At 41.6% G+C, this 144,179-nt stretch overlaps 5 protein-coding genes, 1 long non-coding RNA gene and 2 pseudogenes across 9 annotated transcripts in view; 5 read left to right on the top strand and 3 right to left on the bottom strand.

The window, feature by feature from the left end:
- The window catches only part of LOC118948172, a 5,340-nt gene extending 4,062 nt beyond the window's left edge, over nt 1-1,278 (bottom strand). The window contains exon 1 of the long non-coding RNA XR_005042077.1: nt 1,220-1,278. This is a non-coding gene — a long non-coding RNA (uncharacterized LOC118948172). The remainder of the gene's footprint in view (nt 1-1,219) is intronic.
- A 13,123-nt stretch (nt 1,279-14,401) lies between these two features.
- Nucleotides 14,402-16,593, bottom strand: LOC118948168 (annotated as a pseudogene).
- A 17,268-nt stretch (nt 16,594-33,861) lies between these two features.
- Nucleotides 33,862-36,074, bottom strand: LOC118948171 (annotated as a pseudogene).
- A 16,896-nt stretch (nt 36,075-52,970) lies between these two features.
- On the top strand, nt 52,971-65,540 carry LOC118948165 (zinc finger protein 436-like). 2 transcript variants are annotated; one of them, XM_036973145.1, is made up of 3 exons: nt 52,971-53,512; nt 53,573-53,785; nt 64,400-65,540. In XM_036973145.1, the coding sequence occupies exons 1-3, from the start codon at nt 53,419-53,421 to the stop codon at nt 64,918-64,920; spliced, it is 828 nt and encodes a 275-aa protein (XP_036829040.1). In that variant the 5' UTR covers nt 52,971-53,418; the 3' UTR covers nt 64,921-65,540. The 2 variants fall into 2 exon arrangements, with proteins under 2 accessions (XP_036829040.1, XP_036829039.1); XM_036973144.1 differs by having other exon boundaries at nt 52,972-53,785.
- A 3,424-nt stretch (nt 65,541-68,964) lies between these two features.
- LOC110519060 (zinc finger and SCAN domain-containing protein 2-like) lies at nt 68,965-72,045 on the top strand. Of its 3 annotated transcripts, XM_036973143.1 has the most exons (3): nt 68,965-69,352; nt 69,386-69,698; nt 70,506-72,045. In XM_036973143.1, the coding sequence occupies exons 1-3, from the start codon at nt 69,254-69,256 to the stop codon at nt 71,270-71,272; spliced, it is 1,179 nt and encodes a 392-aa protein (XP_036829038.1). In that variant the 5' UTR covers nt 68,965-69,253; the 3' UTR covers nt 71,273-72,045. The 3 variants fall into 3 exon arrangements, with proteins under 3 accessions (XP_036829038.1, XP_021452033.2, XP_021452031.2); XM_021596358.2 differs by having other exon boundaries at nt 68,965-69,698; nt 70,509-72,045; XM_021596356.2 differs by having other exon boundaries at nt 68,965-69,698.
- A 13,748-nt stretch (nt 72,046-85,793) lies between these two features.
- On the top strand, nt 85,794-100,128 carry LOC110511604 (zinc finger protein 135). Its single transcript, XM_036973142.1, has 2 exons — nt 85,794-85,852; nt 97,743-100,128. The coding sequence occupies exon 2, from the start codon at nt 97,883-97,885 to the stop codon at nt 99,167-99,169; it is 1,287 nt and encodes a 428-aa protein (XP_036829037.1). The 5' UTR covers nt 85,794-85,852; nt 97,743-97,882; the 3' UTR covers nt 99,170-100,128.
- A 9,051-nt stretch (nt 100,129-109,179) lies between these two features.
- On the top strand, nt 109,180-114,234 carry LOC118948164 (zinc finger protein 568-like). The gene is made up of 2 exons (XM_036973141.1): nt 109,180-109,963; nt 112,259-114,234. The coding sequence occupies exons 1-2, from the start codon at nt 109,420-109,422 to the stop codon at nt 113,203-113,205; spliced, it is 1,491 nt and encodes a 496-aa protein (XP_036829036.1). The 5' UTR covers nt 109,180-109,419; the 3' UTR covers nt 113,206-114,234.
- Nucleotides 114,235-123,953: 9,719 nt separating this feature from the next.
- LOC118948173 (zinc finger protein 883-like) lies at nt 123,954-128,745 on the top strand. The gene is made up of 2 exons (XM_036973164.1): nt 123,954-124,529; nt 126,607-128,745. The coding sequence occupies exons 1-2, from the start codon at nt 124,193-124,195 to the stop codon at nt 127,614-127,616; spliced, it is 1,347 nt and encodes a 448-aa protein (XP_036829059.1). The 5' UTR covers nt 123,954-124,192; the 3' UTR covers nt 127,617-128,745.
- Nucleotides 128,746-144,179: the final 15,434 nt, after the last annotated feature.

The following is a 144,179-nucleotide window of genomic DNA, read 5'->3' as shown; positions in this document are numbered from 1 at the left end:
GAAAGGAAGACCCAGAGTTACCTCTGCTATGATGAAACTGGCTCTCATGAGGACCTCCACAGGAAAGGAAGACCCAGAGTTACCTCTGCTATGATGAAACTGGCTCTCATGAGGACCTCCACAGGAAAGGAAGACCCAGAGTTACCTCTGCTATGATGAAACTGGCTCTCATGAGGACCTCCACAGGAAAGGAAGACCCAGAGTTACCTCTGCTATGATGGAACTGGCTCTCATGAGGGCCTCCACAGGAAAGGAAGACCCAGAGTTACCTCTGCTATGATGAAACTGGCTCTCATGAGGACCTCCACAGGGAAGGAAGACCCAGAGTTACCTCTGCTATGATGAAACTGGCTCTCATGAGGACCTTCACAGGAAAGGAAGACCCAGAGTTACCTCTGCTATGATGAAATGGCCCTCATGAGGACCTCCACAGGAAAGGAAGACCCAGAGTTACCTCTGCTATGATGAAACTGGCTCTCATGAGGACCTCCACAGGAAAGGAAGACCCAGAGTTACCTCTGCTACGATGAAACTGATTTACAGAGTTCAATTAAGAGACACAACTCAACATCAACTGTTCAGAGGAGACTGTGTGAATCAAGAAGCATGAGCAATGGACCGGTGGAAATCTGTCCTTTGGTCTGATGAGTCCAAATTTGAGATTTCCGGTTCCAACCGGACATGTCTGTGAGACGCAGAGTAGGTGAACGGATGATCTCCACATGTGTGTTTCCCACCGTGAAGCATTGATGAGCATTCATGAGTGATGGTGCTTTGCTGGTGACACTGTTTGTGATTTATTAGAATTCAAGTCACACTTAACCAGCATCGCTACCACAGCATTCTGCAGCGATACACAATCCCATCTGGTTTGTGCTTAGTGGGACTATCATTTGTTTTTCAACAGGACAATGACCCAACCACAACCAGGCTGTGTAAGTGCTATTTGACCAAGAAGGAGAGTGATGGAGTGCTGCATCAGATGACCTGGCCTCCACAATCACCCGACCTCAACTCAAATTGAGATGGTTTGGGATGAGTTGGACCGCAGAGTGACGGAAAGTAGCCACCACCGTGCCCAGCAATGTGGGAACTCCTTCATAACATCCATATACACCAGTCTATCTTCCTGTCAACTAACACAACTCTGCTGGTTGTCCTGGTAACAGATACAGTGGACAGATCTATTTATTTGTTCAAACTGAACTACAGCACTTACTTTGATGAGTCAAATCTGATCCTTTCTTCTCTTCTCCTCCTCTCACAGTTCCACTCAGCCCTGTGGTTTTCCTGCAGTCACCAGCAGCACAGACAACCTCTTCATACCCCAGTAGTAAGGTGCTACCGGGAGAGGCACGATAGAGGGACTCCGGGAGGGCGGAAGGGCTAGCATTGTCCTGGTAACCATAAAGAGGGGACACAGACACATATCATTATGGATGCTGATGTCACTGTTGTCATAAAGTGCCTTACAGAAACCCAGACCCCAGATAGAGCAAGCTGTATGCTAGACCAGACCAAGCTGTACCATCTGGTGTTCTGATCTGGAGAGACTCTTCTCTGTCTCGTCAGCATCAGGATGTTGTTGAGGCTCCCCAGAGGATCCACGATAGTCATGTCTCTCTCCTGTTTGAACGAGAACATCAAACAGATGGTGAACTTATTACCATCATCAATTATTACTGTCTATTACAGTCATAGGGTCTTATAAGTGGCATTAATATCTCTAAATTAATTGGGTGCCTTTTGTGTCCCTTTGATATTTTAAGTATACATTATGCTCCATTATTACATTTTAAAAGCCTGTTATATATAATTAAATCTCATTTAAAAGTCCCAAAAATATCTGTAGCAATGGCAGATGACCCTTTAACAATTTATATAGTACTGAACATCACATTGAAGTGAAGAACTTAAGTAGAATGCCCCTTAAAACCACACATTAGTTTCAACAACTGCATAGTTTGTGCCCCTGTTTTTAAGACAATACTCACTGGTGTTAATGAGATATTCTGTCTCCTCCTCTTTTCACTCCCAAAACGTCTTCCTCCTTCACCTTTACTGAGATAGAACCTTTTAGAGAGGAAGAGGATGCTTTCTCTTCTTTCCCTATAACAGCCTCCTCTTCCTCCTTTTTCATTCTGAAAGGTTCTTTCTCTCCTTTCACTGTAATATCCTCCTCTTCGTCTTTCACGACAATGTTCAGCGGCCAGAGCATCTTTCTCTCCTTTCACTGTACTATCCTCCTCTTCGTCTTTCGCGACAATGTTCAGCGCCAGAGCTTCTTTCTCCGGACAGCAGACATCCTCTTCTTCAGCAGGGGATGAGTAGTTAAATGAGCTCATGGTCAGGGATGTTAGCTAGCTAGTTAGCATTAGCGAATAGCCTAGTGCTAGGCTCAGTATCAATCTTTAACAAATTTGCAAATTGAAACAACACATTAGGTTCAAGTTAACGTCAACTGAAATGTGTTTTAAACACTGCGATTAGCTAATGCACATTAACATGGCCTAAAACGTCAATCTTTCAGTTTTATGTGTCGATAGCAAGCTATCGAGGTGGTTGAAAGAGTCCATTATACGTCACGCAAGAAGCATCACCTGAAAGACGCTCATCGCCATCTGCGGCTGGAGTGGGTAACGCAGTTTGGAAACAATAGTTACTACACTTTTTGTATGGAAAGAGCTACAACAGGTGTAGTAGACATCTACCGTGAAATCCTTACTGACAAGCCCTTAACCAACAATGTAGTTAAAAAATTAGAGGTAAGAAAATAAGTTACACAATAAAAAATATACCGTTGGGCTACAGAGTCAATGAGGAGGCAATATACAGGGGGTACCAGCACAGAGTCAATGTGGAGACTATATACAGGGGGTACCGGTACAGAGTCAATGTGGAGGCTATATACAGGGGGTACCAGTACAGAGTCAATGTGGAGACTATATACAGGGGGTACCGTACAGAGTCAATGTGGAGGCTATATACAGGGGGTACCAGTACAGAGTCAATGTGGAGGTTGTATACAGGGGGTACCAGTACAGAGACAATGTGGAGGTTGTATACAGGGGGTACCAGTACAGAGTCAATGTGGAGGTTGTATACAGGGGGTACCAGTACAGAGAATGTGGAGGCTGTATACAGGGGTTACGGTACAGTGTCAATGTGGAGGCTATATACAGGGGGTACGGTACAGAGTCAATGTGGAGGCTATATACAGGAGGTACCATACAGAGTCAATGTGGAGGCCACATACAGAAGGTACCAGTACAGAGTCATGTGGAGGATATATACAGGGGTACCAGTACAGAGTCAATGTGGAGGCTATATACAGGGGGTACCAGTACAGAGTCAATGTGGAGGCCACATACAGGAGTACCAGTACAGAGTCAATGTGGAGGCTATATACAGGGGGTACCAGTACAGAGTCAATGTGGAGGCTATATACAGGGGGTACCAGTACAGAGTCAATGTGGAGGCTATATACAGGGGGTACCAGTACAGAGTCAATGTGGAGGCTATATACAGGGGTACCGGTACAGAGTCAATGTGGAGGCTATATACAGGGGGTACCAGTACAGAGTCAATGTGGAGCTATATACAGGGTTACCATACAGAGTCAATGTGGAGGCTATATACAGGGTACCGGTACAGAGTCAATGTGGAGGCTATGTACAGGGGTACCAGTATAGAGTCAATGTGGAGGCCACATACAGGAGGTACCAGTACAGAGTCAATGTGGAGCCACATACAGGAGGTACCAGTACAGAGTCAATGTGGAGGCTATATACAGGGGGTACCGGTACAGATTCAATGTGGAGGCTATATACAGGAGGTACCAGTACAGAGTCAATGTGAGGCTATATACAGGGGGTACCGGTACAGAGTCAATGTGGAGGCTATATACAGGGGGTACCAGTACAGAGTCAATGTGGAGGCTATATACAGGAGGTACCAGTACAGAGATAATGTGAAGGCTATATACAGGGGGTACGGTACAGAGTCAATGTGGAGGCTATATTCAGGAGGTACCAGTACAGAGTCAATGTGGAGGCCACATACAGGAGGTACCAGTACAGAGTCAATGTGGAGGCTATATACAGGGGGTACCAGTACAGAGTCAATGTGGAGGCTATATACAGGGGGTACCAGTACAGAGTCAATGTGGAGGCTGTATACAGGGGTACCGGTCCAGAGTCAATGTGGAGGTTATATACAGGGGGTACCAGTACAGAGTCAATGTGGAGGCTATATACAGGGGTACCAGTACAGAGTAATGTGGAGGCTATACACAGGGGGTACTAGTACAGAGTCAATGTGGGGGCTATATACAGGATGTACCAGTACAGAGTTAATGTGAAGGCTATATACAGGGGGTACCAGTACAGATCAATGTGGAGGCTATATACAGGAGGTACCAGTACAGGGTCAATGTGAAGGCTATATACAGGAGTACCAGTACAGAGTCAATGTGGAGGCTATATATAGGAGGGTACCAATACAGGGTCAATGTGAAGGCTATATACAGGAGGTACCAGTACAGAGTCAATGTGGAGGCTATATATAGGGGTACCAGTACAGGGTCAATGTGAAGGTTTGGCTCGTGTTTCTTGGCCCAAGCTAGTCTCTTCTTCTTTTTGCTGTCCTTGAGTAGTGGTTTCTTTTGCAGCAATTCGACCATGAAGGCCTGATTCACACAGTCTCCTCTGAACAGTTGATATTGAGATTGTCTGTTCTTCAACTCTGTGAAGCATTTATTTGGGCAGCAATTTCTGAGGCTGGTAACTCTAATGAACTTATCCTCTGCAGCAGAAGTAACTCTGGGTCTCAATAAAATGCTAATTAATTACTTAAAATCATTCAATGTGATTTTCTGGATTTTTTGTTTTAGATTCCGTCTCTCATGGTTGAAGCCTGCTATAGACCACCCTCTGCCCCCAGCTGTGCTCTGGACCATATGTGAAACTGATTGCCCCCCATCTATCTTCAGAGCTCGTGCTGCTAGGCGACCTAAACTGGAACATGCTTACACCCCAGCCACCCTACATCGAAACTTGATGCCCTCAATCTCACACAAATTATCAATGAACCTACCAGGTACCTCCCCAAAGCCGGAACACGGGCACCCTCATAGATATCATCCTAACCAACTTGCCCTCTAAATACACCTCTGCTGTTATCAACCAAGATCTCAGCGATCACTGCCTCATTGCCTGCATCCGTAATGGGTCAGCGGTCAAACGACCTCCACTCATCACTGTCCAACGCTCCCTGAAACACTTCAGCGAGCAGGCCTTTCTAATCGACCTGGCCGGGGTATCCTGGAAGGATATTGATCTCATCCCGTCAGTAGAGGATGCCTGGGTATTTTTTTTAAATGCCTTCCTACCATCTTAAATAAGCATGCCCCATTCAAGAAATTTAGAACCAGGAACAGATATAGCCCTTGGTTCTCCCCAGACCTGACTGCCCTTAACCAACACAAAAACATCCTATGGCGTTCTGCATTAGCATCGAACAGCCCCCGTGATATGCAGCTGTTCAGGGAAGCTAGAAACCATTATACACAGGCAGTTTAGAAAAGCCAAGGTTAGCTTTTCAAAAGCAGAATTTGCTTCCTGCAACACTAACTCAAAAAAGTTCTGGAACACTGTAAAGTCCATGGAGAATAAGACACCTCCTCCCTGCTGCCCACTGCACTGAAGATAGGAAACACTGTCACCACTGATAAATCCACCATAATTGAAATTTCAATAAGCATTTTTCTATGGCTGGCCATGCTTTCCACCTGGCTACTCCTACCCCGGTCAACACAGCACTGCACCCCCCGCACACCCGCAGCAACTCGCCCAAGCCTTCCCCATTTCTCTTTCTCCCAAATCCAGTCAGCTGATGTTCTGACAGAGCGGCAAATCTGGACCCCTACAAATCAACCCGGGCTAGACAATCTGGACCCTTTCTTTCTAAAATTATCTGCCGAAATTGTTGCCACCCCTATTACTAGCCTGTTCAACCTCTCTTTCGTGTCGTCTGACATTCCCAAAGATTGTAAAGTAGCTGCGGTCATCCCCCTCTTCAAGGGGGGGACACTTGACCCAAACTGCTACAGACCTATATCTATCCTACCTTGCCTTTCTAAGGTCTTTGAAAGCAAAGTCAACCAACAGATTACCGACCATTTCGAATCTCACCATACCTTCTCTGCTATGCAATCTGGTTTCAGAGCTGGTCATGGGTGCACCTCAGCCACGCTCAAGATCCTAAACGATATCTTAACCGCCATCGATAAGAAACATTACTGTGCAGCCGTATTCATTGATCTGGCCAAGGCTTTCAACTCTGTCAATCACCACATCCTCATCGGCAGACTCAACAGCCTTGGTTTCTCAAATGATTGCCTCGCCTGGTTCACCAACTAATTCTCTGATAGAGTTCAATGTGTAAAATCTGAGGGTCTGCTGTCCGGACCTCTGGCAGTCTCTATGGGGGTGCCACAGGGTTCAATTGTTGGACCGACTCTCTTCTCTGTATACATCAATGATGTCGCTCTTGCTGCTGGTGAGTCTCTGATCCACCTCTACGCAGACAACATCATTCTGTATACTTCTGGCCCTTCTTAGGACACTGTGTTAACAACCCTCCAGGCAAGCTTCAATGCCATACAACTCTCCTTCCGTGGCCTCCAATTGCTCTTAAATACAAGTAAAACTAAATGCATGCTCTTCAACCGATCGCTGCCTGCACCTGCCCGCCTGTCCAACATCACTACTCTGGACGGCTCTGACTTAGAATACGTGGACAATTACAAATACCTAGGTGTCTGGTTAGACTGTAAACTCTCCTTCCAGACCCACATCAAACATCTCCAATCCAGAGTTAAATCTAGAATTGGCTTCCTATTTCGCAACAAAGCATCCTTCACTCATGCTGCCAAACATACCCTTGTAAAACTGACCATCCTACCAATCCTCGACTTCGGTGATGTCATTTACAAAATAGCCTCCAATACCCTACTCAACTAATTGGATGCAGTCTATCACAGTGCAATCCGTTTTGTCACCAAAGCCCCATATACTACCCACCATTGCGACCTGTACGCTCTCGTTGGCTGGCCCTCGCTTCATACTCGTCGCCAAACCCACTGGCTCCATGTCATCTACAAGACCCTGCTAGGTAAAGTCCCCCCTTATCTCAGCTCGCTGGTCACCATAGCATCACCCAACTGTAGCATGCCCTCCAGCAGGTATATCTCTCTGGTCACCCCCAAAACCAATTCTTTCTTTGGCTGCCTCTCCTTCCAGTTCTCTGCTACCAATGACTGGAACGAACTACAAAAATCTCTGAAACTGGAAACACTTATCTCCCTCACTAGCTTTAAGCACCAACTGTCAGAGCAGCTCACAGATTACTGCACCTGTACATAGCCCACCTATAATTTAAGCCCAAACAACAACCTCTTTCCCTACTGTATTTATTTTATTTATTTTGCTCCTTTGCACCCCATTATTTTTATTTCTACTTTGCACATTCTTCCACTGCAAATCTACCATTCCAGTGTTTTACTTGCTATATTGTATTTACTTCGCCACCATGGCCTTTTTTTTGCCTTCACCTCCCTTATCTCACCTCATTTGCTCACATCGTATATAGACTTGTTTATACTGTATTATTGACTGTATGTTTGTTTTACTCCATGTGTAACTCTGTGTCGTTGTATGTGTCGAACTGCTTTGCTTTATCTTGGCCAGGTCACAATTGTAAATGAGAACTTGTTCTCAACTTACCTACCTGGTTAAATAAAGGTGTTCTCAACTTGCCTACCTGGTTAAATAAAGGTGAAATAAATAAATTTAAAAAAAGTGTATCTATGATAAAAAATGACAGATTTCTACATGCTTTGTAAGTAGGAAACACTGGCGATTTGGCAGGCTATCAAATACTTGTTCTCCCCACTGTATAGCCATATTATAAAGTATGAAAAGGCTTGTTCGTTCACATGTCATGAATTCACTATGACATGATATTTGTATACGTTTTTTTTAAAACTTTTATTATGTAATAGATCATATGGGTTGAAAAGTGTTTTATTAGAAAAGTATGAAAATCAAATTAAATATTATTATTCATGTGCCGAATACAACCGGTGTAGACCTTGGTGAAATGCTTACTTACAAGCCCTTCACCAACAATGCAGTTAAGAAAAATACTTGTAAAGTACAAAAAAAGTCCCTCTGACACCGCCTGGTATAGAAGTCCTGAGTGGCAGGAAGCTTGGCCCTAGTGATGTACTGGGCCGTACGCACTGCCCTCTGTAGTGCCTTGCGGTCAGAGGCCGAGCAGTTGCCAAACCAGGCAGTGATGCAATCAGTCAGGATGCTCTCGATGGTGCAGCTGTAGAACGTTTTGAGGATCTGAGGACCCATGACAAATCTTTTCAGTATCCTGAGGGGGAATAGGTTTTGTCATGCCCTCTTCACGACTGTCTTGGTGTGCTTGGACCATGATAGTTTGTTGGTGATGCGGACACCAAGGAACTTGAAACTCTCAACCTGCTCCACTACAGCTCTGTCAATGAGAATGGGGCGTGCTTGGTCCTCCTTTTCCTGTAGTCCACAATCATCTCCTTTATCTTGATCACATTGAGGGAATGGTTGCTGTCCTGGCACCACACGACCAGGTCTCTGACCTCCTCCCTGTAGGCTTTGTTGTTGTTGTCAGTGATCAGGCCTGATGACACTGTTCAATGATGGCGTTGGAGTCGTGTCTGGCCATGCAGTCATGAGTGAACAGGGAGTACAGGAAGGGGCTGAGCATGCACCCCTGAGGGGCTCCCCGTGATGAGGATCAGCGTGGCAGATGTGTTGTTACTTACTCTTACCACCTGGGGATCAAGAAGTCCAGGATCCAGTTGCAGAGGGAGATGTTTAGTCCCAGGTTCCTAAGCTTAAAGATGAGCTTTGAAGGCACTATGGTGTTGAAAGCGGAGCTGTAGTCAATGAATAGCATTCTCACTTTTTTTCATCTAGGCAAGTCAGTTAAAGAACAAATTCTTATTTACAATGACAGCCTATGAAAGTTTTTCAGATCTTACAGTTGTCTGCGCCAGACCCTAGCGTGAGAGAAAAGAGCGCTTCCCCTTAGTTAAATGGGGGCTATACATTTTCAAAATTAACACCTACATTTTAACACACGTTATAATTCAACATTTTTTTTACTATTTCTTCCAGATATAGGTGTCCTGTTAGCCCTGAACATTATCCGTTTCCAATTCCCCATCGCAAAGTCTTTTCCGCGCTCCGTCAAAGCTCTGTCCACTTTCCATCCAGGGAAAGATCCGCCTTCGACTTTGTTGTTCCTGGGTATGTCTCAACGATAACCGCGGCCATCGCCGTAATTGTTCCCGATTTTCGAAAAGACTGTCCAGCTTATTCATCAGTGTTCTGAAAATATGGTAATCGCGCCATTTAAAACTGAACATTATTTGAAAAAAATGTACATCCTTGCATGCTTTGGAAGATACATATGAACTGACCGTTTTCGAAGCATTTGCACTATCAAATTGTTCACATGCTAAAATCGTCACTCTGGAGTCCGGGGTATACGCCATTGAAGGGCCATTAGATCACTTCGGCCACAGACCTGTTCTTCCAACGCATATCCGGGCAACCTTGAAGCACTCAGGGAGCGTTCCATTTGACACAGCGCTAGTCTTATTTTAAGCCATTCTCTCATCCTTAGCGCTGGAGAAAAACTCTCGGGTTCTGCCCGATAAAAGGGTTGGGACACGCTGTCTGTGAATATCTTAACCGTAGATTCCTCCGGGCTGAATATGTAAGACATATGACCCTCGCTTGTACACAAAAATCCTTTAAAACATTCGGGAGCCTCACGCAAAACATCATCCAGGCTTTTGTCGTTGGATTCATGACATGAGCTGCAAAGCACTCCGATAATTGCCCTTGTAGACATATTTTAGATGTTTAATATTCAGGTCTTTATTTTAAAAAATGCTTGTTCTGGACATTTATAAGGCATATGCCACAGCCCAGGACATTCCTGCTTCATCAGATAACAAACATAAGGGCGATAAAACTGGGGGGTGGGGGGGTCATACCCTGTCCACAACTTCAAACACAACCCCCCAGTTCAACCAGGCCCCTAGACATCAATCACCAGGACTACTTCAAAGGATGACATATAGCTATGAAATAACACACACCCCCTAACACGTGACCACTGGAACAGGGGGGACGGGGCGGGGGCACATATTCGGACATGCACAGGTCATCAATCAATCACTTTGCCGCGTGCCTCTACTTTAATCTCTCTCTCTGCTCAACAACACTGACTGTGAATCAATCTGGTTGATTCTTTGCTCAACAACACTGACTGTGAATCAATCTGGTTGATTCTCTGGTTGATTCTCTGCTCAACAACATGGACTGTGAATCAATCTGGTTGATTCTCTGCTCAACAACACTGACTGTGAATCAATCTGGTTGATTCTCTGGTTGATTCTCTGCTCAACAACACTGACTGTGAATCAATCTGGTTGATTCTCTGCTCAACAACACTGATCGCGTCAAACTTTGCTGTGTGTCCAGGCTGTCACTTCTGTCATCAGCTACTAACACCAGTGCTGCACCTTTGTCCTTGTCCCTGGATGACGTCTTCCTGCTCCCTCTTCCATAGTGAGAACACTGATGGCTCAACATGGTTTTCTGAGAGACTGGATGAAGGCATCCTGCTCCCTCTTCCATAGTGGGAACACTGCTGGCTCAACATGGGCTTCCTGGTTATGAAAGAAAGTGTGATGGTCAATGGTAGCCACTCTCATTGTTTGAAGCAGTTGCAGTCTTTGTTGGCATGTATCCAGACCCCAGAATGGTAGTAGAAAGGAGCCTGTTCCCCACATTGCTTCCTCACAATCATTGGCTGCCTCGACCACTCCCCCACCTGACCACAGGACCAGTATTGCTGACTGATCTTCATTCCTACCGCCCTCATCACCACCCCTGAAGTCTCTTCACTGTCTGATCTTCATTCCCACAGCCTTCATCACCACCCCTGGAGTCTCTGCACAGAGTAAGTGAAGATAGTATAAGAAACCTCTCCCATTCTACTTGTCTATTATCTTTGTTTAGAAATAGTCATTTGTGTGACCTACTGATTTTCCCTACAATTTATTTTAAGGATTTAGAAATATAGAAATGGTAGAACCGGAAACTAATATAAAAGGTGTGTACAGCAGTAGTTATATAGGATGATACTGGGCGGAGGCCGGCTAGAGGTGACTATTTAACAGTCTGATGACCTGGAGATAGACCACACATTAAGTATTGTGGTGGCAGCATCATGTTATGGGTATGCTTGTCACTGGCAGGGACTGGAGAGTTTATCAGGATCAAAATAAATATGAAAGGAGCAAAGTGTAGACTTTGTATAGGCACTGTACAGCCTTAACTGTGGAGTGACCCCATAAAATGGGATATCAGCCAACTCAGTGACAACCACAGAACACAACTATGTATAGTTTACACAAATATGAGTCTCTTAGCTCTTTTTGCAGGACTTTGACTGTGATACATCACCCTCCATAACCAACCTATTGTGTGTATTGAACATTCATATTGAACAGCCTTACCTATAGAGTAGCACCACCACCCATCAGCCCATTCTCTTCTTGATGTCAAAGCTGCATTGTATTGCTGCTATAGGAGTTTATGATTAATAATCCTATTTACTTCAAGCCCCACTAAGATGTCACCATACTATTCATTTAAAGCCCCTCTGTCAGATATACATCATCAGAGTGGGAAACCAACTGACATGGAAACAATGGAGCAAATGTATCACTATCAGAGGGGTGAATTATGACATCAGATAGAACTACTCAGACATTCCAAATATCACTTGATTATCGAGGGGTGAATTATGACATCAGATAGAACTACTCAGACATTCCAAATATCACTTGATTATCGAGGGGTGTATTATGACATCATATAGAACTACTCAGACATTCCAAATCAGGCTTCATCCACATCATGAAGGTGGATATTGATCCAACCATTTCAAAAGTAATGACCGGGCTGACGAAAACAGGATATGCCTGAATATTTTTATAAATGCTGACAGACGATATGTTAGTTTGTCTGACATGGTTGGGTCTTTTTGTGCCAGTATAAACGTTTTAGTGAGAAATGGCGATGGAAACTCCTTTATGTACAAATATTTATATATCAATGATGACTAATTATGTATACATTTCAATCAGGACTGACTAATCAGAATACTAGCGTGTTACTGTATATGTACTAACCCGAATACTATTATGTTACTGTATATGTACTAATCAGAATACTATTCTGTATATGTATGAGTTTTCTTTCTTGATCCCAGTACTGAAAATAATGTGTGTGTGAATGTGGTCAAGAGTTTAGAACAATGACGGTCTGTTCCTTGGTACAAATGAATGAACTATATCTCCAAACTGACTAGAATGCTTATCTACACTAGCTGACCTTGGCTCAAGGCCTTGGCTCAAGGCGAGGAGGGAAAGCTTGAGAACTATAGAGCCTTTCTACCAGTGTCAAGAAGAGACGGAACATTTAGAAAACGCTGACGTCATTTTCCGTTTATAACCTGTGGTAAAATGTGTACTCAGTACTCTCTTGAATAAACTCTGCTGTCTGATTTTAAGACTGGGCTCTGTCTATCATTATAGAATAAGGGAATTACAATTCCTTATGAATTGACAGAGTGTTTAATTTTAATTGGGTATTAAAACAGAGAGCAATTTAATTCCTTCAACAAATAACCCTCATGTCTTAGTTAACTTGGAGTCACGTGATGATATGTTGTGTGGTCCTCCCACTATGACTTGGAAAACCATGTCGTTTATTAGGCTACAGATGAAATAAGTTATGAACTTCACAGGGTGGTGAAACTACATGTGATGAGCTTGATGCTCCTTTCCAATACGTTTTGAGGGTCTTAATCTGGTGACATGATGACCGATGCTTGGTTGCCATTTGACAAATAAAATAATTGCTCTCACCCATGATAATCTCATCAATCGGGTAACCACGTTTATTCAACCAGTGGGAGGTTTGTAATTGCCCCCAGGAAAGTCGAAAGAGGAACTCTTCATTGAGACAATGATAAACAGCAATCTGTGGGAGAGTTGTGGTGGATATTATAAAATAAGGATGTGCTGGAGTCCAAGTCAAACCAAGATTCTTTATTTCTGAGGTCAAATCAAATGACATTTTATTTGTCACATACACATGGTTAGCAGATGTTAGTGCGAGTGTAGCGAAATGCTTGTGCTTCTAGTTCCGACAATGCAGTAATAACCAACAAGTAATCTAGCTAACAATTCCAAAACTACTACCTTATAGACACAAGTGTAAGGGGATATGTACATAAAGATATATGAATGAGTGATGGTACAGAGCGGCATAGGCAAGATACAGTAGATGGTATTGAGTGCAGTATATACATATGAGATGAGTATGTAAACAAAGTGGCATAGTTAGTGGCTAGTGATACATGTATTACATAAAGATGCAGTAGATGATATAGAGTACAGTATATACGTATATATATGAGATGAATAATGTAGGGTATGTAAACCTTATATTAGGTAGCCTTGTTTAAAGTGGCTAGTGATATATTTTACATAATTTCCCATCAATTCCCATTATTAAAGTGGCTGGAGTTGAGTCAGTGTGTTGGCAGCAGCCACTCAATGTTAGTGGTGGCTGTTTAACAGTCTGATGGCCTTGAGATAGAAGCTGTTTTTCAGTCTCTCGGTCCCAGCTTTGATGCACCTGTACTGACCTCGCCTTCTGGATGATAGCGGGGTGAACAGGCAGTGGCTCGGGTGGTTGTTGTCCTTGATGATCTTTATGGCCTTCCTGTGACATCGGGTGGTGTAGGTGTCTTGGAGGGCAGGTAGTTTGCCCCCGGTGATGCGTTGTGCAGACCTCACTACCCTCTGGAGAGCCTTACGGTTGTGGGCGGAGCAGTTGCCGTACCAGGCGGTGATACAGCCCGACAGGATGCTCTCGATTGTGCATCTGTAGAAGTTTGTGAGTGCTTTTGGTGACAGGCCGAATTTCTTCAGCCTCCTGAGGTTGAAGAGGCGCTGTTGCGCCTTCTTCATGATGCTGTCTGTGTGGGTGGACCAATTCAGTTTGTCTGTGATGTGTATGCCGAGGAACATAAAACTTACTACCCTCTCCACTACTGTTCCATCGATGTGGATAGGGGGGTGTTCCCCCTGCTGTTTCCTGAAGTCCACAATCATCTCCTTAGTTTTGTAGGTCAAATATATGTTTGAGTATACCCTGTACCATTTAATTTCATATGGTAAAGACAGGTAAACACATTGTCAGTCAACAATATAAGACAATGGGAGCACTGTGTATGTTCTCTGATGAATTTTAAGCCAATGTGATGTGAAATATCAATATACACGCTAAGAGAAGTAATTTCTCTCTCCGGTGTGGATTCTCTAATGACGTTTAAATGACTGTTATGAGTACTATGTTTTCCCACAGTCTGAGCTTTTCTAAGCCTTCTCCTCTGTGTGCAGTCTAATGTGTTCTTTCAGGCTTCCTAAATGGGCAAAAGCTTTGCACCCTGGGAGGAGTGGTAAGGCTTCTGCCCTGTGTGTATTCTCTCATGTCGTTTCAGCGTCCCTGAATTGTTGAAACACTTTCCACACTGGGAGCAGTGGTAAGGCTTTTCCCCTGTGTGTATTCTCTCATGTTGTTTCAGGTATCCTATCTGGCTGAAGAACTTTCCACATTGGGAGCAGTGGTAAGGCTTCTCTCCTGTGTGTATTCTCTCATGCCGTTTCAGCTTTCCTGAATGGTTGAAACGCTTTCCACACTGGGAGCAGTGGTAAGGCTTCTCTCCCGTGTGTATTCTCTCGTGTTGTTTCAGCTCCCCCGACTGGTTGAAACACTTTCCACATTGGGAGCAGTGGTAAGGCTTCTCTCCTGTGTGTATTCTCTCATGCCGATTCAGCTTCCCTGAATGGTTGAAACGCTTTCCACACTGGGAGCAGTGGTAAGGCTTCTCCCCTGTGTGTATTCTCTCGTGTTGGTTCAGGAATGCTTTCCGGCTGAAACTCTTTCCACACTGGGAGCAGTGGTAAGGCTTCTCTCCTGTGTGTATTCTCTCGTGTTGTTTCAGCTCCACCGAACGGACGAAACGCTTTCCACATTGGGAGCAGTGGTAAGGCTTCTCTCCTGTGTGTATTCTCTCATGCAGTTTCAGGTTTCCTCTCTGGTTGAAACCCTTTCCACACTGGTAGCAGTGGTAAGGCTTCTCCCCTGTGTGTATTCTCTCATGCTGTTTCAGCACCTCCAAATGGACGAAACACTTTCCACAATGGGAGCAGTGGTAAGGCTTCTCTCCTGTGTGTATTCTCTCATGTAGTTTCAGCTCCCCCGACTGGTTGAAACACTTTCCACATTGGGAGCAGTGGTAAGGCTTCTCTCCTGTGTGTATTCTCTCATGAGCTTTCAGGTTTGCTTTCCGATTGAAACTCTTTCCACACTGGGAGCAGTGGTAAGGCTTCTCTCCTGTGTGTATTCTCTCATGTTGTTTCAGGTTTACTCTCTGGTTGAAACACTTTCCACATTGGGAGCAGTGGTAAGGCTTCTCTCCTGTGTGTATTCTCTCATGTTGTTTCAGCTCCCCCGACTGGTTGAAACACTTTCCACATTGGGAGCAGTGGTAAGGCTTCTCTCCTGTGTGTATTCTCTCATGAGCTTTCAGGTGTGCTTTCTGGTGAAAACTCTTTCCACACTGGGAGCAGTGGTAAGGCTTCTCCCCTGTGTGCATTTTCTCATGTTGTTTCAGGTCCCATAACCGGTTACAACTCTTTCCACAGTGGGAGCAGTGGTGTCGTCTTGCTAGTTTGGACGTCCCTGGCTCTGGTTCCTCCGAGTCTGGCCTTTCTCCTGCCAAAGACAGTGTTATTTTTAAATAGAGACCCGAATGAAACCACATGATAAAACAACCTTGCTACGAGGGTAAATCCTAAATCAGATCTCTCAATAACCCGAGGCCAGTTTTAAAAAATCTTAGTGTGATTTTAAAACAAATGTAGAGCTTCCTGGTAATTACTGATATGTTTAAATTACTTATTTTATTCATCCTGTTTTAAAAGTCAGAACACAAAAACCTGGACAGTTCTAGGACACCGAAGACACAGACGTCACTGGATTCCAATTGAACAGGTGGTTCTAAATATATAACATTCATAGCTGTATGATACAGAATGTGACCTACACACTTCCTTAAACATAAAATAACTAAAGAAGTAATTTTGTGTGGAGGTCCAAAACTTGTTTTTACGTCGAAGATACAAAGCACATCAGTAACATCTCCCCGTTGTTGAAAGGGTTCGACACATGCTGTTTAAATGGACCAATTTCTTAGTTAGACATTCACAGATTTTCAACATTTTGATTATCGCTGATGTCATATTTTGGGTAAATGTTCCTAAAACTGATAGTAACAACAAAAAACAAAAATATAAACGCAACATGTAAAGTGTTGGATGTTTCATGAGCATCACTGTTAGTCAACATTTATTCTTTGCCAAGATAATCCATCCACCTGACAGGTGTGGCATATCAAGAAGCTGATTGAACAGCTTGCTTATTACACAGGTGCACCTTGTGCTGGGGATAATAAAAGGCTACTCGAAAATGTGCAGTTTGTTCACACAACAATGCCACAGGTCTCTGAGGGAGCGGGCAATTGGCATGCTGATTGCAGGAATGTCCACTGGAGCTGTTAGGAAATGTAATGTACAGTACCAGTCAAAAGGTTGGACTTACCTACTCATTCAAGGGTTTTTCTTTATTTTTACTATTTTCTACATTGTAGAATAATAAAGACATCAAAATGATTAAAAAACACATGGAATCATGTAGTAACCACAAGTATTAAATCAAAATATATATTTTATTCTTCAAAAGTTGCCACCCTTGCTTTCTCTCAACCAGCTTCACCTGGAATCCTTTTCCAACAGTCTTGTAGGCATTCCCACATATGTTGAGAACTTGTAGGCCGCTTTCCCTTCACCTCTGCGATCCAACTCATCCCAAACCATCTTGATTTGGTTGAGGTCGGGGGATTGTGTAGGCCAGGTCATCTGATGCAGCACTCCATCACTCTCCTACTTAATCAAATAGCTCTTACACAACCTGGAGGTGTGTTGGGTCATTGTCCTGTTGAAAAACAAATGACAGTGGGACTAATCCCAAACCAGATGGGATGGCATATCGCTGCAGAATGCTGTGGTAGTCATGCTGGTTAAGTGTGACTTGAATAAATAAATCACTGACATTGTCAATAGCAAAGCACCCGCACACCATCACATCTCCTCCTCCATGCTTCACGGTGGGAACCACACATGCAGAGATAATCTGTTCATCTACTCCTCGTCTCACAAAGACATGACGCTCGGAACCAAAAATCTCACATTAAGACTCATCAGACCCAAGGACAGATATCCACCGGTCTAATGTCCATTGCTCATGTTTCTTGGCCCAAGCAAGTCTCTTCTTCTTATTGGTGTCCTTTAGTAGTGGTTTCCTTGCAGAAATTTGACCATGAAGGCCTGATTCACGCAGTCTCCTCTGAACCGATGATGTTGAGATGTGTCTGTTACTTGAACTTTGTGAAGCATTTATTTGGGCTGCAATTTCTACGGCTGGTAACTCTAATGAACTTATGCATCAGAAGTAACTCTGGATCTTCCATTCTTGTGGTGGTCCTTAAAGTAATGATGGACTGTTGTTTCTCTTTGCTTATTTGAGCTGTTCAAGACATAATATGGACTTTGTCTTTTACCCAATAGGGCTATCTTCTGTATACCACCCCTACCTTGTCACAACACAACTGATTGGCTCAAACACATTAAAACCGGTTATGGCACATTAACTCTTGAAACTAGGGGGCACCTTTAAGACTCCATAATGTTTCATCATTAGATGCTACAGTCCTCCTTTAAGACTCCATAATGTTTCATCATTAGATGCTACAGTCCTCCTTTAAGACTCCATAATGTTTCATCATTAGATGCTACAGTCCTCCTTTAAGACTCCATAATGTTTCATCATTAGATGCTACAGTCCTCCTTTAAGACTCCATAATGTTTCATCATTAGATGGTACAGTCCTCCTTTAAGACTCCATAATGTTTCATCATTAGATGCTACAGTCCTCCTTTAAGACTCCATAATGTTTCATCATTAGATGCTACAGTCCTCCTTTAAGACTCCATAATGTTTCATCATTAGATGCTACAGTCCTCCTTTAAGACTCCATAATGTTTCATCATTAGATGGTACAGTCCTCCTTTAAGACTCCATAATGTTTCATCATTAGATGCTACAGTCCTCCCTTAAGACTCCATAATGTTTCATCATTAGATGCTACAGTCCTCCTTTAAGACTCCATAATGTTTCATCATTAGATGCTACAGTCCTCCTTTAAGACTCCATAATGTTTCATCATTAGATGCTACAGTCCTCCTTTAAGACTCCATAATGTTTCATCATTAGATGTTACAGTCCTCCTTTAAGTCTCCATCATGTTTAGAATGTGTCTGGAAGCGCTACTCTATCTATTCTACTCTCATCCTTTAGGTTTTAATAATATTTAATAACTAGGGTTAATACCTACCTGGCGCCCCAACAAAATCTTCATATTTACCCCCCTCTATCAATCCTGCTACAGAATTAGCGTAGTAGGCCATGTAACTTAAGGTAATCAGAAATATTTAGGACTAACTTATTCCTTGCCACCCATTCTGAAACTAACTGCAGCTCTATGTTAAATGTTGCAGTCATTTCAGTCGCTGTAGTAGCTGACGTGTATAGTATTGAGTCATCCGCATACATGCATAGACACACGGGCTTTACTTAAATGTCACTGGCATGTTGTTGGTAAAGATTGAAAAAAGAAGGTGCCAAAGAGCTGCCCTGGGGAATTCCTGATTCTGCCTTGATTTTGTTGTACAGGCTTCCATTAAAGAACACTGTGTTCTGTCAGACAGGTAGCTCTGGGGCGGCAGGTAGCCTAGTGGTTAGAGCGGTAGGCCAGTAACCGAGAGATTGCTGGATTGAATCCCCGAGTTGACAAGGTAAAACTCTGTCGTTCTGCCCCTGAACAAGGCAGTCCTAGGCCGTCATTGAAAAAAATAATTTGTTCTTAACTGACTTGCCTAGTTAAATTAAGGTTACATTTTAAAATAAAAACTCTTTATCCACAATATAGCAGGGGGTGTAAAAGCCATACGTTTTTTTCAGCAGCAGACTACGATCAATAATGTCAAAAGCCACACTGAGTCAAACAAAACAGCCCCAACAATATTTTTATCATCAATTTCTCTCAGCCAATCAGTCATTAAGTAAGTGCTGTGCTTGTTGAATGAACTTCCCTATAAGCTAAAAGTCTATATTTGTTTACTGTAAAATAGCATTGTATCTGGTCAAACACCATTTTTTAGGGTTGGTAACAGGCTGATTGGTCGGCTATTTAAGCCAGTAAAGGGAGCTTTACTATTCTTGGGGAGTGGAATGACTTTAGCTTCCCTCCAAGCCTGAGGGAACACACTTTCTAGTGGGCTTAAATTTAAGATAATGCTAATAGAACTGGCAATATCGGCCACTATTATCCTCAATCATTTTCCACCCACGTTGTCAGACACCAGTAACATGTCATTGTTGATTTTTTTCCCAAAATTGCATCAAAGGAGTTCCAAAGCTTTTTACAATCATTCTTCGTGTAATTCATAGTGTAGTTTCTACGTTTTACTCAGTTTAGTCACATGATTTCTCAATTTGCAATAGGTTTGCCAATCAGTTATTCAGCCAGACCTATATGCCATCTCTTTTGCCTCCCTCTTCATCATACCATTTTTAAATTCCTCATCAATCCACGTGGTTTTAACAGTTTTTACAGTCATTTTCTTAATGGGTGCTGCTTATTAGTAACTGGGATAAGCAATTTCATAAACGTGTCAAGGGCAGCGTCTGGTTGCTCGTCATTACACACCACGGACCAACAAATATTGTTTCCATTGTTGGAATCGGCAAAACATGGAGACATTAAAGAAGTGATAGGAAGTGAAAGAGACTGGGTGTTATGTCAGAAGTTAATGGTTCTCTGAAGAAAGACAGGTGGCTTCGGAATGTGTTGGGTGGACGAGAGGAGAGCAAAGTGTGAAACAGGGGAGACGAACATCTGTGGATTAGATGAAGGAGGGGTTGAGGTCAGGACAGATTCTCATCAGGGAGATAAAGGTCTGGTATCCTGTTACTCTCTTCCTGTGGAACCATAAGATGTAAGGATTGGAGAGAAGGAGTGTCTTAAGTGAGACATATATCTGGATGGAACAAATGTTGGGTTGTCTGAATTACAGATGTACAGAACCTTTGGGAATAATTAAACTTGGTTAAAGCTTCTCTAGTGTCCGTGAGTTATTTACTGTGAAAAAAAACAACGTAATAACATCAACAACATAGGAATCACCACAAACAATTGTATGACCTCTTATATAGAACATTAGGCCCAGCCTTTTGGAACTTTGGTTGTCCTAGATATGACTACTATATTGTGATCACAACATCCGATGAATTTGGATACTGCTTTCAAACACATTTCTGCAGCAATAGTAAAGATATGATCAAAATATGTTGATTCAATTTCTGTACCGTTTGTAACTACCCTGGTAGGTTGATTGATAAACTGAACCAAGTTTATGGAATGTTTTTGTAAAACAAGCACCTTACATTAGGTCATCTTGAAACTTTCCCTCTAAAGCTAACTTTCATCAAGGTTTTATATGGTCTATTGGTTTCTCTCTAAATCTAACTTTCATCAAGGTTTTATATGGTCTATCGGTTTCTCTCTTTTCATTGGCCGAATCCTTTTTCAGTGTTATGATATTCATTACATCCATATACACTACTCTATCTTCCTGTCAACTAACAGAACTCTGCTGGTTGTCCTGGTAACAGATACCAGTGGGCAGATCTATTTATTTGTTCAAACTGAACTACAGCACTTACTTTGATGTGTCAAATCTGATCCTTTCTTCTCTTCTCCTCCTCTCACAGTTCCACTCAGCCCCGTTGTTTTCCTGCAGTCCACCAGCAGCACAGACAACCTCTTCATACCCAGTAGTAAGGTGTTTCCGGGAGAGGCATGACACGGGGACTCCGGGAGAGAGGAAGGGCTAGCGTTGTCCTGGTAACCATAAAGAGGAGACACAGACACATACCATTATGGATGGAGGCATTAATATCTCTAAATTAATTGGGTGCCTTTTGTGTCCCTTTGATATTTTAAGTATAAATTATGCTCCATTATTACATTTTAAAAGCCTGTTATATATTTAAATAATTTAAAAGTCCCAAAAATACATGTAGCAATGGCAGATTGACCCTTTAACAATTTATATAAGTACTGAACATCACATTGAAGTGAAGAACTTAAGTAGAATGCCCCTTAAAACCACACATTAGTTCAACAACTGCATAGTTTGTGCCCCTGTTTTTAAGACAATACTCACTGGTGTTAATGAGATATTCTGTCTCCTCCTCTTTCACTCCCAAAACGTCTTCCTCCTTCACCTTTACTGAGATAGAACCTTTTAGAGAGGAAGGGTATGCTTTCTCTTCTTTCCCTATAACAGCCTCCTCTTCCTCCTTTTTCATTCTGAAAGGTTCTTTCTCTCCTTTCACTGTAATATCCTCCTCCTCTTCCTCTTTCACGACAATGTCCAGAGCCAGAGCATCTTTCTCTCCTTTCACTGTAATATTCTCCTCTTCGTCTTTCACGACAATGTTCAGCGCCAGAGCATCTTTCTCTCCTTTCACTGTAATATCCTCCTCTTCTTTCACGACAATGTTCAGCGCCAGAGCTTCTTTCTCCGTACAGCAGACATCCACTTCTTTAGCAGGGGATGAGTAGTTTAATGAGCTCATGGTCAGGGATGTTAGCTAGCTAGTTAGCATTAGCGAATAGCCTAGTGCTAGGCTCAGTATCAATCTTTAACACATTTGCAAATTGAACAAGCACATTAGGTTCAAGTTAACGTCAACTGAAATGTGTTTTAAACACTGCGATTAGCTAATGCACATTAACATGGCCTAAAACGTCAATCTTTCAGTTTTACCTTGTCTACCAAGCTACGGAGGTGGTTGAAAGAGTAGCAGTGTTGTTGTTCCTGAAGAAGCGTCCCGTCCAGTCCATTATACGTCACGAAAGAAGCATCACCTGAAAGACGCTCGTCGCCATCTGCTGGCTGGAGTGGGTAACGCAGTTTGGAAACAATAGTTACTACACTTTTTGTATTGGAAATAACGTCATAATTATTTAACAATAAGCTGATATATTTTCTCTTACGTCATACAACTACTACGTTCCTGTACACAGACGTAGAAGCGTAATATGAATATGTAGATGATGAATAAATACTTCCATGAATAGGAAGTGTGTTTATACACATTTACTCTGTACATTTTTTCTCTAGATGTGACCATACTATTCCCTTAAAGCTACAATAGAAAGCTACAACAGGTGTTTCATTACCATGAAATTCTTACTGACAAGCCCTTAACCAACAATGTAGTTAAGAAAAATAAGAGGTAAGAAAAAAAGTTACACAATAAAAAAACTATACCGTGTTTACAGAGTCAATGTGGAGGTTGTATACAGGGGGTACCAGCACAGAGTCAATGTGGAGGCAATATACAGGGGGTACCAGTACAGAGTCAATGTGGAGGTTATATACAGGGGGTACCAGTACAGAGTCAATGTGGAGGCAATATACAGGGGGTACCAGTACAGAGCCAATGAGGAGGTTATATACAGGGGGTACCAGTACAGAGTCAATGTGGAGGTTATATACAGGGGGTACCAGTACAGAGTCAATGTGGAGGCAATATACAGGGGGTACCAGTACAGAGTCAATGTGGAGGCTATATACAGGGGGTACCAGTACCGAGTCAATGTGGAGGCTATATACAGGGGGTACCAGTACAGAGTCAATGTGGAGGCTATATACAGGGGGTACCAGTACAGAGTCAATGTGGAGGCAATATACAGGGGGTACCAGTACAGAGTCAATGTGGAGGCTATATACAGGGGGTACCAGTACCGAGTCAATGTGGAGGCTATATACAGGGGGTACCAGTACAGAGTCAATGTGGAGGCTATATACAGGGGGTACCAGTACAGAGTCAATGTGGAGGCAATATACAGGGGGTACCAGTACAGAGCCAATGAGGAGGTTATATACAGGGGGTACCAGTACAGAGTCAATGTGGAGGTTATATACAGGGGGTACCAGTACAGAGTCAATGTGGAGGCAATATACAGGGGGTACCAGTACAGAGTCAATGTGGAGGCTATATACAGGGGGTACCAGTACCGAGTCAATGTGGAGGCTATATACAGGGGGTACCAGTACAGAGTCAATGTGGAGGCTATATACAGGGGGTACCAGTACAGAGCCAATGTGGAGGTTATATACAGGGGGTACCAGTACAGAGTCCATGTGGAGGCTATATACAGGGGGTACCAGTACCGAGTCAATGTGGAGGCTATATACAGGAGGTACCAGTACAGAGTCAATGTGGAGGCTGTATACAGGGGGTACCAGTACAGAGTCCATGTGGAGGCTATATACAGGGGGTACCAGTACCGAGTCAATGTGGAGGCTATATACAGGAGGTACCAGTACAGAGTCAATGTGGAGGCAATATACAGGGGGTACCAGTACAGAGTCCATGTGGAGGCTATATACAGGGGGTACCAGTACAGAGTCAATGTGGAGGCTGTATACAGGAGGTACCAGTACAGAGTCAATGTGGAGGCAATATACAGGGGTACCAGTACAGAGTCAATGTGGAGGCTGTATACAGGGGGTACCAGTACAGAGTCAATGTGGAGGCTATATACAGGAGGTACCAGTACAGGTGTTGAAATAAAATACATACAGCTTCATACAGTTTGATTTAATGAGGCTTAATGACCAAAAGCACAATTCTATTTTGTAAACATGAGACAAGTGTACGAGGAGATGCGTGTCTCATGAACTTTAAGTAGCCTTTATTTGTTGTGATATAATCCTTTAGAGACAGGATTGTGTCACGGATCTGGGGAAGTGGACCAAAGCATTTCTGCAGCATTGAAGGTCCTAAAGAACACAGTGGCCGCCATCATTCTTAAATGGAAAGTTTGGAAGTTTGGAACCACCAAGACTTCCTAGTGCTGGCCGCCCAGCCAAACTGAACAATTGGGGGAGAAGGGCCTTGGTCAGGGACGTTACTGAGAACCCGATGGTCACTCTGACAGAGCTCAAGAGTTCCTCTGTGGAGATGGGAGAACCTTCCAGAAGGACAACCATCTCTGCAGCACTCCACCAATTTGACCTTTTTGGTAGAGTGGCCAGACGGAAGCCACTTCTCAGTAAAAGGCACATGAAAGTCTGTTTGGAGTTTGCCAAAAGGCACCTAAAGGACTCTCAGACCATGAGAAACAAGATTCTCTGATCTGATGAAACCAAGATTGAACTCTTTGACCTGAATGCCAAGCGTCAGGTCTGGAGGAAACCTGGCACCATCCCTACGGTGAATCGTGGTGATGGCAATATCATGGTGTTATTGGGGATATTTTTCAGCGGCAGGGACTGGGAGACTAGTCAGGATCGAGGGAAAGATGTACGGAGCAAAGTACAGAGAGATAATTGATGAAAACCTGCTCAAGAGCACTCAGGACCTCAGACTGGGGCAAAGGTTCACCTTTCCACAGGACAACGACCCTAAGCACACAGCAAAGACAACATAGAAGTGGCTTTGGGACAAGTCTCTGAATGTCCTTGAGAGGCCCAGCCAGAGCCCGGATTTGAATCTGATCAAACAACACTGAAGAAATCCTGAAAATAGCTGCGCATTGACGCTCTCCATCCAACCTGACAGATCTTGAGAGGATCTGCAGAGAAGAATGGGAGAAACTCCACAAATACAGATGTGCCAAGATTGTAGTGTCATACCCAAGGCGGCTTGAGGCTATAATCACTGCCAAAAGTGCTTCAACAAAGCACTCTCTGCTCAACAACACTGACTGTGAATCAATCTGGTTGATTCTCTGGTTGATTCTCTGCTCAACAACACTGATCGCGTCAAACTTTGCTGTGTGTCCAGGCTGTCACTTCTGTCATCAGCTACTAACATCAGTGCTGCACCTTTGTCCTTGTCCCTGGATGACGTCCTCCTGCTCCCTCTTCCATAGTGAGAACACTGATGACTCAACATGGTTTTCTGAGAGACTGGATGAAGGCATCCTGCTCCCTCTTCCATAATGGGAACACTGCTGGCTCAACATGGGCTTCCTGGTTATGAAAGAAAGTGTGATGGTCAATGGTAGCCACTCCCATTGTTTGAAGCAGTTGTAGTCTTTGTTGGCATGTATCCAGACCCCAGAATGGTAGTAGAAAGGAGCCTGTTCCCCGCATGCTTCCTCACAATCATTGTCTGGATCGACCACTCCCCCACCTGACCACAGGACCAGTATTGCTGACTGATCTTCATTCCTACATACCTTAAGGGAACATTTCGGCATTTCGTGTATGATCAGTGAGAAAGTCCATATTGCAAATGTACGGTCCCTTACTAGACGTCCGAAAACATTTGTAAAATTCGCGGTCGGCGTCGGGCCGTGCGGTAGGGCCAGACCTACCGGGAAGTCATCAAATGAACTTTGTCGGACATTCGGTTTCCGTTTTATAAAATAAACAAGTTTTGGACCATTTTTCCGCTATCCCGGAAATTCCCACAAGAGGGCATACGGAATCATATGGCAATTTGGCAAAACATCACGAATCACGACGGGGCCTTATCTCGAAAACGGAAAATATTTCGAAGCCGAAACTTGGTGAGCGTAGGTTTGGCATAATGGGCAGTTGGCCCCGAACAAGATGGCGTCTAGGCCTCAACGGTTTTTGAGTTATGGCCGTTTTTCTGGGATTAAAGGTCCAAAATGGAAATAGAGAAATTATTTTTCCACTTCAGGTCAAAGTCAAGGAGCCTCCGGTGTCAATAAAAAAAGAACCAGCCATTTATCTATCGTCATTTAAGAGAAACGGAACAATGACAAATCTGTGATGTTCACAAATAGGCATTTTTTTTTTTCAACGGTTACAGATCCAGTTGCAGGGTGTTCATACGAATCTTTTTAAAGTGTGCTGTGGAGCTCTGCGAGATTTCTGTGATTTTCTATGATTTTCTGAAATAACACACACATACTAAACCCTCCGTAAATAACTCAGTTCTTAACGTAAAGACTTAAAACTCAGGATTATGTAAAAGCATACCCCAATGAGGATATGTGGTGAATTATAGCTTCCTGTGCCAACCGGAAGTGCCTTAAATGGTGTCTCAGGGGCTGTTTCGAAGGGTTAAAAAAGTCAGATCTGTCCAAAACTGCATATATGTGATTAGGCAACCCCCATGAACTGTAAATCAGTCATTTTTCCCAAAAAAAATCAAAGGAAAAAAAAATCACACTAAAACACAACTTGGATGGAGGGACGTATTGGGGTGCGTAGAGACAGACAGTGGCTGCAATAGTTAGCTTTGTTGGAGCTAAAAAAGAACCGTCAGACCTAGAGTTCCGAAACTTTAGAAACCTGTTCTAGACCTCCGGTCGATGGTGCGTGGTGAGTTACGTGGCTCTAGACGGTTCTCGGACCGAGAAACAGCCTCGTACATTTGCAATACCTTCAATTCATTTTGACCATTACGAAAATGACGACGTTTAGAAAAGTCTCAGAGACGCAAGGCTTGGTGCATTGAAACCGGCTCGGCCCATAGAGACGGACCCCAACGGGTCTGTCCGATAGCTCGTTCAAGGACCCCGTAGCAAGGCATGGAAAAAAGTGGATTTTCAGCACCAATTAGGGTTTTTCTCGGACACCAAATGACCTATCGAGCCGAAACTCGGGATTCGGGGTCGCCTCACATAGGACTTCACATAATGTCCGAACTGGACCCGCAGCTAGAACGTAACTATGTGTTTTACCTTTTTATTATGTTTTAAACTAAAGGCGCTGTGAATTATGGGACTGCTCTGACATATGTGATAGTTGGCTTCTAAATGAGTAGTAAAAAGTGGGTTTGGTGTCATAATGACATCTAATTGACTGATGGACACTGACTTGCTAGTTGACTTTTGTGCATTTGCAATATGTTTAAACGGAGAGGGACCATCACCAAAATTGCATCTTGAAATCAACACAAAAAATGGCATCACCATAGTCTCCAGACTGTGCTGAGTTCAACGAGCTATCCCGCTTGACCGTAGCTCGCTCGGTCTAAGCGCAACGACCATTAGAAAAGTAGGCCCAAAATGAAGCCTGCCCCACAATGTCATTTGCTTTTGAGTGACAGTGAGAGAACCGTTAGGGTGAGAAGAAAAATTACACCACATGAATGTTCCTAAGGTCCTCCCAATCCGTGCAAGCCTAACCTTGACCGTGTGGCATTAACCCTTAACAGTAAAACAGTGTTTTTTGATCTCACAGATTACAGTGTCATCTCTCCCCATAGGAATACATTGCCTGCACCCCTAATTTCAACCTGAAGTCTATATGGGTTATGAATGCCGTATGAACCTGTCTTCGGTACCAGTCCATCAGGCCACTATGAGGTCTACCTGTGTTGATTCTGAGCTTCCTGGACCAACCGGAAGTGGTTAAAATGCCCCTAAAAGTGTTTACCCATACCCTGCCTGCAGTTTGATAGACATAGTGCATTCAACCCTGTGTAAATCAGTCAGTTCTTAACGTAAGGACTTAAAACTCAGGATTCTGTAACAGCATACCCCAATGAGGATATGTGTTGATTTGTAGCTTCCTGTGCCAACCGGAAGTGCCATAATTGGTGTCTCAGGGGCTGTTTCGAAGGGTTAAAAAAGTCAGATCTTTCCAAAACTTCATGTGTGTGATTAGGCAACCCCCATGAACTGTAAATCAGTCATTTTTCCCCAAAAAAATCAAAGGAAAAAAAAATCACACTAAAACACAACTTGGAAGGAGGTACGTATTGGGGTGCGTAGAGACAGACAGTGGCTGCAATAGTTAGCTTTGTTGGAGCTAAAAAAGAACCGTCAGACCTAGAGTTCCGAAACTTTAGAAACCTGTTCTAGACCTCCGGTCGATGGTGCGTGGTGAGTTACGTGGCTCTAGACGGTTCTCGGACCGAGAAACAGCCTCGTACATTTGCAATACCTTCAATTCATTTTGACCATCACGAAAATGACGACGTTTAGAAAAGTCTCAGAGACGCAAGGCTAGGTGCATTGAAACCGGCTCGGCCCATAGAGACGGACCCCAACGTTTCTGTCCGATAGCTCGTTCAAGGACCCCGTAGCAAGTCATGGAAAAAAGTGGATTTTCAGCACCAATTAGGGTTTTTCTCGGACACCAAATGACCTATCGAGCCGAAACTTGGGATTCGGGGTCGCCTCAGCTAGGCCAACACATAACTTAAGAAATGGACCCGCAGCTAGAACGTAACTACGTGTTTTATGGTTTTTTTATGGTTTGAACCCAAGGCGTTGTGAATTTTGGGCCAGCTCTGAAGTATGTAATAGTTGGCTACTAAACGAGTTGGAAAAAGTGGGTTTGGTGTCAGTTTGTATCAGTTTGGTGTCAGAATGATATCTAATTGACTGATGGACTCTTGTCCACTTGACTCTTGTACATTTGCAATATGTTTAAACAGTGAGGTACCATCACCAAAAGCGACATTCTGAAATCAACCCTAACGAGCGATTGAGATGAACCAGAATCACTGCAAAGCCATCCCGAGTTCATCGGGCCAATCAATTTCACATTCCTGCAGGATTTTTATAGCATGACCAATTCGTGATGGTACCTGCCCATTGAAACATATTGCAAATGCACAGTGACTTTGAAAAAGTAAGGAAACATAAACAAAAAAAATCCAAAATTTTTATTTTTGGGTGACCAGTTGCACGTGCATTTGCAATATGATTCTATAGTGAAAAAACATATTGCAAATGCACAGTGACTTTGAAAAAGTAAGGAAACATAAACAAAAAAAATCCAAAATTTTTATTTTTGGGTGACCAGTTGCACGTGCATTTGCAATATGATTCTACAGTGAAAAAACATATTGCAAATGCACAGTGACTTTGAAAAAGTAAGGAAACATAAACAAAAAAAATCCCAAATTTTTATTTTTGGGTGACCAGTTGCACGTGCATTTGCAATATGATTCTATAGTGAAAAAACATATTGCAAATGCACAGTGACTTTGAAAAAGTAAGGAAACATAAACACATTTTTTTTATTTTTAGGTGACCAGTTGCACGTGCATTTGCAATATGATTCTATAGTGAAAAAACATCACCAAAAGCGACATTCTGAAATCAACCCAAACGAGCCATTGAGATGACCCAGAATCACTGCAAAGCCATCCCGAGTTCATCGGGGTAGTCAATTTCACATTCCTGCAGGATTTTTATAGAATGACCAATTCGTGATGGAACCTGCCCATTGAAACATATTGCAAATGCACAGTGACTTTGAAAAAGTAAGGAAACATAAACAAAAAAAATCAATTTTTTTTTTTTTGGGGTGACCAGTTGCACGTGCATTTGCAATATGATTCTATAGTGAAAAAACATCACCAAAAGCGACATTCTGAAATCAACCCAAACGAGCGATTGAGATGACCCAGAATCACTGCAAAGCCATCCCGAGTTCATCGGGCCAGTCAATTTCACATTCCTGCAGGATTTTTATAGCATGACAAATTCGTGATGGTACCTGCCCATTAAAACATATTGCAAATGCACAGTGACTTTGAAAAAGTAAGGAAACATAGAATCAAATTATTTTTTTTTGGGTTACCAGTTGCACATTTCAGATCACCAGTTGCACATTTCAGATCACCAGTTGCACATTTCAGATCACCAGTTGCACGGAGGAAAATCGTTACTTTTGAATTTGACTTTTGACTTCCTATGACATCATATTGCAAATGGACAAAACATATGCCTTATGCACAAGTAAAACAAAAAAAAATTATGATAATACAAGTTGACAAAGGTATAGTTTGAGCAAAGTATAGTTTGAATTTTGAGCATGACAAATTCGTGATGGTAAAACATATTGCAAATGCACAGTGACTTTGAAAAAGTAAGGAAACATAAACAAATGGACATAATGAAATCATCATTTTTTTTTCCCGGTTACCAGTTGCACGCGCATTTGCAATATGATTCTATAGTGAAAAAACATCACCAAATGGACATGATGAAATCAACACAACGAGTGATGGAAATGAACAACTATCACTGCCCGGCCGTCCCGAGTTCATCAGTTCAGTCAATTTTGGCCCCCAAAAAAGTTGACTTTTGACTTTGACTTTTGACTTCCTATGAAATCATATTGCAAATGGACAAATCATATTCCTTATGCACAAGTAAAAAAAAAAAATTATGATAATAACATTTTACAAAAGTATATTCATACACTTCTTACACATGATTAATTGTCTTAAAATCGAAACAATTTCAAAAAACGGTCCAGAAAGCACTTTTTTTAGTTTTTAAAGTTTAAAAAAAATCAGATTTTCGACTTTTGACATCCTATTAAATCATATTGCAAATTGACAAAACATATGCCTTATGCACTAGTAAAAAATAAAATAAAATGATATTAAAGTATGACTAAAGTATGTTGATAAAGTTCTTATACATGTGTAATTGACATAAAAATTGAAAGAATTTTGAAAAACGGTCCAGAAAGCACTTTTTTAAGGATGTGTGAAGTTTTTTACCAAATTTTGACATTTTTGACTTTTGACTTTTGACTTCCTATGAAATCATATTGCAAATGGACAAAACATATGCCTTATGCGCATGTAATTAAAAAAAAAAATTGATATCAAAATTGGACAAAAGTATATTCATACAGTTCTTACACATGTGTAATTGACAAAAAAAAGCGAAAGAATTTCGAAAAAAGGCCCAGAAAGCACTTTTTTAAGGGGTGAAAAGTTTCTGAAAAAAATATCCTATTTTCAAAATTTTTCTTTTGGATGTTGACTTGGGTTGCATTTCCAATATGAAAAACCCCGGTGGAGCGCACTCGCCCCCTGTTGGATTTTTGAGGTGTTACAATTGGCAATTGCCATATGGCATTTGCCATATACTTTGCACGAATCAACGCCGCTTTGGGTGGTATTGGACATCGTGTACATGGTTTGTCCAATGCCAATATCTTGCCATTCATTTTTGTACAATTCAGGGGGGTATTCCCTTACAGCCTTCATCACCGCCCCTGGAGTCTCTTCACTGTCTGATCTTCATTCCTACAGCCTTCATCACCATCCCTGGAGTCTCTTCACTGTCTGATCTTCATTCCTACAGCCTTCATCACCATCCCTGGAGTCTCTTCACTGTCTGATCTTCATTCCTACAGCCTTCATCACCATCCCTGGAGTCTCTTCACTGTCTGATCTTCATTCCTACAGCCTTCATCACCATCCCTGGAGTCTCTTCACTGTCTGATCTTCATTCCTACAGCCTTCATCTCCATCCCTGGAGTCTCTTCACTGTCTGATCTTCATTCCTACAGCCTTCATCTCCGTCCCTGGAGTCTCTTCACTGTCTGATCTTCATTCCTACAGCCTTCATCACCGCCCCTAGAGTCTCTTCACTGACTGATCTTCATTCCTACAGCCTTCATCACCGTCCCTGGAGTCTCTTCACTGTCTGATCTTCATTCCTACAGCCTTCATCTCCGTCCCTGGAGTCTCTTCACTGTCTGATCTTCATTCCTACAGCCTTCATCACCGCCCCTGGAGTCCCTTCACTTTCTGATCTTCATTCCTACAGCCTTCATCTCCGTCCCTGGAGTCTCTTCACCGGGTAAGTATAGATAGTATAAGAAACCTCTCCCATTCTACTTGTCTATTATCTTTGTTTAGAAATAGTCATTTGTGTGACCTACTGATTTTCCCTACAATTTATTTTAAGGATTTAGAAATATAGAAATGGTAGAAGGAGGAATGTCAGAGTCTGGAATATAAATATATACAGTTGGTTTACAATGTATATGATGGTGTGTCTAGACATTATGGACCGTATATGAATATAAAAGGTGTGTACAGTAGTAGTTATATAGGATGAGCCTTGACTAGAATACAGGGTGGAGTACTGGGTGGAGTTCAGGGCAGGATACTGGGCGGAGGCCGGCTAGAAGTGACTATTTGAACATTCATATTGAACAGCCTTACCTATAGAGTAGCACCACCACCCATCAGCCCATTCTCATCTTGATGTCAAAGCTGCAGTGTATTGTTGCTATAGGAGTTTATGATTAATAATCCTATTTATTTCAAGCCCCACTAAGATGTCATCGTACTATTCATTTAAATTCCCTCTGTCAGATATAAATCATCAGAGTGGGAAACCAACTGACATGGAAACAATGGAGCAAATGTATCACTATCAGAGGGGTGTATTATGACATCATATAGAACTACTCAGACATTCCAAATATCACTTGATTATCAGAGGGGTGAATTATGACATCATATAGAACTACTCAGACATTCCAAATCAGGCTTCATCCACATCATGAAGGTGGATATTGATCCAACCATTTCAAAAGTAATGACCGGGCTGATGGAAACAGGATATGCCTGAACAATTTTATAAAAGCCGACAAACTATATGTTAGTTTGTTTGACATGGTGGGGACTTTTTGTGTCAGTAAAAATGTATAAGCGAGAAATGGAGGTGGAAACTCCTTTATGAACAAATATTTATATAATAACCATCACATCTTAGTTAACTTGGAGTCACGTTATGTTGTGTGGTCCTCCCACTATGACTTGGGAACCCATGTAGTTTATTAGGCTACAGATTAAATAAGTTATGAACTTCACAGGGTGGTGAAAGTGCACGTGATGAGCTTGATGCTCCTTTCCAATACATTTTGATGGTCTTATTCTGGTGACAGGTGACATGATGATCGATGCTTGGCTGCCATTTGACAAATAAAATAATATCGCTCTCATCCATAATAATCTCATCATGTAGGTAGCCTACCAACACTGTATCTATGAGCTGCTGGCTACAGTGCATGGGGGGGACAAGATAATTTTTGCTATATAATGCAACAGTTTTGTTAAACCATCAGTAGAGTTGAAAATGCGATGGAAACCATTGGGAATTTAACAGCATAAGTTATTTATTTGTCACGCAAAGCCTTTAATCTGCAATAAATCTGTTTGATAGAAACATTTCTGGTGGGAAAATGTATATATTGTTTTATGCAGATTTGAGAATATTCACATGAAAATCTGTCTCAAATGACATGGAAACTTAGCTACTAAGGTGGATATCGATCCAACACCTGCTGCTTATTCAAACCAGCCCACTGGGCACAGACGTCAGTTCAACATCTAGTTTCTATTTACATTTCTTTGATTCGTCAACTAAAGTGAATTTAACATGAAATCTACACAAAATGTCACCTGTCATTGGATTTCGGTTGCAAGTTGGGTGAAACACTAAATGTTACCTGTCATTGGATATCGGTTGCTGGTTGGGTGAAATACAAAATGTTACCTGTGGAAACAATGTTTATTCAATCAGTGGGAGGCTTGTAAATTCCCCCAGGAAAGTGGAACGAGGAACTCTTCTTTGAGACAATGATAAACAGCAATCCTTGGGAGAGTTGTGGTGGATATTATAAAATAAGGATCTGCTGGAGTCCAAGTCAAACCAAGATTCTTTATTTCTGAGCTCAGAGAGAATAACAGAGTCACAGCGCAGTGTAGACAGTCTGAATTCCTGAAGCATTGAGTGATTAGCAAATATCTTTATAGTTTCCTGTTCCTGGGCGGGACTTTATTCATACAAGGACACAGGTGCAAATTGGTTTGCAACACAGGATGATAGTCCCAAAAACAGGAGCTTATAATAGGACAGTTTCACAAGGTTAGTCACATACTCAGTTATGTGGACACACAAACATTTTCCATTACAGAGTCTGAACATTTTCATTTCATTAAATCATCAGTGGGCTACAATGCAAATGTCAACAATGGAACTAATGCATCACATCCAAATATCACTTGATTATCTGTAGTGCTGGAGGAATGACACACCCAGATAAACACAAAGAGTTTAAAAAAGGACCGTTTAAACACATGGAATCTGATCTACTCTGTATTCAAACTGACAGACTCCATATTCACTTCATGTTTTCTAATAGAAACAAACAAATATATGTTTGAGTATACCCTGTACCATTTAATTTCATCTGGTAAAGACAGGTAAACACATTGTCAGTCAACAATATAAGACAACGGGAGCACTGTGTATGTTCTCTGATGAATTTTAAGTCAATGTGATGTGAAATATCAATATACACGCTAAGAGAAGTAATTTCTCTCTCCTGTGTGGATTCTCTAATGACGTTTAAGTGACTTATGAGTAATATGTTTTCCCACAGTCTGAGCTTTTCTAAGCCTTCTCCTCTGTGTGCAGTCTAATGTGTTCTTTCAGGCTTCCTAAATGGGCAAAAGCTTTGCAACCTGGGCGGAGTGGTAAGGCTTCTGCCCTGTGTGTATTCTCATGCTTTTTCAGGTTTCCTCTCTGGTTGAAACACTTTCCACATTGGGAGCAGTGGTAAGGCTTCTCTCCTGTGTGTATTCTCTCATGTTGTTTCAGCTCCCCCGACCGGTTGAAACACTTTCCACATTGGGAGCAGTGGTAAGGCTTCTCTCCTGTGTGTATTCTCTCATGTTGTTTCAGCTCCTCCTACCGGTTGAAACACTTTCCACATTGGGAGGAGTGGTAAGGCTTCTCTCCTGTGTGTATTCTCTCATGTTCTTTCAGCGTCCCCGACCGGGAGAAACACTTTCCACATTGGGAGCAGTGGTAAGGCTTCTCTCCTGTGTGTATTCTCTCATGCCGTTTCAGGTGTCCTCTCTGGTTAAAACACTTTCCACACTGGGAGCAGTGGTAAGGCTTCTCTCCTGTGTGTATTCTCTCATGTTGTTTCAGATCCCCTGAATGGATGAAACATTTTCCACATTGGGAGCAGTGGTAAGGCTTCTCTCCTCTGTGTATTCTCTCATGTTGTTTCAGCACCCTCAACCGGTTGAAACACTTTCCACATTGGGAGCAGTGGTAAGGCTTCTCTCCTGTGTGTATTCTCTCATGCCGTTTCAGGTGTCCTCTCTGGTTGAAACACATTCCACATTGGAAGCAGTGGTAAGGCTTCTCTCTTGTGTGTATTCTCTCGTGAGCTTTCAGGTTTGCTTTCTGGTTGAAACTCTTTCCACATTGGGAGCAGTGGTAAGGCTTCTCTCCTGTGTGTATTCTCTCATGTTGTTTCAGCACCCTCAACCGGTTGAAACACTTTCCACATTGGGAGCAGTGGTAAGGCTTCTCTCCTGTGTGTATTCTCTCATGCCGTTTCAGGTGTCCTCTCTGGTTGAAACACATTCCACATTGGAAGCAGTGGTAAGGCTTCTCTCTTGTGTGTATTCTCTCGTGAGCTTTCAGGTTTGCTTTCTGGTTGAAACTCTTTCCACATTGGGAGCAGTGGTAAGGCTTCTCTCCTGTGTGTATTCTCTCATGTTGTTTCAGCACCCTCAACCGGTTGAAACACTTTCCACATTGGGAGCAGTGGTAAGGCTTCTCTCCTGTGTGTATTCTCTCATGCCGTTTCAGGTGTCCTCTCTGGTTGAAACTCTTTCCACATTGGGAGCAGTGGTAAGGCTTCTCTCTTGTGTGTATTCTCTCGTGAGCTTTCATGTTTACTCTCTGGTTGAAACACTTTCCACAGTGGGAGCAGTGGTGTCGTCTTGCTAGTTTGGACGTCCCTGGCTCTGGTTCCTCCGAGTCTGGTCTTTCTCCTGCCAAAGACAGTGTTATTTTTAAATAGAGACCCGAATGAAACCACATGATAAAACAACCTTGCTACGAGGGTAAATCCTAAATCAGATCTCTCAATAACCCGAGGCCAGTTTTAACAATCTTAGTGTGATTTTAAAACAAATGTAGAGCTTCCTGGTAATTACTGCTATGTTTACATTACTTATTTTATTCATCCTGTTTTACAAGTCAGAACACAAAAACCTGGACAGTTCTAGGACACTGAAGACACAGACGTCGCTGGATTCCAATTGAACAGGTGGTTCTAAATATATAACTTTCATAGCTGTATGATACAGAATGTGACCTACACACTTCCTTAAACATAAAATAACTAAAGAAGTAATTTTGTGTGGAAGTCCAAAACTTGTTTTTACGTCGCAGATACAAAGCACATCAGTAACATCTCCCCGTTGTTGAAAGGGTTCGACACATTGCTGTTTAAATGGACCAATTTCTTACTTAGACATTCACAGATGTTCAACATTTTGATTATCGCTGATGTCATATTTTGGGTAAATGTTCCTAAAACTGATAGTAACAACAAAAAAACAAAATATAAATGCAACATGTAAAGTGTTGGATGTTTCATGAGCATCACTGTTAGTCAACATTTATTCTTTGCCAAGATAATCCATCCACCTGACAGGTGTGGCATATCAAGAAGCTGATTGAACAGCTTGGTTATTACACAGGTGCACCTTGTGCTGGAGATAATTAAAGGCTACTCGAAAATGTGCAGTTTGTTCACACAACCTCTGCGATCCAACTCATCCCAAACCATCTTGATACAATACATTAGATTCAAAGGTACCAAAAAGTACAGTAAAAATTACTTCCATCTCTGGAAATGTGGGGGATTGTGTCGGGGGATTGTGTAGGCCAGGTCATCTGATGCAGCACTCCATCACTCTCCTACTTGATCAAATAGCTCTTACACAGCCAGGAGGTGTGTTGGGTCATTGTCCTGTTGAAAAACAAATGACAGTGGGACTAAGCCCAAACCAGATGGGATGGCATATAGCTGTAGAATGCTGTGGAAGCCATGCTGGTTAAGAGTGACTTATGTTCATCTACTCCTCGTCTCACAAAGACATGACGCTCAGATCCAAAAATCTCAAATTTGGACTCATCAGACCCAAGGACAGATATCCACCGGTCTAATGTCCATTGTTCGTGTTTCTTGGCCCAAGCAAGTCTCTTCTTCTTCTTCTCCTTTAGTAGTGGTTTCCTTGCAGCAATTCGAACATGAAGGCCTGATTCACGCAGTCTCCTTGTTAATCTCCTTGTTAATCTAGCCACCGTGTCAGATTTCAAAAAGGCTTTACGGCAAAAGCGAACTATGCGATTATCTGAGGACAGCACCCCATCAAACAAACACATGACAATCATATTTCAACCCACGACAATCATATTTCAACCCACCAGGCGCGACACAAACCTCAGAAATAATGATATAATTCGTGCCTTACCTTTGAAGAGCTTCTTCTTTTGGCACTCCAATATGTCCCATAAACATCACAAATGGTCCTTTTGTTCGATTAATTTCGTTGTTATATCTCCAAAATGTCCATTTATTTGGCGCGTTTGATTTAAAAAAAACACTGGTTCCAACTCGCCCAGCATGACTACAAAATATCTAATACGATACCTGTAAATGCTGTCCAAACATTTCAAACAACTTTCCTAATCCAACTTTAGGTATTTTAAAACGTAAATAATCGAGAAAATTTAAGATGGGATAAACTGTGTTCAATACCGGATAAAAACAACGTGAAGCGCGTGACCTGGAGTGCGCATCAAAACATTAGAGAGCACTAGGCTGGACCCTCGTTCTGAATAGCCGAACTTCTTCATTTCTCTAAAGAAAAACATCAACCAATTTCTAAAGACTGTTGACATCTAGTGGAAGCAATAGGAACTGCAACCAAGTGCCACACAAAACCATTTGAAAACAGAGTCACCTCAACAACAAAAAATTCCTCCTGGATGGTTTGTCCTCGGGGTTTCACCTGCCAAATAAGTTATGATATACACACAGACATTATTTTTACAGTTTTAGAAACATTAGAGTGTTTTCTATCCAAACCTACCAATTATATGCATATCCTAGCTTCTGGGCCTGAGTAGCAGGTAGTTTACTTTGGGAACGCTTTTCATCCGGACGTGAAAATACTGCCCCCTATCCCAAACAGGTTATAGGGAAAGAAATTCCACAACTTAACTTCTAAAAAGGCAATTAATTGAAATGAATTCCCGGTGACTACCTCATGATGCTACAGTCCTCCTTTAAGACTCCATAATGTTTCATCATTAGATGGTACAGTCCTCCTTTAAGACTCCATAATGCTTCATCATTAGATGCTACAGTCCTCTAAGTCTCCACCATGTTTAGAATGTGTCTGGAAGCGCTACTCTATCTATTCTACTCTCATCCTTTCGGTTTTAATAATATTTAATAATAATAATAATGTTATAATAGGTAATAACTAACTTTAATAACTAGGGTTAATACCTGCCTGGCGCCCCAACAAAATCTTCATATTTACCCCCCTCTAACAATACCGCTACAGAATTAGCGTAGTAGGCCATGTAACTTAAGGTAATCAGAAATATGTATTCCTTGCCACCCATTCTGAAACTAACTGCAGCTCTATGTTAACTTCTTGAATCTACTTGAGACGCACATGTCCCAAGTAGGCACCTGGAAATGCAAATGCGCTACGCTAAATGCTAAATGTACTCGTTAAAACTCAAACCTTGATCAAAATTCACAAGCAGGGTATTAAATTAAAGCTACACTCGTTGTGAACCTAGCCAGCAAGTCAGATTTTTAAAATGCTTTTCGGCGAAAGCATCAGAAGCTATTATCTGATAGCATGCACCCCCCAAAATGCCAGCTCGACACGTAAACAACAGATTTTGCGATAGACGGCGCTACCCAAAACGCAGAAATAAAATATAAAACATTCATTACCTTAGACGAGCTTCTTTCTTGGCACTCCTATATGCCCCATAAACATCACTATTGGGTCTTTTTTTCGTTTAAATCGGTCCATATATACCCAAAATAGCTTTGTATAGAAGTAGTGTCATTCAGAAAAATTCATCGTTTTTAAACGCTGCGTAATTTTTTAAAATTAAAAAAGTCGACGATAAACTTTCACAAAACACTTCGAAATCCTTTTGTAATCCAACTTTAGGTATTAGTAAACGTTTATAATCTATCAAAACGATTACAGGGCGATGTCTCTTCAATAGGTCCTCACTTCAAAAACAATGCAATCTGATCTCTCCTTGAACTGCATCCGGGTGAAGACTGGAAAACTTGGGGTCAGACAGATGGATTTTCCAACAATTAATTCGATTGAAAATTAGTACAATGGCGCCATCGTGCGGAATTTGTATGAAGTGCAGGCAAATTTCCATTAAATTCTGTTCTCCTTTAACAACTGGTGGAAGTGACTTATGGAAATTATTTTTTGCTTTCAGAGAGCAGTTTTTCTTGCGTTTTTCAATGAAACACACGCTCTGTTATAGTCACAGCCGTGATTTAACCAGTTTTATAAACTTCAGAGTGTTTTCTATCCACACATACTAATCATATGCATATACTATATTCCTGGCATGAGTAGCAGGACGCTGAAAAGTTGCGCGATTTTTAACAGAATTTTCAAAAAAGGTGGGGGTAGATTTAACATTAAGTGTTGCAGTCATTTCAGTCGCTGTAGTAGCTGACGTGTACAGTGTTGAGTCATCCGCATACATAGACTCACTGGCTTTACTCAAATGTCATTGGCATGTTGTTGGTAAAGATTGAAAAAAGTGAGTGCCAAACAGCTGCCCTGGGGAATTCCTGATTCTACCTTGATTTTGTTGTACAGGCTTCCATTAAAGAACACTCTTTGTGTTCCGTTAGACAGGTAGCTCTGGGGCGGCAGGTAGCCTAGTGGTTAGAGCGGTAGGCCAGTAACCGAGAGATTGCTGGATTGAATCCCCGAGTTGACAAGGTAAAACTCTGTCGTTCTGCCCCTGAACAAGGCAGTCCTAGGCCATCATTGAAAAAAATAATTTGTTCTTAACTGACTTGCCTAGTTAAATAAAGGTTACATTTTAAAAGAAAAACTCTTTATCCACAATATAGCAGGGGGTGTAAAGCCATTTTTATCATCAATTTCTCTCAGCCAATCAGTCACTTGTAAGTGCTGTGCTTGTTGAATTAACTTCACTATAAGCTAAAAGTCTATATTTGTTTACTGTAAAATAGCATTGTATCTGGTCAAATATTTTGTTTCCAAAATTGTAAGGGTCGGTAACAGGCTGATTGGTCGGCTATTTAAGCCAGTAAAGGGAGCATTACTATTCTTGGGTAGTGGAATGACTTTAGCTTCCCTCCAGGCCTGAGGGCACACACTTTCTATTAGCCTTAAATTAAAGACAAGGCAAATAGGAATGGCAATATCGGACGCTATTATCCTCAATTTTCCATCCACGTTGTCAGACACCAGTGACTTGTTATTGTTGATTTTATTTGCGCAAAATTTCATTGAAGATGCTCCAAAGATTTTTACTATCATTCTTCATGCCATTTATCTTTGTTTCATAGTGTAGTTACTCTTTATATTCAGTTTAGTCAAATTATTTCTCAATTTGCAATAGTTTTGCCAATCAGTTATACAGCCAGACCTATATGCCATCTCTTTTGCCTCCCTCTTCATCATACCATTTTTTAATTACTCATCAATCCACGTGGATTTAACAGTTTTTACAGTCATTTTCTTAATGGGTGCATGCTTATTAGTAACTGGGACAAGCAGTTTCAAATGTGTCACGGGCAGTGTCTGGTTGCTCCTCATTACACACCACGGACCAACAAATATTATTTACATCAACAACATAGCAAAAATGTATGACCTCTTATACACAATATTAGTCCCAGCCTTTGGAACTGTGGTTTTCCTAGACATGGCTCCTATATTGTGATCACTACATCTGATGGATCTGGATACTGCTTTAAAACCCATTTCTGCAGCATTAGTTAAGATATGATCAAACCATGTTGATGATTTCATTCCTCTACTGTTTGTAACTACCCTGGTAGGTTGATTGATAACCTGAACAAGGTTGCCGGCACTGGTTACAGTTTGAAGCTTTTGCTTGAGTAGGCAGCCTGATCACAGCTTTCCTCCAGTATTAGTTAATTAATTACCAAAGTCCTGAGTTTAGTTTGCCTGTTCTACAGTCTAGTAAAGATAGGGGCGTTGACTGCGACAGGCAATGTAACATCCATAATGTTTTAAGGAAAAGTTTTTGTAAAACAAGCACCTTACATTGGATCATCTTGAAACTTTCTCTCCAAAGCTACCTTTCATCAAGGTTTTATATGGTCTATTGGTTTCTCTCTTTTCATTGGCAGAATCCTTTTTCAGTGTTATGATATTCATAACATCCATATACACCAGTCTATCTTCCTGTCAACTAACAGAACTCTGCTGGTTATCCTGGTAACAGATACCGGTGGGCAGATCTATTGTATTTGTTCAAACTAAACTACAGCACTTACTTTGATGAGTCAAATCTGATCCTTTCTTCTCTTCTCCTCCTCTCACAGTTCCACTCAGCCCCATTGTTTTCCTGCAGTCCACCAGCAGCACAGACAACCTCTTCATACCCAGCAGTAAGGTGCTACCGGGAGAGGCATGACACAGGGACTCCGGGAGAGAGGAAGGGCTAGCGTTGTCCTGGTAACCATAAAGAGGAGACACAGACACATACCATTATGGATGCTGATGTCACTGTTGTCATAAACTGCTTTACAGAAACACAGCCCAGACCCAGATAGAGCAAGCTGTATGCTAGACCAGACCAAGCTGTACCATCTGGTGTTCTGAAATGGAGAGACTCTTCTCTGCCTCGTCAGCATCAGGATGTTGAGTCTCCCCAGAGGATCCACGATAGTCATGTCTCTCTCCTGTGTTAACGAGAACATCAAACAGATGGTGAACTTATTACCATCATCAATTATTACTGTCTATTACAGTCATAGGGTCTTATCAGAGGCATTAATATCTCTAAATTAATTGGGTGCCTTTTGTGTCCCTTGGATATTTTAAGTATAAATTATGCTCCATTATTACATTTTAAAAGCCTGTTATATATAATTAAATCTCATTTAAAAGTCCCAAAAATACATGTAGCAATGGCAGATTGACCCTTTAACAATTTAAATAGTACTGAACATCACACTGAAGTGAATAACTTAAGTAGAATGCCCCTTAAAAACCACACATTAATTCAACAACTGCATAGTTTGTGTCCCTGTTGAAGACAGTACTCACTGGTGCTAATAAGATATTCTGTATCCTCCTCTTTCACTCCCAAAACGTCTTCCTCCTTCACCTTTACTGAGATAGAACCTTTTAGAGAGGAAGAGTATGCTTTCTCTTCTTTCCCTATAACAGCCTCCTCTTCCATTCTGAAAGGTTCTTTCTCTCCTTTCACTGTAATATCCTCCTCCTCTTCCTCTTTCACGACAATGTTCAGCGGCAGAGCATCTTTCTCTCCTTTCACTGTAATATCCTCCTCTTCATCTTTCACGACAATGTTCAGCGCCAGAGCTTCTTTCTCCGTACAGCAGACATCCACTTCTTTAGCAGGGGATGAGTACTTTAATGAGCTCATGGTCAGGGATGTTAGCTAGCTAGTTAGCATTAGCGAATAGCCTAGTGCTAGGCTCAGTATCAATCTTTAACAAATTTGCAAATTTAACAAGCAAATTAGGTTCAAGTTAACGTCAACTGAAATGTGTTTTAAACACTGCGATTAGCTAATGCACATTAACATGGCCTAAAACGTCAATCTTTCAGTTTTATGTTGGCTAGCAAGCTACCGAGGTGGTTGAAAGAGTTGGCTTCTTGTTGTTCCTGAAGAAGCGTCCCGTCCAGTCCATTATACGTCACGAAAGAAGAGTCAACTGAAAGACGCTCGTCGCCATCTGCTGGCTGGAGTGGGTAACGCAGTTTGGAAACAATAGTTACAACACCTTTTGTATTGGAAAGAACGTCATAATTATTTAACAATGAGCTGATATATTTTCTCTGACGTCTTCCAAATAATACGTTCCGGTACACAGACGTAGAAGCTTAATATGAATATGATGTGACCATACTATTCCCTTAAAGCTACAATACAAAGCTACAACAGGTATAGTAGACATTACCATGAAATTCTTACTGACAAGCCCTTAACCAACAATGTAGTTAAGAAAAATAAGAGGTAAGAAAAAAAGTTACACAACAAAAAAAACTATACCGTGTTTACAGAGTCAATGTGGAGGCAATATACAGGGGGTACCAGTACAGAGTCAATGTGGAGGTTATATACAGGGGGTACCAGTACAGAGTTACTGTGGAGGCTGTATACAGGGGGTACCAGTACAGAGTCAATGTGGAGGCTATATACAGGGGGTACCAGTACAGAGTCAATGTGGAGGTTATATACAGGGGGTACCAGTACAGAGTCACTGTGGAGGCTATATAAAGTACCAGTACAGAGTCAATGTGGAGGCTATATACAGGGGGTACCAGTACAGAGTCAATGTGGAGGCTAAATACAGGGGGTACCAGTACAGAGTCAATGTGGAGGCTGTATACAGGGGGTACCAGTACAGAGTCAATGTGGAGGCTATATACAGGGGGTACCAGTACAGAGTCAATGTGGAGGTTATATACAGGGGGTACCAGTACAGAGTCAATGTGGAGGCTGTATACAGGGGGTACCAGTACAGAGTCAATGTGGAGGCTGTATACAGGGGGTACCAGTACAGAGTCAATGTGGAGGCTGTATACAGGGGGTACCAGTACAGAGTCAATGTGGAGGCTGTATACAGGGGGTACCAGTACAGAGTCAATGTGGAGGCTATATACAGGGGGTACCAGTACAGAGTCAATGTGGAGGTTATATACAGGGGGTACCAGTACAGAGTCAATGTGGAGGCTATATACAGGAGGTACCAGTACAGAGTCAATGTGGAGGCAATATACAGGGGGTACCAGTACAGAGTCAATGTGGAGGCTATATACAGGGGGTACCAGTACAGAGTCAATGTGGAGGTTATATACAGGGGGGTACCAGTACAGAGTCAATGTGGAGGTTATATACAGCGGGTACCAGTACAGAGTCAATGTGGAGGCTATATACAGGGGGTACCAGTACAGAGTCAATGTGGAGGCTATATACAGGGGGTACCAGTACAGAGTCAATATGGAGGTTGTATACAGGGGGTACCAGTACAGAGTCAATGTGGAGACTGTATACAGGGGGTACCAGTACCGAGTCAATGTGGAGGCTGTATACAGGGGGTACCAGTACAGAGTCAATGTGGATACTATATACAGGGGGTACCAGTACAGAGTCAATGTGGAGGTTGTATACAGGGGGTACCAGTACAGAGTCAATGTGGAGACTGTATACAGGGGGTACCAGTACCGAGTCAATGTGGAGGCTGTATACAGGGGGTACCAGTACAGAGTCAATGTGGAGGCTATATACAGGGGGTACCAGTACAGAGTCAATGTGTAGGCTATATACAGGGGGTACCAGTACAGAGTCAATGTGGAGGCTGTATACAGGGGGTACCAGTACAGAGTCAATGTGGAGGCTGTATACAGGGGGTACCAGTACAGAGTCAATGTGGAGGCTATATACAGGGGGTACCAGTACAGAGTCAATGTGGAGGCTATATACAGGGGGTACCAGTACAGAGTCAATGTGGAGGCTATATACAGGGGGTACCAGTACAGAGTCAATGTGGAGACTATATACAGGGGGGTACCAGTACAGATTTACTCTCTCAGTGAGATTGGTCTGTGGGTGATAGGCCGTGGTCAACTTCTGTCTCAGGTTCCATCTTTGGCAGGTCTCCTCAAAGAGATCAGAGACAAATTGGGAACCTCGATCAGACAGGATGTAATCAGGCACTCCCCAGCGAGTCAGGATCTCTCTTTCGTAAGGATGTTAGAGACGGTCCTCGCTGTGGCCTGACGCAGGGAAAAGAGCTCCACCCACTTTGAATAGTAATCAACAAAAACAAGCATGTACACATTCTGATTGGAGCTTCTAGGAAATGGACCCATCAAATCCACTCCTAACATTTCCCAAGGTCGGGTAACCACTGTTTGCTGCAACTTGCCAGCAGGCTTTCTACCTTCTGGTTTGTACATATAACAAACCTGACAGTTTCGGATGTGTGACTTCACATCCATGCTCAGATGTGGCCAGTACAGTACCACTTGCAACCGCTTGTAGGTTTTGAACCTGCCCAAATGACCAGCTAATGGGTCTTCATGGAAATGTTGAAGCAGTTGAAGGCGTATAGTTTCAGGTATGTACAATTGGTGGAGTGTTCTGTGAGGTAGTTGTACAACTCGGTAGACTTTGTCTTCATCGATGGTCAGCTTTGTGGTAGGATTGACCATCTTTTCTCCATCTTCCAGGATAGTCTGGTACAAAGCCTGTACTTCTGGATCATCCTGTTGGGCTTTCCATATGGCCTCATCAGAGATGGGGAGAGTCCGTTTTGGGCGAGTCTCGACTGCTTGACAGGACAGTAGCACATGTAAGATGAGGGCCACCGTTATCACAAGCAGGAGCTCTGGACAAGGCATCTGGAACAGTGTTGTATTTTCCTTTCCTGTATTCTACTGCAAAGGTGAACTCTTGCAACCGTAGAGCCCATCTTATGAGTCTGGTACTTGGTTTGTTGGTCTTGAACACCCACACAAGGGAGGAATGGTCAGTGACCACAGTGAAGTGTCTTCCCTCCAGGTAGTACCTCCACTTTTCCAAAGCCCAGACAACTGCAAGGCACTCTTGCTCGGTTGTGGAGTAGTTCCGTTCTGCTCCATTCAATGTCCGACTGGCGAATGCTAGCACTTCTTCAGTGCCAAGTCCAGTCTGTTGGACTAGGACAGCACCAAGTCCAACATCACTTGCATCAGTGTAAACAACAAAAGGGCAATCAAAGTTGGGATGACCTAAAATGGGAGGTGTGACGAGGTGTCGTTTCAGGGTTTCAAAGGAGGTCTGGCACTCTGCCGTCCATAGGAATTTCACTCCTTTTCGTTTCAACGCGTTGAGGGGTTCTGCCACCTGGGAGAAGTTCGACACAAACTGATGGTACCATCCAGCCATACCAAGGAACCGTTGAAGGGCCTTGAGTGTGGTTGGCACAGGGAAGTCTTGTACAGCCTTTGTCTTTTCAGGATCCACATGAATGCCGTCGAAAGACACAATATGGCCAAGGAACTTCAGGGAGGTTTGGCAGAAGTTGCTCTTCTTCATATTCAAGGTCAGACCAGCTTCTCTTAGCTTGTCCAACACTGCTTGAAGATCTTGAAAGTGTCTTTCTCTGTTCTGAGGGTAGATCATTATATCGTCCAGGTAGACGAAACAGATCTTCCCTTTGAGCTCACCTAACGCAATCTCCATGAGTCTTTGGAAAGTGGCAGGTGCATTCTTTAATCCAAAAGGCATCACCTTAAAGGAAAACAAGCCCTCAGCACAGACAAAAGCAGTCTTCTCCTTGCTTTCCTGGTCCATCTCAACCTGCCAATAACCACTATTGAGGTCAAGGGTAGTGAACACAACAGCGCCAGACAATGACTCCAGGATCTCATGGATGGTGGGAAGAGGATAGGCATCAGTCTGGGAAAAATTGTTTGTTGATCTTCCTATAGTCCACACAAAATCTAAGACCACCAGTCTTTTTTGGGTGATGAGGACAAAAGGAGCAGCCCAGGGAGAGGAGGAATGTTCTATTATATCTTGTGTTAACATATCATTAATGAGTCCCTTTTGGATGATTAGCGTCACTGGGGACAAACGATGTGGCTTTTGCTTGATCGGCATTTCCTGTGTAGGGAATACTTTGTGTTTCAGGAGCCCGGTGCGTCCCAGCTTTGAAGTACATACATCAGCGTTATTCTGCAGCTGTTCCAACAGCCTTAACTCCTCTGGCTGTTCCAGCTGAGCTCTTCTCACAGCCTGTAAAAAGGAGATCGTCAGAAGGATTATCAAGGGTTAGTGGTACCGGAGCAACGGCAGAGAAGACTGCCCCATTTGATCCCCAATCATGTAACTTCGTAGCTTCTGATTGGAAGAAATGCTTCTTGCTCGGATCGTATGGAAACCAGTAGCAATTGTGTGCGATATCAATCTGGGCACCACTGAAGTACATGAAATCAATTCCCAACACGACAGGAAAAGCAAGGTTCCTGGTTTGTAGGATAACAGAAGGAATCATATAGGAGCGGTTACACAGGCGGAACTCTACCTCTACCTCCATCCAAGTGGTCGTTTAGCCTCACCATCAGCCAGATAGAGTGGACCTTCTGTCCACGGCTTCAAGTTGTATTGTGGGCCTTTAACCTCCTTCCACAGTTTCTCATTGGACAGCGTGAAGGATGACCCGGTGTCCAGGATGGCTCTTCCTGCCCATGGGCCTATGGACAGGGGTAACACCAGTTGGTGGGGTATTAACTGAAAGGAAGGGGATGTCGATGGGGGGGGGGAGGCGTAGGCAGAGACTCTTGGGGTTTCAGCTCTGGTTAAAGCACCAGTGAGTGGGATGGTCATTCCTGCGAAGAGAGTTAGGTGTGTTGGCCTGTTGTGATTTGTGGTTTCTGGAAGGGTTTACTTGATACGGTCTTGGACAGGTAGCTGAAGAATGTCCCTTTTGGCTTTTGACAGAACATGAGAGGAGTCATGGCTGGAGACTCTGGCTGTTGTTGATGGTCTGTCTTGGGTAACTGTTTGGGGGTCTGTTTCTTTCTCTGGTCATATTGCTGTTGGCATTCTCTGTCCTTCTCAAACTGCTGTCCCAAGCGAACCAGTCCATCGATAGTGGTGACTCTTTCTCGGAGTTGACTGGCTAGTAGTGGGTTGATGTTCTTCAAGATCAATTTAATGACCTCTTCCTCCTCAATGCCAGGTTTCCACCTTCTGCACAGGGAGTGGTAACCGTATGCAAAGTCACGGATACTCTCTTTCTCTCTTTGTACTCGATTTCTGACTCTGTGTGCCAGCTCATCTGTGTAGTCCTCAGACAGAAATGCAGAGGAAAACTTGGCCTCAAAGTCAGCCCAGGAGGTAGTGGTGAGACGTGCCACATCCCACCAGTCTCGAGCTGTCCCATGCAACACATTCCTCAATGTGGCAAGGAGTTCGTTGTCAGCCAGGGGATTGAGGGCAAGAAAGTCACAACATATTTCCAGATATATTAATGGATCAGGACTGTCATCTTTTTTCCCCAAAGGTGGGAAATTGCAATTTAATGGGCATCGGCCACACAAGACGTCTACTCAAATCACCATGAACAAACGAGCTAGGAGGGATTGAGGAAGTAGAGGGGGAGGGAGTTATGGGACCATGAAAATGAACACCAGGATGCATGGTGGATTGCATCCTGCAAGGGGTGGCTGCAGCATGGCCTTGTATTGGCTGTTCAGAGGTGCCAGCTTGGCCCTCAGTGGTCTGAACAGAAGTGGACACCAGAGAAACTCTGTGCAAGGAGTTGTGCCTAATGGAGGCCATGTCCTCAGACACGTCATCCAACATTTTAGCACAATTAGAGAGCTCTGTCTGCAAGTGGTCTACAGTGTTAACCATCGGGGAAAAAACAGAATTAACGTCCTTGAGGACCTCAGTGTGGTGATGTTGCAGGCGCCATTGGAGAGTGCCAGTGAGTTGGTTTCGTTGGTAGTCAAACTGCCTGTCCATGGCACCAGTAATTTCCCGTCTTCCACTCTCACTGAGCTCTGTCAGCATGTGGGTTAGAGTGCTCAGTGAGTTTCGGAATTTCATGGCACTCTGTTGTTGCTCTTCCCTCAGACATTTGAATTTATGGTGGATAAGAGTTTGGAGATGTTGAGTCCGATGAATATCAAGGATGTCACCTTGAAGTTGTAAGACTACAACCTCTGGAGATAAACCAGACAATGGAGGAAGGTTGGGTGTCAGAGGGAGGGCTAGCTCAGTACTTCCACACAGATCCACGTCAATAAGTGAGTAACTGGTTAGACCTCCTGTGGCCTGTGGTCCAGACCGATCATTCAGATTCCCAGGGCTCTGGCCCAAATCAACTCCATTATCTCCATGCACATTATGATTTGTCTTGTCAGCTTGATGGTCAGAATGGCCCTGTGTATTCCCATTGACAGGTATGACATGGATGAGCACATTATCTTGGGGTGAATCCATTGTTTTAATTCCACACAAAAGATTTGCTTTGGTTAGTTCTCAATGTTGAGCTGTCCCATCTGGGGTGCCATTTTTTATGTAACGGTTCTGACTTGAGGTTATTATTTATAAGGGTGCCAGGTAGGTTGTGCCTACCAGAGAAAACATTGGTTTCTCCTTTTGGTTTGGGAGGGAATGAGTCCCATCTGGTCCGTCAAGTCTACACCAATACAAAGGACTTATGTAAAAGTCAGGATTGAAATAAAACTTTTCATAAACCCTTAAAACATTGGAAAGAACTTCAAAAACAACTATATTATTTTGTGTGGGTTGTATTAGCAACATCAATGATTACATACATATATAATAATATCACAATGAGTTCTGGTTCCTCCAGAAATGTCCTGTACCTCGGCCCTAAAAAGAGTCCAGCCCGGTAAAGGAGTTCAGGGAACTCCCTTGACCTTAGTCACGCAATGTTTGTCCGTTCATTCAGTGTAGCGTAAACCCAGTATTAATCATACAATCAGTATAACAATATTTTACCACAGAACTTTAAAGCGTATCAATTCTTACTAAGTCCTCAACTACAACTAACTACTGTTGTAATAACATATTAAAACATGTAATGACGCATTCACTGACTGTTGTCTGCCTGGGCTTAACCATACAATTTTGGCTTGTACTCTGTGTTATACCCTCCCTCTCTCTCTGTTTCTCAATATACTAACTGCACGGGAAACCCCCACCAGGGTGGCGGAATAAGATAAAACACACTGACAACCCATAAATATACACTGCTCAAGACCCTTTGGGATGGGCTCCAAAGACAAAGAACTCTGTCGAGAACCAATGGGATACTGACAACAGGCTGGAGAGGACTGTCTATCACCTACGAACAACCAACCAGGAGCCAGGACTACTAGAATCTACCTACGTCATTTCAATGTATAAATGTACTGCCCAAATATGTTGTACCTCCTCTTTTTCCGAAAGCTCCCTAAGGGTTGGACGAATAGGAGCCGTGCTGCACGTTTGCCAGATATCATCATGTCTGAATAAACGGCCTTTAATATACCGTATCCGCCTTGTCCAGAGTCTCATCTTGGTCTTGTTTCTCCAATAACTAATCATTAACACTACATAAATCATCACATCAAAACAAAATGAAATACCATATACAAAAAAAGGTTATAGTCAGTCCAGTCAGACAATCCAATCCGCCAACAGATCTCCAGCGGAGAAAGGCCACGAAGAACGGAGAGGTGTAGTCTACGGACGCAAAGAGTGGATCCGATCCTGGGTAAACTCTATTAGCCTACAAAACACACGTTTAACGGCAACAAAACACACGTTTAACGGCAACAAAACAAACGGAATAGAGAAGCGTCGGGAACTGAGGGTTGAACACATCCTCATTCACGTCTCCATCACAACCCCACTTTTGCGCAGTTGATGCTGGCTATTTAATTGGGAATTAAAGGGAAAGCACCCTATTGGAAGGAGAAGCACTGAGACGGTTCAGAAAAATTCAGGGCCTTCACAACACACTGACTAGACTCTACCCACACACTGACTAGACTCTACCCGCACACTGACTAGACTCTACCCACACACTGACTGGACTCTACCAACACACTCGCTAGACTCTACCCACACACTTACTAGACTAGACTCTACCCACACACTGGCTAAACTAGACTTTACCCACACACTGACTAGACTCTACCCACGAACTGACTGGACTAGACTCTACCCACACACTGACTAGACTAGACTCTACCCACTCACTCACTATACTCTACCCACACACTGAGTAGACTCTACCCACACACTCACTAGACTCTACCCACACACTCACTAGACTCTACCCACACTCACTAGACTCTACCCACACACTCACTAGACTCTACCCACACTCACTAGACTCTACCCACACACTCACTATACTCTACCCACACACTCACTAGACTCTACCCACACACTCACTAGACTCTACCCACACACTCACTAGACTCTACCCACACACTCACTAGACTCTACCCACACACTCACTAGACTCTACCCACACACTCACACATACCACACTGACACTTTAAGACACACACACTTTCACTCTTCACATAGGCCGCTATTGTCTGTGTACATATTACCTCAATTACCTCGTACCCCTGCACATTGACTCAGTTCTGGTTCTCCTTGTATATAGCCTCATTATTACCTCGTACCCCTGCACATTGACTCAGTTCTGGTTCTCCTTGTATATAGCCTCATTATTGCCTCGTACCCCTGCACATTGACTCAGTTCTGGTTCTCCTTGTATATAGCCTCATTATTACCTCGTACCCCTGCACATTGACTCAGTTCTGGTTCTCCTTGTATATAGCCTCATTATTACCTCGTACCTCTGAACATTGACTCAGTTCTGGTACTCCTTTAATATGGCCTCATTATTACCTCGTACCCCTGCACATTGACTCAGTTCTGGTTCTCCTTGTATATAGCCTCATTATTACCTCGTACCCCTGAACATTGACTCAGTTCTGGTACTCCTTTAATATGGCCTCATTATTACCTCGTACCCCTGCACATTGACTCAGTTCTGGTACTCCTTTAATATGGCCTCATTATTACCTCGTACCCCTGCACATTGACTCAGTTCTGGTACTCCTTTAATATGGCCTCATTATTACCTCGTACCCCTGCACATTGACTCAGTTCTGGTTCTCCTTGTATATAGCCTCATTATTACCTCGTACCCCTGCACATTGACTCAGTTCTGGCACTCCTTTAATATGGCCTCATTATTACCTCGTACCCCTGCACATTGACTCAGTTCTGGTACTCCTTTAATATGGCCTCATTATTACCTCGTACCCCTGAACATTGACTCAGTTCTGGTACTCCTTTAATATGGCCTCATTATTACCTCGTACCCCTGAACATTGACTCAGTTCTGGTACTCCTTTAATATGGCCTCATTATTACCTCGTACCCCTGAACATTGACTCAGTTCTGGTACTCCTTTAATATGGCCTCATTATTACCTCGTACCCCTGAACATTGACTCAGTTCTGGTACTCCTTTAATATGGCCTCATTATTACCTCGTACCCCTGAACATTGACTCAGTTCTGGTACTTCTTTAATATGGCCTTATTATTGTCATTTTATTGTTGCTGTTTCCTTTAGGAGGGGGGGAGGGGGGGGGGGGGGGCTCTTCACTGAAAAGTCTACTGTTGTGTTCGTCTCATCGGACCAATAAAATGTGATTTGTACCAGTCAGGTCTGATTGAGCAAAGTATAGTGGTATGCTATGTGTAAATAAAACAACTAGATGACATGTGTTCTCTCTACTAGATGACGTGTGTTCTCTCAACTAGATGACCCGTGTTCTCTTTACTAGATGACCTGTGTTCTCTCAATTAGACAACGTGTGTTCTATCAACTAGCTGACGTGTGTTCTCACTACTAGATGACCTGTGTTCTCTCAACTAGATGACGTGTGATCTATCAACTAGATGACCTGTGTTCTCTCAACTAGATGACGTGTGTTCTCTTAACTTACTACTTACAGCTCTGTAAGAAGAGAACACATGTCATCTAGTTGTTTTGAAATGACTCGTGACATTACTTGCCAGATTAAACAATGTCGTGAATACTTTTCCTAAACTGCGTTACCCACTCCAGTCAGCAGATGGCGACGTGCGTCTTTCATGTGAAGATTCAGGCGTGACGTATAATCCAGTGGACGGGACCGGATAACAACAACACGGTTACGGATTCGACCACATTGGTAGCTCCCAAGCGACATAAAACCGAAACATTGGAGCTCTTTGGACCGTTATGTGTGTTATAGACATCAGTGTTTTAAACACGCTGTCTGCGTATAAAGTTATTCCATTTCACACTGACGCTGTTAGTCAGCTAGCTGGATAAAATAGCCTAGCACTAGGCTAGTCGATCATGCGAATGAGCTAACATCTCAGGACATGAACTCACTAAATTACTCCCACCCTGCTAAAGAAGAAGCTCGTGGCCTGAACGTTGTCGTGGCAGAGGAAGAGGAGGACAAATAAGCGTTAGGAAAGAAAGAAGAGAAGAAGGCTATCACATTGAAATAAGAAGAAGAAGGTATTGGATTAAATGAGGCGATGTACGTTACAGGGAAAGAAGTGGAGAAAGAAGAAGACGCCGTTTTTAGAGTGAAGGAGGAGATTACTGTCACAGTGAAAGGAGAGGAAGAAGGTTTCGGGGTGAAAGAGGAGGAGACGTACATGACTGTCACAATGAAAGGAGAGGAAGAAGGTTTCGGGGTGAAAGAGGAGGAGAAGTACATGACTGTCACAGTGAAAGGAGAGGAAGAAGAGCATGTTTTAGTGAAGGAAGAAGAGCATGTTTTAGTGAAGGAAGAAGAGGATGTCTTTGGAGTGAAAGAGGAGGAAGATGCTATGAGAGTGAAAGATGAGGGGGATGATGATGATGAAGAGGAGGGGGAGACTGGAGATCTGATTAACACCAGTGAGTATCGCCTTAAAAACAGGGGCACAAACTCTGCAGTTGGTGAACTAATGTGTGGTTTTAAAGGGGCATTAAGGGGCATTCTAACCAATAGGGTAGCCTAGTGGTTAGAGCGTAGGGACGGCAGGTTAGCCTAGTGGTTAGAGCGTAGGGACGGCAGGTTAGCCTAGTGGTTAGAGCGTTGGACTAGTAACCGAAAGGTTGCAAGTTTGAATCCCCGAGCTGACAAGGTACAAATCTGTCGTTCTGCCCCTGAACAAGGCAGTTAACCCACTGTTCCTAGGACGTCATTGAAAATAAGAATTTGTTCTTAACTGACTTGCCTAGTTAAATAAAAGTAAAATAAATGTTTAAAAAAATAATACTGTTCTACACTTGAATATGTTGTTCAGTGCTGTAGGAAGCAATACAGACTGGGGGAGCACCAACAAAAGGTTAACATCAAACGCTTCCCTCCCAGCCTGGTATTGGACTATAGGAGTCTAATGTTACTCCTTAGACCAACGACCTAATGTAACATTGGACTATAGGAGTCTAATGTTACTCCTTAGACCAACGACCTAATGTAACATTGGACTATAGGAGTCTAATGTTACTCCTTAGACCAACGACCTAATGTAACAGTATCCTCGCCCATACCCGGGCGCCTCTGCACACATCAACAACAGTCACCCACGAAGCATCGTTACCCATCTCTCCACAAAATCCGCGGCCCTTGCAGAGCAAGGGGGAACCACTACTTCAAGGTCTCAGAGCAAGTGACGTCACCGATTGAAACGCTATTTAGCGCGAACACCGCCGTTTCACATCCGTTACACTAACATGTTCTGTTTTGAAGGGGGAATTGGCTTCGGAAGTCAAAAACAGACAAATACTCCCATATTTATTTCAAATTCCAATTGTAAAATCGGTTCCAGTTGCTGTGCGGTTCTGGAAACCTGAATCTCTCTTCTTTCGTATCACATCCCCAAAAAATAGCTTCACAAATTCAAAATTAGTGTACAGCAAGTGGAGGCTGGTGGTGGGAGGAGGGCTCATAGTAGTGGCTGGAATGGAGTCAATGGATTGGTTGGTATCAACCACATGGAAACCACGTCTTTGATGTGTGTTTGGTGCCATTCCATTTGACTCCATTCCAGCCATTACTATGAGCCCTCCTCACACCAGCAGCCTCCACTTGCTGTACACTTTTAACAGTAAGAGTCCAATGACTCTTATGTGTAGTGGAATGGAACTGAGTCATGATCAAATGACTCTTATGTGTAATGGAATGGAACTGAGTCATGATCAAATGACTCTTATGTGTAATGGAATGGAACTGAGTCATGATCAAATGACTCTTATGTGTAATGGAATGGAACTGAGTCGTGATCAAATTACTCTTATGTGTAATGGAATGGAACTGAATCATGATCAAATGACTCTTATGTGGAATGGAATGGAACTGAGTCATGATCAAATGACTCTTATGTGTAATGGAATGGAACTGAGTCATGATCAAATGACTCTTATGTGTAATGGAATGGAACTGAGTCATGATCAAATGACTCTTATGTGTAATGGAATGGAACTGAATCATGATCAAATGACTCTTATGTGGAATGGAATGGAACTGAGTCATGATCAAATGACTCTTATGTGTAATGGAATGGAACTGAGTCATGATCAAATGACTCTTATGTGTAATGGAATGGAACTGAGTCATGATCAAATGACTCTTATGTGTAATGGAATGGAACTGAGTCATGATCAAATGACTCTTATGTGTAATGGAATGTTAACAATGGATCACATTTTGTGTTTTTTTTTGCAGGTGTAGCGAAATTCTTGCATTTAGGATATATTTTTCTGTTATGTTCAGCTCATAGTGTCTCCTGTTACTGTCCTCTCTTCCACTGACTGTTATGTTCAGCTCATAGTGTCTCCTGTTACTGTCCTCTCCTCCACTGACTGTTATGTTCAGCTCATAGTGTCTCCTGTTACTGTCCTCTCCTCCACTGACTGTTATGTTCAGCTCATAGTGTCTCCTGCTACTGTCCTCCCTTCTACTGACTGTTATGTTCAGCTCATAGTGTCTCCTGTTACTGTCCTCTCTTCCACTGACTGTTATGTTCAGCTCATAGTGTCTCCTGTTACTGTCCTCTCTTCCACTGACTGTTATGTTCAGCTCATAGTGTCTCCTGTTACTGTCCTCTCTTCCACTGACTGGTATGTTCAGCTCATAGTGTCTCCTGTTACTGTCCTCTCTTCCACTGACTGTTATGTTCAGCTCATAGTGTCTCCTGTTACTGTCCTCTCTTCCACTGACTGTTATGTTCAGCTCATAGTGTCTCCTGTTATGTTCAGCTCATAGTGTCTCCTGTTACTGTCCTCTCTTCCACTGACTGTTATGTTCAGCTCATAGTGTCTCCTGTTACTTTCCTCTCTTCCACTGACATACTGTTATGTTCAGCTCATAGTGTCTCCTGTTATGTTCAGCTCATAGTGTCTCCTGTTACTGTCCTCTCTTCCACTGACTGTTATGTTCAGCTCATAGTGTCTCCTGTTACTTTCCTCTCTTCCACTGACATACTGTTATGTTCAGCTCATAGTGTCTCCTGTTATGTTCAGCTCATAGTGTCTCCTGTTATGTTCAGCTCATAGTGTCTCCTGCTACTGTCCTCCCTTCCACTGACATACTGTTATGTTCAGCTCATAGTGTCTCCTGTTATGTTCAGCTCATAGTGTCTCCTGTTATGTTCAGCTCATAGTGTCTCCTGTTACTGTCCTCTCTTCCACTGACTGTTATGTTCAGCTCATAGTGTCTCCTGTTACTGTCCTCTCTTCCACTGACTGGTATGTTCAGCTCATAGTGTCTCCTGTTACTGTCCTCTCTTCCACTGACTGTTATGTTCAGCTCATAGTGTCTCCTGTTACTGTCCTCTCTTCCACTGACTGTTATGTTCAGCTCATAGTGTCTCCTGTTACTGTCCTCTCTTCCACTGACTGTTATGTTCAGCTCATAGTGTCTCCTGTTACTGTCCTCTCTTCCACTGACTGTTATGTTCAGCTCATAGTGTCTCCTGTTATGTTCAGCTCATAGTGTATCCTGTTATGTTCAGCTCATAGTGTCTCCTGTTATGTTCAGCTCATAGTGTCTCCTGCTACTGTCCTCTCTTCCACTGACTGTTATGTTCAGCTCATAGTGTCTCCTGTTACTGTCCTCTCTTCTACTGACTGTTATGTTCAGCTCATAGTGTCTCCTGTTACTGTCCTCTCTTCCACTGACTGTTATGTTCAGCTCATAGTGTCTCCTGTTACTGTCCTCTCTTCCACTGACTGTTATGTTCAGCTCATAGTGTCTCCTGTTATGTTCAGCTCATAGTGTATCCTGTTATGTTCAGCTCATAGTGTCTCCTGTTATGTTCAGCTCATAGTGTCTCCTGCTACTGTCCTCTCTTCCACTGACTGTTATGTTCAGCTCATAGTGTCTCCTGTTACTGTCCTCTCTTCCACTGACTGTTATGTTCAGCTCATAGTGTCTCCTGTTACTGTCCTCTCTTCTACTGACTGTTATGTTCAGCTCATAGTGTCTCCTGTTACTGTCCTCTCTTCTACTGACTGTTATGTTCAGCTCATAGTGTCTCCTGTTATGTTCAGCTCATAGTGTCTCCTGTTATGTTCAGCTCATAGTGTCTCCTGTTATGTTCAGCTCATAGTGTCTCCTGTTATGTTCAGCTCATAGTGTCTCCTGTTATGTTCAGCTCATAGTGTCTTCTGTTATGTTCAGCTCATAGTGTCTCCTGTTATGTTCAGCTCATAGTGTCTCCTGTTATGTTCAGCTCATAGTGTCTCCTGTTACTGTCCTCTCTTCCACTGACTGTTATGTTCAGCTCATAGTGTCTCCTGTTACTGTCCTCTCTTCTACTGGCTGTTATGTTCAGCTCATAGTGTCTCCTGTTACTGTCCTCTCTTCTACTGACTGTTATGTTCAGCTCATAGTGTCTCCTGTTACTGTCCTCTCTTCTACTGACTGTTATGTTCAGCTCATAGTGTCTCCTGTTACTGTCCTCTCTTCCACTGACTGTTATGTTCAGCTCATAGTGTCTCCTGTTACTGTCCTCCCTTCCACTGACTGTTATGTTCAGCTCATAGTGTCTCCTGCTACTGTCCTCTCTACCACTGACTGTTATGTTCAGCTCATAGTGTCTCCTGTTACTGTCCTCCCTTCTACTGACTGTTATGTTCAGCTCATAGTGTCTCCTGTTACTGTCCTCTCTTCCACTGACTGTTATGTTCAGCTCATAGTGTCTCCTGTTATGTTCAGCTCATAGTGTCTCCTGTTATGTTCAGCTCATAGTGTCTCCTGTTATGTTCAGCTCATAGTGTCTCCTGTTATGTTCAGCTCATAGTGTCTCCTGTTATGTTCAGCTCATAGTGTCTCCTGTTACTGTCCTCCCTTCCACTGACTGTTATGTTCAGCTCATAGTGTCTCCTGTTATGTTCAGCTCATAGTGTCTCCTGTTATGTTCAGCTCATAGTGTCTCCTGTTACAGTCCTCTCTTCTACTGACTGTTATGTTCAGCTCATAGTGTCTCCTGTTATGTTCAGCTCATAGTGTCTCCTGTTATGTTCAGCTCATAGTGTCTCCTGTTATGTTCAGCTCATAGTGTCTCCTGTTATGTTCAGCTCATAGTGTCTCCTGTTATGTTCAGCTCATAGTGTCTCCTGTTACTGTCCTCCCTTCCACTGACTGTTATGTTCAGCTCATAGTGTCTCCTGTTACTGTCCTCTCTTCTACTGACTGTTATGTTCAGCTCATAGTGTCTCCTGTTACTGTCCTCTCTTCTACTGACTGTTATGTTCAGCTCATAGTGTCTCCTGCTACTGTCCTCCCTTCCACTGGCTGTTATGTTCAGCTCATAGTGTCTCCTGTTACTGTCCTCTCTTCTACTGACTGTTATGTTCAGCTCATAGTGTCTCCTGTTACTGTCCTCCCTTCCACTGACTGTTATGTTCAGCTCATAGTGTCTCCTGTTACTGTCCTCTCTTCTACTGACTGTTATGTTCAGCTCATAGTGTCTCCTGTTATGTTCAGCTCATAGTGTCTCCTGTTATGTTCAGCTCATAGTGTCTCCTGTTATGTTCAGCTCATAGTGTCTCCTGTTATGTTCAGCTCATAGTGTCTCCTGCTACTGTCCTCTCTTCCACTGACTGTTATGTTCAGCTCATAGTGTCTCCTGTTACTGTCCTCTCTTCTACTGACTGTTATGTTCAGCTCATAGTGTCTCCTGTTACTGTCCTCTCTTCTACTGACTGTTATGTTCAGCTCATAGTGTCTCCTGTTACTGTCCTCTCTTCCACTGACATACTGTTATGTTCAGCTCATAGTGTCTCCTGTTATGTTCAGCTCATAGTGTCTCCTGTTATGTTCAGCTCATAGTGTCTCCTGTTATGTTCAGCTCATAGTGTCTCCTGTTATGTTCAGCTCATAGTGTCTCCTGCTACTGTCCTCTCTTCCACTGACTGTTATGTTCAGCTCATAGTGTCTCCTGTTACTGTCCTCTCTTCTACTGGCTGTTATGTTCAGCTCATAGTGTCTCCTGTTACTGTCCTCTCTTCTACTGACTGTTATGTTCAGCTCATAGTGTTTCCTGTTACTGTCCTATCTTCTACTGACATACTGTCCTGTTCAGCTCATAGTGTCTCCTGTTATGTTCAGCTCATCGTGTCTCCTGTTATGTTCAACTCATAGTGTCTCCTGTTATGTTCAGCTCATAGGGTCTCCTGTTATGTTCAGCTCATAGTGTCTCCTGTTATGTTCAGCTCATAGTGTCTCCTGTTATGTTCAGCTCATAGTGTCTCCTGTTATGTTCAGCTCATAGTGTCTCCTGTTATGTTCAGCTCATAGTGTCTCCTGTTATGTTCAGCTCATAGTGTCTCCTGTTACTGTCCTCCCTTCCACTGACTGTTATGTTCAGCTCATAGTGTCTCCTGTTACTGTCCTCTCTTCTACTGACTGTTATGTTCAGCTCATAGTGTCTCCTGTTACTGTCCTCCCTTCCACTGACTGTTATGTTCAGCTCATAGTGTCTCCTGTTACTGTCCTCTCTTCTACTGACTGTTATGTTCAGCTCATAGTGTCTCCTGTTATGTTCAGCTCATAGTGTCTCCTGTTATGTTCAGCTCATAGTGTCTCCTGTTATGTTCAGCTCATAGTGTCTTCTGTTATGTTCAGCTCATAGTGTCTCCTGTTATGTTCAGCTCATAGTGTCTCCTGTTATGTTCAGCTCATAGTGTCTCCTGTTACTGTCCTCTCTTCCACTGACTGTTATGTTCAGCTCATAGTGTCTCCTGTTACTGTCCTCTCTTCTACTGGCTGTTATGTTCAGCTCATAGTGTCTCCTGTTACTGTCCTCTCTTCTACTGACTGTTATGTTCAGCTCATAGTGTCTCCTGTTACTGTCCTCTCTTCTACTGACTGTTATGTTCAGCTCATAGTGTCTCCTGTTACTGTCCTCTCTTCCACTGACTGTTATGTTCAGCTCATAGTGTCTCCTGTTACTGTCCTCCCTTCCACTGACTGTTATGTTCAGCTCATAGTGTCTCCTGCTACTGTCCTCTCTACCACTGACTGTTATGTTCAGCTCATAGTGTCTCCTGTTACTGTCCTCCCTTCTACTGACTGTTATGTTCAGCTCATAGTGTCTCCTGTTACTGTCCTCTCTTCCACTGACTGTTATGTTCAGCTCATAGTGTCTCCTGTTATGTTCAGCTCATAGTGTCTCCTGTTATGTTCAGCTCATAGTGTCTCCTGTTATGTTCAGCTCATAGTGTCTCCTGTTATGTTCAGCTCATAGTGTCTCCTGTTATGTTCAGCTCATAGTGTCTCCTGTTACTGTCCTCCCTTCCACTGACTGTTATGTTCAGCTCATAGTGTCTCCTGTTATGTTCAGCTCATAGTGTCTCCTGTTATGTTCAGCTCATAGTGTCTCCTGTTACAGTCCTCTCTTCTACTGACTGTTATGTTCAGCTCATAGTGTCTCCTGTTATGTTCAGCTCATAGTGTCTCCTGTTATGTTCAGCTCATAGTGTCTCCTGTTATGTTCAGCTCATAGTGTCTCCTGTTATGTTCAGCTCATAGTGTCTCCTGTTATGTTCAGCTCATAGTGTCTCCTGTTACTGTCCTCCCTTCCACTGACTGTTATGTTCAGCTCATAGTGTCTCCTGTTACTGTCCTCTCTTCTACTGACTGTTATGTTCAGCTCATAGTGTCTCCTGTTACTGTCCTCTCTTCTACTGACTGTTATGTTCAGCTCATAGTGTCTCCTGCTACTGTCCTCCCTTCCACTGGCTGTTATGTTCAGCTCATAGTGTCTCCTGTTACTGTCCTCTCTTCTACTGACTGTTATGTTCAGCTCATAGTGTCTCCTGTTACTGTCCTCCCTTCCACTGACTGTTATGTTCAGCTCATAGTGTCTCCTGTTACTGTCCTCTCTTCTACTGACTGTTATGTTCAGCTCATAGTGTCTCCTGTTATGTTCAGCTCATAGTGTCTCCTGTTATGTTCAGCTCATAGTGTCTCCTGTTATGTTCAGCTCATAGTGTCTCCTGTTATGTTCAGCTCATAGTGTCTCCTGCTACTGTCCTCTCTTCCACTGACTGTTATGTTCAGCTCATAGTGTCTCCTGTTACTGTCCTCTCTTCTACTGACTGTTATGTTCAGCTCATAGTGTCTCCTGTTACTGTCCTCTCTTCTACTGACTGTTATGTTCAGCTCATAGTGTCTCCTGTTACTGTCCTCTCTTCCACTGACATACTGTTATGTTCAGCTCATAGTGTCTCCTGTTATGTTCAGCTCATAGTGTCTCCTGTTATGTTCAGCTCATAGTGTCTCCTGTTATGTTCAGCTCATAGTGTCTCCTGTTATGTTCAGCTCATAGTGTCTCCTGCTACTGTCCTCTCTTCCACTGACTGTTATGTTCAGCTCATAGTGTCTCCTGTTACTGTCCTCTCTTCTACTGGCTGTTATGTTCAGCTCATAGTGTCTCCTGTTACTGTCCTCTCTTCTACTGACTGTTATGTTCAGCTCATAGTGTTTCCTGTTACTGTCCTATCTTCTACTGACATACTGTCCTGTTCAGCTCATAGTGTCTCCTGTTATGTTCAGCTCATCGTGTCTCCTGTTATGTTCAACTCATAGTGTCTCCTGTTATGTTCAGCTCATAGGGTCTCCTGTTATGTTCAGCTCATAGTGTCTCCTGTTATGTTCAGCTCATAGTGTCTCCTGTTATGTTCAGCTCATAGTGTCTCCTGTTATGTTCAGCTCATAGTGTCTCCTGTTATGTTCAGCTCATAGTGTCTCCTGTTATGTTCAGCTCATAGTGTCTCCTGTTACTGTCCTCCCTTCCACTGACTGTTATGTTCAGCTCATAGTGTCTCCTGTTACTGTCCTCTCTTCTACTGACTGTTATGTTCAGCTCATAGTGTCTCCTGTTACTGTCCTCCCTTCCACTGACTGTTATGTTCAGCTCATAGTGTCTCCTGTTACTGTCCTCTCTTCCACTGACTGGTATGTTCAGCTCATAGTGTCTCCTGTTACTGTCCTCCCTTCCACTGACTGTTATGTTCAGCTCATAGTGTCTCCTGTTACTGTCCTCTCTTCTACTGACTGTTATGTTCAGCTCATAGTGTCTCCTGTTACTGTCCTCTCTTCCACTGACTGGTATGTTCAGCTCATAGTGTCTCCTGTTACTGTCCTCCCTTCCACTGACTGTTATGTTCAGCTCATAGTGTCTCCTGTTACTGTCCTCTCTTCTACTGACTGTTATGTTCAGCTCATAGTGTCTCCTGTTACTGTCCTCTCTTCCACTGACTGTTATGTTCATATCAAAGTGTCTCCTGTTACTGTCCTCTCTTCCACTGACTGTTATGTTCAGCTCATAGTGTCTCCTGTTACTGTCCTCTCTTCTACTGACTGTTATGTTCAGCTCATAGTGTCTCCTGTTATGTTCAGCTCATAGTGTCTCCTGTTACTGTCCTCTCTTCCACTGACTGTTATGTTCAGCTCATAGTGTCTCCTGTTACTGTCCTCTCTTCCACTGACTGTTATGTTCAGCTCATAGTGTCTCCTGTTTACTGTCCTCCCTTCCACTGACTGTTATGTTCAGCTCATAGTGTCTCCTGTTACTGTCCTCTCTTCCACTGACTTGTATGTTCAGCTCATAGTGTCTCCTGTTACTGTCCTCCCTTCCACTGACTGTTATGTTCAGCTCATGTTTCCCCTTAAACCACTCGAGTGTTTCTTTAACAGTATGCTTAGGGTCATTGTCCTGCTGGAAGGTGAATCTCCGTCCCAGTCTCAAATCTCTGCAAGACTGAAACAGGTTACCCCTCAATAATTCCCTGTATTTAGCGCCATCCATAATTTATTCAATTCTGAGCAGTTTCCCAGTCCCTGCCGATGGAAAAACATCCCCACAGCATGATGCTGCTGCCACTACCATGCTTCACTGTGGGGAAGCTCTTTTCGAGGTGATGAGGTGTTGGTTTTGCGCCAGACATAGTGTTTTCCTTGATGGCCAAAAAGCTCAATTTTAGTCTCATTTGACCATAGTATTGTCTTCCATATGTTTGGGGAGTCTCCCACATGCCTTTTGGCGAACACCAAACATGTTTGCTTATTTTTTTTCTTGAAACAAGGGCTTTTTTTCTGGCCACTCTTCCATAAAGCCCAGCTCTGTGGAGTGTACGACTTAAAGTGGTCCTATGGACAGATACTCCAATCTCCGCTGTGGAGCTTTTCACCTCCTTCAGGGATATCTTTGGCCTCTTTGTTGCCTCTTTGATTAATGCCCTCCTTGTCTGGTCTGTGAGTTTTGGTGGGCGGCCCTCTCTTGGCAGGTTGGTTGTGGTGCCATAATCTGTCCAATTTTTAATAATGGATTTAATGGTGCTCTGTGGGATGTTCAAAGTTTCTGATTTTTTTTGTTATAACCCAACCCTGACCTGTACTTCTCCACAACTTTGTCCCTGACCTGTTTGGAGAGCTCCTTGGTCTTCATGGTGCCGCTTGCTTAATGGTGTTGTAGACTGGGGCCTTTCAGAACATGTATGTATGTATGTATGTATGTATGTATATATATATATATATATATATATATATATATATATATATATATATATATATATATATATATATATATATATATATATATATATATATATATATAATGAGATCATGTGACACTTAGATTGCACACAGGTGGACTTTATTTAACTAATTATGTGACTTCTAAAGGTAATTGCACCAGATCTTATTTAGGGGCTTCATAGCAAAGAGGGTGAATACAAATGCATGCCCTACTTTTCAGTTTTTTTTATATATATACTTCACCAATATGGACTATTTTGTGTATATCCATTACATGAAATCCAAATAAAAATACATTTAAATTACAGGTTGTAATGCAACAAAATAGAAAAAATGCCAAAGGGGATGAATACTTTTGCAAGGCACTGTATATGGTATACCGCCAGTTTAGTTGGGATTAAACTTCATCGGAAGACAGTTTGATCAAGTAGAGGTTTTATTCACGTCTCTGTTTAACCAAATACTCTGTTTGTCTTCGGCAGAAGAGAGGCCAGACTCTCAGTCTGACGGCAGGAAGAGTCCTTTGGGGGAACCAGACCCAGAGACGCCCAAACCAGCAAGACCACACCACTGCTCCCAGTGTGGAAAGAGTTTTTCCCGGTTATGGGACCGGAAAATACATGAGAGAATACACTCTGGAGTGAAGCCTTACCACTGCTCAGACTGTGGAAAGAGATTTACCCAGCTAGGGCACCTGAAAGAACATAAGAGAACACACACTGGTGAGAAGCCCTACCAATGCTCCCAGTGTGGAAAGAGTTTTAACCAGTTAGGGGCCCTGAAAACGCATGAGAGAATACACACAGGAGAAAAGCCCTACCAATGCTCCCAATGTGAAAAGAGATTTACCCAGTTAGGTACCCTGAAAGAGCATGAATTAAAACACACAAAGACACAGGAGAAGACATACCACTGCTCTCATTGTGGGAAGACATTTTCCAGGTCAGAGGACCTGAAATCACATGAGAGAATAGCGAGGCTGTGTTCCGACTTATGTTTTTGACTGAGATTTTTTTTTTGTCTTTGTTCATGCTAGATGCTGTTCATCACGTTTGCCGCTTGCTGACTGATAATTTTTTTTTAAAAGAGAGCGCTCGTAGACCTTGTCCCGTTGGGACGTAGACAGTTCCGGAAGACAAATTAATAATGTCAGTCATAAGTATTTTACAGTTCTTCCAGGGGGGGCGGTAACTGTCAGTGTAGTTGACCTCTGATTCGTCGAGCTTCATGTCAGTCATCAGTATTTTGCAGTTCTTACAGAGCGGGCGGTAACTGTCAGTGTAGTTGACCTCTGATTCGTCGAGCTTCATGTCAGTCATCAGTATTTTGCAGTTCTTACAGAGCGGGCGGTAACTGTCAGTGTAGTTGACCTCTGATTCGTCGAGCTTCATGTCAGTCATTCCCACTTCGGTCCACGTGTGTGAAAGAAGGTGTGGTTGGTTGCATTTTTACAAAGGCCCTGATCTATTTTCCACTTATATGGTCTTATGATCAATCACATCAGATATTGTTTTTCAGAGCTGATCTAAGTGGTCAAAAGACCAATTGGTGGATTTATGTTTTTAGAATTTAGAATTTAGAATTCTGAGTAAGATTCTGTTAATAAATAATGCCATCCATAAACTGTCTGTACCTTCTATGTGCAGTCATAAAACCTATTTCAATGTTCATGTTATTTCCTTGGGTTTCCATAGGTACCATATTTGACTTGGTAATAACCTCATATTTATCATTGCTGGGAAGTATCTGAAATTCATTACACAGAGCATAATGAAAGGCATAAAAACGACACAATCATTCATTTGTTACATTCGATATCCGAAATACTCTCATCACTCTGTGCGTCTCTTTGGTAAAAACATGATTTATCAGATTATTGGTTAATTAGCAGTCTGGTCCCTTGGGCTTGTCAGTAAGCATTTCACTGTAAGGTCTACTACACCTGTTGTATTCGGCATTTCACTGTAAGGTCTACTACACCTGTTGTATTCGGCATTTCATTGTAAGGTCTACTACCTGTTGTATTCGACATTTCATTGTAAGGTCTACTACACCTGTTATATTCAGCATTTCACTGTAAGGTTTACACCTGTTGTATTCGGCATTTCACTGTGAGGTCTACTACACCTGTTGTATTCAGCATTTCACTGTAAGGTCTACTACACCTGTTGTATTCAGCACTTCACTGTAAGGTCTACTACACCTGTTGTATTCAGCATTTCATTGTAAGGTCTACTACACCTGTTGTATTCAGCATTTCACTGTGAGGTCTACTACACCTGTTGTATTCGGCATTTCATTGTAAGGTCTACTACACCTGTTGTATTCAGCATTTCACTGTGAGGTCTACTACACCTGTTGTATTCAGCATTTCACTGTGAGGTCTACTACACCTGTTGTATTCAGCATTTCATTGTAAGGTCTACTACACCTGTTGTATTCAGTATTTCACTGTAAGGTCTACTACACCTGTTGTATTCAGTATTTCACTGTAAGGTCTACTACACCTGTTGTATTCAGCATTTCACTGTGAGGTCTACTACACCTGTTGTATTCAGCATTTCACTGTAAGGTCTACTACACCTGTTGTAGTCAGCATTTCACTGTAAGGTCTACTACACCTGTTGTATTCAGCATTTCACTGTGAGGTCTACTACACCTGTTGTATTCAGCATTTCATTGTAAGGTCTACTACACCTGTTGTATTCAGTATTTCACTGTAAGGGCTACTACACCTGTTGTATTCAGTATTTCACTGTAAGGTCTACTACACCTGTTGTATTCGGCATTTCACTGTGAGGTCTACTACACCTGTTGTATTCGGCATTTCACTGTGAGGTCTACTACACCTGTTGTATTCGGCGCATGTGACAAATAAGATTTGATTGGAGTAAATCCAGGATCTCTGCAACATCTCTTTTATTTGTTGTTTAAGATTAACATTTAAAAATGAGTATTTTGTTTTGACTGCGACACAAAAGGATAATCTCTCACCTTAATAACACAGAACACGTGATCTCACGATCGCTCTCCCGAAGAGTCTTACTACAGTAAAGCTATCAATTCTTCCACTCTAGGTGGGGACACTTCAAGGCTGAAAAGGGGACACTGTTTGGTTGATTTATGATTAGAGAGAAAGAAATATATCGAATTATTTAGAGATGCGTATGGAAAAGTGTATGGAAATGCTTTTGTGGTTATGGTGACACCCGTGTTTCATGACCTGACGTAAAAGATCCCAGAATGTTCCATAAAGTTTATTTCTCTCACATTTTGTGCACAAATTAGTTTACATCTCTGTTAGTGAGCATTTGGTCCTTTTCCAAGATAATCCAATTCACCTGACAGGTGTGTCATATCAAGAAGCTGATTAAACTGGTGCAGCTTGTGCTGGGGGACAATACGGGGCCACTCTAAAATGTGCAGTTTTGTCACACAACACAATGCCACAGATGTCTCAAGTTTTGAGGGAGCACGCAATTGGCATGCGGACTTGCCGGAATGTCCACCAGAGCTGTTTTACGGAAAATGTAATGTTCATTTCTCTACCATAAGCCGCCTCCAATGTTGTTTTAGAGAATTTGTCAGTACGGCCAACTGGCCTAACAACTGCAGACCATGTGTAACCATGCCAACCCAGGACCTCCACATTCGGGATTGTCTGAGACCGGCCACCTGGACAGCTGATGAAACTGAGGAGTATTTCTGTCTGTAATAAAGCCCTTTTGTGGGGAAAAACTCATTCTGATTGGCTAGGCCTGGCTCCCCGTGGGTGGGCCTATGCCCTCTCAGGGCCGAGGGCCACCCATGGCTGCGCCCCTGCCCATAGATCAGGCCCTAATACATGTATTTCAACTGAGTTCCTTATCTGAACTGTAACTAAGTTTAATAGTTGAAATTGTTGCAAATTGCATTTGTATTTTTTGTTCAGTATAGACAGACAGGGCATCATTGTATCTGTCTCATTATGGCGTCTGTGAGAGCATGGGCAGAGCCATTGAGGCCATCTTCATTTTGAATTAGTTGGTCTTCCACTACTTCTATGACTTGGTAAACAAACTGAAAGGGTACATACTGCCCCCCTAGAGGGTTTGAACAGGTACACTGGCAGTAAGGAAGTATAATTCATTGGCTGATCCCTCTTGATGACCTGGATGGAATCATGTGGTCCTTCCTTAACCAATAGGAAGTCCCATCCAGTTGACTACTTCAAAAGTCCTCAATGACAATGGCGCTGCCCATGCTAAAACAGACCATCTCTATGAGAATAGCCAATGCTAAAACAGACTATGAGAATAGCTCATGCTAAAACAGACTTTTGGCCACTAGAGTCCTCTATCTATCTCTATGAGAATAGCCCATGCTAAGACAGAGTTTTGGCCACTAGAGTCCTCTATCTATCTCTATGAGAATAGCATTGAGGGTTGTTGGTAAGAATGACGTCACTACACTAATTAGGACAGGGAATTGGAGCAACAACAAACTCTGATCTCATCGATAGAAAAGTGTATGGAACTAAACCTGTATTTGGCGTTCCGTGAAGTGTCTTAGAATTTAGGAAGCAACCTTTAGCCAATATACTTTGAGTATAAACCCTTCAATGTTGTTCAGAATATGATTTGGATATTTTCAAAATGTAAAATGAAAGAATAAAACAGCTGAATAGAATTTGCATTTTGTTGATTCTAACGTTCAAACCTCTTGAATTTGATTTGTAATTGCAAATTAATTTCATATGATATACGATTTGGATTTTGCTAAATGTATTGGATTTGATATATATATATATATATATATATACCTTGAGAACTCTTGAATTTAAGTTGTTTCAATGCTTAATTTGTGCAGTGGTCATCAAGCTAAAGGTGTATGAAAATGTGATGACTGATATTTTTATGAGTAAAAAATAAAATAGCCTTAAAGTATCACTCGTAATCATTCAACACAGTTTCCTTTGTATGTCTTTATATCAATTATTATTTAATTAATAAAATGAAAATAAAACGTTTCATCAACTGCGTTACCAACTCCAGTTAGCAGATGGCGATATCCGCATTTAATGAGATGTTGCTAATGTGACGTATAATCTAGTGGACGGAACGCTTCTTCACCAACATGGCTATTGATTCAATCACCTCGGTAGCCTACATAAAACAGATACATTAAAGCGCTTTAGACGTTTCAGTTAGTTTAAAACACATTTATGTCGTATCTAGTTACCCTTAATTTCTATATTTATGTTTTTGTTAGCCATCTAGATGGGTGGTTAAATTACCAGTAGCCTAGAAGCTAATTAATGATAGCTAGCTAACGTTACCTCGCTAACATCCTCGACCATGAGCTCACCAAGCTACACCCCACCTGCTAAAGAAGAGGGGGTCTGCTGGACGGAGAAAGAAGCCCCCGTGAAAGAGGAGGAGGAAGAGGAGGCTGTCACGGTTAAACAAGAAGTAGAGGGTGAGGCTTTTACAGTTAAACAAGAAGTAGAGGGTGAGGCTTTTACAGTTAAACAAGAAGTAGGGGGTGAGGCTTTTACAGTTAAACAAGAAGTAGAGGGTGAAGCTGTTGGAGTGAAAGAAGAGGAGGTGGATGTTACTGTGGAGGAAGAGAAACAAGACGGTGCCGCTTTGGGAGTGAAAGAGGAGGAATTGACTGTCACAGTGAAAGAAGAAGATATTTTCAGAGTGAAAGAGGAGGATGCCGTCTTTGGAGTGAAGGAGGAGGGGGAGATTACTGTCACATGGGAGGAGGAGGAAGAGATTGGAGATATAATTAACACCAGTGAGTACCGTCTCAAAAACAGAAGTACAAACTATGCAGTTGTTAAACTATTGTGTGGTTTTACTGAAGTTATATACTTGAATATGTTCTTCTGTACTGTAGAAATGGTTAAAGCTACACTGTCAGATAGTGTACACCATCAAACAGAGGGCCGTTAACAATGGGTCAATGCATCCTATGACATTGATCAAAATACTGTAGTCCTCATTATCTGTTATTATGGAGCTCTGCTCAGCCTGTAAACATGACATTATCTATTATCATAGAGCTCTGCTCAGCCTATAAACATGACATTATCTATTATTATAGAGCTCTGCTCAGCCTATAAACATGGCATTATCTATTATAATAGAGCTATGCTCAGCCTATAAACATGACATTATCTATTATTATAGAGCTCTGCTCAGCCTGTAAACATGACATTATATATTATTATAGAGCTCTGCTCAGCCTATAAACATGGCATTATCTATTATAATAGAGCTCTGCTCAGCCTGGAGACATGACATTATCTATTATAATAGAGCTCTGCTCAGCCTGTAAACATGGCATTATCTATTATTATAGAGCTATGCTCAGCCTGTAAACATGACATTATATATTATTATAGAGCTCTGCTCATTCCATGAAAGCAGATTATATTTGAAGCTCTACATTATTATTATTATTATTATAGTAGCCACCAAGTTTTTCTTTAAATGAGGAATCATTTCTGGTTTAAACCTCATAGGTGGACAGTTTTATCATGTGCTGGTTTCATTCTGGTCTCTGATTAGTAGTTAATTAAATGCTATTTTTTGTCTTTAGCAGGAGAGAGACCAGACACTCACTCTGACAGCAGGAAGAGTCCTTCAGGGGAACCAGACACAGAGACGCCCAAACCAGCGAGACCACACCACTGCTCCCAGTGTGGAAAGAGTTTTACTAAGTTACGGAATCTAAAAGAGCACGAGAGGACACACACAGGAGAAAAGCCTTTCCAATGCTCCCAGTGTGGAAAGAGTTTTACCGTGTTAACTAACCTGAAAAGGCATGAGAGAATACACACTGGAGAAAAGCCTTACCAATGTTCCCAATGTGAAAAGAGTTTTACCGTGTTAGTTAACCTGAAAAGACATGAGAGAATACACACAGGAGAAAAGCCTTACCAATGTTCTCTGTGTGGCAAGAGTTTTACCCAGTTAAGGTCCCTGAAAAGGCATGAGAGAGTACACTCTGGAGAGAAGCCTTATCAATGTTCCCATTGTGGAAGGAGTTTTAGGTCGTCTGCAAACATGAAGGAGCATGAGAGGACACACACAGGAGAAAAGCCTTTCCAATGCTCACATTGTGGAAAGAGTTTTACCCATCTAGTGAGCCTGAAAAGACATGAGAGAATGCACACAGGGGAAATGCCCTACCAATGCTCCCATTGTGGAAAGAGTTTTTCCCAATCAGCAAAACTGAAAAGACATAAGAGAATGCACACTGGAGAGAAGCCTTTCAAATGCTCCCATTGTGGAAAGAGTTTTACCCAATCAGGGGGCCTGAAAAAGCATGAGATAAAGAAGAAGCTATGTTCTTTATGTTCTTGACTGAGAATGTGTTTTTGTGAATGACAACTTCAGTAAAACCTAATAAAAATATCTTTGTTGTTGTTTTTTTTACAATTTCAATACTTTAATTGAATACAGAGTACCTCTGTTTTTAAGTATACGTTCTCTGTGGATGGAGTGGAGCATTAAATATAGAGTCCTGGACAGAGTCTTGTCCATCAGTCGCTGTGGATGGAGGGGAACATTAAATATAGAGTCCTGGACAGAGTCGTGTCCATCATTCGCTGTGGATGGAGTGGAACATTAAATATAGAGTCCTGGACACAGTCTTGTCCATCAGTCGCTGTGGATGGAGGGGAACATTAAATATAGAGTCCTGGACAGAGTCTTGTCCATCAGTTGCTGTGGATGGAGGGGAACATTAAATATAGAGTCCTGGACAGAGTCTTGTCCATCAGTCGCTGTGGATGAAGTGGAACATTAAATATAGAGTCCTGGACAGAGTCTTGTCCATCAGTCGCTGTGGATGGAGGGGAACATTAAGTATAGAGTCCTGGACAGAGTCGTGTCCATCATTCGCTGTGGATGGAGTGGAACATTAAATATAGAGTCCTGGACAGAGTCTTGTCCATCAGTCGCTGTGGATGGAGGGGAACATTAAATATAGAGTCCTGGACAGAGTCTTGTCCATCAGTCGCTGTGGATGGAGTGGAGCCGAGACACAGCTCCTTGATATGTTGCCTGATCTCCTCTTCAGCTGTGAAATAATCGTTTTATAATGTACATTAAACTAGACTTGAGGTTTCACAGTTTATCTTTTGTCGTAGTGATAAACTTTGCCTTTAGGGTTGGTCGTTGACCAGCTCCATTATTGCAATAGAAATGACAAATTCTCTCTAACTTGATTAGAATTTCCACGACACTCTGCTCGGGTCACGAAAATCCATTTCATGAAGCTCCAGACGAATAGTTATTGTGCTGACGATGTTGCTTCCAGAGGCAGTTTGGAACTCGCTTCACCACTCGGCAGTCCCGTCCTGTGAGCTTGTGTGTCCTACCACTTGGTAGCTGAGCTGTTGTTGCTCCTAGACTTTTTCCAACTTCACGAGAACAGCACTTTCTGTTGACTGGGGGGCAACTCTAGCAGGGGAAGAAATTTGACGAACTGACTTGTTGGAAAGGTGAACATCGTATGACGGGTGCCACGTTGAAACTCACTGAGCTCTTCAGTAAGGCCATTCTGCCGCCCATGTTTGTCTATGGAGATTGCATGGCTGTGTGCTCGATTTTATACACCTGTCAGCAACGGGTGTGGATGCAATAGCAAAATACGCTCATTTGAAGGGGTGTCCACATACTTTTGTATATACAGTTGTAGCCGGGAAAATATTGGCACCCTTGCACTTTTTTCAAATAATACACAATTTCTTCCAGAAAACTGTTCAAATGAAAACATATTTTAGTGTCCACATAAGTATGTCTCCGGTTTGTAGTTGAACAAAACCGGAATAATTTACGAAGTGTTAGCTTATTACACAAAGACATCCTAAAATGGCCTAGAAAATATCAGTGGCACCTTCTAGAAGTAGTGAAAAATATTCTCCTTTACTTTGGAATTGAACCGACCTGTGGTGAGTTGCAGGTACCTGCAATATAACAATCACTCATTCAACCAGTTTGAATAGAGAAAGGGACTCATTCAACCAGTTTAAATAGAGAAAAGGACTCATTCAACCAGTTTGAATAGAGAAAGGGACTCATTCAACCAGTTTAAATAGAGGAAAGGACTCATTCAACCAGTTTGAATAGAGAAAAGGACTCATTCAACCAGTTTGAATAGAGAAAAGGACTCATTCAACCAGTTTGAATAGAGAAAATGACTCATTCAACCAGTTTGAATAGAGAAAAGGACTCATTCAACCAGTTTGAATAGAGAAAAGGACTCATTCAGCCAGTTTGAATAGAGAAAAGGACTCATTCAACCAGTTTGAATAGAGAAAAGGACTCATTCAACCAGTTTGAACAGAGAAAAGGACTCATTCAACCAGTTTAAATAGAGAAAAGGACTCATTCAGCCAGTTTGAATAGAGAAAAGGACTCATTCAACCAGTTTGAATAGAGAAAGGGACTCATTCAACCAGTTTGAACAGAGAAAAGGACTCATTCAACCAGTTTAAATAGAGAAAAGGACTCATTCAACCAGTTTGAATAGAGAAAAATCACTAATTCAACCAGTTTGAATAGAGAAAAGGACTCATTCAACCAGTTTGAATAGAGAAAAGGACTCATTCAACCAGTTTGAATAGAGAAAAGGACTCATTCAACCAGTTTGAATAGAGAAAGGGACTCATTCAACCAGTTTGAATAGAGAAAAGGACTCATTCAACCAGTTTGAATAGAGAAAAGGACTCATTCAACCAGTTTGAATAGAGAAAAGGACTCATTCAACCAGTTTGAATAGAGAAAAGGACTCATTCAACCAGTTTGAATAGAGAAAAATCACTCATTCAACCAGTTTGAATAGAGAAAAGGACTCATTCAACCAGTTTGAATAGAGAAAAGGACTCATTCAACCAGTTTGAATAGAGAAAAATCACTCATTCAACCAGTTTGAATAGAGAAAAATCACTCATTCAACCAGTTTGAATAGAGAAAAGGACTCCTTGATGTTCCTGTTTCCACCGTACGTAATGTTATCGAGATGTTTGAGGCCCGTGCCACTAGTCAACCTCCCTGGACGTGGCCGCAACAGAACACTTGATGAAAGATCGCAGCGAAGGATTGTTCCAATGGTGGAGAAAGCACCTCTCAACTTCCACACAGATTCAACCTTCAGACACAAGGTACGACAGTTTCAACTCACACCAACCCAATGAAAGGGGGTTATATGGAAGGAGACCCAAGAGGACCCCACTGCTGAGAGAGAGACATAAGAAAGCCGGACTGAAATTTGCCAAAACACACTTGATCATGCCAAAAATATTCCAGGGAGAATGTCCTGTGGACAGATGAGAGCAAATTAGAGCTTTATATGGTAAAGCTGAACATCTCTGTGTTTACAGAAAATAAAATGAAACATTCAAAGAGAATAACTCCTTCCCTACAGTCAAACACAGAGGTTCAGTGATGTTTTGGGGTTTCTTTACTGCCTCTGACACCGGGTGGCTTGAACATGTGCCTGGTATCGTGAAATCAGGAGAATCAGGAGAAACCAGTGTCAGAAAGCTGGGTCTCCGTCGAAGGTCATGGGTTTTCCAGCAGGACAATGACCCCCCCCCAAACACACTTCAGAAAGTTGGGTCTCCATCGAAGGTCATGGGGTCTTCCAGCAGGACAATGACCCCAACACACTTCAGAAAGCTGGGTCTCCGTCGAAGGTCATGGGGTCTTCCAGCAGGACAATGACCCCAACACACTTCAGAAAGCTGGGTCTCCGTCGAAGGTCATGGGGTCTTCCAGCAGGACAATGACCCCAACACACTTCAGAAAGCTGGGTCTCCGTCGAAGGTCATGGGGTCTTCCAGCAGGACAATGACCCCAACACACTTCAGAAAGCTGGGTCTCCGTCGAAGGTCATGGGGTCTTCCAGCAGGACAATGACCCCAAACACACTTCAGAAAGCTGGGTCTCCGTCGAAGGTCGTGGGGTCTTCCAGCAGGACAATGACCCCAAACACACTTCAGAAAGCTGGGTCTCCGTCGAAGGTCGTGGGGTCTTCCAGCAGGACAATGACCCCAAACACACTTCAGAAAGCTGGGTCTCCGTCGAAGGTCGTGGGGTCTTCCAGCAGGACAATGACCCCAAACACACTTCAGAAAGCTGGGTCTCCGTCGAAGGTCGTGGGGTCTTCCAGCAGGACAATGACCCCAAACACACTTCCGAAAGCTGGGTCTCCGTCGAAGGTCGTGGGGTCTTCCAGCAGGACAATGACCCCAAACACACTTCAGAAAGCTGGGTCTCCGTCGAAGGTCGTGGGGTCTTCCAGCAGGACAATGACCCCAAACACACTTCAGAAAGCTGGGTCTCCGTCGAAGGTCGTGGGGTCTTCCAGCAGGACAATGACCCCAAACACACTTCAGAAAGCTGGGTCTCCGTCGAAGGTCGTGGGTTCTTCCAGCAGGACAATGACCCCAAACACACTTCAGAAAGCTGGGTCTCCGTCGAAGGTCATGGGGTCTTCCAGCAGGACAATGACCCCAACACACTTCAGAAAGCTGGGTCTCCGTCGAAGGTCATGGGGTCTTCCAGCAGGACAATGACCCCAACACACTTCAGAAAGCACCCAGGAAGGGTTCAAGACAAAACGTTGGACTGTTCTGAAGTGGCCAGCAGTGAGTCCAGATGTAAATCCCATTGAAAACTTGTGGAGGGATCTGAAAACAGCAGTTAGAACAAGGATCCCTTCTAATCTGGGAGAACTGGAGCAGCTTGACCAAGAGGAGTGGGACCTAACTGACTGTACAGAGATACAGGAGGCTCATCAATGGTTAAAGGAACTACCAGTACAGAGATACAGGAAGCTCATCAATGGTTATAGGAACTACCAGTACAGAGATACAGGAAGATCATCGATGGTTAAAGGAACTACCAGTACAGAGATACAGGAAGCTCATCGATGGTTAAAGGAACTACCAGTACAGAGATACAGGAAGCTCATCGATGGTTAAAGGAACTACCAGTACAGAGATACAGGAAGCTCATCAATGGTTATAGGAACTACCAGTACAGAGATACAGGAAGCTCATCGATGGTTATAGGAACTACCAGTACAGAGATACAGGAAGCTCATCAATGGTTAAAGGAACTACCAGTACAGAGATACAGGAAGCTCATTGATGGTTATAGGAACTACCAGTACAGAGATACAGGAAGCTCATCGATGGTTATAGGAACTACCAGTACAGAGATACAGGAAGCTCATTGATGGCTAAAGGAACTACCAGTACAGAGATACAGGAAGCTCATCGATGGTTAAAGGAACTACCAGTACAGAGATACAGGAAGCTCATCGATGGTTAAAAGAACTACCAGTACAGAGATACAGGAAGCTCATCGATGGTTAAAGGAACTACCAGTACAGAGATACAGGAAGCTCATCGATGGTTAAAATAACTACCAGTACAGAGATACAGGAAGCTCATCGATGGTTATAGGAACTACCAGTACAGAGATACAGGAAGCTCATCGATGGTTAAAAGAACTACCAGTACAGAGATACAGGAAGCTCATCGATGGCTAAAGGAACTACCAGTACAGAGATACAGGAAGCTCATCGATGGTTAAAAGAACTACCAGTACAGAGATACAGGAAGCTCATCGATGGTTATAGGAACTACCAGTACAAAGATACAGGAAGCTCATCGATGATTAAAAGAACTACCAGTACAGAGATACAGGAAGCTCATCGATGGCTAAAGGAACTACCAGTACAGAGATACAGGAAGCTCATTGATGGTTATAGGAACTACCAGTACAGAGATACAGGAAGCACATCGATGGTTAAATGAACTACCAGTACAGAGATACAGGAAGCTCATCGATGGCTAAAGGCACTACCAGTACAGAGATACAGGAAGCTCATCGATGGCTAAAGGAAGCGCTTGATTGCAGTTAGGATGTGCTACCAAATATTAAACCTAGGGTGTCAATAATTTTGTAAAAATGTCTGTTTATTTTCTGATTTAAATGAATATATTAAGTTCGGAATCAAAAACAAAGGTTCTGTGGAGACCAAATACTTTGGACAATTTCAATTTATTTTTTGGGGGGGGGAAATTGTATTGGAAATCTGTAGGAGAACATAGGAAGGGCCGATGGGAAGACAGCAGTCACACACAGCGTGATGTTACAGCACCACTACACTGCATAGAGCCGATGGGAAGACAGCAGTCACACACAGCGTGATGTTACAGCCCCACTACACTGCATAGAGCCGATGGGAAGACAGCAGTCACACACAGCGTGATGTTACAGCCCCACTACACTGCATAGAGCCGATGGGAAGACAGCAGTCACACACAGCGTGATGTTACAGCCCCACTACACTGCATAGGGCCGATGGGAAGACAGCAGTCACACACAGCGTGATGTTACAGCCCCACTACACTGCATAGAGCCGATGGGAAGACAGCAGTCACACACAGCGTGATGTTACAGCCCCACTACACTGCATAGGGCCGATGGGAAGACAGCAGTCACACACAGCGTGATGTTACAGCCCCACTACACTGCATAGGGCCGATGGGAAGACAGCAGTCACACACAGCGTGATGTTACAGCACCACTACACTGCATAGGGCCGATGGGAAGACAGCAGTCACACACAGCGTGATGTTACAGCCCCACTACACTGCATAGGGCCGATGGGAAGACAGCAGTCACACACAGCGTGATGTTACAGCCCCACTACACTGCATAGGGCCGATGGGAAGACAGCAGTCACACACAGCGTGATGTTACAGCCCCACTACACTGCATAGGGCTGATGGGAAGACAGCAGTCACACACAGCATGATGTTAAAGGATAAGCAGTCTATTCTCTCTGCCATAATAAGCCAGTAGGTCCCAATCATACAGAAACACAACCATTAGCCTGAGCATTTCCCAATAGAAATGTACAACTATTACTGTAGAAAAACATACTATAGTGGGGGGACTTCATTATTCCTGCTGCCGTGGATATGGCTGTGACAATGCTGGAGGAAAAGGCCCCAAAAAAAACTATAGGGACAAAGCCTTCATAAAACAACACTGTTTCACAACGCATCAGTGACGTGGCAGGAGATGTACGGAAACATTTACCCCTCCGCATACAAGCCAGTGAATTCTATGCGTTACAGCTGGATGAGTCAACGGGCGTGGAGGGCCTGGCCTGGTATATGTCCGTTACAGCTGGATGAGTCAACGGGCGTGGAGGGCCTGGCCTGGTATATGTCCGTTACAGCTGGATGAGTCAACAGGCCTGGCACAGCTCCTGGTATATGTCCGTTACAGCTGGATGAGTCAATGGACGTGGAGGGCCTGGCCTGGTATATGTCCGTTACAGCTGGATGAGTCAACGGGCGTGGAGGGCCTGGCCTGGTATATGTCCGTTACAGCTGGATGAGTCAACGGGCGTGGAGGGCCTGGCCTGGTATATGTCCGTTACAGCTGGATGAGTCAACAGGCCTGGCACAGCTCCTGGTATATGTCCGTTACAGCTGGATGAGTCAACGGACGTGGCGGGCCTGGCCTGGTATATGTCTGTTACGTTTATGGGGGGTCAATTAAAGAAGACATCCTCTTCTGCAAACCACTGGAAACCAGGACAAAAGGAGAGGATATTTTTAAAGTACTGGACAACTTTGTGACATCAAATGGACTTTCTACTTTTATACTCAGACAAGACAGAGATGCTTGTTCTAGGTCCCAAGAAACAAAGAGATCTTCTGTTGAATCTGACAATTAATCTTAATGGTTGTACAGTCGTCTCAAATAAAACTGTGAAGGAAACTCGGCGTTACTCTGGACCCTGATCTCTCTTTTGAAGAACATATCAAGACTGTTTCAAGGACAGCTTTTTTCCATCTACGTAACATTGCAAAAATCAGAAACTTTCTGTCCAAAAATGATGCAGAAAAATTAATCCATGCTTTTGTCACTTCTAGGTTAGACTACTGCAATGCTCTACTTTCCGGTTACCCGGATAAAGCACTAAATAAACTTCAGTTAGTGCTAAATACGGCTGCTAGAATCCTGACTAGAACCAAAAAATTTGATCATATTACTCCAGTGCTAGCCTCCCTACTCTGGCTTCCTGTCAAGGCAAGGGCTGATTTCAAGGTTTTACTGCTAACCTACAAAGCATTACATGGGCTTGCTCCTACCTATCTCTCTGATTTGGTCCTGCCGTACATACCTACACGTACGCTACGGTCACAAGACGCAGGCCTCCTAATAGTCTCTAGAATTTCTAAGCAAACAGCTGGAGGCAGGGCTTTCTCCTACAGAGCTCCATTTTTATGGAATGGTCTGCCTACCCATGTGAGAGACGCAAACTCAGTCTCAACCTTTAAGTCTTTACTGAAGACTCATCTCTTCAGTGGGTCATAAGGCTCTGGAGCAACGAACAGCCCTTGCTGTCTCTGCCTGGCCGGTTCCCCTCTTTCCACTGGGATTCTCTGCCTCTAGCCCTATTACAGGGGCTGAGTCACTGGCTTACTAGGGCTCTTTCATACCGTCCCTAGGAGGGGTGCGTCACTTGAGTGGGTTGAGTCACTGATGTGATCTTCCTGTCTGGTTTGGCGCCCCCCCTTGGGTTGTGCCGTGGCGGAGATCTTTGTGGGCTATACTCGGCCTTGTCTCAGGATGGTAAGTTGGTGGTTGAAGATATCCCTCTAGTGGTGTGGGGGCTGTGCTTTGGCAAAGTGGGTGGGGTTATATCCTTCCTGTTTGGCCCTGTCATCAGATGGGGCCACAGTGTCTCCTGACCCCTCCTGTCTCAGCCTCCAGTATTTATGCTGCAGTAGTTTATGTGTCGGGGGGCTAGGGTCAGTTTGTTATATCTGGAGTACTTATCCTGTCCTATCCGGTGTCCCTTGTGAATTTAAGTATGCTCTCTCTAATTCTCTCTTTCTTTCTCTCTCTCGGGGGACCTGAGCCCTAAGACCATGCCTCAGGACTACCTGGCATGATGACTCCTTGCTGTCCCCAGTCCACCTGGCCGTGCTGCTGCTCCAGTTTCAACTGTTCTGCCTGTGATTATTATTATTTGACCATGCTGGTCATTTATGAACATTTGAACATCTTGGCCATGTTCTGTTATAATCTCCACCTGGCACAGCCAGAAGAGGACTGGCCACCCCACATAGCCTGGTTCCTCTCTAGATTTCTTCCTAGGTTTTGGCCTTTCTAGGGAGTTTTTCCTAGCCACCGTGTTTCTACACCTGCATTGCTTGCTGTTTGGGGTTTTAGGCTGGGTTTCTGTACAGCACTTTGAGATATCAGCTGATGTACGAAGGGCTATATAAATACATTTGATTTGATTTGACTTTGGTGGTCAAGATGTGTTGGTATCTGTTCTGATGGCGCAAAAGCCATGACAGGGAGAGATAATGGAGTTGTAACGCACGTGCAAGAGGTTGCTCCCGACGCCACTTGGGTCCACTGCAGCATCCACCGAGAAGCTCTTGCTGCCAAGGGAATGGCTGACAGCATGAAAGACGTTTTGGACACTACAGTGAAAATGGTTAACTTTGTTAAAGCAAGGCCCCTGAACTCTCATGTATTTTCTGCACTATGTAATGCTTTTACAACAACAGAAGTGCACTGGTTATCAAGATGGAAAGTAAATGACACGTTATTTTTATTTTTTAATTGAGAGACGAGCTTAAAGTTTTCTTTACTGACCATAATTTTCACCTGTCTGACCCCTTGCATGATGACGAGTTTCTCACACGACTGGCCTATCTGGGTGATGTTTTTTCTCGCCCGAATGATCTGAATCTAGGATTACAGGGACTCTCCGCAACTATATTTAATGTGCGGGACAAAATTTAGGCTATGATTAAAATGTTAGAGCTCTTCTCTGTCTGCATAAACAGGGACAACACACAGATCGTTCCATTGTTGTATGATTTTTTTGTGTGCGAATGAACTCAAGCTTCCGGACAAATGTCAAATGTGATATAGCGAAGCACCTGAGTGAGATGGGTGCGCAATTACGCAGAGACTTTCCCAAAACGGATGACACAAACAACTGGATTCGTTATCCCTTTCATACTCTGCCTCCAGTCCACTTACCAATATCTGAACAAGAGCCTCATCGAAATTGCAACAAGCTGTTCTGTGAAAATTGAATTTAAATCACAAGCCACTGCCAGATTTCTGCGCTCAGAGTATCCTGCCTTGGCAAATCGCGCTGTTAAGACACTGATGCCCTTTGCAACCACATACCTATGTGAGAGTGGGTTCTCGGCCCTCACTTGCATGAAAACTAAATACAGGCACAGACTGTGTGTGGATTTTTTTTTAGGACTCTCTCCAATACAACCCAACATTGCAGAGTTATGTGCATCCTTTCAAGCACACCCTTCTCATTAACCTGTGGTGAGTTATTCACAATTTTCAATGAACAAAATAAGGTTTTATATGTAAGATGGTTAAATAAAGAACAAAATGATTGATTATTATAATATTATTATTTGTGCCCTGGTCCTATAAGAACTCTTTGTCACTTCCCACGAGCCGAGTTGTAAACAAAAACTCACACTCATTCTTATGTTTAATAAATGTATCATATAGTGTGTGTGTGGCAGGCTTACAGTGATGTAAAAACAACATTTGATAATGCTCTGACCGTGATGCGAGAGGGGTACGCAGCTGGAGGTTGAATGTTTGAAGGGGTACGGGACTATAAAAAGTTTGGGAACCACAGCTGTAGACCATGTTATTCTGTTGAATAAGCTGTCCTGATAGGGTAATATAGACCATGTTATTCTGTCCTGATAGGGTAATATAGACCATGTTATTCTGTCCTGATAGGGTAATATAGACCATGTTATTCTGTCCTGATAGGGTAATATAGACCATGTTATTCTGTTGAATAAGCTGTCCTGATAGGGTAATATAGACCATGTTATTCTGTCCTGATAGGGTAATATAGACCATGTTATTCTGTCCTGATAGGGTAATATAGACCATGTTATTCTGTCCTGATAGGGTAATATAGACCATGTTATTCTGTCCTGATAGGGTAATATAGACCATGTTATTCTGTCCTGATAGGGTAATATAGACCATGTTATTCTGTCCTGATAGGGTAATATAGACCATGTTATTCTGTCCTGATAGGGTAATATAGACCATGTTATTCTGTCCTGATAGGGTAATATAGACCATGTTATTCTGTTGAATAAGCTGTCCTGATAGGGTAATATAGACCATGTTATTCTGTCCTGATAGGGTAATATAGACCATGTTATTCTGTCCTGATAGGGTAATATAGACCATGTTATTCTGTTGAATAAGCTGTCCTGATAGGGTAATATAGACCATGTTATTCTGTCCTGATAGGGTAATATAGGCCATGGTATTCTGTCCTGATAGGGTAATATAGACCATGTTATTCTGTCCTGATAGGGTAATATAGACCATGTTATTCTGTCCTGATAGGGTAATATAGACCATGTTATTCTGTCCTGATAGGGTAATATAGACCATGTTATTCTGTCCTGATAGGGTAATATAGACCATGTTATTCTGTCCTGATAGGGTAATATAGACCATGTTATTCTGTCCTGATAGGGTAATATAGACCATGTTATTCTGTCCTGATAGGGTAATATAGACCATGTTATTCTGTTGAATAAGCTGTCCTGATAGGGTAATATAGACCATGTTATTCTGTCCTGATAGGGTAATATAGACCATGCTATTCTGTCCTGATAGGGTAATATAGACCATGTTATTCTGTCCTGATAGGGTAATATAGACCATGTTATTCTGTCCTGATAGGGTAATATAGACCATGTTATTCTGTCCTGATAGGGTAATATAGACCATGTTATTCTGTCCTGATAGGGTAATATAGACCATGTTATTCTGTCCTGATAGGGTAATATAGACCATGTTATTCTGTCCTGATAGGGTAATATAGACCATGTTATTCTGTCCTGATAGGATAGTGTAGACCATGTTATTCTGTCCTGATAGGGTAATATAGACCATGTTATTCTGTCCTGATAGGGTAATATAGAACATGTTATTCTGTCCTGATAGGGTAATATAGACCATGTTATTCTGTCCTGATAGGGTAATATAGACCATGTTATTCTGTCCTGATAGGGTAATATAGACCATGTTATTCTGTCCTGATAGGGTAATGTAGACCATGTTATTCTGTCCTGATAGGGTAATATAGACCATGTTATTCTGTCCTGATAGGGTAATATAAACCATGTTATTCTGTCCTGATAGGGTAATATAGACCATGTTATTCTGTCCTGATAGGGTAATGTAGACCATGTTATTCTGTCCTGATAGGGTAATATAGACCATGTTATTCTGTCCTGATAGGGTAATATAGACCATGTTATTCTGTCCTGATAGGGTAATATAGAACATGTTATTCTGTCCTGATAGGGTAATATAGACCATGTTATTCTGTCCTGATAGGGTAATATAGACCATGTTATTCTGTCCTGATAGGGTAATATAGACCATGTTATTCTGTCCTGATAGGGTAATATAGACCATGTTATTCTGTCCTGATAGGGTAATATAGACCATGTTATTCTGTCCTGATAGGGTAATATAGACCATGTTATTCTGTCCTGATAGGGTAATATAGACCATGTTATTCTGTCCTGATAGGGTAATATAGACCATGTTATTCTGTCCTGATAGGGTAATATAGAACATGTTATTCTGTCCTGATAGGGTAATATAGACCATGTTATTCTGTCCTGATAGGGTAATATAGACCATGTTATTCTGTCCTGATAGGGTAATATAGACCATGTTATTCTGTCCTGATAGGGTAATATAGAACATGTTATTCTGTCCTGATAGGGTAATATAGACCATGTTATTCTGTCCTGATAGGGTAATATAGACCATGTTATTCTGTCCTGATAGGGTAATATAGACCATGTTATTCTGTCCTGATAGGGTAATATAGACCATGTTATTCTGTCCTGATAGGGTAATATAGACCATGCTATTCTGTCCTGATAGGGTAATATAGACCATGTTATTCTGTCCTGATAGGGTAATATAGACCATGCTATTCTGTTGAATAAGCTGTCCTGATAGGGTAATATAGACCATGTTATTCTGTCCTGATAGGGTAATATAGACCATGTTATTCTGTCCTGATAGGGTAATATAGACCATGTTATTCTGTCCTGATAGGGTAATATAGACCATGTTATTCTGTTGAATAAGCTGTCCTGATAGGATAGTGTAGACCATGTTATTATGTTGAATAAGGCCTAGCCAATGGCTGACTTAGCTAGCTAGATTTATCTCCCCAGTGACCACCAAAGAAAATCCTGATTGGTTATTTTTTCTCTTCAGTGTTAACGCTTTCCTTTTTAACAAAAAACTGAAGAATCAGAACATCATTGAAAATGATCATATAATAATTATTTTTAATTGTATTTTATAAATCCTTAGCCTTTCCCTGAAAGCGGGAAAGGCCCTCATTGTTCGCCACTGTGTTTCAGTTAGTAATAATTTGTAGAGCGGCTCTATTTGCCTTCAGAATGCTTTTTTTTCTTCTCAACATTCTGAACGTCTAAATAATTAATGTTGTTCTGAAATATGAACACAGAAACACGGAACATTTTGAACTCTTTATTATGGTAGCGATTTGACAAAATTACAATCATGGTCCTGAATTGGACTCACATTTTTCGGGTCTCGACTCGGTCTCGGACCACTCGCCCCCCTCCCACCTCGGTCTTGAGTTGGTCTCGAACTCAACACTGATTAGTCTTTTAATGACAGATAGTACAAAATATATCCATAATTGTGCACATTTTCCATAATTTTCGCCATAATTATTCATTTTCAAAGTAAACAGGATGGGACTCTTATCCTAAAGGATTCCAAAAACCTGTGACCCGGACGTACTTAGGTCTTCTTGCCTGCTTCGCAGCGGTCAACAAAGCTATTCTTTCAACCACCTCAGTAGCTTGATAGCCAACAATAAACCGAAACATTGACGGTCATAGGCCATTTTTGTGAACATTAACTAATCTTAGTGTTTTAAACACGCGTCTGTTTACGTATCTACTGGTTAAGTTTGACCTAATTTGCTCAATACATTTGCAAACCTGTTAAGATTGATACTGAGCCTAGCACTAGGATAGTCGCTAATGCTAAATAGCTAGCTAATATCTCCGACCATGAGCTCATTAAATTATTCCCCCTCTGCTAAAGAAGAGGAGGTTTGTTGCACGGACACCGAAGCTCTGGGGCTGAACATTGTCGTGAAAGAAGAAGATGAGGGTGTTACAGTGAAAGGAGATGAAGACGTTTTCAGAATTAAAAAGGAGGATGTTACAGTGAAAGAAGAGAAAGAACATTTTGGGCCAGAAGAGGGAATAGAGGCTGTCATCGTGGAAGAAGAGGAAGTAGAAGCTTTCAGAATGAAAAAGGAGGAAGAGGAAGATATCACATTGAAAAAAGAGGAGGATGATGTTACAGTGAAAGAAGAGAAAGAACAATATGGAGTGAAAGAGGAAGAGGGGATAGAGGCTTTCACAGTGGAAGAGGAGGAGGTAGAAGCTTTCAGAATTAAAAAGGAGGAAGAGGAGGCTGTCACAGTGGAAGAGGAGGAGGTAGAAGCTTTCAGAATTAAAAAGGAGGAAGAGGAGGCTGTCACAGTGGAAGAGGAGGAGGTAGAAGCTTCGATAATGAAAAGGGAGGAAGAGGAAGATATCACATTGAAAAAAGAGGAGGAGGATGTTATACTGAAAGAAGAGAGAGAACATTTTGGAGTGAAAGAGGAAGAGGATGCTATCTCAATAAAAGAGGAGAAGGAAGACGTTTTGGGAGTGAAAGAGGATGATGAGGAGGAGGAAGAAGAAGAAGGAGGGGAGGAGGAGGAGGAGACAGAAGATCTGATTAACACCAGTGAGTATTGTCTTAAAAACAGGGGCACAAACTATGCAGTTGTTGAACTGTGTGGTTTTTAAGGGGCGTTCTATTGACGTTCTACACATGAATGTTGTTCTTTACTGAAGGATTCTGCGATTGGTCCTTGCGGTTTTTAAAACCGTTAAACTAGTGATATATCGGCCTAGCCATTCTTTCTTGGAGAATATAAACTGGGAGGTTGGAGCCCTGAATGCTGATTGGCTGAAAGCTGTGGTATACCATGGGTATGACAAAACATACATTTTACTGCTCTAATTATGTTGGTAACCAGTTTATAATAGCAATAAGGCAACTCGGGTGTTTGTGGTATATGGCCAATTTTTCCACGGCTAAGGGCTGTATCCAGGCACTCCGCGTTGCGTCGTGCTTAAGAACAGCCCACAGCCGTGGAATATTGGCCACACCCCCCCAGGGCCTTATTGTTTAAATATAGCCTCATTTATAAATGCCCCACGAGCTTTAGTTCAACTGTCACAGTTCCCATCAGAACCAATACTATAGGTTAAGTTGTACATTAAGCCCACACAAATCTAAATGTAGACATTTCTAACGTATACAGTCCTAATGTTCCTGAAAAGAAAGTGGAGCTAAAATTAAAGATGAATTGTTCGTGTTTAGTTTTATAAATAAAATATGTGAAATGTCCAGACTGGGTTTAATAGCCAAACCCATTAAATAATACATTTTAAAATATAATCAATAAAAAATAAATTCCAATTGTTAAAAACAGACATTTTGTTATGTGATCTTGAATGATAATCACCGGCCCCTGAAGTTACTGAAATCATTTATTACTATTCGTCATGGAAGTAGCACTCATCACAAGGGGTGTCCAATCACATCCGCAGAGATCAATTTGAGACCAGGCTTTTGTTCTTGTCAACCAGTACATACCCGATTCAACTTATAAACCAATCATAGACTTCAATCAAGACTTGATTCGTTGTTACTGATTGGTTAGAACAAAAATCTACTACCGCACCGGCCCTCTGTGGAACAGAACCACCACACCGGCCCTCTGTGGAACAGAACCACCACACTGACCCTCTGTGGATAAGAACCACCACACTGGCCCTCTGTGGAACAGAACCACCACACTGGCCCTCTGTGGAACAGAACCACCACACCGGCCCTCTGTGGAACAGAACCACCACACTGACCCTCTGTGGAACAGAACCACCACACCGGCCCTCTGTGGAACAGAACCACCACACTGACCCTCTGTGGATAAGAACCACCACACCGGCCCTCTGTGGAACAGAACCACCACACCGGCCCTCTGTGGATAAGAACCACCACACCGGCCCTCTGTGGATAAGAACCACCACACCGGCCCTCTGTGGATAAGAACCACCACACGGGGCCTCTGTGGAACAGAACCGCCACACTGGCCCTCTGTGGAACAGAACCACCACACCGGCCCTCTGTGGAACAGAACCACCACACAGGCCCTCTGTGGAACAGAACCACCACACCGGCCCTCTGTGGAACAGAACCACCACACCGGCCCTCTGTGGATAAGAACCACCACACCGGCCCTCTGTGGAACAGAACCACCACACCGGCCCTCTGTGGAACTGAAAATCTCATATCAGAGAGCTCTGTGAAGTTGTTCCATATGAAGGGTGCAAAAAAAACTAAAATCATCTTTTTACCCAACTCTGTTGAGACCGAAGGAGCCCCCAGGGTTATCCAACTCTGTTGAGACCCCCAGGGTTATCCAACTCTGTTGAGACCGAAGGAGCCCCCAGGGTTATCCAAGCCTGAGACCAGGTTCGGTCATTTTGTTAGTCTAAATGTAATTCATGATGATAGATACATAGGAAGTTTCTACATGAGTGCTTTGTAGATAAACACAAGAAAATGCTCTCTTTGCATACAAAGAGGCCCAACCCACTTTTTGATATGAAACACAATGGTGAGATCTAGAACCATCAGCAGTAATAAACCTAAGGGCCTGTCGTGCCAAATAATGTCCCCCGGCCAAATAGCGTCCCCCTCTACGTCACAATGGGATTCGATAAACTATTAGCGTCCGTTGCTATATCAACGGTGTGATGACGTAATGATTAGAATTTTGGAGATCATTGCAGCCTAAATTATGTGTAACGGTTTTCTATAGGTGAAGGAGAGTCAGACCAAAATGCGGCGTGGCTTTTACGATCCATGTTTAATGAAACAAAATACACACGAATCAAATACAAAACAATAAACGAAAACCGAAACAGCCTAATACTGGTGCTAAGTAACACAGAGACAGGAACAAGGACAATCACCCACAAAACCCAACACCAAACAGGCTACCTAAATATGGTTCCCAATCAGAGACAATGACGAACACCTGCCTCTGATTGAGAACCATATCAGGCCAAACATAGAACTAGACAAACTAGACATGTAACATAGAATGCCCACTCAACTCACACCCTGACCAACCAAAACATAGAAACATACAAAGCAAAACATGGTCAGGGTGTGACATTATGTTAGTTTCATCATCGCTATGCAAACAAGGCTGATTTCCGCTACAATTTTGCTGTTTATTAAACAAGTTTAGTTTAGCTAATAAAATGAAAACATTAATTCAAGCTATTTTTTTGGGCACGTTGTTAACATTACAACATGAAGTCCATGTCTTAAACGTTGCTACGTTTCGTAAATGGCAAAGAGAACGTGTCATCTGCTTGACACATTAAAGTCACTTACCTTACAGACCAGGAAGTCAGGGAGAGGAGAGAGAGGATGAGGAGAGGGGATGTGGAGTCATCTGCTTGACACATTAAAGTCACTTACCTTACAGACCAGGAAGTCAGGGAGAGGAGAGAGAGGATGAGGAGAGAGGGGATGAGGAAAGAGAGGATGAGGAGAGAGGGGATGAGGAGAGATGGGATGAGGAGTCATCTGCTTGACACATTAAAGTCACTTACCTTACAGACCAGGAAGTCAGGGAGAGGAGAGAGAGGATGAGGAGAGAGGGGATGTGGAGTCATCTGCTTGACACATTAAAGTCACTTACCTTACAGACCAGGAAGTCAGCTAATTTCCACTCCATTTCATATGCAAATCCATTTAATTCACACACTGGCTTGTCTGGCTGTGATGTTTTTAATTTAACCTGCCCTTCCCTCATCTACACTGAAATAATATCATTTCAACAGTCTATTATGATCTCACATAGCTCAGATACGTCTCTGTTGTAGGTCCCTGGACTAGTCAGGATACCTTAGAGCTCACAGTAATGAACACCTTGTGGAACAGCTGTGAAAACCAACCTGACATTATTTAAGATTTGAATACATAAACTTTGGTGGTTTTTGGTACTGTCATTAATTTATTTTCACAGATTTTTTTGTTGTTGTTGTGCACTTACATGGCAATCATAGACTAAAATACTGATTTCTGGAGTGTGGAATTCTGCCTGTCACTTGTTCTCAGAAAGGGGGACTTGAAGAGGGAGACAGAAAAGTCCAGACATTGCTGCTCTCTCTTTTGTTCTGAGTGTTTGCGGTGCTAGTAGTTTTTAGTTCATCTGTGTATCTCTCATAGTATGTGGCCAGTATGATACAGCAAGAAAACTTTCTCGGCAGATAATGACATCAGCAGTAGCTGTGTATAACAATGCAAGGCTTATTTCACAGTAAAATAAGATAACATCTATGTATAACAATGCAAGGCTTATTTCACAGTAAAATAAGATAACATCTATGTATAACAATGCAAGGCTTATTTCACAGTAAAATAAGATAACATCTATGTATAACAATGCAAGGCTTATTTCACAGTAAAATAAGCCAACCATTTAAGCTGAGATCTATTATCTTGTTGAGGTTCACCAAGTTATGTTGCTACTGTATACAGTGGGGCAAAAAAGTATTTAGTCAGCCACCAATTGTGCAAGTTCTCCCACTTAAAAAGATGAGAGAGGCCTGTAATTTTCATTATAGGTACACTTCAACTATGACAGACAAAATGAGGAAAGAAAATCCAGAAAATCACATTGTAGGATTTTTTATGAATTTATTTGCAAATTATGGTGGAAAATAAGTATTTTTGACAAACTGACATGCATGGGTCTAAACTATGTAGCAGTGAATTGGTTTAGGTCTTATATGACCAACAGAACACAAGTATGTAATATTGGTGATGTCAGAGGCCAGATAAATATTTTATGGAATACCGCAGGGATCCGTTTTAGGGCCTCTCTTATTTCTTATATACGTTAATGATATGCCAGATACAGTAATGAGTACATGTATGTCAGTTTCATCAAGGAGAATGTCATTGGTCCACAGTGTCAAAAGCTTTCTGCGAGTCTAACGTGACCATACCTGTATAGTTCCCCCTTCTCACTTTCCTGCTTGATGTGGTCAAAAAAAAAGGTGGATAAGGCAAGTCATCCGTGAATCCGGAATGAAGCCAGACTGGAGTTCATAAAGAAGTTTTATCCCTCAAGTTGATTACAAAAACAAATCTCTCAACAACTTTGGATGAGGTGCCGAGGATTGACACAGGCCTGTAGTTTCCTACATGCTCTTCTTGTGGAGTGGAACCGCCCCGGGGCTGTTTTGGATGAGGTGCCGAGGATTGACACAGGCCTGTAGTTTCCTACATGCTCTTCTTGTGGAGTGGAACCGCCCCGGGGCTGTTTTGGATGAGGTGCCGAGGATTGACACAGGCCTGTAGTTTCCTACATGCTCTTCTTGTGGAGTGGAACCGCCCCTGGGCTGTTTTGAGATCCTTGGGAAATGTACCACTACTAATAGAAAGGTTTACAAATATGTGTTATCCTTTTAGCAGTGACATATGAACCTTGCAGGAAGGTTATCCAGTCCAGTTGCTTTTGTTGGTGCTCTTTAAGCATTGTAGATTGTTAACTTGGTCCTGTTATCATGCACAACTCAAACATACCTTTGCTATGGTAAAAGTTGGTAAAAAGTTGGTAATGAAAGACTGGTCATAGTGTCCAGAGAAGGTCGGTAACTTCTTAACCAGAGATGAGGCTATAGTGGTTAAAAAAATATTTAAATAATTTGTAACCTTTGCCTGGTCATAACATAAAACAGACCTAAGGGGTTTTTACCTTGTCCAGAGTTTCTGGGCCAATGTCCTTTACATCAGCCTCAAACTGTGGAAGAGTTTCTGGGCCAATGTCCTTTACATCAGCCTCAAACTGTGGAAGAGTTTCTGGGCCAATGTCCTTTACATCAGCCTCAAACTGTGGAAGAGTCTCTGGGCCAATGTCCTTTACATCAGCCTCAAACTGTGGAAGAGTTTCTGGGCCAATGTCCTTTACATCAGCCTCAAACTGTGGAAGAGTTTCTGGGCCAATGTCCTTTACATCAGCCTCAAACTGTGGAAGAGTTTCTGGGCCAATGTCCTTTACATCAGCCTCAAACTGTGGAAGAGTTTCTGGGCCAATGTCCTTTACATCAGCCTCAAACTGTGGAAGAGTTTCTGGGCCAATGTCCTTTACATCAGCCTCAAACTGTGGAAGAGTTTCTGGGCCAATGTCCTTTACATCAGCCTCAAACTGTGGAAGAGTTTCTGAGCCAATGTCCTTTACATCAGCCTCAAACTGTGGAAGAGTTTCTGGGCCAATGTCCTTTACATCAGCCTCAAACTGTGGAAGAGTTTAAGTTGTCATTAACGGCATCTATATAGTGTTTGGATTTGGCCTTATCCATTTTGTATCTTCCCTGGTTTCTACAGTTAATATAACCGTCATCATCTTGTTGTAGATTTTGTCCTTCTGAATCTGGCCAGGTAGCGATCCCTTTTTTCCTTATGAGGTCTAAGATCTCGGGAAGTGATCCATTTCTCCTTGACCGCTGTTTGATTCTGAATTTGTTTCGTAGAGTGCAGAGAGATACAGATCTTTAGAAAAAGATACCAAGCTTAAATCGACATCGTCACAGTTTAGTACATGGAATCCAAAATTCCAAGGACCTCTACAAAACGTTATTTTGAGTATTGTGTCATAGACAGTACCTTCATGTTTTCATTATCTGCCTTTAGTAGTAGTTTGGATGTCTTACAGATACCAAGCTTAAATCGACATCGTCACAGTTTAGTACATGAGACCAATCCAAAATTCCAAGGACCTCTACAAAACGTTCTTTTGAGTATTGTGTCATAGACAGTACCTTCATGTTTTCATTACCTGCCTTTAGTTTGGATGTCTTACGGGTACAGCAGTTTACCATATGATCACTAAAACCAAATACTTAAGACTCCTCTGACTGACAGACGTTCTCTTGATCTGATACAAATTCAGTTGATTTACAGTCAATACACACCCGGGTTGGTTCAACAATCAGTTGTTTTAGTCCAAATAACTGTTACTGTAATTTAATGATGCCAATGTGTTTACATTAATTGAATTCCCTTAATCTATTTTGTGAGAATTTGTAAGGTTCTTGTTTGCATAAAATAGACGGAGACCAGTCTTATCAATAATAGGTAACAGAATTTATTCTCGGAGCGCGCTGCCACGTTACCACGAGCAACAGTTTATATACAATAACATGACGTCATTTCATTACTTCTAAAAATGAATCCCGACCGGTTCAAAGGGAACTTTAAAAGTTCATTCTAAGTTTATTCTGACCCCCCTAGCACAGGACACACAACATAACTGAATTCACTTTTGACCCCCCAACATTATCGATCACCACTTAGTTGACAGTTCTAATTAACAGAAAACCTAGGAATGCACTCACTGCCTTATCTAAAACACCCCAGAGCTCAGTTTCGTCGGTTCAACCACAGGTTAACGACCTTATCTGTTTACTTAATCCACAACCCATTTCTTTCTTCCTAGTTGGAATGGTGTTCATTAACTTTAATTACTCCTTGTCCGTGTCACACGATCCCTTCTTATGAACTCATATTGTTAATCAGATATAATAAAACAGAGTATAAGTTTACTTAGTTACAGTTCTATTTAAAATGAGAATATTGTTTATTCATTTATTCATAATATTCCTAACAATAACTGATTTAAAATTATACAGGGCATTTACTAGTGTACTTTTCCTGGGTGGTAACTGCACATTTTGTATTGAAATCGGCAAGCAGAATACCTTTCGATCACAGCAATTCGATTCCAGTAAATGATTCTGCTTAGAAGGCCGATAGCACAGACCAACAAGTACAGGACGACATTTAGGAAGAAGTATATCTACTGGTGCAACCTCAAGACCATCCATTGTCAGATCTGAACGACAGTTAAAATACACATCATTCCTATTTTTTTTTTTAAACAAACAAAAAAACGACACATGCCGCCACTGTTTTTGGTTTCGGGTCAATTCTATAAACGCTATAACCCGGTAGCTCAACCTCATCATCCCCAATTGTCCCATCGAGTCATGTCTCAGTCACAGTAACTACTGCAGCCCGGGTGTTAGAAGCGAGGGGTTTTAATTCCTCTAATGTCGGCAGCAGGCTCAGTGCGTTCACATGGATAGAATGAAGTCCTCTCCGAGTCATGTCTCAGTCACAGTAACTACTGCAGCCCGGGTGTTAGAAGCGAGGGGTTTTAATTCCTCTAATGTCGGCAGCAGGCTCAGTGCGTTCACATGGATAGAAGGAAGTCCTCTCCGAGTCATGTCTCAGTCACAGTAACTACTGCAGCCCGGGTGTTAGAAGCGAGGGGTTTTAATTCCTCTAATGTCGGCAGCAGGCTCAGTGCGTTCACATGGATAGAAGGAAGTCCTCTCCGATTGAAACAGTCAAACAGGCCATTTTCTGTGCCCGCTACTGATACATCGACTCTCTCATCTTGATTACACTCATCATCATCCCCGCTTGTGTCCGGCATCCTAATGTTTGGCACCGCATTTACCCAGCGTACGTTGCAAACAAGCAAAATGTTACTTTTGAGACTTTACAGCTTCGTCACGTGACAAGGGGTTGATATCGCCACACTTTATGTAAATAAACAAATCACAAATGTCACAAGCCTCCGCTATTGAATTCTTCCTTACGGTCTTACCACAGTTTGGGCATCGTTGTTTAGCTTTGTGGTGTTTGGGACAGGACAGGGGGGGGGGTTGTACATCGCCACAGACTAGCAGGCTGAAGGTAACAAGCATCTTGTTGTTAACACCTGGTCTCAGCGGCGCTGTTTCCTGTCTACATTCCCTGAGCGGCTCGGCTGTTCCCGTAGGAAAGGTGATATCAGGTAAAGTTGTTCACGGCCGAAGTTCACAATATGGAAGGGAAGGTTTCCATCCACATCTTCCTGTGTAGGTGGAACATCTGGGATCATCGCCATGTTTGAATTGTAGAATAAATCAGAAACGCCAAACTAATGGCTAGAGCCATAATAGATCAATATAATAGGGAACGGGAGTCTGGGATTATCGCCTGTTTGAATTGTAGAATAAATCAATGCCAAACTAATGGCTAGAGCCATAATAGATCAATATAATAACGGAACGGGAGTTTGGGATCATCGCCTGTAGAATAAATCCGAAACGGCTAGAGCCATAATATTTTTTTCATTTTATTTACCTTTATTTAACTAGGCAAGTCAGTTAAGAACACATTTTTATTTTCAATGACGGCCTAGGAACAGGGGCAGAACGACAGATTTGTCACCTCGGGGATTTAATCTTGCAACCTTTCGGTTACAAGTCCAACACTCTAACCACTAGGCTACCTGCCGCCCCCAATAGATCAATATAATAACAAGATGCAATCATTTAGCTGTTAGTGAGAAGAGCGGAAATGTATAATTATTGTAAATGTGGAAACGAATTGGTCCAAGAAAGGCAAAAGCTTTCTCAGCGTTACCACAAACAAAAAATGAAAGGGGAAGGAAGTAGATCTATTATCTTGTTGTGGTTCACCAAGTTATGTCGCTACTGTAATAATGACTGACATGTGGTACGGCTGTTAGCGTGACAATCCCATCTGTTTAATTAGCAGGAAATAGTCATTACCCAAGTGAAAGGGGAAGGAAGTAGATCTATTATCAACACAGTCACATCTTCGTTTTTACATGAAGTATTATCACTTTATCTGACAAGGTACTAAACATATTGGGGAAATGTGTTTATCTTGAGAGTCAAGACCTCAACACAAGTTTTTTCTTTTTTCAGCTTTTGAAATTGTCAATGAGTGGAAACTTACACAACTGTCAATAACTAAATAATGTGATTGGCTTAGAATTTAAAACTGGTACGGATACAACCACCACATGAACTGGTTGAAACAGGAAATATAATTAAAAACTGGTATGGATACAACCACCACATTAACTGGATACAACCACCACATTAACTGGATACAACCACCACATTAACTGGATACAACCACCACATTAACTGGTTGAAACAGGAAATAGAATTTAAAACTGGTATGGATACAACCACCACATGAACTGGTTGAAATAGGAAATATAATTAAAACTGGTACGGATACAACCACCACATTAACTGGTTGAAACAGGAAATAGAATTAAAAACTGGTACGGATACAACCACCACATTAACTGGTTGAAACAGGGAAATAGCAGAAAATGTTAATAATTTGTAGTTATTTATTTGCATCCAAAGTTAGAAGTGTGATTAATAGTTACACTTTTACCCTGAGCTTGTTTTTCCTCCATTATTTGTAAATAATGTAGGCCTAATTGTAAACAAAGACTTATTCGCTCAACATGGTTACAACTATAATTTTGCATCCATAGCGCTGTCAATGAATTTGAGTGGTTATGTTTCTCTAACCCCCATCCCTCAGCTTTATACCAAAACTGTGGCAGGATGTTGTTTGAACTGCAGATTGCCCCTTGAGATCTAGTAGACCTGATCTAGTCTATTACATGTGTCCTATACTGACTAGTCTATTTATCCATTAGGTCTAATACATGTATCCTATACTGACTAGTCTATTTATCTATTAGGTCTAATACATGTATCCTATACTGACTAGTCTATTTATCTATTAGGTCTAATACATGTATCCTATACTGACTAGTCTATTTATCCATTAGGTCTAATACATGTATCCTATACTGACTAGTCTATTACATGTATCCTATACTGACTAGTCTATTACATGTGTCCTATACTGACTAGTCTAGTTATCTATTAGGTCTAATACATGTATCCTATACTGACTAGTCTATTACATGTGTCCTATACTGACTAGTCTAGTTATCTATTAGGTCTAATACATGTATCCTATACTGACTAGTCTGTTACATGTGTCCTATACTGACAAGTCTAGTTATCTATTAGGTCTAATACATGTATCCTATACTGACTAGTCTATTTATCCATTAGGTCTAATACATGTATCCTATACTGACTAGTCTGTTACATGTGTCCTATACTGACAAGTCTAGTTATCTATTAGGTCTAATACATGTATCCTATACTGACTAGTCTATTTATCCATTAGGTCTATTACATGTATCCTATACTGACTAGTCTAATACATGTATCCTATACTGACTAGTCTAATACATGTATTCTATACTGACTAGTCTATTTATCCATCAGGTCTAATACATGTATCCTATACTGACTAGTCTATTACATGTGTCCTATACTGACTAGTCTAGTTATCTATTAGGTCTAATACATGTATCCTATACTGACTAGTCTGTTACATGTGTCCTATACTGACAAGTCTAGTTATCTATTAGGTCTAATACATGTATCCTATACTGACTAGTCTAGTTATCTATTAGGTCTAATACATGTATCCTATACTGACTAGTCTGTTACATGTGTCCTATACTGACAAGTCTAGTTATCTATTAGGTCTAATACATGTATCCTATACTGACTGGTCTATTTATCCATTAGGTCTAATACATGTATCCTATACTGACTAGTCTATTACATGTATCCTATACTGACTAGTCTATTACATGTATTCTATACTGACTAGTCTATTACATGTATCCTATACTGACTAGTCTATTACATGTATCCTATACTGACTAGTCTATTTATCCATCAGGTCTAATACATGTATTCTATACTGACTAGTCTAATTATCTATTAGGTCTAATACATGTATCCTATACTGACTAGTCTATTACATGTATCCTATACTGACTAGTCTATTTATCTATTAGGTCTAATACATGTATCCTATACTGACTAGTCTATTTATCTATTAGGTCTAATACATGTATCCTATACTGACTAGTCTATTACATGTATCCTATACTGACTAGTCTATTACATGTATCCTATACTGACTAGTCTATTACATGTATCCTATACTGACTAGTCTATTACATGTATCCTATACTGACTAGTCTAATACATGTATCCTATACTGACTAGTCTATTTATCTATTAGGTCTAATACATGTATCCTATACTGACTAGTCTATTTATCCATTAGGTCTAATACATGTATCCTATACTGACTAGTCTATTACATGTATCCTATACTGACTAGTCTATTTATCTATTAGGTCTAATACATGTATCCTATACTGACTAGTCTATTTATCCATTAGGTCTAATACATGTATCCTATACTGACTAGTCTATTACATGTATCCTATACTGACTAGTCTATTACATGTATCCTATACTGACTAGTCTATTACATGTATCCTATACTGACTAGTCTATTACATGTATCCTATACTGACTAGTCTATTACATGTATCCTATACTGACTAGTCTAATACATGTATCCTATACTGACTAGTCTATTACATGTATCCTATACTGACTAGTCTAATACATGTATCCTATACTGACTAGTCTATTTATCCATTGCTCTTTTATTGAGGGATCTAGTCTAGATTAAACCTCATAGGTAGACAGTTTTACCATGTGGAGGTTTCATTCAGGTCTCTCTGTTTAACCAAATACTCTGTCTTTGACAGGAGAGAGAACAGACTCTCATTCTGAAAGCGGGACGAGTCCTTCAGAAGAACCTGACCCAGAGACATCCAAACCAGCAAGAGCACACCACTGCTCCCAGTGTGGGAAGAGATTTATCCGGTTAGGGCACCTGAAAGAACATATGAAAACACATACAGGGGAGAAGCCTTATCACTGCTCCCAGTGTGGAAAGGGTTTTGGACAGTCAGGGCATCTAAAGGTGCATGAAAGAAGACACACTGGAGAGAAGCCATATCAATGCTCCCAGTGTGAAAAGAAATGTTTCTCACCAGGGGACCTGAAGTCACATGAGAGAACACACACACAGTCTTTAGAGAGGCCTTTCCAATGCGCTCAGTGTGGAAAGAGATTTATCCAGTCATCGCATCTGAAAGAGCATGAAAGAATACACACAGGAGAGAAACCGTATCAATGCTCTCAGTGTGGAAAGGGTTTTAGATACTCAGGGCATTTAAAAGTGCATGAACGAACACACACTGGAGAGAAGCCGTATCAATGCTCCCAGTGTCAAAAGGGTTTTTTCTCACCAGGGGACCTGAGAAAACATGAGAGAACACATTTAGTAGATAGGCCTTTCCAGTGCTCTCAATGTGGAAAGAGATTTATGCAGTCATCACATCTGAAGAAACACAAGAGAATACACACAGGCGAACAACCATTCCAATGCTCTCATTGTGGAAAAAGTTTTACCCGTTTAGGGAACTTGAAAACGCATGAGATGACACACACGGGAGAGAAGCCTTTCCACTGCTCCTTCTGTGGAAAACGTTTTACCCATTTAGGGAACCTGAAAATGCATGAGATGACACACACAGGAAATAAGCCTTATCACTGCTCCCAGTGTGGAAAAGGTTTTGGACACTCAGGGCATCTAAAAGTGCATGAAAGAACACACACTGGAGAGAAGCCATATCAATGCTCCCAATGTGAAAGTAAATTTTTCTCATCAGGGGACTTGAAATCACACGAGAGAACACACACTGTAGAGAGGCCTTTCCAATGCTCTCAGTGTGGAAAGAGTTTTACCCGGTTAGGGAATCTGAATATGCATTTGAGAACACACACAGGGGAGAAGCCATACCACTGTTCAGACTGTGGAAAGAGATTTATCCAGCTAGGGGACCTGAAATCACATGAGCGGACACACACAGGAGATAAGCCTTTCCAATGCTCTCAGTGTGGAAAAAGTTTTGCCTGGTTAGGGAACTTGAAAATGCATGAGAGAATACACACAGGAGAGAAGCCTTTCCACTGCTCCTTGTGTGGAAAGAGTTTTACCTTTTTAGGGACACTGAAAAAGCATGAGATGACACATACAGGAGAGAAGCCTTTCCAATGCTCCCAATGTGGAAAGAGTTTTACCCAGTTAGTGAATCTGAAAAGGCATGAAGGAACACACACAGGATAGAATCCTTTCCAGTGTTCTCAGTGTGGAAAGACATTTTCCCAGTCAGAGGACATGAAAATCACATAAGCGAATAGAGGCTGTGTTCTGACTTATAGTTTTGACAAACTTTTTGTGGTTTGGTTTATTTATAAATAGAATTGTAAGAAAAAAAATAGGCTTACTTTTGTTCTTAGTTAATTTTTTCTCTCAAAACATGTTCACATCTAAAATTAGAATAGATTTTGCATGTATTTGATTTTCATTATGAATTGTTGTTGATAAATATAAACCCTTAAGTTTCATTATATGATTTGGATATTGTTATTTAAAAAATTAAAAATGTAATTAATCATTCATGTGTTTTTCTTGATTCTGATCTTAAACCTCTGGAATTTAGTCGCTGTGTTTTTCATTGAGTTCATTTGTGTAGTAGTTATTATTAAGCTGTGTGATAATTAGATGACGTTCTGATAACATTGATAAGTTGTTGACATGATAAAACACCTCAATGTCCATCAGTACTCTTCCATCAGATAAAACACAGGTGCTGATTTGTAAAAATGATTTGATTATTTCAACATTTAACTGAATAAAAGTAAACTGATATTTTTTTTAAACTGTGTGGATGTTAATTTTATACACCTATATCTATGTATTGTTACACCATGTAGGAGCAGTATAGACCTAGTCTGTTCATTATATACATCTACATGATATATTGTGACACCATGTAGGAGCAGAATAGACCTAGTCTGTTCATTATATACATCTACATGATGTATTGTTACGTTCCTTATATACAGAGCATTTGGAAAGTATTCAGACCCCTTGAATTTTTTCCCACATTTTGTTACGTCACAGCCTTATTCGAAAATGTATGAAATCGTTCCCCCCCCCCCCCAATCTGCAAACAATACCTCAAAATGACAAACGCAAAAAACTGGTTTTGTAAAATGCTTTTGCAAATGTATTAAAAATAAACAACTGAAATATTCAGAATGAGTAAGTGTGTTTGTTTGACTGATATTGTCAGTATTCAGAATGAGTAAGTGTGTCTGTTTGACTGATATTGTCAGTATTCAGAATGAGTAAGTGTGTCTGTTTGACTGATATTGTCAGTATTCAGAATGAGTAAGTGTGTCTGTTTGACTGATATTGTCAGTATTCAGAATGAGTGAGTGTGTCTGTTTGACTGATATTGTCAGTATTCAGAATGAGTGAGTGTGTCTGTTTGACTGATATTGTCAGTATTCAGAATGAGTAAGTGTGTCTGTTTGACTGATATTGTCAGTATTCAGAATGAGTAAGTGTGTCTGTTTGACTGATATTGTCAGTATTCAGAATGAGTAAGTGTGTCTGTTTGACTGATATTGTCAGTATTCAGAATGAGTAAGTGTGTCTGTTTGACTGATATTGTCAGTATTCAGAATGAGTAAGTGTGTCTGTTTGACTGATATTGTCAGTATTCAGAATGAGTAAGTGTGTCTGTTTGACTGATATTGTCAGTATTCAGAATGAGTAAGTGTGTCTGTTTGACTGATATTGTCAGTATTCAGAATGAGTAAGTGTGTCTGTTTGACTGATATTGTCAGTATTCAGAATGAGTAAGTGTGTCTGTTTGACTGATATTGTCAGTATTCAGAATGAGTAAGTGTGTCTGTTTGACTGATATTGTCAGTATTCAGAATGAGTAAGTGTGTCTGTTTGACTGATATTGTCAGTATTCAGAATGAGTAAGTGTGTCTGTTTGACTGATATTGTCAGTATTCAGAATGAGTGAGTGTGTCTGTTTGACTGATATTGTCAGTATTCAGAATGAGTAAGTGTGTCTGTTTGACTGATATTGTCAGTATTCAGAATGAGTAAGTGTGTCTGTTTGACTGATATTGTCAGTATTCAGAATGAGTAAGTGTGTCTGTTTGACTGATATTGTCAGTATTCAGAATGAGTAAGTGTGTCTGTTTGACTGATATTGTCAGTATTCAGAATGAGTAAGTGTGTCTGTTTGACTGATATTGTCAGTATTCAGAATGAGTAAGTGTGTCTGTTTGACTGATATTGTCAGTATTCAGAATGAGTAAGTGTGTCTGTTTGACTGATATTGTCAGTATTCAGAATGAGTAAGTGTGTCTGTTTGACTGATATTGTCAGTATTCAGAATGAGTAAGTGTGTCTGTTTGACTGATATTGTCAGTATTCAGAATGAGTAAGTGTGTCTGTTTGACTGATATTGTCAGTATTCAGAATGAGTAAGTGTGTCTGTTTGACTGATATTGTCAGTATTCAGAATGAGTAAGTGTGTCTGTTTGACTGATATTGTCAGTATTCAGAATGAGTAAGTGTGTCTGTTTGACTGATATTGTCAGTATTCAGAATGAGTAAGTGTGTCTGTTTGACTGATATTGTCAGTATTCAGAATGAGTAAGTGTGTCTGTTTGACTGATATTGTCAGTATTCAGAATGAGTAAGTGTGTCTGTTTGACTGATATTGTCAGTATTCAGAATGAGTAAGTGTGTCTGTTTGACTGATATTGTCAGTATTCAGAATGAGTAAGTGTGTCTGTTTGACTGATATTGTCAGTATTCAGAATGAGTAAGTGTGTCTGTTTGACTGATATTGTCAGTATTCAGAATGAGTAAGTGTGTCTGTTTGACTGATATTGTCAGTATTCAGAATGAGTAAGTGTGTCTGTTTGACTGATATTGTCAGTATTCAGAATGAGTAAGTGTGTCTGTTTGACTGATATTGTCAGTATTCAGAATGAGTAAGTGTGTCTGTTTGACTGATATTGTCAGTATTCAGAATGAGTAAGTGTGTCTGTTTGACTGATATTGTCAGTATTCAGAATGAGTAAGTGTGTCTGTTTGACTGATATTGTCAGTATTCAGAATGAGTAAGTGTGTCTGTTTGACTGATATTGTCAGTATTCAGAATGAGTAAGTGTGTCTGTTTGACTGATATTGTCAGTATTCAGAATGAGTAAGTGTGTTTGTTTGACTGATATTGTCAGTATTCAGAATGAGTAAGTGTGTCTGTTTGACTGATATTGTCAGTATTCAGAATGAGTAAGTGTGTCTGTTTGACTGATATTGTCAGTATTCAGAATGAGTAAGTGTGTTTGTTTGACTGATATTGTCAGTATTCAGAATGAGTAAGTGTGTCTGTTTGACTGATATTGTCAGTATTCAGAATGAGTAAGTGTGTCTGTTTGACTGATATTGTCAGTATTCAGAATGAGTAAGTGTGTCTGTTTGACTGATATTGTCAGTATTCCGAATGAGTAAGTGTGTCTGTTTGACTGATATTGTCAGTATTCAGAATGAGTAAGTGTGTCTGTTTGACTGATATTGTCAGTATTCAGAATGAGTAAGTGTGTCTGTTTGACTGATATTGTCAGTATTCAGAATGAGTAAGTGTGTCTGTTTGACTGATATTGTCAGTATTCAGAATGAGTAAGTGTGTCTGTTTGACTGATATTGTGTATTGGTTATTCAGTACTGTGTTGAAGCATCTTTGGCAGCGATTACAGCCTCAAATCTTCTTGGATATGACGCTACAAGCTTGGCACACCTGTATTTCTGGAGTTTCTCCCATTCTTCTCTGCAGATCCTCTCAAGCTCCGTCAGTGTGGATGGGGAGCGTTGCTGCACAGCTATTTTCAGGGCTCTCCAGAGATGTTTGATCGGGTTCAAGTCCGGGCTCTGGCTGGGCCACTCAAGGACATTCAGAGACTTGTCCCGAAGCCACTCCTGCGTTCTCTTGGCTGTGTGGTTAGGGTCATTGTCCTGGAAGGTGAAACTTTGCCCCAGTCTGAGGTCCTGGAGCAGGTTTTCATTAAGGATATCTCTGTAATTTGCTCTGTTCGTCTTTGCCTCGATCCTGACTAGTCTCACAGTCCCTGCCGCTGAAAAACATCCCCACAGCATGATGCTGCCACCACCATGCTTCACCGTAGGGATGGTGCCAGGTTTCCATGTTGACTTTTGGTATTCAATCAAATTTCAATCAAATTTATTTTATATAGCCCTTCGTACATCAGCTGATATCTCAAAGTGCTGTACAGAAACCCAGCCTGAAACCCCAAACAGCAAGCAATGCAGGTGAAGAAGCACGGCAGAGAGCAGAGAATTTTGTTTCTCATGGTGAGAGTCCTTTAGGTGTTATTATTTTTACATTTTAAATGTTACTTTAATTTAACTAGGCAAGTCAGTTTATGTTTATTTTCAATGACGGCCTACCGGGGAACAGTGGGTTAAATGCCTTGTTCAGGGGCAGAACGACAGATTTTTACCTTGTCGGTTCAGGGATTCGATCTTGCAACCTTTCGGTTACTAGTCCAACGCTCTAACCACTAGGCTACCCTGCCGCTCCATCACTAAGATATGTACATAACGTGTTATAACAGCATCCATCACATGGTTATAAACATGACATAATAAATGTCTTAGTCAGCAACTCTTGACAGCTTGGTGAAATCTCTCCAGGCGTTTATAACCATCATTAAAGATAGATGGATGGAACACAACATGATATCCAACCAGGAGATAAGAGTAAGGACCCTTTTGGAAAACTCCAAGTGGGCTGTCATGTACCTTTTCCTGAGGAGTCGCTTCTGTCTGGCCACTCTACTACAAAAATGCCTGATTGGTGGAGTGCTGCAGAGATGGTTGTCCTTCTTGGAAGGTTCTCCCATCTCCACAGAGGAACTCTGGAGCTCTGTCAGAGTGACCATCACCTCCATGGTGATAATGAGGGATGTTGACCATAAACAAATGAACACAAAAGAAGTCCCTAATTGCTACAACCAAAAACAACAGTGTGTCTGTGTGGAGAGAGTCTCCTCGGTGTATGGGGGGGGGGGGGGGGGGGGGGTGTATTTATCCCCGGGAAACACCCGAGCCCAGGTGTGTCCCATTTTGCTGATGAGAGACAAGGTGACCGGGGGGATTTGAGCGGGCTGCCTCCTCGCTGGTTACTATGTTGCAATATCAATATTCTCAGAACCACTATGTTGATACAATGTTTCAATATTCTCAGAACCACTATGACACAATGTTTCAATATTCTCAGAACCACTATGACACAATGTTTCAATATTCTCAGAACCACTATGTTGACACAATGTTTCAATATTCTCAGAACCACTATGACACAATGTTTCAATATTCTCAGAACCACTATGTTGACACAATGTTTCAATATTCTCAGAGCCACTATGACACAATGTTTCAATATTCTCAGAACCACTATGTTGACACAATGTTTCAATATTCTCAGAACCACTATGACACAATGTTTCAATATTCTCAGAACCACTATGACACAATGTTTCAATATTCTCAGAACCACTATGTTGACACAATGTTTCAATATTCTCAGAACCACTATGACACAATGTGTCAATATTCTCAGAGCCACTATGACACAATGTTTCAATATTCTCAGAACCACTATGACACAATGTTTCAATATTCTCAGAACCACTATGTTGACACAATGTTTCAATATTCTCAGAACCACTGACACAATGTTTCAATATTCTCAGAGCCACTATGACACAATGTTTCAATATTCTCAGAACCACTATGACATAATGTTTCAATATTCTCAGAACCACTATGACACAATGTTTCAATATTCTCAGAGCCACTATGAAACAATGTTTCAATATTCTCAGAGCCACTATGACACAATGTTTCAATATTCTCAGAGCCACTATGACACAATGTTTCAATATTCTCAGAGCCACTATGTTGACACAATGTTTCAATATTCTCAGAACCACTATGACATAATGTTTCAATATTCTCAGAGCCACTATGTTGACATAATGTTTCAATATTCTCAGAACCACTATGTTGACACAATGTTTCAATATTCTCAGAACCACTATGTTGACATAATGTTTCAATATTCTCAGAACCACTATGACATAATGTTTCAATATTCTCAGAGCCACTATGACACAATGTTTCAATATACTCAGAACCACTATGTTGACACAATGTTTCAATATTCTCAGAACCACTATGTTGATACAATGTTTCAATATTCTCAGAACCACTATGACACAATGTTTCAATATTCTCAGAACCACTATGTTGATACAATGTTTCAATATTCTCAGAACCACTATGACACAATGTTTCAATATTCTCAGAACCACTATGTTGACACAATGTTTCAATATTCTCAGAACCACTATGACACAATGTTTCAATATTCTCAGAACCATTATGACACAATGCTTCAATATTCTCAGAACCACTATGTTGATACAATGTTTCAATATTCTCAGAACCACTATGTTGACACAATGTTTCAATATTCTCAGAACCACTATGTTGATACAATGTTTCAATATTCTCAGAACCACTATGACACAATGTTTCAATATTCTCAGAACCACTATGTTGACACAATGTTTCAATATTCTCAGAACCACTATGACACAATGTTTCAATATTCTCAGAACCATTATGACACAATGCTTCAATATTCTCAGAACCACTATGTTGACACAATGTTTCAATATTCTCAGAACCACTATGACACAATGTTTCAATATTCTCAGAGCTACTATGTTGATACTATTTTGAACTGGAGTAAATGCTGCACTTAGTAACAATGACCAACACAATTGCAGTTAAACTTGAATACATTAGCCTACCATGACTATATCCATGTGTTGTCACTATCATGTATCCTACCATGACTATATCCAACCCAGCTCCATGTGTTGCCACTATCATGTATCCTACCATTACTATATCCAACCCAGCTCCATGTGTTGCCACTATCATGTATCCTACCATGACTATATCCAACAAACTCAGGAAACAGCTGTCACTATCCCTAGATAATGCAGTAATGAGAGAAATGTAATAGAATATTTAGGGTCCTATCAAATCTGATTAGAATTGTTTTGCCTAATTTTGTTTTCACATGTTGTTTTTTGGAGGTTTCTGATTTGTCCCAGTTTTTCTGGTTTTCACTATCTCAAAATCACACTTATCAGAAAAACAACAATACTTAAACCACATCAGGAGACCACTTTTGAAGTCTGAGAAAAATCTAAGAAATTTTCATTTTTGGTTGTAGATACCCTTTAATTCAAGTGGCACCAGCAAGAGCCTTGCTTGGTAAGTGGTGTCTCTGTAGCACACATCTGGGGCTCCACGCAAGATCTCACCCCGTGGGGTCAAATTGATCCCAAGAACGGTGAGCAAAAATCCCAGAACCACACGGGGGGACCTAGTGAATGACCTGCAGAGAGCTGGGACCAAAGTAACAAAGCCTACCATCAGTAACACACTACGCCGCCAGGGACTCAAATCCTGCAGTGCCAGACCCCCCTGCTTAAGCCAGTACATGTCCAGGCCTGTCTGAAGTTTGCTAGAGAGCATTTGGATGATCCAGAAGAAGATTGGGAGAATGTCATATGGTCAGATGAAACCAAAATATACATTTTTGGTAAAAACTCAACTCGTAGTGTTTGGAAGACAAAGAATGCTGCGTTGCATCCAAAGAACACCATACCTACTGTGAAGCATGGGGGTGGAAACATCATGCTTTGGGGCTGTTTTTCTGCAAAGGGACCAGGACGACGAATGAAAGGAAAAGAATGAATGGGGCCATGTATCGTGAGATTTTGAGTGAAAACCTCCTTCCATCAGCAAGGGCATTGAAGATGAAACGGGTTTGGGTCTTTCAGCATGACAATGATCCCAAACACACCGCCCGGGCAACGAAGGAGTGGCTTCGTAAGAAGCATTTCAAGGTCCTGGAGTGGCCTAGCCAGTCTCCAGATCTCAACACCATAGACAATCTTTGGAGGGAGTTGAAAGTCTGTGTTGCCCAGCAACAGCACCAAAACATCACTGCTCTAGAGGAGATCTGCATGGAGGAATGGGCCAAAATACCAGCAACAGTGTGTGAAAACCTTGTGAAGACTTACAGAAAACGTTTGACCTCTGTCATTGCCAACAAAGGGTATATAACAAAGTATTGAGATAAACTTTTGTTATTGACCAAATACTTATTTTCCACCATAATTTGCAAATAAATTCATAAAAAATCCTACAATGTGATTTTCTGGATTTCTTTTCTAATTTTGTCTGTCATAGTTGAAGTGTACTTATGATGAAAATTACAGGCCTCTCTCATCTTTTTAAGTGGGAGAACTTGCACAATTGGTGGCTGACTAAATACTTTTTTGCCCCACTGTGCAAGAACACACACATACATGTAATAGTGCCAGACATGCACCCAAACATATACAGTTGGCATTGCTGTTATGGTTTTTGTTGTCCTTGATATATTTTGTTTTTAATATATATAATTTTTTTGCATTGTTGTTTGCTGTTTTCTTCTGTCTTTTTCTTTTTTCTCTTTCTCTTGGTTGTTGGTGCATTGTGGGGGTTCTTGGGGAATGGAATTAATTGTTAATTATTATTTTTTATTATTTATTATTCTTTTGGGGGGGGGATTGTGGGAGGGGTCTCGGATGGTTGAGGGACAGCTATTGGGGCACTGTGGGGGGGGATCTTGGAGGGTTCAGGTTCACGTTTTTTTGGCCTGGTGGTAGATCAGTCAACATGCCCCTTGAGCAGGGCATTGACCCTGGATGCTTCTGTGTGTCGCTCTGAATGGGAGTCTGTTGGATGACTGGTGTGATGTAGTTGCTGATCGGCTTCACTGCAAGTATATTGTATGTTTCGGATATTCAATAATAATAAAAAATCGAACAAAATAAATAAATAAATAATGAAATCTGAAATGTCTTGAGTCAATAAGTATTCAACTCCTTTGTTATGGCAAGGAGCCTAAAGCCTAAATAAGTTCGGGAGTAATCATTTGCTTAACAAGTCACATAATAAATTGCATGGACTCACTGTGTGCAATAATAGTGTTTAACATGATTTTTGAATGACTACCTCATCTCCGTACCCCACACATACAATTATCTGTAAGGTCCCTCAGTCAAGGAGTGAATTTACATCACAGATTCAACCAATACCTCACAAAGAAGGACACCTATTGGTAGAGAGGAAAAAAAACAAAAAACATCTGAGATTGAATGTCCCTTTGAGGTGAAGTTATTAATTGCACTTTGGAGGGTGTATCAATACACCCAGTCACTACAAAAGATACAGACGTCCTTCCTAACTCAGTTGCTGGAGAGGAAGGAAACCGCTCAGGGATTTCACCATGAGGCCAATGGTGACTTTAAAACTTTGTATCTGTTTTATAGCTGTGATAGGAGAACTGAGGATGGATCAACAACATTGTAGTTCTCTACAATACTCACCTAATTGGCAGAGTGAAAACAAGGAAGTCTGTACAGCATACAAATATTTAAAAAATATTTATAAATATTCCAAAACACGCCTCCTATTTGCAACAAGCCACTAAAGTAATACTGCAAAACATGTGGCAAAGCAATTCACTTTTTGTCCTGAATACAAAAAAGTGTTATGTTCGAGGTAAATCTGAGTACCACTCTCCATATTTTCAATCATAGTGGTGGCTGCATCATGTTATGGGTATGCTTGTAAGCGTTAAGGACTGGGGAGTTTTTCAGAATAAAAAAACGAACTGAATGGAGCTAAACACAGGCAAAATCCTAGAGGAAAACCTGGTTCAGTCTGCTTTCCACCAGACACTGGGAGATTAATTCACATATCAACAGGACAACAACCTAAAACACAAGGCCAAATCTACACTGGGGTTGCTTACTAAGAAGACAGTGAGTGTTCCTGATTGACCGATTACAGTTTTGACTTAAATCTACTTGAAAATCTATGGCAAGGCCTGGAAATGGTTCATTAGCAATGATTAACAACCAATTTGACAGAGATTGAAGAATGTAAAAAAAAAATGGACAATGAGCTCTTAGAGATTTTCCCAGAAAGACTCACAGCCATAATCGCTGTCAAATTGCTTAATTAAACTCCAGGCAGCAGATGGCACGTGAATCTTTCAGGTGATGCTTCTTGCGTGACGTATAATCTAGTGGACAGGACGCTCAAGAACCATAACACGGCTACTGTTTAAAACACCTCGGTAGCTTGCTAGCCAACATGCAACCGAAACATTGAAGCTCTTTAGACAACTTTTGTGAATATTCATCTCGTTGTTTTAAAAACAGTTCTGTTGAGGTATCTACTGGTTAACTTTAACGTAATGTACTTGTTACATTTGCACACTTGTTCTGAGCCTAGCACTCGGCTAGTCGCTAATGCTAACTAGCTAGCTAACATCCACAAACATGAGCTCTTTAAGCTACTCGCCCCCAGCTAAAGAAGAGGCGATATGTTGGACGGATAAAGAATCTCTCGGACTGAACGTTGTCATAAAAGAAGAAGAGGAAGATATCTCATTGAAAGTAGAGGAAGAAGCTTTCAGAATTAAAAAGGAGGAAGAGGAGTCTATCAGCATCGCATTGAAAGAGGAATATGTTGTAGTGAAAGAAGAGAAAGAACCTTTTGGAGTGGAAGAGGCTATCATATTAAAAGAGGAGTATGATGTTACAGTGAAAGAAGAGAAAGAACCCATTAGAGTGAAGGAGGAAGAGAGGATAGAGGCTGTCACAGTGGAAGAGGAGGAGGTAGAAGCTTCGATAATGAAAAAGGAGGAAGAGGCTATCACATTGAAAGAAGAAGAGGATGTTATAATGAAAGAAGAGGAAGAACCTTTTAGAGTGAAAGAGGAAGAGGAGGCTATCTCAGTAAAAGAGGAGGAAGACATTTTGGGAGTGAAAGAAGAGGAGGAGGAAGGAGAGGAAGAGGAGACTGAAGATCGGATTAGCACCCGTGAGTATTGTCTTAAAAACAGGGACGCAAACTTTGCACTTGTGAAGTAATATGTTTTAAATAGGCGTTCTACTGAATACTACTATACTTCAATGGGGTATTCAGGACTGAAGACATTGTTCAAGGGCAATCTGCCATTGGTACATGCATTTTTTGACTTTTTAAATTAATAATATATAGGCCTAGCTATTGTTTATTGGAGAATATAACTGATAAATGCTCAATGAACTTACTTCAACTAACTCTTACAGCCTTGTTATAAAATTGCTTAAATATTTTTACACACAATACCCAATGATGACAAAGCAAAAACTGTTTTATATTTATTTTTAGTAAATGTATTTATAAAAAACAGGAAATATCACATTTACATAAGTATTCAGACCTTTTACTCCGTACTTTGTTGAAGCACCTTTTGGCAGCGATTACAGCCTCGAGTCTTCTTGGGTTTGACGCTACAAGCTTGGCACACCTGTATTCACAGAGTTTCTCCCATTCTTCTCTGCAGATCCTCTCAAGCTCTGTCAGGTTTGATGGGGGAGCGTTTGCTGCACAGTTATTTTCAGGTCTTTTCAGAGATGTTAGATCGGGCTCAAGTCTGGGCTCTGGCAGGGCCACTCAAGGACATTCAGAGACTTGTCCTGAAGTACAGTGGCACAAAAGCTATACAAAATGGAAATCAAAATAAATAAATATTGTTCAATACGATCAATACTAACTTTGAATAATGTTGTAATATATCGTGTATATTTATACCCAATGGTTTCCAAATATTTGAAGTACATTTAGCTATTTGGTATTTTTTTATACCATAAATCATTGCCGTTCCTATTAAGCCCAGGTTGCTCCTATTAATGGTACAGGTGCACAAAAAGCACTCTCTATACAGAATGTAAATGACAATAAATAAATAATTGTCGTTCCAATTAAGCCCAGTATGCTCCTATTAAGCCCAGGTTGCTCCTATTAAGCCCAGGTTGCTCCTATTAAGCCCAGGTTGCTCCTATTAAGCCCAGTATGCTCCTATTAAGCCCAGTATGCTCCTATTAAGCCCAGGTTGCTCCTATTAAGCCCAGTATGCTCCTATTAAGCCCAGTATGCTCCTATTAAGCCCAGTATGCTCCTATTAAGCCCAGGTTGCTCCTATTAAGCCCAGTATGCTCCTATTAAGCCCAGGTTGCTCCTATTAAGCCCAGTATGCTCCTATTAAGCCCAGTATGCTCCTATTAAGCCCAGGTTGCTCCTATTAAACCCAGGTTGCTCCTATTAAGCCCAGTATGCTCCTATTAAACCCAGGTTGCTCCTATTAAACCCAGGTTGCTCCTATTAAGCCCAGTATGCTCCTATTAAGCCCAGGTTGCTCCTATTAAGCCAGGGTTGCTCCTATTAAGCCCAGGTTGCTCCTATTAAGCCCAGTATGCTCCTATTAAGCCCAGTATGCTCCTATTAAGCCCAGTATGCTCCTATTAAGCCCAGGTTGCTCCTATTAAGCCCAGGTTGCTCCTATTAAGCCCAGTTTGCATTGAAACACATGGAGATTGTGTGTTGATATAAACCTGAGCATGAATGTCTTTACTTCAGATTTAAGTACTCAAACTACAGTTATGCATATTATTCATAGTGGCCTTTACCAAGATTAAATCATTAAGAACAACTAGAAACCTCTGTACTCTCTGCAGCACGTTTAAAGTAGACAGGTAGTTGTTGATGCAGAAAGAGAAGAAGAAGATCAGGGTTTAAGGATATCAAGCATAGAAGATCTGGTCAAACAAATGAAGGACAAGAAGATGACTACTGGCCGAATACTCGTGGCAGTTCGGGCCGGGGTGTCATATTGTTGTCCTTCCTTCATCCAGGTGATTCTGTTTTTTGGGGGGTTTCACCACCTGTACCTTTCTAATACAAGAGTGGAGTAGATTAGAGATTAGAAAGATTAGGGAGATTAGAAACGGTCTTTAGGCAGGCTTTAGAAAGACAAGTTGAACTAATTAACAACAATAGGAGTACAGCAAATGTTAACCAGCTATTCAGAAAAAATCATGAAAAGTTGTTTGTGTTATGGTCTTTGTGCATGGCAGCTGCAGGATCAATATTCACCTTTATAATATGGGATGAAGCCTGAGCTGGAATGTGAAGCTAACTGAAGCTGGCTAGCTTTAGAAAACCCTGACTAGATCTCTCTAGTGTCGTAGTATTACCCCTCAGAACCCCAAATATAACCTTGTAACTGTAACAAACACTGTATAGTCAAAAATCCATCCATATTCAACTAAATACTTTTTTTGTCTTTGGCAGGAGCGAGACCCGAATCTCACTCGGACAGAAGAAAGAGTCCTTCAGGGCAACCAGACCCAAAGATGGCCAAACCAGCGAGACCACACCACTGCTCCCATTGTGGAAAGAGTTTTATTAATTTAAGGAGTCTAAAAGTTCATCAAAGAGTACACACAGGAGAAAAGCCTTACCACTGCTCACAGTGCGGAAAGAGTTTTACTCAGTTAGGGAATCTGAAAATGCATGAGAGAATACACACAGGAGAGAAGCCTTTCCACTGCTCTCTGTGTGGAAAGAGTTTTACCCAGTTAGCTGCCCTGAAAATACATGAGAGGACGCACACAGGAGAGAAGCATTTTCACTGCACCCTGTGTGGAAAGAGTTTTACCCGGATAGGGTCCCTGAAAACGCATGAGCGAATACACACAGGAGAGAAGCCTTTTCACTGCTCCCTGTGTGGAAAGCATTTTACCCAGTTAGGGGCCCTGAAAACACATGAGAGAACACACACTGGAGAGAAGAATTTTCACTGCTCCTTGTGTAGAAAGAGTTTTACCCAGTTAGGGGCCCTGAAAAAACACGAGAGGACACATACAAGAGAGAATAATTTCCACTGCTCCCTGTGTGGAAAGACTTTTACCCAGTTAGGGTCCATGAAAACGCATGAGAGGACACACACTGGAGAGAAGCCATATCGCTGCTCCCAGTGTCAAAATACCTTTTCCGCATTAAGGGACCTTAAATCACATGAAAGAACCCATTTAGTAGAGAGGCAGAGGCCGTTCCAATGCTCTCAGTGTGGAAAGAGATTCATCCAGTCATCACATCTGAAAGATCACATGACAACACACACAGGAGAAAAACCGTTCCAATGCTCTCAGTGTGGAAAGGGTTTTACCAGGTTAAGCACACTAAAAACACACAAAATTACACACAGGAGATCAGCATTTCCAATGCTCCCAGTGTGAAAAGAAACGGTTAGAAAATACATCCATTAACAACAATTGATGGATTTATTAGGGGGAAAAGATGCACTGAGTACGAGTACAACCCAGGGGGTAACGCGCTAAAGTGAAAATCACTTGTTTCCAACGTGATCCTCGATGGAATAAACTCAATACAGACAAGACACAAGATAAATATGTCTTCCTCCCAGTGTGGAAAGGTATTTATACGTAGTTAGGGAACCTGAAAGACCACGACGGAACACACACCGGGAAGATGCCGTACCACTGCTCCCAGTGTGGAAAGAGATTTTTCACATCTCATAACACACAGTGCTCCCACACTTTTTTTCAACTGAGAATGTGTGTTCCTGGGTTGGATCGGTCAGGAAAATCTGGGAGATGTCATGCATTTGTTGTTGTTGTTGTGTTTTCAAAAAGTCAATGGAAATTAATTGAACTTCTGTTAGCCATTTATTTAGGCATAGTTTGTAAATATGTTTATTAATCACATACAAATCACCATATCAACCAGGATCAGAATGCTTTAATGCTGTGTGACCGCATCACCTGCACGTACACTGTGGAGTGGGCCTCAAGGGGAGAGAGACAGGACACTGTGGAGTGGGCCTCAAGTGCTGTTAGCATTTGTTCATGCTAGTTAACTGTTTAGCTGTTAGCATTTATTCATGCTAGTTAACTGTTTAGCTGTTAGCATTTATTCATGCTAGTTAGCTGTTAGCATTTATTCATGCTAGTTAACTGTTTAGCTGTTAGCATTTAATCATGTTTTCGTCATGTCCCAAAAACGTTCCACCGTCACATGCAGGTTAAGGCCATGCAAAGTTTATTCACTTTTTTTGGACAATTCATTTAAACTGTTTTTTTTTGTTTGTTTTTTTTGCAAACAAGTGATTCACTTCGCCATTTGTATTAGTTAGGATTCTGGTGAATCAAAATAATCAATTGTGAATTACGAGGACAAAACCTGCCGTAATGATCTATTATCTAATTCTTCAATCTCCAATAAATGTTATTCATCTGATATATTTATTAATGTCTGTGTTTCTTCCTCCAATATGATAACGAGGTGGTGTCAAGCCAATGTCTGTCTGTGTGTCTGGTAACTAACACACCAATATGATAATGAGGTGGTGTCAAGCCAATGTCTGTCTGTGTGTCTGTGGTAACTAACACACCAATATGATAATGAGGTGGTGTCAAGCCAATGTCTGTCTGTGTGTCTGGTAACTAACACACCAATATGATAATGAGGTGGTGTCAAGCCAATGTCTGTCTGTGTGTCTGGTAACTAACACACCAATATGATAATGAGGTGGTGTCAAGCCAATGTCTGTCTGTGTGTCTGGTAACTAACACACCAATATGATAATGAGGTGGTGTCAAGCCAATGTCTGTCTGTGTGTCTGGTAACTAACACACCAATATGATAATGAGGTGGTGTCAAGCCAATGTCTGTCTGTGTGTCTGGTAACTAACACACCAATATGATAATGAGGTGGTGTCAAGCCAATGTCTGTCTGTGTGTCTGGTAACTAACACACCAATATGATAATGAGGTGGTGTCAAGCCAATGTCTGTCTGTGTCTGTGGTAACTAACACACCAATATGATAATGAGGTGGTGTCAAGCCAATGTCTGTCTGTGTCTGTGGTAACTAACACACCAATATGATAATGAGGTGGTGTCAAGCCAATGTCTGTCTGTGTGTCTGGTAACTAACACACCAATATGATAATGAGGTGGTGTCAAGCCAATGTCTGTCTGTGTCTGTGGTAACTAACACACCAATATGATAATGAGGTGGTGTCAAGCCAATGTCTGTCTGTGTCTGTGGTAACTAACACACCAATATGATAACGAGGTGGTGTCAAGCCAATGTCTGTCTGTGTCTGTGGTAACTAACACACCAATATGATAATGAGGTGGTGTCAAGCCAATGTCTGTCAGTCTGTGGTAACTAACACACCAATATGATAATGAGGTGGTGTCAAGCCAATGTCTGTCTGTCTGTGGTAACTAACACACCAATATGATAATGAGGTGGTGTCAAGCCAATGTCTGTCTGTGTCTGTGGTAACTAACACACCAATATGATAATGAGGTGGTGTCAAGCCAATGTCTGTCTGTGTCTGTGGTAACTAACACACCAATATGATAATGAGGTGGTGTCAAGCCAATGTCTGTCTGTGTCTGTGGTAACTAACACACCAATATGATAATGAGGTGGTGTCAAGCCAATGTCTGTCTGTGTCTGTGGTAACTAACACACCAATATGATAATGAGGTGGTGTCAAGCCAATGTCTGTCTGTGTCTGTGGTAACTAACACACCAATATGATAATGAGGTGGTGTCAAGCCAATGTCTGTCTGTGTCTGTGGTAACTAACACACCAATATGATAATGAGGTGGTGTCAAGCCAATGTCTGTCTGTGTCTGTGGTAACTAACACACCAATATGATAATGAGGTGGTGTCAAGCCAATGTCTGTCAGTCTGTGGTAACTAACACACCAATATGATAATGAGGTGGTGTCAAGCCAATGTCTGTGTGTCTGTGGTAACTAACACACCAATATGATAATGAGGTGGTGTCAAGCCAATGTCTGTCTGTGTCTGTGGTAACTAACACACCAATATGATAATGAGGTGGTGTCAAGCCAATGTCTGTGTGTCTGTGGTAACTAACACACCAATATGATAATGAGGTGGTGTCAAGCCAATGTCTGTGTGTCTGTGGTAACTAACACACCAATATGATAATGAGGTGGTGTCAAGCCAATGTCTGTCTGTCTGTGGTTGATCAATGTCACAGCGCTTTGCTCAATAGTAGAATTTGCGGTTGGCCTTCAAAATAAAAGTCCTGCATTTGAAACGGAAGCAAACAGATTCATATAGTGGAATCACTCCATATTTGGACCAGATTATGTTTGGAATGTTGTATAAATACAACAAAAGACAATAATTTGTTAATTTACCCCCCCCCCCCCCCCAAAACAAATGTAATCAGTTGACATTGCACTGTGGAGGTCCATGATAGAACATTGTTCAGCCTTGCCTATGGATCTGAGAGGCCCATGATAGAACATTGTTCAGCCTTGCCTATGGATCTGAGAGGCCCATGATAGAACATTGTTCAGCCTTGCCTATGGATCTGAGAGGCCCATGAAATGTTCACAACTGAGTTGATTTCCCACAGTCAAAGTCCTGCAATAAGAGCTACGACGCTAATAGTTGTGTGAACTAGAGCTCGACCGATTATGATTTTTCAACGCCGATACCGATACTGATTATCGGAGGACCAGAAAAGCCGATGCCGATTAATCGGCCGATTACATTAAAAAAAATGTTTAAAACATTTTTATTTGATTTTATTTGTAATAATGACAATTTCAGTCATGTAACAGAATGGACAGTACCTTGGGGGGAATAAATGCAAACCAAACAACAGTCCAAACAACCTTCTATCAATGGAAATAGATTTTTCAGCTCCTCCTCCTCCTCCTCCACCCATCTCTACCTTTTCAGTCTCATTGAAAGGCAGACTGTTGGAGCTCCCTCCAATGCCCTGTGCCAGGTACAGGGAAAACACTTTGGCTCGGCAGTAGGTATTTTCCTGTCACTCCAGGAAAGCCGGTATGTGTGTTGGGGCTGTTGGGGCCTTGTTTCAGCGGCTGGTCGCAGAACCTGTACAGATGGCTGTTGGGGCCTTGTTTCAGCGGCTGGTGGCAGAACCTGTACAGATGGCCGGAGGGATGCTGCTCTGAGGATTTTCTCGTTCCTCTGTTTGCTTCTTCCTCACTGCCTCCCTCTGCTTCAAGGCCTCCCTCTGCCTCCCTCTGCCTCCCTCCGCCTCCCACTGCCTCCCTCTGCTTCAAGGCCTCCCTCTGCCTCTCTCTGCCTCCCACTGCCTCCCTCCACCTCCCACTGCCTCCCACTGCCTCCCTCTACTTCAAGGCCTCCCTCTGTCTCCCTCTGCCTCCCACTGCCTCCCACTGCCTCCTTCCACCTCCCACTGCCTCCCTCCACCTCCCACCGCCTCCCTCTGCCTCCCTCCACATCCCACTGCCTCCCTCTGCCTCCCTCCGCCTCCCACTGCCTCCCTCTGCCTCCCTCTACCTCCCACTGCCTCCCTCCACCTCCCACTGCCTCCCTCTGCCTCCCTCCACCTCCCACTCCCTCCCTCCACCTCCCACTGCCTCCCACTGCCTCCCTCTGCCTCCCTCCGCCTCCCTCTGCTTCAAGACCTCCCTCTGCCTCCCTCTGCTTCAAGGCCTCCCTCTGCCTCCCACTGCCTCCCTCTGCTTCAAGGCCTCCCTCTGCCTCCCACTGCCTCCCTCTGACTCCCTCTGCCTCCCTCTGCCTCCCAGTGCCTCCCTCTGCCTCCCACTACCTCCCTCTGCCTCCCTCTGCTTCAAGGCCTCCCTCTGTCTCCATCTGCCTCCCTCTGCCTCCCACTGCCTCCCTCTGCCTCAAGGCCTCCAGCTCCCATTGATAGAAGGCAGCGGCAGTAAAATCCTCAGATGGTATTGTTGAATTAGTAATGCTGTGGCAGGGGGTGGGGGGCGTGACTGGGACACTGATCATTTCACTCTCTGCAGTAACATAATACCACAGCTGTGTGTCTCTAGGAGCTTCTCTGGGCTGGTAAGATGGTGTTAAGAGCAGAGTAGATCCACCCACTTCAGGATCTCTTCCTCCCCGTGGTGCTTGACCAGTAGGACATCACTGTCAGCTCTAATGGGCTCTGTCCATTGGCCGTGGTCCAAGATGAAGACGGGAACCTCATCTCTTGATGGGCTCAGTGGAGCAGCATGTCAAGGGCAGTGGTGGTGGTGTGGCTGGCAGAGAGAGGTGTGCTCAGCAAATCTGAAATATTATTTTCATGACAAAGTCTGACCTATACACCAGGGAACTTCAACTAGATTCAGCTGCGGGACGATTTGTTTCAGGAGTGGATTGGTCGCGGGGCCGGAAACATAATCACAAATCATTTGTAGACGGAAAATTGACTCAAGAAGCCCAGACAGATATGATGTTTGACTAAAACATAATAATTTAAAACCTTGCTTTACATTTTATATACGATCACGTGTCTCTCTATCATCCACTGGAATACTTGGGAACAGATGTTTTACATTAAAATCACTTGGAGCTGATTTCCTGGTGTTTTTACAGTAATTAAAAAAACATGTATATATTTTTTGCTCTGAAAACTTCAAATTTATTAGGGTCAAATAGAACCAGGCCTGCTGGAACCTAAAGCAGGTGTGTGTGTGTGAGACAGAATGACTTAGTGCCTGCACACATAAGTATGTATGTGATATCATTTTAATTACCTGTATCAGTATGTGTGTGATATCATTTTAATTACCTGTATCAGTATGTGTGTGATATCATTTTAATTACCTGTATCAGTATGTGTGTGATATCATTTTAATGACCTGTATCAGTATGTGTGTGATATCATTTTAATTACCTGTATCAGTATGTGTGTGATATCATTTTAATTACCCGTATCAGTATGTGTGTGATATCATTTTAATTACCTGTATCAGTATGTGTGTGATATCATTTTAATTACCTGTATCAGTATGTGTGTGATATCATTTTAATTACCTGTATCAGTATGTGTGTGATATCATTTTAATTACCTGTATCAGTATGTGTGTGATATCATTTTAATTACCTGTATCAGTATGTGTGTGATATCATTTTAATTACCCGTATCAGTATGTGTGTGATATCATTTTAATTACCTGTATCAGTATGTGTGTGATATCATTTTAATTACCCGTATCAGTATGTGTGTGATATCATTTTAATTACCCGTATCAGTATGTGTGTGATATCATTTTAATGACCTGTATCAGTATGTGTGTGATATCATTTTAATTACCTGTATCAGTATGTGTGTGATATCATTTTAATTACCTGTATCAGTATGTGTGTGATATATTTTTAATTACCTGTATCACTATGTGTGTGATATCATTTTAATTACCTGTATCAGTATGTGTGTGATATCATTTTAATTACCTGTATCAGTATGTGTGTGATATCATTTTAATTACCTGTATCAGTATGTGTGTGATATCATTTTAATTACCTGTATCAGTATGTGTGTGATATCATTTTAATTACCTGTATCAGTATGTGTGTGATATCATTTTAATTACCTGTATCAGTATGTGTGTGATATCATTTTAATTACCTGTATCAGTATGTGTGTGATATCATTTTAATTACCTGTATCAGTATGTGTGTGATATCATTTTAATTACCTGTATCAGTATGTGTGTGATATCATTTTAATTACCTGTATCAGTATGTGTGTGATATCATTTTAATTACCTGTATCAGTATGTGTGTGATATCATTTTAATTACCTGTATCAGTATGTGTGTGATATCATTTTAATTACCCGTATCAGTATGTGTGTGATATCATTTTAATTACCTGTATCAGTATGTGTGTGATATCATTTTAATTACCTGTATCAGTATGTGTGTGATATCATTTTAATTACCTGTATCAGTATGTGTGTGATATCATTTTAATTACCTGTATCAGTATGTGTGTGATATCATTTTAATTACCTGTATCAGTATGTGTGTGATATCATTTTAATTACCTGTATCAGTATGTGTGTGATATCATTTTAATTACCCGTATCAGTATGTGTGTGATATCATTTTAATTACCTGTATCAGTATGTGTGTGATATCATTTTAATTACCTGTATCAGTATGTGTGTGATATCATTTTAATTACCTGTATCAGTATGTGTGTGATATCATTTTAATTACCTGTATCAGTATGTGTGTGATATCATTTTAATTACCTGTATCAGTATGTGTGTGATATCATTTTAATTACCTGTATCAGTATGTGTGTGATATCATTTTAATTACCTGTATCAGTATGTGTGTGATATCATTTTAATTACCTGTATCAGTATGTGTGTGATATCATTTTAATTACCTGTATCAGTATGTGTGTGATATCATTTTAATTACCTGTATCAGTATGTGTGTGATATCATTTTAATTACCTGTATCAGTATGTGTGTGATATCATTTTAATTACCTGTATCAGTATGTGTGTGATATCATTTTAATTACCTGTATCAGTATGTGTGTGATATCATTTTAATTACCTGTATCAGTATGTGTGTGATATCATTTTAATTACCTGTATCAGTATGTGTGTGATATCATTTTAATGACCTGTATCAGTATGTGTGTGATATCATTTTAATTACCTGTATCAGTATGTGTGTGATATCATTTTAATTACCCGTATCAGTATGTGTGTGATATCATTTTAATTACCTGTATCAGTATGTGTGTGATATCATTTTAATTACCCGTATCAGTATGTGTGTGATATCATTTTAATTACCCGTATCAGTATGTGTGTGATATCATTTTAATTACCCATATCAGTATGTGTGTGATATCATTTTAATTACCTGTATCAGTATGTGTGTGATATCATTTTAATTACCTGTATCAGTATGTGTGTGATATCATTTTAATTACCTGTATCAGTATGTGTGTGATATCATTTTAATTACCTGTATCAGTATGTGTGTGATATAATTTTAATTACCTGTATCAGTATGTGTGTGATATCATTTGAATTACCTGTATCAGTATGTGTGTGATATCCTTTTAAGTACCCGTATCAGTATGTGTGTGATATCATTTTAATTACCTGTATCAGTATGTGTGTGATATCATTTTAATTACCTGTATCAGTATGTGTGTGATATCATTTTAATTACCTGTATCAGTATGTGTGTGATATCATTTTAATTACCCGTATCAGTATGTGTGTGATATCATTTTAATTACCTGTATCAGTATGTGTGTGATATCATTTTAATTACCTGTATCAGTATGTGTGTGATATCATTTTAATTACCTGTATCAGTATGTGTGTGATATCATTTTAATTACCTGTATCAGTATGTGTGTGATATCATTTTAATTACCTGTATCAGTATGTGTGTGATATCATTTTAATTACCTGTATCAGTATGTGTGTGATATCATTTTAATTACCTGTATCAGTATGTGTGTGATATCATTTTAATGACCTGTATCAGTATGTGTGTGATATCATTTTAATTACCTGTATCAGTATGTGTGTGATATCATTTTAATTACCCGTATCAGTATGTGTGTGATATCATTTTAATTACCTGTATCAGTATGTGTGTGATATCATTTTAATTACCCGTATCAGTATGTGTGTGATATCATTTTAATTACCCGTATCAGTATGTGTGTGATATCATTTTAATTACCCATATCAGTATGTGTGTGATATCATTTTAATTACCTGTATCAGTATGTGTGTGATATCATTTTAATTACCTGTATCAGTATGTGTGTGATATCATTTTAATTACCTGTATCAGTATGTGTGTGATATCATTTTAATTACCTGTATCAGTATGTGTGTGATATAATTTTAATTACCTGTATCAGTATGTGTGTGATATCATTTGAATTACCTGTATCAGTATGTGTGTGATATCCTTTTAATTACCCGTATCAGTATGTGTGTGATATCATTTTAATTACCTGTATCAGTATGTGTGATATCATTTTAATTACCTGTATCAGTATGTGTGTGATATCATTTTAATTACCTGTATCAGTATGTGTGTGATATCATTTTAATTACCCGTATCAGTATGTGTGTGATATCATTTTAATTACCTGTATCAGTATGTGTGTGATATCATTTTAATTACCTGTATCAGTATGTGTGTGATATCATTTTAATTACCTGTATCAGTATGTGTGTGATATCATTTTAATTACCTGTATCAGGCAGGAACTCTTTGGATGGATTATCTTCAAATTAAATCAAATTTGATTGGTCAGAACACATATTAAGCAGCTGTTATTGGTCAGAACACATATTAAGCAGCTGTTATTGGTCAGAACACATATTAAGCAGCTGTGATTGGTCAGAACACATATTAAGCAGCTGTTATTGCGGGTGTAGCGAAATGCTTGTGTTCCTCGATCCACCAGTGCAGTAGTATCTAACGGTTCACAACAATACACTCACATTTTTAAGTAAAATAATGGATTTATATAAATATATAAAATATTAGGACAAGCAATGTCGGAGTGTCATTGAGTAGAATACAGTATATACATATGAAATTAGTAAAACAGTGTGTAAACATTGTTAAAGTGGCCAGTGATTCCATGTCTATGTACACAGGGCAGCAGCCTCTAATGTGCAGGGATGAGTAACTGGGTGGTAGCCGGGTAGTGACAGTGACTAGGTTCAGGGCAGGGTATTGGGTGGAGGCCGGTGAGTGATGGCTATTTATTAGTCTGATGGCCTTGAGATAGAAGCTGTTTTTCAGTCTCTCAGCTTTGATGCACCTGTACTGACTTTGCTTTCTGTATGATAACGGGGTGAACAGGCCGTGGTTCAGGTGGTTGATGGTCTTTTTGGCCTTCCTGTGACATCGGGTGCTGTAGGTGTCCTGCAGGGCAGGCAGTGTGCCCCCGGTGACGCTTTGGGCAGACCGCACCGCCCTCTGGAGAGGGTTGCGGACGGTGCTGTTGCCGTACCAGGCGGTGATACCACGCAACGAAATACTCTCAATGGTGCATCTGTAAAAGTTTGTGATGGTATTGGGGGCCAAGCCAAACTTTTTCAGCCACGTTGTCTGTGTGGGTGGACCATTTCAGATCGTCAGAGATGTGTACGCCGAGGAACTTGAAGCTTTCCCGCCTTCTCCACTGTAGTCCCGTTGATGTGGATGGAGGCGTGCTCCCTCTGCTGTCTCCTGTCCTGTCGATGTGGATGGGGGCGTGCTCCCTCTGCTGTCTCCTGTCCCGTCGATGTGGATGGAGGCCTGCTCCCTCTGCTGTCTCCTGTCCCGTCGATGTGGATGGAGGCCTGCTCCCTCTGCTGTCTCCTGTCCTGTCGATGTGGATGAAGGCGTGCTCCCTCTGCTGTCTCCTGTCCCGTCGATGTGGATGGAGGCGTGCTCCCTCTGCTGTCTCCTGTCCTGTCGATGTGGATGGAGGCGTGCTCCCTCTGCTGTCTCCTGTCCTGTCGATGTGGATGGAGGCGTGCTCCCTCTGCTGTCTCCTGTCCTGTCGATGTGGATGGAGGCCTGCTCCCTCTGCTGTCTCCTGTCCCGTCGATGTGGATGGGGGGCGTGCTCCCTCTGCTGTCTCCTGTCCCGTCGATGTGGATGGAGGCCTGCTCCCTCTGCTGTCTCCTGTCCTGTCGATGTGGATGGAGGCCTGCTCCCTCTGCTGTCTCCTGTCCTGTCGATGTGGATGGAGGCCTGCTCCCTCTGCTGTCTCCTGTCCCGTCGATGTGGATGGGGGGCGTGCTCCCTCTGCTGTCTCCTGAAGTCCACAATCAGCTCCTTCGTTTTGTTAACAAAGGAGAAATGCTCAGCTTTTTGTGTATATGGAACATTTCTGATATCTTTTATTTCAGCTCATGAAACACGGAACCAACACTTTACACTTTGTGTTTATATTTTTGTTCAGTTTATATGTATTTTATATTCAGCTTCTATATATGTGTGTGTAGGAAAGTATTACCTGTAGGAAGTAAGAGAAAACATATCAGTTAATTTTATATTTTAGCCAGTATAAACAATGTGGTGAATATTTTCCTTATTAACTGCGGTACCCACTCCAGTCAACAGATGGCGATGGGAGTCTTTCAGCTGACGCTCGTTGCGTGACGTATAATCTAGTGGACGGGACGGGACATTTCTTCAACAAGGACAACTAGGCTACTGATTGAACCACATCGGTTGTTCGCTAGCAAACATAAAACTGGTAATATTTAGACAATTTGTGTGTATATTAACCTCGGTGTTTTAAACACACTGTCTGCGAATTTACTAGTTACTTTAATATTTACGTTGTCAGCTAGCTAGCTGTTTTAGTTAGTCTTGCACTAGGATAGTCTAACGTTCCCGACCATGAGTTCACTATCCTACTCCCCACCTGCTAAAGAAGAGGAGGTCTGCTGGACGGAGAAAGAAGCTCCCGTGAAAGAGGATAAGGAAGAGGAGGCTGTCACGGTTAAAAAGGAAGTAGGGGGTGAGGCTGTTACAGTGAAAGAGGAAGACGTTTCAGTGAAAGAGGAGGTGGATGTTACTGTTGAAGAAGAGGAAGACGCGTTCAGAGTGAAAGAGGAAGGCGTTACAGTGAAAGAAGAGGAGGATGCAGTTGAAAAAGTGAAAGAGGAGGAGGATGAGATTACTGGCACAGTTATAGAGGAGGAAGAAGAGAAGAATGGAGATCTGATGAACACCAGTGAGTACTATCTTAACAACAGGGGCGGAAATCAATGTGTGGTTATAAAGGGGCATTCCACTGAAGTTCGATACTTCAATACGTCTACTGTGGGAATTATTAAAGCTACAATGTAAGACGTGTACACCATTAAACAGTGGGCCACTAACAAAACGTAAACAATGGATCGAATGCATCCAATGACATTAGTCATCAATATATATTATTATAGAGCTCTGCTCAGCCTGTAAACATGACATCTATTATTATAGAGCTCTGCTCAGCCTGAAAAACATGATATTATATATTATTATAGAGCTCTGCTCAGCCTGTCAACATGCCATTATCTATTATTATAGAGCTTTGTTCAGCCTGTAACCATGACATTATCTATTATTATAGAGCTCTGTTCAGCCTGTAAACATGACATCTATTATTATAGAGCTCTGCTCAGCCTGTAAACATGACATTATCTATTATTATAGAGCTATGCTCTGCCTATAAACATGACATTATCTATTATTATAGAGCTCTGTTCAGCCTGTAACCATGACATTATCTATTATTATAGAGCACTGTTCAGCCTGGAGACATGACATTATCTATTATTATAGAGCTCTGCTCAGCCTGTAAACATGACATTATCTAGTATTACAGAGCTCTGCTCAGCCTATAAACATGACATTGTGTAGTATTACAGAGCTCTGCTCTGCCTATGAACATGCCATTATCTATTATTATAGAGCTCTGCTCAGCCTGTAAACATGACATTATCTAGTATTACAGAGCTCTGCTCAGCCTATAAACATGACATTATGTAGTATTACAGAGCTCTGCTCTGCCTATGAACATGCCATTATCTATTATTATAGAGCTCTGCTCAGCCTATAAACATGACATTATCTATTATAGAGCTCTGCTCAGCCTGTAAACATGACATTATCTATTATTATAGAGCTCTGATTATGACATCATGACATTCCATGAGATCAAGATTAGAGTTGAAACTCCACATTATGAATATTATTATGACTGTTTCTTTTTTTTTTGGCGCCCAAACTTTTTATTTTGTTACAAACAGACAATCTGACTGAGTTTTTACAGAACACAAAAGAACAATTAAAGAGTTGCATAAAAAGAAACAGCCAGAAACCATGTTTCCCTCCCCACCAACCCCATTACTCCCCTCGGTCCCCACCTGCCCTCATCCTCCCTCCACAGCCAGAAACCATGTTTCCCTCCCCACCAACCCATTACCCCCCTCAGTCCCCACCTGCCCTCATCCTCCCTCCACAGCCAGAAACCATGTTTCCCTCCCCACCAACCCATTACCCCCCTCAGTCCCCACCTGCCCTCATCCTCCCTCCACAGCCAGAAACCATGTTTCCCTCCCCACCAACCCCATTACTCCCCTCGGTCCCCACCCGCCCTCATCCTCCCTCCACAGCCAGAAACCATACACCCCCCCAAAAAAATTACCGGAGCCCCCCCCCCCCCCCCCCCCCCCATAACACCCCTTCCCCAGGGGCCTGAAAGCAAAGAAAGTACCAAAGTCTAAATATTGATACCATTTTTAAATAGACCTCAGTAGGAATACCGTCCGATCCAGATGATTTGGCTTTATTTATGTTATCCAATACCCTCGAGTACCAATGCCATTTTGAGTTCATTGCGAGACTTAGTAGGTATCCACTTTAGAAGTGGATCACTGCAAGAGATTAATTTATCGGTCTTAATTGCAAGTGGAGGGCAGAGGTAATTTCCTCACGCACAGTCTCTTGGATAGTCGTGGCCAACTCTTTCTGTTGTCTGGTGTTGAGAGCAGCCATGTTCCTTCCCACAGACAGATTACGCGGAGCTACAGTGAACCTCACCTTAACATTGGGCTATGCGTTGACAATTATTTGAAAAGAAGTCCGTTCATTTCAAATATAGCCACGCATTCCAGAACCCAACCAGGATGTTCTAGAATGTTCTTCAAACTGAACTCAGGATTTTGAGAGACCGAGTCTGGATTAAACCCTAGGTATCATTCAGGTTTGTTTTAGGTCTTCAGTTTAGTATTTAACTAAATGCTCTATTTATTTGTCTTTGGCAGGAGAGAGACAAGACTCTCACTCTGACAGCGAAAAGTGTCTTTCAGAAGAACCAGAGACGTCCAAACCAGCAAGACGACGCCACTCTTCCCAGTGTGGAAAGAGTTTGACCAAGTTAGGGAGCCTTAAAAACCACGAGATTACACACACAGGAGAAAAGCCCTACCAATGTTCCCAGTGTGGAAAGAGTTTTACAAGGTTTTGGAACCTAAAAGAACATGTGAGGACACACACGGGGGAAAAGCCTCATCACTGCTCCCAGTGTGGAAAGAGTTTTATCCGGTTAAGCCACCTGAAAGAACACAAGAGAACGCACACAGGGGAGAAGTCTTATTACTGCTCCCAATGTGGAAAAGGTTTTATCCAGTTAAGGAAATTGAAAATGCATGAAATGACGCATACAGGGGAGAAGCCCTACCACTGCTCCCAGTGTGAAAATAGATATGTTTCATCAGGAGCCCTGAAGTCACATAAGAGAACACACACAGGGGAGAAGCCATACCTCTGTTGCCAGTGTGGCAAGAGTTTTAGCTGGCCAGGGCAACTGAAAGAGCACGAGAGGACACACACAGGAGTGAAGCCTTACTATTGCTCCCTATGTGGAAAGAGTTTTACCCATTTAGGGAACTTAAAAAGGCATAAAAGATCACACGCTGTAGAGAAGCCGTATCAATGCTCCCAGTGTGAAAACGTGTTTTTATCACCATGGGACCTGAAAAAACATGAGAGAACACACTCTGTAGAGAGGCCTTTCAAATGCTCTCAGTGTGGAAAGAGATTTATTCAGCGTTGTCACTTGAAAGCGCATGAAAAAATACACACAGGCGAAAAACCATTGTGCTCTCATTGTGGAAAGAGTTTTACCCAGTTAGGGAGCCTAAAAGAGCACGAGAGGACGCACACGGGAGAGAAGCCGTACCACTGTTCCCGGTGCGGAAAGAGTTTTACCCGGTTATGGTGCCTGAAAGCACATGAGAGAATGAAGAAGCTGTGTTCTGACTTAAGTTTTTGACTGAGAATTTTGTGTTTTTGTTCATGTCACGTAAAATCAACTTGGTTCGATGATAGACTCCTTAGTTGCTGCCTACTTTTTTTTTAAAACTTCTAAATTAATGATACTCATTGATTCTTGATGAACATAACTTATAAAATGCCTCATGAGCTTAGTTCGACTGTCCAACTCAGATTCCAAAATACAGGCTTGATTTGCACCAATGTTTTGTAAACAATGTAAATGTAAACACACATTGTGTGAGCCTCAAAACATATTATAGTTTAAACTATCATTTCCGGGTCAAACTAAAGATTCTAGCTTTAAAGGTCCAATGCAGCCTGTTTTTAAAAACATCTCGATATCAAATCATTTCTGGGTAATAATTAGGTACCTTACTGTAATATTTAGGTACCTTCCTGTAATATTTAGGTACCTTACTGTAATATTTAGGTACCTTACTGTAATATTTAGGTACCTTACTGTAATGTTTTTCAATTTCAAATGGTCAAAACCAAAATAACTTCTTAGCAAATAGCAATTTCTCAATTGCAAGAATTTTGATGGTACTGAGTGGGGAGGGAACAACTGAACTAGCTCTTATGGACAGAGAGGTTTTTCATATTGATTTGATAACTAATTACCTGCCTGATGAGGATATCAAGAACGCCAACGTGTCATCCTTCCAAAACTGGCTGAAATTTCAGGCGGTCTTTTGAAATAGCTCTTACACTGCAAGGACATGATCATCATTTCCACAGTATTATTCCAACCTCAGTGTGGCCATATTTATAAAAACACACGTTTCTGACTCTGCACTGGGCCTTTTAAAAACGCCTATTCAACAATACATGTGTTAAGTCTTTTTTATCTAAAGACATTAATTGAAAAAATGAAGTATGTCAGTTTTAATAGCTTCTAATAGCTAAGCGCGACAGTTAATAGCTAAGCGCGACAGTTTCAATTTGTACGCTCTCTGTGATTCAATGGTTGTTTACAAACTCTGGCTCTGGGTTGTCTATGTGTGTGTCTGTGTGACTGAGTGGACCTCCTTCTTCAAGCACTACAAATCATCTATTGTTTACATTTAAGTTTCGTATGTATCTTAGTGTGGCTTTAAGGGAATATTTGGTCACATCTACATGTAAATAAAAAAATATTAAACAATCCCTATTCCAACAGTATTTATTCATAATGTACATATTTAATATTGAGAGGGGTGTACTGCAAGGCAGGATCAATAAGGACTAGCCATCTTAACTTTGATAAAGAACCAGAAATAACTATGACATTTCTGGCTCATTAGGAAATCTAAACTTGGTTATTGAGTCAATCAGACCATTTTTTTTAAAAAGCTTCTAAAAACATCAAATAACAACCTAAGCACCAGGTGAGACTAACTCACTGATCCTGCTTTGTTGGATACGTCTTCCTGTCCAATTCTCTCTGCATCCTGTGCCCCTGGGCGGTCTGCGGCTCTCTTCAAAACTGTCTTTGTTGGACACGTCTTCCGGTCCAATTCTCTCTGCATCCTGTGCCCCTGGGCGGTCTGCGGCTCTCTTCAAAACTGTCTTTGTTGGATACGTCTTCCTGTCCAATTCTCTCTGCATCCTGTGCCCCTGGGCGGTCTGCGGCTCTCTTCAAAACTGTCTTTGTTGGACACGTCTTCCGGTCCAATTCTCTCTGCATCCTGTGCCCCTGGGCGGTCTGCGGCTCTCTTCAAAACTGAAATCCTACAGGAGAAAACTAAAGTGCCCACGGCTGTTACTAGGATTGTATTGTACTATTCACTACATGGGCTTCTATGTATAAACCAGTAATGATTGTCATGCAGAAGAGTTGAGTATAACACTTCTACAATCCATACACAACATCTTCATAGAACCAAGGGGCCCTCCCTGTAGTGTTATTAGGTTACTAATATAGAACCAAGGGGCCATCCCTGTAATGTCATTAGGTAACTACTATAGAACCAAGGGGCCATCCCTGTAATGTCATTAGGTTACTAGTATAGAACCAAGGGGCCATCCCTGTAGTGTTATTAGGTTACTAATATAGAACCAAGGGGCCATCCCTGTAATGTCATTAGGTAACTACTATAGAACCAAGGGGCCATCCCTGTAGTGTCATTAGGTAACTAGTATAGAACCAAGGGGCCATCCCTGTAGTGTCATTAGGTAACTAATATAGAACCAAGGGGCCATCCCTGTAGTGTTATTAGGTTACTAATATAGAACCAAGGGGCCATCCCTGTAATGTCATTAGGTAACTACTATAGAACCAAGGGGCCATCCCTGTAGTGTCATTAGGTAACTAGTATAGAACCAAGGGGCCATCCCTGTAGTGTCATTAGGTAACTAGTATAGAACCAAGGGGCCATCCCAGTAATGTCATTAGGTAACTAGTATAGAACCAAGGGGCCATCCCAGTAGTGTTATTAGGTAACTACTATAGAACCAAGGGGCCATCCCAGTAGTGTTATTAGGTAACTACTATAGAACCAAGGGGCCATCCCAGTAGTGTTATTAGGTAACTACTATAGAACCAAGGGGCCATCCCAGTAGTGTTATTAGGTAACTACTATAGAACCAAGGGGCCATCCCAGTAGTGTTATTAGGTAACTACTATAGAACCAAGGGGCCATCCCTGTACTGTCATTAGGTAACTAGTATAGAACCAAGGGGCCATCCCAGTAGTGTTATTAGGTAACTACTATAGAACCAAGGGGCCATCCCAGTAGTGTTATTAGGTAACTACTATAGAACCAAGGGGCCATCCCTGTACTGTCATTAGGTAACTACTATAGAACCAAGGGGCCATCCCAGTAGTGTTATTAGGTAACTACTATAGAACCAAGGGGCCATCCCAGTAGTGTTATTAGGTAACTACTATAGAACCAAGGGGCCATCCCAGTAATGTCATTAGGTAACTAGTATAGAACCAAGGGGCCATCCCTGTAGTGTCATTAGGTTACTACTATAGAACCAAGGGGCCCTCCCTGTAGTGTCATTAGGTTACTACTATAGAACCAAGGGGCCCTCCCTGTACTGTCATTAGGTTACTACTATAGAACCAAGGGGCCCTCCCTGTAATGTCATTAGGTAACTAGTATAGAACCAAGGGGCCCTCCCTGTAATGTTATTAGGTAACTACTATAGAACCAAGGGGCCCTCCCTGTAATGTCATTAGGTAACTAGTATAGAACCAAGGGGCCATCCCTGTACTGTCATTAGGTAACTAATATAGAACCAAGGGGCCATCCCTGTAGTGTTATTAGGTAACTAGTATAGAACCAAGGGGCCATCCCTGTACTGTCATTAGGTAACTAATATAGAACCAAGGGGCCATCCCTGTAATGTCATTAGGTTACTAGTATAGAACCAAGGGGCCATCCCTGTAGTGTTATTAGGTAACTAGTATAGAACCAAGGGGCCCTCCCTGTAATGTCATTAGGTAACTAATATAGAACCAAGGGGCCATCCCTGTACTGTCATTAGGTAACTAATATAGAACCAAGGGGCCATCCCTGTAATGTCATTAGGTAACTAATATAGAACCAAGGGGCCATCCCTGTAATGTCATTAGGTAACTAGTATAGAACCAAGGGGCCATCCCTGTAATGTCATTAGGTTACTAATATAGAACCAAGGGGCCATCCCTGTAATGTCATTAGGTTACTACTATAGAACCAAGGGGCCATCCCTGTAATGTTATTAGGTAACTAGTATAGAACCAAGGGGCCATCCCTGTAATGTTATTAGGTTACTACTATAGAACCAAGGGGCCATCCCTGTAATGTTATTAGGTAACTAGTATAGAACCAAGGGGCCATCCCTGTAATGTTATTAGGTAACTAGTATAGAACCAAGGGGTCATCCCTGTACTGTCATTAGGTAACTAGTCCATCCCTGTAATGTCATTAGGTAACTAGTATAGAACCAAGGGGCCATCCCTGTAATGTCATTAGGTAACTAGTATAGAACCAAGGGGCCCTCCCTGTAGTGTTATTAGGTAACTAGTATAGAACCAAGGGGCCCTCCCTGTAATGTCATTAGGTAACTAGTATAGAACCAAGGGGCCCTCCCTGTACTGTCATTAGGTAACTACTCCATCCCTGTAATGTCATTAGGTAACTACTATAGAACCAAGGGGCCCTCCCTGTACTGTCATTAGGTAACTACTCCATCCCTGTACTGTCATTAGGTAACTAGTATAGAACCAAGGGGCCATCCCTGTACTGTCATTAGGTAACTAATATAGAACCAAGGGGCCATCCCTGTACTGTCATTAGGTAACTAATATAGAACCAAGGGGCCATCCCTGTAATGTCATTAGGTAACTAATATAGAACCAAGGGGCCCTCCCTGTAATGTCATTAGGTAACTAGTATAGAACCAAGGGGCCATCCCTGTACTGTCATTAGGTAACTAATATAGAACCAAGGGGCCATCCCTGTAATGTCATTAGGTAACTAATATAGAACCAAGGGGCCATCCCTGTAATGTCATTAGGTAACTAGTATAGAACCAAGGGGCCATCCCTGTAATGTCATTAGGTAACTAATATAGAACCAAGGGGCCCTCCCAGTAATGTCATTAGGTAACTAGTATAGAACCAAGGGGCCCTCCCTGTAATGTCATTAGGTAACTAATATAGAACCAAGGGGCCATCCCTGTACTGTCATTAGGTAACTAGTATAGAACCAAGGGGCCCTCCCTGTACTGTCATTAGGTTACTAGTATAGAACCAAGGGGCCCTCCCTGTAATGTCATTAGGTAACTAGTATAGAACCAAGGGGCCCTCCCTGTACTGTCATTAGGTAACTAGTATAGAACCAAGGGGCCCTCCCTGTAATGTCATTAGGTAACTAGTATAGAACCAAGGGGCCATCCCTGTAATGTCATTAGGTAACTAGTATAGAACCAAGGGGCCCTCCCTGTACTGTCATTAGGTAACTAGTATAGAACCAAGGGGCCCTCCCTGTACTGTCATTAGGTTACTAGTATAGAACCAAGGGGCCCTCCCTGTACTGTCATTAGGTTACTAGTATAGAACCAAGGGGCCCTCCCTGTAATGTCATTAGGTAACTAGTATAGAACCAAGGGGCCCTCCCTGTACTGTCATTAGGTAACTAGTATAGAACCAAGGGGCCCTCCCTGTAATGTCATTAGGTAACTAGTATAGAACCAAGGGGCCCTCCCTGTACTGTCATTAGGTAACTAGTATAGAACCAAGGGGCCCTCCCTGTACTGTCATTAGGTTACTAGTATAGAACCAAGGGGCCATCCCAGTAATGTCATTAGGTAACTAGTATAGAACCAAGGGGCCCTCCCTGTACTGTCATTAGGTTACTAGTATAGAACCAAGGGGCCATCCCTGTAGTGTCATTAGGTAACTAGTATAGAACCAAGGGGCCATCCCTGTAATGTCATTAGGTAACTAGTATAGAACCAAGGGGCCCTCCCTGTACTGTCATTAGGTAACTAGTATAGAACCAAGGGGCCCTCCCTGTACTGTCATTAGGTTACTAGTATAGAACCAAGGGGCCCTCCCTGTACTGTCATTAGGTTACTAGTATAGAACCAAGGGGCCATCCCTGTAGTGTCATTAGGTAACTAGTATAGAACCAAGGGGCCATCCCTGTACTGTCATTAGGTAACTAGTATAGAACCAAGGGGCCCTCCCTGTACTGTCATTAGGTTACTAGTATAGAACCAAGGGGCCATCCCTGTAGTGTCATTAGGTAACTAGTATAGAACCAAGGGGCCATCCCTGTACTGTCATTAGGTAACTAATATAGAACCAAGGGGCCATCCCAGTAATGTTATTAGGTAACTAGTATAGAACCAAGGGGCCATCCCTGTAATGTCATTAGGTAACTAGTATAGAACCAAGGGGCCATCCCTGTACTGTCATTAGGTAACTAATATAGAACCAAGGGGCCATCCCTGTACTGTCATTAGGTAACTACTATAGAACCAAGGGGCCATCCCTGTAGTGTCATTAGGTAACTACTATAGAACCAAGGGGCCCTCCCTGTAGTGTCATTAGGTAACTACTATAGAACCAAGGGGCCATCCCTGTAGTGTCATTAGGTAACTACTATAGAACCAAGGGGCCCTCCCTGTAGTGTCATTAGGTAACTACTATAGAACCAAGGGGCCCTCCCTGTAGTGTCATTAGGTAACTACTATAGAACCAAGGGGCCATCCCAGTACTGTCATTAGGTAACTACTATAGAACCAAGGGGCCCTCCCTGTAGTGTCATTAGGTAACTACTATAGAACCAAGGGGCCATCCCTGTAATGTCATTAGGTAACTAGTATAGAACCAAGGGGCCATCCCTGTAATGTCATTAGGTAACTAGTATAGAACCAAGGGGCCATCCCTGTAATGTCATTAGGTAACTACTATAGAACCAAGGGGCCATCCCTGTAGTGTTATTAGGTAACTACTATAGAACCAAGGGGCCATCCCTGTAGTGTTATTAGGTAACTAGTATAGAACCAAGGGGCCATCCCTGTAATGTCATTAGGTAACTACTATAGAACCAAGGGGCCATCCCTGTAATGTCATTAGGTAACTAGTATAGAACCAAGGGGCCATCCCTGTAATGTCATTAGGTAACTAGTATAGAACCAAGGGGCCATCCCAGTAATGTCATTAGGTAACTAGTATAGAACCAAGGGGCCATCCCTGTAATGTCATTAGGTAACTAATATAGAACCAAGGGGCCATCCCAGTAGTGTCATTAGGTAACTAGTATAGAACCAAGGGGCCATCCCTGTAATGTCATTAGGTAACTAGTATAGAACCAAGGGGCCATCCCAGTAATGTCATTAGGTAACTACTATAGAACCAAGGGGCCCTCCCTGTAATGTCATTAGGTAACTAGTATAGAACCAAGGGGCCATCTCTGTAATGTCATTAGGTAACTAGTATAGAACCAAGGGGCCCTCCCTGTAATGTCATTAGGTAACTAGTATAGAACCAAGGGGCCATCCCTGTAATGTCATTAGGTAACTAATATAGAACCAAGGGGCCATCCCTGTAATGTCATTAGGTAACTAATATAGAACCAAGGGGCCATCCCTGTAATGTCATTAGGTAACTAGTATAGAACCAAGGGGCCATCCCTGTAATGTCATTAGGTAACTAATATAGAACCAAGGGGCCCTCCCTGTAATGTCATTAGGTAACTAGTATAGAACCAAGGGGCCATCCCAGTAATGTTATTAGGTAACTAATATAGAACCAAGGGGCCATCCCTGTAATGTCATTAGGTAACTAATATAGAACCAAGGGGCCATCCCTGTAATGTCATTAGGTAACTAGTATAGAACCAAGGGGCCCTCCCTGTACTGTTATTAGGTAACTAGTATAGAACCAAGGGGCCATCCCAGTAATGTCATTAGGTAACTAGTATAGAACCAAGGGGCCATCCCTGTACTGTCATTAGGTAACTAGTATAGAACCAAGGGGCCATCCCTGTACTGTTATTAGGTAACTAATATAGAACCAAGGGGCCATCCCTGTAATGTCATTAGGTAACTAGTATAGAACCAAGGGGCCCTCCCTGTACTGTTATTAGGTAACTAGTATAGAACCAAGGGGCCATCCCAGTAATGTCATTAGGTAACTAGTATAGAACCAAGGGGCCATCCCAGTAATGTCATTAGGTAACTAGTATAGAACCAAGGGGCCATCCCAGTAATGTCATTAGGTAACTAATATAGAACCAAGGGGCCATCCCTGTAATGTCATTAGGTAACTAGTATAGAACCAAGGGGCCCTCCCTGTACTGTTATTAGGTAACTAGTATAGAACCAAGGGGCCATCCCAGTAATGTCATTAGGTAACTAGTATAGAACCAAGGGGCCATCCCAGTAATGTCATTAGGTAACTAGTATAGAACCAAGGGGCCATCCCAGTAATGTCATTAGGTAACTAATATAGAACCAAGGGGCCATCCCTGTAATGTCATTAGGTAACTAGTATAGAACCAAGGGGCCATCCCTGTAATGTCATTAGGTAACTAGTCCATCCCAGTAATGTCATTAGGTAACTAGTATAGAACCAAGGGGCCATCCCTGTAATGTCATTAGGTTACTAGTCCATCCCAGTAATGTCATTAGGTAACTAGTATAGAACCAAGGGGCCATCCCTGTAATGTCATTAGGTAACTAGTATAGAACCAAGGGGCCCTCCCTGTACTGTTATTAGGTAACTAGTATAGAACCAAGGGGCCATCCCTGTAATGTCATTAGGTAACTAGTATAGAACCAAGGGGCCATCCCTGTAATGTCATTAGGTAACTAGTCCATCCCAGTAATGTCATTAGGTAACTAGTATAGAACCAAGGGGCCATCCCTGTAATGTCATTAGGTAACTAGTCCATCCCAGTAATGTCATTAGGTAACTAGTATAGAACCAAGGGGCCATCCCTGTAATGTCATTAGGTAACTACTATAGAACCAAGGGGCCATCCCTGTAATGTCATTAGGTAACTACTCCATCCCTGTACTGTCATTAGGTAACTACTCCATCCCTGTAATGTCATTAGGTAACTACTATAGAACCAAGGGGCCATCCCTGTAATGTCATTAGGTAACTACTCCATCCCTGTACTGTCATTAGGTAACTACTATAGAACCAAGGGGCCATCCCAGTAATGTCATTAGGTTACTACTCCATCCCAGTAATGTCATTAGGTAACTACTATAGAACCAAGGGGCCATCCCAGTAATGTCATTAGGTAACTACTCCATCCCTGTAATGTCATTAGGTAACTAGTATAGAACCAAGGGGCCATCCCTGTAATGTCATTAGGTAACTACTATAGAACCAAGGGGCCATCCCTGTAATGTCATTAGGTAACTAGTATAGAACCAAGGGGCCATCCCAGTAATGTCATTAGGTAACTACTATAGAACCAAGGGGCCATCCCTGTAATGTCATTAGGTAACTAGTATAGAACCAAGGGGCCATCCCTGTAATGTCATTAGGTAACTAGTATAGAACCAAGGGGCCATCCCTGTAATGTCATTAGGTAACTAGTATAGAACCAAGGGGCCATCCCTGTAATGTCATTAGGTAACTAGTATAGAACCAAGGGGCCATCCCAGTAATGTCATTAGGTAACTAGTATAGAACCAAGGGGCCATCCCTGTAATGTCATTAGGTAACTAGTCCATCCCAGTAATGTCATTAGGTAACTAGTATAGAACCAAGGGGCCATCCCTGTAATGTCATTAGGTAACTAGTCCATCCCAGTAATGTCATTAGGTAACTAGTATAGAACCAAGGGGCCATCCCTGTAATGTCATTAGGTAACTAGTATAGAACCAAGGGGCCATCCCTGTACTGTCATTAGGTAACTAGTATAGAACCAAGGGGCCATCCCAGTAATGTCATTAGGTAACTAGTATAGAACCAAGGGGCCATCCCTGTAATGTCATTAGGTAACTAGTCCATCCCAGTAATGTCATTAGGTAACTAGTATAGAACCAAGGGGCCATCCCTGTAATGTCATTAGGTAACTAGTCCATCCCAGTAATGTCATTAGGTAACTAGTATAGAACCAAGGGGCCATCCCTGTAATGTCATTAGGTAACTAGTATAGAACCAAGGGGCCATCCCTGTAATGTCATTAGGTAACTAGTATAGAACCAAGGGGCCATCCCTGTAATGTCATTAGGTAACTAGTATAGAACCAAGGGGCCATCCCAGTAATGTCATTAGGTAACTAGTATAGAACCAAGGGGCCATCCCAGTAATGTCATTAGGTAACTAGTATAGAACCAAGGGGCCATCCCTGTAATGTCATTAGGTAACTAATATAGAACCAAGGGGCCATCCCTGTACTGTCATTAGGTAACTAGTCCATCCCAGTAATGTCATTAGGTAACTAGTATAGAACCAAGGGGCCATCCCTGTAATGTCATTAGGTAACTAGTATAGAACCAAGGGGCCATCCCTGTAATGTCATTAGGTAACTAATATAGAACCAAGGGGCCATCCCAGTAATGTCATTAGGTAACTAGTCCATCCCTGTAATGTCATTAGGTAACTAGTATAGAACCAAGGGGCCATCCCGGTAATGTCATTAGGTAACTAGTATAGAACCAAGGGGCCATCCCTGTAATGTCATTAGGTAACTAGTATAGAACCAAGGGGCCATCCCTGTAATGTCATTAGGTAACTAGTATAGAACCAAGGGGCCATCCCTGTAATGTCATTAGGTAACTAGTATAGAACCAAGGGGCCATCCCTGTAATGTCATTAGGTAACTAGTATAGAACCAAGGGGCCATCCCTGTAATGTCATTAGGTAACTAGTATAGAACCAAGGGGCCATCCCAGTAATGTCATTAGGTAACTAATATAGAACCAAGGGGCCATCCCAGTAATGTCATTAGGTAACTAATATAGAACCAAGGGGCCATCCCAGTAATGTCATTAGGTAACTAGTCCATCCCAGTAATGTCATTAGGTAACTAGTCCATCCCAGTAATGTCATTAGGTAACTAGTATTGAACCATCCCAGTAATGTCATTAGGTAACTAGTATAGAACCATCCCAGTAATGTTATTAGGTAACTAGTATAGAACCATCCCAGTAATGTCATTAGGTAACTAGTATTGAACCATCCCAGTAATGTCATTAGGTAACTAGTATAGAACCATCCCAGTAATGTCATTAGGTAACTAGTATAGAACCATCCCAGTAATGTCATTAGGTAACTAGTATTAGAACTAGTATAGAACCATCCCAGTAATGTCATTAGGTAACTAGTATAGAACCATCCCAGTAATGTCATTAGGTAACTAGTATTAGAACTAGTATAGAACCATCCCAGTAATGTTATTAGGTAACTAGTATTAGAACTAGTATAGAACCATCCCAGTAATGTTATTAGGTAACTAGTATTAGAACTAGTATAGAACCATCCCAGTAATGTTATTAGGTAACTAGTATAGAACCATCCAAGTAATGTCATTAGGTAACTAGTATAGAACCATCCCAGTAATGTCATTAGGTAACTAGTATTAGAACTAGTATAGAACCATCCCAGTAATGTCATTAGGTAACTAGTATAGAACCATCCCAGTAATGTCATTAGGTAACTAGTATAGAACCATCCCAGTAATGTCATTAGGTAACTAGTATTAGAACTAGTATAGAACCATCCCAGTAATGTTATTAGGTAACTAGTATTAGAACTAGTATAGAACCATCCCAGTAATGTTATTAGGTAACTAGTATTAGAACTAGTATAGAACCATCCCAGTAATGTTATTAGGTAACTAGTATAGAACCCTCCCAGTAATGTCATTAGGTAACTAATATAGAACCATCCCAGTAATGTCATTAGGTAACTAGTATAGAACCATCCCAGTAATGTCATTAGGTTACTACTCCATCCCAGTAATGTTATTAGGTAACTAGTATAGAACCATCCCAGTAATGTCATTAGGTAACTAGTCCATCCCAGAAATGTCATTAGGTAACTAGTATAGAACCATCCCAGTAATGTTATTAGGTAACTAGTATTAGAACTAGTATAGAACCATCCCAGTAATGTCATTAGGTTACTAGTATTAGAACTAGTATAGAACCATCCCAGTAATGTTATTAGGTAACTAGTATAGAACCCTCCCAGTAATGTTATTAGGTAACTAGTATAGAATCATCCCAGTAATGTCATTAGGTAACTAGTATAGAACCATCCCAGTAATGTTATTAGGTAACTAGTATAGAACCCTCCCAGTAATGTCATTAGGTAACTAGTATAGAACCATCCCAGTAATGTCATTAGGTAACTAGTATAGAACCATCCCAGTAATGTCATTAGGTAACTAGTATAGAACCATCCCAGTAATGTCATTAGGTAACTAGTATTAGAACTAGTATAGAACCATCCCAGTAATGTTATTAGGTAACTAGTATAGAACCCTCCCAGTAATGTTATTAGGTAACTAGTATAGAATCATCCCAGTAATGTCATTAGGTAACTAGTATAGAACCATCCCAGTAATGTTATTAGGTAACTAGTATAGAACCCTCCCAGTAATGTCATTAGGTAACTAGTATAGAACCATCCCAGTAATGTCATTAGGTAACTAGTATAGAACCATCCCAGTAATGTCATTAGGTAACTAGTATTAGAACTAGTATAGAACCATCCCAGTACTGTTATTAGGTAACTAGTATAGAACCATCCCAGTAATGTTATTAGGTAACTAGTATAGAACCATCCCAGAAATGTTATTATGTAACTAGTATAGAACCATCCCAGTAATGTCATTAGGTAACTAGTATTAGAACTAGTATAGAACCATCCCAGTACTGTTATTAGGTAACTAGTATAGAACTATCCCAGTACTGTCATTAGGTAACTAGTATAGAACCATCCCAGTAATGTTATTAGGTAACTAGTATAGAACCATCCCAGTAATGTTATTAGGTAACTAGTATAGAACCATCCCAGTAATGTTATTAGGTAACTAGTATAGAATCATCCCAGTAATGTTATTAGGTAACTAGTATAGAACCATCCCAGTAATGTTATTAGGTAACTAGTATAGAACCATCCCAGTACTGTTATTAGGTAACTAGTATAGAACCATCCCAGTACTGTTATTAGGTAACTAGTATAGAACCATCCCAGTAATGTTATTAGGTAACTAGTATAGAATCATCCCAGTAATGTTATTAGGTAACTAGTATAGAACCATCCCAGTAATGTTATTAGGTAACTAGTATAGAACCATCCCAGTACTGTTATTAGGTAACTAGTATAGAACCATCCCAGTACTGTTATTGGGTAACTAGTATAGAACCATCCCAGTACTGTTATTAGGTAACTAGTATAGAACCATCCCAGTACTGTTATTAGGTAACTAGTATAGAACCATCCCAGTACTGTTATTAGGTAACTAGTATAGAACCATCCCAGTACTGTTATTAGGTAACTAGTATAGAACCATCCCAGTACTGTTATTAGGTAACTAGTATAGAACCATCCCAGTACTGTTATTAGGTAACTAGTATAGAACCATCCCAGTACTGTTATTAGGTAACTAGTATAGAACCATCCCAGTAATGTTATTAGGTAACTAGTATAGAATCATCCCAGTAATGTTATTAGGTAACTAGTATAGAACCATCCCAGTAATGTTATTAGGTAACTAGTATAGAACCATCCCAGTACTGTTATTAGGTAACTAGTATAGAACCATCCCAGTACTGTTATTAGGTAACTAGTATAGAACCATCCCAGTAATGTTATTAGGTAACTAGTATAGAATCATCCCAGTAATGTTATTAGGTAACTAGTATAGAACCATCCCAGTAATGTTATTAGGTAACTAGTATAGAACCATCCCAGTAATGTTATTAGGTAACTAGTATAGAATCATCCCAGTAATGTTATTAGGTAACTAGTATAGAATCATCCCAGTAATGTTATTAGGTAACTAGTATAGAACCATCCCAGTACTGTTATTAGGTAACTAGTATAGAATCATCCCAGTAATGTTATTAGGTAACTAGTATAGAATCATCCCAGTAATGTTATTAGGTAACTAGTATAGAATCATCCCAGTAATGTTATTAGGTAACTAGTATAGAACCATCCCAGTACTGTTATTAGGTAACTAGTATAGAACCATCCCAGTAATGTTATTAGGTAACTAGTATAGAACCATCCCAGTAATGTTATTAGGTAACTAGTATAGAATCATCCCAGTAATGTTATTAGGTAACTAGTATAGAACCATCCCAGTACTGTTATTAGGTAACTAGTATAGAACCATCCCAGTAATGTTATTAGGTAACTAGTATAGAACCATCCCAGTAATGTCATTAGGTAACTAGTATAGAACCATCCCAGTACTGTTATTAGGTAACTAGTATAGAACCATCCCAGTAATGTCATTAGGTAACTAGTATAGAACCATCCCAGTACTGTTATTAGGTAACTAGTATAGAACCATCCCAGTAATGTTATTAGGTAACTAGTATAGAATCATCCCAGTAATGTTATTAGGTAACTAGTATAGAACCATCCCAGTAATGTTATTAGGTAACTAGTATAGAATCATCCCAGTAATGTTATTAGGTAACTAGTATAGAACCATCCCAGTACTGTTATTAGGTAACTACTATAGAACCATCCCAGTACTGTTATTAGGTAACTAGTATAGAACCATCCCAGTAATGTCATTAGGTAACTAGTATAGAACCATCCCAGTAATGTTATTAGGTAACTAGTATAGAACCATCCCAGTAATGTCATTAGGTAACTAGTATAGAACCATCCCAGTACTGTTATTAGGTAACTAGTATAGAACCATCCCAGTAATGTTATTAGGTAACTAGTATAGAACCATCCCAGTACTGTTATTAGGTAACTAGTATAGAACCATCCCAGTACTGTTATTAGGTAACTAGTATAGAACCATCCCAGTACTGTTATTAGGTAACTAGTATAGAACCATCCCAGTAATGTTATTAGGTAACTAGTATAGAACCATCCCAGTACTGTTATTAGGTAACTAGTATAGAACCATCCCAGTACTGTTATTAGGTAACTAGTATAGAACCATCCCAGTACTGTTATTAGGTAACTAGTATAGAACCATCCCAGTACTGTTATTAGGTAACTACTATAGAACCATCCCAGTACTGTTATTAGGTAACTAGTATAGAACCATCCCAGTAATGTTATTAGGTAACTAGTATAGAACCATCCCAGTAATGTTATTAGGTAACTAATATAGAACCATCCCAGTAATGTCATTAGGTAACTAGTATAGAACCATCCCAGTAATGTCATTAGGTAACTAGTATAGAACCATCCCAGTAATGTCATTAGGTAACTAGTATTAGAACTAGTATAGAACCATCCCAGTACTGTTATTAGGTAACTAGTATAGAACCATCCCAGTAATGTTATTAGGTAACTAGTATAGAACCATCCCAGTACTGTTATTAGGTAACTAGTATAGAATCATCCCAGTAATGTCATTAGGTAACTAGTATAGAATCATCCCAGTACTGTTATTAGGTAACTAGTATAGAACCATCCCAGTAATGTCATTAGGTAACTAGTATAGAATCATCCCAGTACTGTTATTAGGTAACTAGTATAGAACCATCCCAGTAATGTTATTAGGTAACTAGTATAGAACCATCCCAGTAATGTTATTAGGTAACTAGTATAGAACCATCCCAGTACTGTTATTAGGTAACTAGTATAGAACCATCCCAGTACTGTTATTAGGTAACTAGTATAGAACCATCCCAGTAATGTCATTAGGTAACTAGTATAGAACCATCCCAGTACTGTTATTAGGTAACTAGTATAGAACCATCCCAGTAATGTCATTAGATAGCTTAGTATAGCTCGGAGTCAGAAGGGCAAAGGATTGAAAAGCCGAGGTTATTTTCTATGAATGCAGAGCTATGATAGTCGAAATGTGTTATTTCACACTGCATGATAGCTAATGTACTAAAGCTATCGTCATATTGCTATCTTGTACCAGGCAGGGAAATTCACAGTAGCTATTGTCAATCGTGTAGTTAAGTGAACTAGCTAGCTACCTCGACGTTGTTAACATTAGCTACCCTTCTGGCCGACAACGTGAATATTGTCTTATTACAATATAACTATGAGAATTACAATGTATTTTGTTACGTTAGAGCTTGATATTCTAAAATGGATTAAATTGTTTTTTCCCCCCTCATCAATCTACACACAATACCCCATAATGACATCACAATACCCCATAATGACATCACAATACCCCATAATGACATCACAATACCCCATAATGACATCACAATACCCCATAATGACATCACAATACCCCATAATGACAAAACAAAAACAGATGTTTAGAAAATGTTGCAAATGTATAAAAAAAAAGTACTATTACATTTTACATAAGTATTCAGACCCTTTAATCAGTACTTTGTTGAAGCACCTTTGTGGGCGATTACAGCCTTCTTGGGTATGACGCTACAAGCTTGGCACACCTGTATTTGGGGAGGTTCTCCCATTCTTCTCTGCGGATCCTCTCAAGCTCTGCGTCAGGTATGTGGTATGGGCAGCGTCGCTGCACAGCTATTTTCAGGTCTCTGCAGAGATGTTCGATCGAGTTCACCTCCGTCTGAGGTCCTGACCACTATGGAGCAGGTTTTCGTCAAGGATGTCTCTGTACTTTGCGCCGTTCATCATTCCCTCGATCCTGACTAGTTTCTCAGTCCCTGCCGCTGAAAAACATCCGCATTGCATGATGCTGCCACCACCATTCTTCACCGTAGTGATGGTGCCACCACCATGCTTCACCGTAGGGATGGTGCCACCACCATGCTTCACCGTAGTGATGGTGCCACCATCATGCTTCACCGTAGTGATGGTGCCACCACCATGCTTCACCGTAGGGATGGTGCCACCACCATGCTTCACCGTAGGGATGGTGCCACCACCATGCTTCACCGTAGTGATGGTGCCACCACCATGCTTCACCGTAGGGATGGTGCCACCACCATGCTTCACCGTAGGGATGGTGCCACCACC

This window comes from Oncorhynchus mykiss, unplaced genomic scaffold, assembly GCF_013265735.2.
Source record: "Oncorhynchus mykiss isolate Arlee unplaced genomic scaffold, USDA_OmykA_1.1 un_scaffold_223, whole genome shotgun sequence".
Lineage (NCBI taxonomy): Eukaryota > Metazoa > Chordata > Actinopteri > Salmoniformes > Salmonidae > Oncorhynchus > Oncorhynchus mykiss.
Note: the sequence above shows the minus strand (reverse complement) of the source record. Positions and strands in the feature narration are given on the sequence as shown.

Coding starts and splice junctions, on each gene's coding strand:
- LOC110519060 (XM_021596356.2), top strand. CDS start 69,254: ATGAGCTCACCAAGCTACACCCCACCTGCTAAAGAAGAGGGGGTCTGC. Junction 69,699..70,505: donor TGGAGATATAATTAACACCA/GTGAGTACCGTC, acceptor TTTTGTCTTTAG/CAGGAGAGAGACCAGACACT.
- LOC118948173 (XM_036973164.1), top strand. CDS start 124,193: ATGAGTTCACTATCCTACTCCCCACCTGCTAAAGAAGAGGAGGTCTGC. Junction 124,530..126,606: donor TGGAGATCTGATGAACACCA/GTGAGTACTATC, acceptor TGTCTTTGGCAG/GAGAGAGACAAGACTCTCAC.
- LOC118948164 (XM_036973141.1), top strand. CDS start 109,420: ATGAGCTCTTTAAGCTACTCGCCCCCAGCTAAAGAAGAGGCGATATGT. Junction 109,964..112,258: donor TGAAGATCGGATTAGCACCC/GTGAGTATTGTC, acceptor TGTCTTTGGCAG/GAGCGAGACCCGAATCTCAC.
- LOC110511604 (XM_036973142.1), top strand. CDS start 97,883: ATGAAAACACATACAGGGGAGAAGCCTTATCACTGCTCCCAGTGTGGA.
- LOC118948165 (XM_036973144.1), top strand. CDS start 53,419: ATGTACGTTACAGGGAAAGAAGTGGAGAAAGAAGAAGACGCCGTTTTT. Junction 53,786..64,399: donor TGGAGATCTGATTAACACCA/GTGAGTATCGCC, acceptor TGTCTTCGGCAG/AAGAGAGGCCAGACTCTCAG.